General features: G+C 40.5%; 1 protein-coding gene across 1 annotated transcript; it reads left to right on the top strand.

Moving 5' to 3' along the window:
- Positions 1-9,633: 9,633 nt before the first annotated feature.
- igsf3 (immunoglobulin superfamily, member 3) lies at positions 9,634-108,541 on the top strand (the record flags this gene model as incomplete). Its single annotated transcript, XM_036139215.1, is given in 8 exon segments — positions 9,634-10,011; positions 52,784-53,203; positions 60,805-61,191; positions 67,459-67,866; positions 71,970-72,395; positions 93,064-93,474; positions 102,167-102,613; positions 104,300-108,541. Coding segments are annotated over 8 exon segments (3,128 nt in total), but the record flags the coding sequence as incomplete, so codon positions are not given.
- Between the last annotated feature and the right edge of the window lie 20,853 nt (positions 108,542-129,394).

Raw genomic sequence — 129,394 nt, 5'->3', positions numbered from 1 at the left:
TTTAAACAGTTTGTTTGAAGATTATGGCTCTGATTTTGGGTGATTATAAATTGGAAATACTTTTGTGTTTTGGGGTGTTTTTGGTGCAAGTGCAATGTAGTGTGTGCTTGAATGGAACCTCGTCAAAACAAAAATAACACACGCCAGAGCTTGCATATTAATATGACATATGATCAAATATTCATGAAAAAACAATTGTTAATCACTGGAAGGAAAAAAACAAATATTAGCATATTGCTACAAAACTACAGTAAGACAGCTAAAAAGTCTCATTCCATCAAACGTAATTACACTCATTATCGAGATAATTAGAGAAAAAGAGTGAGCGCTTGAAAAATTAACTGTTCACCCAATGTAACATGCCTTCATCAGACTTTAGCTACATTGGTTAATTTTCTTGGTACATGTTTGAGTGTGGTCTAAGGATATAATTGACATTTTTGAGTTTTCTCCGGATTGTTTTGATCAAAAAAAGCAGATTTGATTCAGGTTTGCTTTTATTTTGAACAGCTAGGCTTGAAGCTTAATGTAAATGGTGCTTATAGTATAATCAGTTTAACTCAGGAGATATAGCTGGGTTTTTGGTCAAAGGCAGTGGCATCCATATAGGTAATGAGCACAAACCAAACAGTTAATTAGATACACCTGATCAATTCCACAATACATAATACTGTGATTAGGCCACAACTTGGTGCATTTAGGGACCTACTGTTCATCCTGATGTTTAAAGTGAGCATCAGAATTGGGAAGAGAAGAAAATTAAGCGACTTTGAAGTGTCATTGCTGTTTGTGTCAAATGAGCTGGTCTTAGTCTTTTAGAAACCGATGATTTACTGCCATTTTCATTCATAAACATTTATTTTACAAAGAATGGCCCAAAAAAATCACAAGTGAGCAGACCTGATGGTGGAAGTCAGAGGAGAATAGGTAGACTCTTTTTAAATGATAGAAAGCTGTCAATATGAATCATAATCTCTTAGGAATACTTTATTGTGTTTATATAATGTTGGATTAAGGTTGGGAATAGGGAACATATCTTATTACCTGTCCCCATGAAAGAGCCAATCTGATTACTGGAATATGATTGTCTTCTTGACATTTTAGGATGTAACATTGGTGGCTTAGCTGTTAATCAAGGCCCAGCACTCCTAATTATATACAGCAGCATGGTAGCTCAGTAGAATAAGACACCCAGCGTTATGGTTGGATGATCTGAAAATCTTTATTTTGCAAATTCTGGCCAATCTGGGCTATGCTGAAACTTACTCTAAGGGTTTCTATTTAGTATGTTAACCCTTGAAAATTGTTACTGCAATAATATCTTTACAAATATGGAAGAAAACCTTATTTCAACAGCATTGACAGACTGATCTTCAGTCCCCAGAAAAGGTAATATACGATGCCGTCAATGCTGCAGTTTCTTGAAGTCTGAGTGAGAGTGGGAATTTATTGTATTTCTCATCCATCCATCCATCCATTTTCCAAACCGCTTTATCCCTCATGGGGTCGCGGGGGGTGCTGGTGCCTATCTCCAGCGTTCACTGGGCGAGAGGCGGGGTACACCCTGGACAGGTCGCCAGTCTGTCGCAGGGCATTGTATTGTATTTCTCATTACCTTTAAAATTGTCTTATCATGATAAGAATTGCCTCGGCAATAATAAAGCCCAAAAAATAATGTCCTGATGCAACTCAATAATCCAGGTGGAAAAATCACAAAATAGTTGAGTTGGTTCTCTGGATGGGTTCTTCTTTGTTTAGACTGAAGAAGTCACTTGGTAAGGTGATGACACATTTAAACAGTTATGGGTAAACTTAGCCTTATAAGCAGTACATTTGCAGAGTGGACTGACAAATTTGACGGTGACAAATTACAAAAACTGGTTGAAAATACAAAAGAGGACGATCATCTCAACAACCAGTCATTAGTGCTCTGATGGCCCCTTATTGTTCCCAGAGAGCTGAATCATACCTGCAATAACAGGATTGTAAGAGGGGGACAATTGGACACGGACATCACCACCCCTGTTTAATGACAGACAGGTTCTTTTCACTTTTTCTTTACTCCACTTTCAAACCCAACCTTCCTCTTTATTCAGGATGAGAACATCTTCATCCCTGAAAGAGTGACTGCTGGCCTGCAGATGAGCAAGAATTGTTGTGATAGATAGATAGATAGATAGATAGATAGATAGATAGATAGATAGTGTTAAAGAATGGGTACACCGGCCTGCTCCTACATGTCTATTGAAAACCCATCTTACCCGGTTCCAGATTTGACAATAAATGAGGAAAGGAAAGCATTGATCAGAGGTATAAAACATTGTAATATGCATATTTATTTATTATAAAAATGAAATATGGAGACAGAGTTTACAATACCAATCAAGATGATTTCACCGCACGATGGAGAAGTCTGTATAAAGTAAGTTTGGACAGACACTGTTTTTATCAACTTTAGAGCTCCCCTGCAAAGCTCAGGGGGAGGAGGAGACCCCCTTCTGCCTGACTAAGATATTTTCTTAACAATAGATAGATAGAAAGATAGACCGCAGAATCTTGGGCTGATGATGTTGCTCTTCTGTGCTGGATCATCCCTTTGGGCAGAGGCTGCTTTGTTTCCCCAGTGCATAACAGGTCACAGTCATATATCATTCTACACAGTTATACCAGTTTTGATTGCCACCGTTAAATGTGCTTATCCACTATACGTAAGTACTACTTATGAGGCTGAGTCTACCCGTAAAGCCTGGTTTAAGCTTGACTCATCAGAGAGGTCTGCGCAGCCATATTACGTCAGTTTGGCTACCACGGCCAAAAGTTTTCACTCTGCGCACCTTGTGTAGCACGCTTGGCGTAGGAGCACAACACTGCCCTCTAGAGTCTAGGGGAATAATGCTACTTTTCGAAAAAAAAAAAAAAGCAGCATGGAACATAAATGCTGCAAACGTTGTGTTTGTACGTCTAATTTCCGTGCAGAACTTAAGTGCGTCAAGCATAAAAGAGCCATAACTCCTCAGACTGAAGAAGTCTCTTGGAAAAAAGACAATGTTTCAACAAAAAAGATCCCGTCCTGAGGACCTACACAGTTTTTATTTTTTTGGATCCAATTAATAATGTTTGAAACCCCACACAAATGTCCAGTATAGTAGGGATTGTTATTTTCCTCTATTATATATCCACATTTGGTCTTGGAGAGCATAAAGAAATAGCAGTAACATTCAGAATATGATTAAATGCAGTTACTGTGTGCAGTTCAGATATATAAATCACATTTTCTTTATGTAATTGGGGTCCTGATGAAGCCTATTTTGAATATATATATATATATATATATATATATATATATATATATATATATATTATATATAGAATTATATATATATATATATATATATATCTATATATCTATATATCTATAATATTTTTTTTTATTATTTTTTTTTTTTTTTTGGAGTAGTATTTGTGTTTATGGGGCACTTATCGCTATGACATGCAGTCACAGCCACATAGGTAGAGAAAAAAAGTTGTAAGCAGCCTTTTATCAATCACTTCATCAAAAAAAATCAGTGATGGGACTCAAAAAGTGAACTCTTTCATTGAGGTCAGTGTTTGTTTTTATATTTTGGTTTTAGCTGTCATTTGGCAATTGTCACAGTTATCATGAAGGACTACAGAATGCATTAAGTTAATAGAAATTCCCACAAAGCTATTTGAAAAGCAGTTTTGTGTGTGTGTGTGTGTGTGTGTGTGTGTGTGTGTGTGTGTGTGTGTGTGTGTGTGTGAATGAGTGAGCTGAGTTGATGAATACTTTGAGTCTCCACATTAGCACATTTCTCTTCTGCTGTGAGTATCTTCTATGTTACTTGCATCCCTGCTGCGTTTTTATTACACACCTTTCCAGGTGTATAATTATCACGTGTCACAGCGCAGAGATGATGTCTGTAGAGCAGGCATGTTTCGCTGCTATTTCCACTGAGAATAAGACACTGGCCACAAATGATTGGATTAGTGTTTAACCCCCACTTCCACTTAGCTTAATCCGCTTTGCAGCTTTGTGAGTGTGTGTGTTTGTGTGTTTTGTGAGTTCGAAATCATTTGCTCCCATTTCTGTTTGTTCCATCTGATGAACACCAAGGACAGCTTGTTCGTGGTCAGCAACCATCATTTTCTTCTTTGGAATTACGCTTCCCGCATCCAGAGAAGGTGTGTGGGAAGCAACTGGCAGCTAATCGAGAGGGATGAGACATGGAAAGGGAAAAACTGGAGAAAGAATAGGACGTGGGGTGAAAAAGAGGTGTACGAACACAGAACATCCACTGTGTGCAGAAATGGAGATGAGCGTTAATAATAATAATAATAATAATAATAATAATAATAATAATAATAATAATAATAATAATAATAATAATAATTAAAAAAAAAAAGACTTAGGGCTTGTTGAGCAAATGCAGGCACCTGGAGATCAAGCCACCACAGCCAGAAGTGAGGAAGATTGGGGGGGGGGGGGGGGGGGGGGCTGCGAGCGCAGGATTATTGTGGCGGAATAGAGAGATCAGTTGAAGGTCTGCAGGGTTCGGTATGTCATTGTCATCCTTTCTAAACAGCCCGCAGAGCGATGGGCACTTTGAAGTTCCACAGAGCTGCTTAAATCCCGCCTGAAAAGATGCAGAGAACCGCGAGGCTGGGAAAAGAGACAGGAATATGCGGAGAAATAAACTGCAGGGGCAGAACAAGGGAAGGGATTGATGATGGGTGAAACACAGAGGAAGGGAAGTGAGAGTAATCAGAAGTGAGGAGGCTCATTTCAAGAGGGTTGACAGGAGACAGGCAAATGGAGGCAAAGCTCTTAATGCACCAACACTGGAGGAGATGAGTAATATTAGTTTTTTTTTTGGAGGTGTATGAGTAATATGCTTCCAGCAGGTCTTGAAGAGATACTGAAACATGAGAAGCAGTGATGTAGCAGTACAGTCATGAGCTGATCTGAGTTGGAAATTGGTAGAGGTGGCGCTGCCAGATCAGCAAAGTGCCAGTACAGCAAAGGGAAAGAGTCAACAGAAGTCAGGGTCCTTTTTAACTTCATCCCACAACATTTACAGCTAGGTTCCTTTAAGGCATTTTTCAGTACCAGTAAATACTGTCCAGGGTTTGCTCTTTCCGGGAGGATTTCTTTTAATTGTAACCGCATTTCTTACAGGTGAAATCTTTAGCAAATTATTACCTCTTTCAGAGCACAGGGTAAAAAAAATACATTCTGGACCCAGTTTAGGTAAAATGGCCTTTGAAATAAAGAATCTGTGTATCCATTTCATCAATTTTTGAAACATGGTTTATCCTAAGGAGGGAAGCCGGAAGTTCCGGAGAAAACTTGACGAGGGAAGATGTTAATGGCTGAGTCACTAGGCCTTGTTTCAGAGAACAAAGTTTAAAACTTGATAGAATAAACATTCAGTGTATATTTTTAACCACACAGTATGCCCAGTTTAATATAGTCAGAGGGCTCTACTGTTAATAGAGTTTAATGAGAAGGGCTGCACGATATTGGGAAAACATGCAGTAATATATTGGGCAGTCATGCAATAACAATGTGACTTGTGAAAAATAAACTAATAATTGAAATGGGTTCATATCTTCCTGCTTTTGGTTTATAGCAAACATGGACAGATAGCAATGAGCTTTAGCTTGTCTGTTTAGCCATCGACTGCAGGGTGGCTAACGGGGCAGCTAGCCTGACTAATTAACCTGCTAATATTAGCTTGTTGTATTCATAGTTTGACTCCATATTGACCAAAATAGCAAATATGAGTAAAACTATGGCTGCATTTGGCAAGTGTTTATTCCATATTTTTTATTTCTTGTCATACTATGATACCGTGAAACTGTGGTAGTTTTACGTATATTATCACATCAGAAATATACCATTTCATACTTGACTATGCCTACTTCAAATAGTTTTTACTTATTTTGTTTGTAACTTTTCCAAATCAAGTTTGTGTTTAGAAGACATATGCAAAACATATACAAATATTCTTTATGGCTTGAATTGCATGAGCCCCAGAAGCAAAGCAAGAAAATCCTAGACCAACATGTGCATTCTACCCATGCTTACACACTGCTTACTCAAAAATGTGTCTACATGCAGGACTACAAAGTAATTATGTATGTTCATCACCAATTCCTGGGTTTTGTTGACACTGTGAACACGACATGTGCATATTCGGTTTTAAAACAACAAAGCTGTATTTCTCAGTTCAAATGGAACCGCATTTGCATGATCTCGCATGGACACACATTACATGGCTGGAAATGGACTCAAGTTAAAAACAATGAATGAAACAAAGGAGGTTGAGGCGGAAGTGCGAGAGGGGAGAGGATGTTAACGTTAAAAAGCTGTTGTGGTGAATTATTAAAACTGAGCATTGTGCTCACAGTCTCAGACTGAAACAGACTTTCTTTCTCTAAAACACGCACACACACATCTGCACACACACAGTAAAACAGCTGCAATCCCCAGTTGCTTGTGCAGACATGAAACAGCGCACTTGTCCCTCTGTCTAGATTTGGGGGTATGTGTAAGTGCTCTGTTGTCTCCGGCCTCAGTGAGAGGGTTGTTTGTAGTTGTTCCCTGAATGGTGGATTATATGTGTGCATTTATGTGTGTGTGTGTGTGTGTGTGTGTGTGTGTGTGTTTGTAAGAGGTTGAGTCAGTATTCACACATGTCTTATGTCTAAATATAGGTTACAAAGAAGGGTAATAATCATTGTACAAAGGGGCTTTTACACTGCACTTTGTTTCTGTTCACAGGACATGCCTAGACTTTAATCCGTTTACTCTTTAAAGTGGGAAGACTGTATGAGCTGATGTTAACAGTGTTCCTAAATGTCATATTACTTCATTTTTTGACAAGTTGTGAAGTGTCATGAACTGATGCTTTGTATGCCAATTTGTCGAGTGAGGAGAAGAAGGGTGGAAACCCAACATACTGGTACCCTACCCAAAGATTTACAAGCAGCCCAGGCTGCCTCTAATTCACCTCAGTGACAAATTACTGATGCAACAAAACTCTTAATAAAAAATAAATAAATTCTGGAAGCTTTATAGATGTTCAGTTTTTTTGAAAATTGCTACTCTAAAATGCACAAGTGTGCCTCAGCACTTCTTTTTTGTAAAACATGTACCATTATTATTATAGTACAGCCACAGCAGTCTCTGCTGTGGCTGTACTGTTTTCACTTTTCCACAGATAATCAGCCGGTTTCTTCCTCGTCAGTGTTTAACTTGGGGTGACTGTGGTTGAATACGAAGAGTAGTCATTTCACAATTGAAAGTTTGTGGGTTTTATTCCAACTTTCTTTCAGTAGCTACGTTTACATTGGCAAAAGTAATCGGAATAAAGGGCTGATCAGAGTAAAATGCATCATGTAAATATGAGAATGGGGATATTGTGATCAGATTAAGCTTAGTATGAATGAAATTGTATTCCAAATGAGACGGGTGGTTTATCAGAATCAGAAATACTTTAATAATCCCAGAGGGAAATTGTTATACTGATTTGTTTGCTATTTTTTGTTGCTCAGCAAAGACAGAAGTACATCTTCTTTGTTTTTCAAGGGAAATTTGATAACTGCACATGTCAGAGTGGTTCTTTTTTAAATAAAGCCAGGTACGCATATACGCACATCATAATCGGATTAATTGATTGTGTGCCCATATAAACGATATAATCCAATTATTTTTTGTTTCGAATACATTTCAACCCGAATATGAAATTTTGTGCATGTAAACATAGCTGATGTACCCTTGAGCAAAGCACGTAACATCAAGTTTCGTACAGATCTGTGTATCTGTGTGTGAATCTGCATATTTGTGATTATGGCTAGGTGAAATCGGCTATTGTGTAAAAGTACTTTGACTGTGACTAGAAACATACTATAGGAGTTCAGTCCATTTACTGTTTAGCTACCTTAGAGTAATTTAACTGTCAACATTTTATTTCAAGATTTCTACACAATTCACTTAGTTTTCTCACACGTCATCTAACAGTAAAAGCCACTTCATGCTAATGCCAACTGTGTGGGTGGGAAGAAAAGTCCTAATAGTATAATTGCCCTCATTAATGCGGCTCAAGCATTAGAAAAAAAGTTTTTCTTTTCCAGCTGCAGCTAATTATCATGGGTGAACATACTGAAGGAGTGTTTAAAGACACCAGAAATGTATTTCTTTGATAATGAGATTTGTCCATGTCAGCAGATGTTTTGATAGCTGCTTGTCGAGCTTTCTGTAATTGTTAGGATCTTATGGGGGAAGTGAGAGGGCTCACTTCATCTTTTTTTCCTATGTTGTCAATAAGAGGCACCGAACATCAAATTTACAAATTCCTGTGAGAACGTTTTTTTGTCTTTACTGCCACAGACAATAAGGCTATGTGGTTCAAGACAGCATATTATCATCCACACAATGAACAGCGTCTCAGTTTTTAGAGGGGTGTGGCCTCAAAAGCAATTTTTATGTCAGAAAAGTGTTTTAAATGGAGTATATCATGCAAAATCAACTTTTTTGAGCTTTCAACTATGTTATGATGCTATTCTGTCATGAAAATCATGCCCAAAGTGATGTCTGCATAATCCCCTTGAATTCTGCTGTGTGAGCAGCAGCCCCTCCCTGTCCTGGAAAACTAGTGGCGAAAAGCGGTCTACCTAGAGGTGTCATTACCCGTCCCTTCCTGGAAGCACCTACTTTGACTATGCCACCCCTGCCCAGTAAACAACACGCCCAAAGAGCGGTGATGTGAAGCAGACCACGATCATTTCTGCTCAAAGTTGAGACAAAGTGTCTCTTTTAGCACCTATTCTGCACCGTCACAGCAACTGCTTGTTTGTGATACTATGGCTGCAGCAGCACATGTTTTCACAATGTGTGGAGAAAAAAAAAACTGCTGACTCATGGTTAAAATACATTTCAAAATGACAAAAAAAACCATGAACTCCATGAGGCAGTTTTGAGCGCTTGCAAGTTTATGTGACACATGTTGCCAGTGAACTAATAGCTGTTTATGTCAGCCTGGCTGATGTTTCAGTTCAACTCAAATCCACGGTTTGTGCTCATCTATGCTCAGGAACCATGGTACGACAAAAAGATTAGGGATACATCAGGGTAAACACTGTTTATTATCCACTTCAAAAGCACCTGTTCTCTGTGCAGCTTGACAGCCTTAATGCATCTCCCGGGCTTGTGTTTTTACCTGCTCGTGCTGAGCGCTCTCTTGTTACTCCCAGATGGCTTTCTCTAACCTCTGTGTAGTGCAGCCTCATTGCTGCATGTAAGGTGAAGAGCTAATGTGTGAGTGCGTGTAATAGCAGTGAGCGACAACAGTTACGGTGATCTTTTCGAGTGCTGTTTAAAAGCTGTGTTTGTCTGATTGTCTGCGGGCATTTCTACCTCGTTAAGAACAGCCCCCAGAAGGCTTAGCTGCATATGTTGGGTTTTTTTGGTGTATTGTGCTGGCAGACTTAGTGTCTAAACTGCCAGTGTTGAATATTTAAAATGCAGTTTTGTAACCCATGTTCTCTTTCTTTTCTGCCCACCTTCACTTCATCCTCTCTCTTTCTCTTTCCATCATTATCTTGCTGCAGGTGTTGCAGTCGCTCAGAGGGTTGTGACAGTCCAGAATGGACCCCTGGTTCGGACCGAAGGCTCCCACGTGACCATCTGGTGTAACGTGACGGGCTACAAAGATGGCTTGAAACAGGACTTTGACTGGTCCATGTACCTACCAACAGCTCCAGGACGGGAGATCCGGATCGTAAGCACAGCTCAATCAGACTATGCTTACGCTGTGTATGCCCAGAGAGTCAACAGCAAAGAGATCTTTGTGGAGAGACTGAGTGACGACTCGGCAGTGCTTCACATCACCAGGGTGCAGGCCAGGGACCAAGGTGTGTTTGAGTGTTACACCCCCAACACGGACGGGCAGTACCTGGGATTCTATAGCGCACGCACCAACCTCACTGGTGAGTCATTTTATTATCAAGTTGGCAAACATGAAACCTAAAATATATCCAACACTATAAGATTGTTTGGTTGGCAGCTTGTGGAGTTCTGAACTGCTAGTGGTGCCATACAACCATTTTGTGTAGCCAGGATCTTATTTTGAGCATGACACTGTTATAACACACACTAAAGCATATTTTAGGTCTTTAATGTTTTTCATTTCTATAGTGTTTCTGCTCTGGGTAGAATTTCTATAAGACAAACGGTAAGGATAGAAGACATGAATATGTCACCAACTGAAATTAATCATATTGATGTCAAAGGTAGATTTTGGCTCCCAGCACTGTCATAAAAATCCTGTGGCAATGTTTTTAAAGGGCCTATATCATGCAGAATCAACTTTTTTGAGTTTTTAACTATGTTATGATGCTATTCCTTTTATCAAAATCATGCCCAAAGTGATATTCATGCATGTCTGAGTAATCCTTGTAACCCTTGCCGCTCCTTGTCCTGGAAAACGAACGGCCATCACAGGTCTACATCACCAACAAGCGGTGATGTGATCTTTTCTGTTCAATGTTGAGGCAAAGTGACTCTTTTAACACCTAATCTGCACAACGACAGCAACTGCTCTTTTTTGACACAATGCTCCAGTGGCTCTCGGGCAACTTCACTTGGGAAGAGGCAGTGTCACAGTGTAAGCAAGCATGAGTATGAAAAATAGCACCAGAAAACAACAAATATTTCATAACACATGAATACTCTTTGTGCCAAAGGCAATATTTCATCATGTATATGCCTGTAGTTGACTTTGGAAGGCTTGATGTAGATGTAGATATAAAAATTCTTGTTTCTTCTTACTTAATTTGAGCTCAGTTCAAAATAGAATGAATAAATAAAACTTCATGAAATAATGATTTACTTGAATAAATATGATATGACTATTCAAAGTGACAATAAAATTGTGAAATAACTGAATACTTATACTCATTACGATGAAATATATTTCATTTTTCTTTAAAATGTGTATAATATAAAATCACATTAATATTTTTCACAATAATATAAAAGTATTGTTTAGTTTTTCTTTTTTTTATTCCATCAGTTTCTATTTGAGAATGCAATTTTTTTAAAAGTCCTCTTGTATTTCAGAATGGTGTTTTTGCGCAATGGCCTGTTTATTTCATAATGACACTTTTCAGCACAATCATTTTACCTGCCAATCAAGAGAAACAGGGCGGGGCGAGCAGTATGATTGGCTGCTTCTTTACCCAGACCAAACCAAAGGTCCTAATTCAGGGCTGCTTTGATGCACTCGGTCTTCGTGCAACCTATGTTCAGCTGCAATATATATATATCAACTTTAAATGGTAATTCTTCTTGACCAGCATGAACCAAGGAGTAAACATTACTCAACAACAACAACTAGCGCTAGCTTACAGGTCTGTTGTCCGGGCGTTTTAAAACTTCGCTGATGATGCACATGAGCTTTATGTTGCTCTCAAACATCCATGTCGTACTGTTAGCTTAGCACGTAGTACCATTACGCTCAAGGTCTAATTCAGGTGTTTGTTTCATGTTATGCAGCCGGTTGTGGATGCAGCTGTGTAATTTAATAAGTTGTCTTACTAGATTAAATGTCTGTTTTCAATCTTGGATTGTGTGAAATAAATTTGTAAATGCGACTTGTAGTCCGGTGCGACTTATATATGCAGCTGTCTGTGAGTCTGCGGAAACGGCAAGGGAATCACGGCTCCCTCAAGTAACTGCAGAACAAATCTTGCTTTCACTTGAAGTTGACAATAACACAGAAAAAAAAGAGAAGTTGCTTATTGAAAATGAATAAATCAGTGGAGTAGGGGTCTGAAAAGTCGCTGGAAACAGAGCTCAGAGTTCAGGTGCCAGTTTGGCTGCTGTGCCCCCTTTTTAAATGGTGAATTTGACTGAATTATGTCCGATCTTTGCTTATCTTGAAAGTTTAAACTTTCACTTTTTTTTTTTTTTATCAATCATAAAGAAAGTACTTTGAAAGCTTAGGAATCTCTAAGGTGGTATTTAGTATTTAAAAGCTTAAGAGCAAATATTTCTAATAAAGATCGAAAGGATGGGGGGTGTCGTCAAAAACTTTGTGTTTTTCCCTATAATTAAGAGTCAATGAGCTAACGGTAATATGACAAAGAAGAAAATCTGTTTGAAGTATCTGCAATTGCCACTGTCGTATCAGCCATTTTCCACCCCATCTGCCTTTGGAAAAAACTATCTCTTAATCTTACACACATCCATACACAAGCGAACATGGACTTTCTTCCCACCTATAAATTTCTTGCCTTGGGCTGTTTCTGTAACATACCTACTATGTTGGCAGCATCAGTGACTGTTTCAAACTCCCAGTGCAAGTTTTCCCCTTCAACTACTTCATTTTCAGATGCATACTTAGATCTAATCCTCCTCATAAAAAAAAGGCAGCTCTGAAGCCACAGCTGTCATCGTGGTGGATTGCATTCCCTTCGTGACTTCCTGCCTTTATCCTTCACGTGTTTGACCCTGCTCTTAAGGCCAAGGCCCAGACCGAAAGTCTGATGCAGAAAATGGGCATAAAAATATATATTTGGAGCAGTGTGAAACCTGAGTATTTACAGAGCTTTTCTTTTCAGGCAAGCGGCACGTTCTGCATCAGCTGTAGGCCTTGCTTTCTGAAAACGACTAAATGAAATGTCTTACAGGTCAATTGTGTACCGTTTTCCCCCCCCCCCCCCTTTTCTTTGAATGAGTGCTCCTGGACTTCAGCTGTTATAATTTTTGTTATGTTGAGTGTAATCTGAATGTAGGGCAGGGCTCAGTTGCAGGGCGCTGTGAAACAGTGCTGCTGATAACACACAGTATTTATAGATCTGTGTGTGTGTGTGAGAGGGCGAGCTAGAACGAGTGTGTGAACAGAGGTTTTGAGGGACCGTTACCCAAGCTTCTCTCCATGTCTCTAACCTCTTAACCCAGTTTTGAGGGTCAAGGGTCCACAGCAGTGTCTCTCTCATATTTCTCTTACAGCCATGACACAAGCCCCTTTGTGAATACCCAAATGTCTGCATGAATTCAAGGCTCCCGTTGTGAGCAAACAATAGCCTGTCCCCCCCCCCCCTTTGTCCCTGTTCCTCCATTTCCCACTTATCTTGTCTCTCATTCTGTCAAGTTTCTTTCTCTGTTCATCACCCTTAGCCCTTTTCACTTGGGTTACCTTTGAAAATGTGTACTTCAAGGGTAATGTCAGAGGAGTGCCATACAGGTGTTTCTTCAAAAACCTAGAATATAGTCAAAAAGTTCATTTATTTGAGTCATTCAAAACTTAAAACTCATTTCATCATCTATGCAGATTTTTATTTACTTTAATTTAAACAATTTTTGTTTACCAAAATACAAAATACAGTTTCTCAGAAATTCTGAATATTGCACAGGAGCAATAAAACCATGTTATCAATAGAGAAACACTGTTTCATGGCCACTTTGTGGCCTTCAAAGTCATTGGGGGAAAAGACGGCTTCTTTTGGCAGTTTTCCAGCAGATTGTCAATAACAGTCGTCACAATGAGGCTACACGACAAAATGCAAATGAGAGATTCAGCATATAACTTGAGTAAGTTGAGTGGCTTGGCAAAGTTTAAAACAGAATTATGCATCACATGAAAGTAAGGTTAAGGTAGAAAAGTGTGTGTAACACAACAGGTGTAACCACAGCCTTGACAGGATTGTGAGGTGAATCCTATTCAGAGGTTTGGGGAAGTTCACACAATGTGGCCCGGAGCTTGATTCAGAACTTCAAGAGCCTCAACAATGACACATTTAACACATGGATTACAACTGTTGCATGCCTTGTGTTAAGCTTCTCCCGATCCACACTCAAAAAAGTGAGTTGTCTACTTCCTGTTAACATTTAATTTCCAGCTGACACATAAAAAGGGTGTTTGTTGGGTTAAATTGATTTTTGTCTCAAGTAAACATTACATACCGGTCATTGTTTGTTTATGACCAACCCAAAACCTTTTTTATGTTTTGACTGGAAATTAAATGTCAACATGAAGTGGACAACTGCCCAGGCTCACATTTTTTGAGTGCTAACGGTATATTAGAAGTGTCTTACCTGGCCTAAAAAGGATCTGTGCTCCAAGGTCCTCTTCTGATTACATCTGAAGTGAGTTTCTCTTTTCCTGAGGCTTGTGTGTCGTTGAGGTGGTTGGGTCAGATCAGGTGTCTGTAGTGATGAGTCAGTCTTACTCACAGTGATGTATCTCATCACGTTTTGCCTTTCTTTGTGTTGAGTAATTATGCTTTTTTTGTTGTTGTGATTTATTACATGGGATCTGATACCTGATGCCTGAGGAGGAAAGCAGCTTCGGTAGCACACCTGGACACCATTCTGTCTCTCTGTCATGTGTTGTATCGTCAGTTTCAGGACGTTAGACACACATATGCTAGTGTGTCAATAGTTGACTGGAAAGCAGATGTTGATGATGTTTCCGAATCTTAGTGATACTTTTTAAAGAAACTCTATCAAAAATCACCTTATTTTTTACCCTATGAAGCCACAGAGATCAAACAAATGGAAAATATAGTTTGGTATTGCCTTTGGAAAATGCACAAATATTCCAAATATGTGAACATTTAACAGGCACTAATGGAACTGGTCCACTAAAACACGAATGAGTGTAAACATTTGTTTTTTTAATTTTCTGTTCTGCTGCGCTACTTTGATAAAAGACACCTAAACAATGTCTTCACCAATGCCTACTATTTGTGGACATTGAGGTGTCTGAGTCACCTATAATGATGACTGAGAAAGAGAGTTGGAACCAAAGCTTTACGTCAGCATTTTTAACAGCAATTTTTGAGTTGTTTAATGTCTGTGTAATAATCGTATTACTTGAGGAAATCCAACCAGGTCTCCAGTTCTATGCTAAAGACCACATTCAGGATTCTGGCATACCTGCCAACCTTTTTGTCCGTTAAGGAAACATTAGGAGGTTTAGCGGGGGGGCTGTAATGCCCTTCAGATACTTCAAAACAGGATTCTACATGCTAGCAGCTAAATTGAGCTCCCGCTGTATTATGGCCAGAGAATGGCTCGTTTATTTTAAGGAATATGGAGAGTTTTGCTGGGAAGTGGGATGTGGACCTGTCACTTCACCCCACCTTAGAAAGTGAATGCAGGGATGGATGGATGGATAAAAGATGGGAAACTTTAGAGTGATTTTTCTTTACCAACCAGAAGCAGACCAGTATTGACCACAGTCATCCTTATGGCGGATGCATGTCTCCAAGTGTCAGATGTCTCTTACCGCCAATTGCACTTTCCTTGCACTGTTTTTGTCCTGTGTAAGTGGTTAAGTCCAACACAAGGTCTGCATTTAACCTCGGAGTGGCTTAAGTAGCTGCACTGTCCATACATCAATTTTCTTTAGCTGGAAAAAAAACTAACCGAGCTCCCATCTGCTTGTGTGAGTGTATGTTTCGCTGTGTGAATTTTGTACATTTGTGTGCACGCATGTGTTTTTGACTTCCACCTACACATCAGATTGCAGAAAAAAGGACAACAGCATGACATGGCCATCATGGTTGTTCTTATCCTACGCACCAGCCTGTGTTCGAGCGTGTCCAACAGCCAGCAGAACAACAAGCCCCGGCCAAGAGACGTCATGCCTTCCAGTGAACCCCCACATCAGAAGAATGCACCATAGGAGTTATTCTAATGAGAGATAGACACTTTGTACCCTCCACGTTTAAGCTTGCCTGTGCCCTGCAAAACCCCGGAGAACTGACAACACTGGTAAAATTCCAGTGATGGCATTTTTGGTTCTTCTCCTTCACTGCTGATGGGTGAGAGAAACCCCATTTCCAGGTGTCAGACGTGAGGGGTGGGGGGAAACTGGTTTAAAGTGATGTAGAAGAAAGACAGTGAGATTGATGGTATTAGGAGGCATAGATGAGAAAGTTGGAAAGGAGAAAAATGGGGACAGAAGTGACAGCTTTGGAGATGAGCTGAACGAATGATGTGAAATGGGGTCTTTGACCAATAAAGCACTAGCTGGGGTCTCACACTTCACCATGGTTGGTTACACCTCCCACAGGTACAGTATATAGCTCACATAACAGCTAACGCCGTTGGTGTGCCTTTTAAAAAAGCTCTCCGCCTGGTGCGGCTCCAGGGGTTAATGTAGCTGCACGCTGCTGTGCATGTTCTAAAATGCAATTAGCCAGCAAAAACTGAGGGGATGGAGAAAATTAGAAAGAGGAAAAAAGGGTAGAGATGAGACCGTGGAATTTGAATTAAGTGACAAGTAAAACTGTTCCTTAAATGTTCATTCAGAAAAGCTGCAGGAAATTGCCACATCTCTCTCTTCACAGTTTTCCTTTTCCTTGTATTTAGTCTTCTTCTGTTATAAGAAGATAAATGGGGGTTTTCTTTATGGGTGGAATGAAATAAATAAAATAGATCAATATTCACAAGAAAAATTATTCTTTTTACGTTGTTTGTGTATTGTACTTCAAATGTCTTCATTGAGAGCACAGGGGAACTTAAGTCAAATTCCTTATTTTATGAAGCAGCTTGGCAATCGACACTGACTTATTCTGAAATGTCCTTTCTATGAACAAGTACCTTTACAGGAGTATCTCAATAGGTTCTATGAACAAAGAAATGTTTTATTTAAAACTCAGTTGGAAAGATCACATAAGACCAGTAAAAATAATTTCCAATACATAAATATTATCCTATTGAAAAGTATATTCATGTACCCTGCGGTATATGCACTTGGTTGGTTGGGGCTCCTTTTGCATAATTGAATGCGGTAATTTGAGAAGATATCAAGGTTAGCAGCTTCTGGTTATGCTGCAGTGTTTAGGAAGTGGCCTTTAATCTCCTGCCTTGTTGGGTCCGGTGTCTTATCTGCATCTTTACTAGACCTGTCATGATAATCAATAAATCAATTTATCACACCATAAATGTTAATCACATGGTTAATTAGAATAATCGTGATAATTTGCCTATCCATGCTTGCTTATTTTCCCGTGTGTTTCCGTCTCCTCTCTCTGAGCTGGGACAGCAAAAGGGTTTCAACACGACGCATCGGTGTCTGCTCACCCCTCCCTTCCGGTTTCCTCAGTGTAGGAGGGGTTAAATCTTGCTAGGGTTTCCCACAGAAAATGAGTTAATACTGGCGGTAGTTGTCTGGTGGGTTGTGGTGCCCGCGAAGCGGGAGCTGGAAGCGCAAGGAGCGTTGTGCGATGCAGCAGCTCGAAGGAGCGTTGTGCAGCCCTTAACCGGGTACCGTAGTGTGCATCAAGCTAGTAACAGCTAGCATGTTAGGTCAGTTTAGCGGGAGGTTTTCGTCCAGACGGGAACTTTACCGACCGTTTTGTTGCTCTCAAACATGGAGGCTTTTAAAATAAACCGACAATGTATAGTCTGGCAGGGGGCGAGTAAAGCCAGACTCATAAGGCACTGGGGGAGACTCAGCTTGTGTCAGGTAGACACATGCTCAAAGTTAACATGAGAGCCTCGTGAGCGAGAACCAGAGAAACACTAGTTTGAAAAGGAAATGGAATTGGTGTCAAAGCGAAACACGACTGCAGCAGTGTGGGAGGTTTTTTTTTTGGATTAAAACCAAATGCGGCCACTCGCTAAATTTGTATGAGCCAGTAGGTCCGGAGGATACATTTGCGTTATTATGCCGTTAGTTGAAAAAGGTCTCCAAATGACAATAATATGAATTATCGCAATGATTTTTAGAGAAATCTATCGTCCAGAAAAATTTGTTATCGTGACGGGCCTAGTCTTAACCTAAATTTTACAGGGAGAGTTTGATGGCTAATTAAACACAGTGATGCCATGTTTATTCAATCAGGTGTTGTTAATTTTGGCTGTGTGGGAAAGGGCCAAGTGCTGATGGGAAATGAAACTAACATTTCCATGAAGCTTGTCAGCATAGGGAAGCTTGAAGCGCTCTAAGATGTACGATAGACACCAAAAAAAACGTGTGACCATGACCAGGTTCCTCAAATCTCTGGCAGTGGAAACTTTACACTTTACCTCAAGTCACTTGGATTCTGTGTCTCTCCACTTTTCCACCAGACTCCCAGACCCTGATTACCAAGTAAAATGCAAAGCTTACGTTCATCTGACAAAAGTACTTTGGATTGTCGATTGGTACAGTCCTTTTTTTTCTTTAGCCCAGGTAAGCAGGTTTCCTTGATAAATAATGCTAGTGTCTGTCTGCTGGACGACCTTAAAGTTGGTTGTCCTCCCTGTGATTAAGGCCATGGCATAACATTTCTGTCTTATTAATCCTCTTATAATGTTCTTATGCGATATTCAAATTATCTGGGAAACGGAATTGTAGGTTTTCATTAGTAGTGAGCCATACACATCAAAATAAAATAAAAAATACTAAATACTTGACATACAACGTTCTGTATGCAAAAAGTTGTAACGTTTATTGAGATGGTACTGTGTGTTTTTGCACACAGGTTAACAAGACAATTAACGGGAGCGGTTGTTGTTGTTTTTTTTGTGTTTTTCTTTTGACTTGACATGGCTTTTCCCTGCACGACACACAGCAAGAAAGGCTGAAAAAAACCTGCTGAGCTCAGCATTGTGTGTATGTGTGTGTGTGTGTTCATGTCTGATTTGTGTGTCTCCCCTGCCTTTCTGCTTTTCTTCTCCCATGGGAGTTAAAGTTGCACTCCTCTACTCCTCTTAATGAGATGGGCCGAACGGGGGAGATGTCATCTTGCATTCTGTCTGTTACACCGGGTGACACATGGAGCCCACCTCCCGCTTTCCTCTTTTACAGCGCCGTCTCCCCCATCTGAATCCCACCGGCTTCGTGAGCCTACTGCTCTGGATTCGATTCCTCGGTCCTTACATCAGCTCCAAGCCGGCATTGCTCATGCTGGTTTATGGCTTTGTCAATGAAATGGAAAGGCATGAGTGTGATTGAACTGCATCCAGTGATTAAATAAGACAGAGAAATGGAGAAATCTTCAATGGTGTGTTGTGTTAGCAAAGAAAGATATACAGGATGTTGTTATTAGAGGAGAAGGTGCAGGAGAGAAAGTGGAAATCAAGAGACAAGACATTTTGTATCTCTTGTTATTGATCGGTAGCACAGGTCTGTGTGCGACTGAAGCATTTTTATCTTCCCCATCTCTCCATACAGTGACACTTACATTTTCCTGTCCCACCTTTTCACTCTGGACCTGCAATCGCCGCTCGGTTTCTTTTATAATTACATTCCCTTTTCTTCCGTTGGTGTGAGTGTGCGTGATTGTTCGAACTGGCTCTAAGCTGCGGACCAGGCAGCTCTCCAAATGGAAAGAGATTTTTATCGCCATGTCTAGCTTGCCGTTCCCTTGCCCATCTCATCCGTTTTAGCGGAAAAAGGTTTCCTGCCAATAACATTACAGCAGCTTTGACCTGCTGGACACATATATATATATATATATATATATATATATATATATATATATATATATATATATATATATATATATATATATATATATATATATATATATATATATATAGCAATACATAATAAAAAACACAACTATAGTCACACACAGAAGTGAGCTGTCAGTCAGGCACTATGTCACTCCAGTAATTGAGTCTAAGAGGGAGATGGTGCTCAAGTGTTCCCATTGGAGGTCGTGCTTTCAAGAGAACAGCACTGGAGAGAGGTTTAACAACCCGGGGATCACCGTTGTTGACAATATAACGCGGAGCAAAGTAGAGCGTGTAGCGCTGTGAAGAAAGGAGTGCTGAACAATGAAAACTAGACAACTTAATGTCTTCGCTGCTGCGGAACAAGCTGTCCTAAATGCTGCGTGCATGTGTAAGTTTCAACCTACACTGGTGGCCCAAATTCACAGGCAGGAAGTTTTAAAAATAATCCAAAAAGGTGGCAGAAGTTAAAAATACTCTGTAACTGATAGATTTTTTACCGGTTATGCGAAGGCAAAATTGTGACCGGCAGCTACATTTTAACTCTCAGAGGTGTGCATTTCCATGTCAGAGATTCAAAGTCTCCTGTGGCTCTCTCAGGCTAGCTTATCTTATTGATAACTTGAGGTGCCTGTAGGTCTCCCTTCATGTCATCCGCAGTGACCTGGAACTAATGTCCGACTCGCACACTCGTCCCTTTCACCTCCACACTGACAGAGCAATAAGCGGCAAGTTGATTTGAAAGAAACAAGGTAATCTTTTTGAAATGAAAGGGCGCTATTCACCAAGCAACGTTCATGACCATTAAAGGTAACCATCATTTTTGTTTTCCTGATTAGGCTATGGTGCATAGATTCTGTTGTGAATTGAGCAGTGTTGATCAGCATACGTTTAAATGGCTAGATAAATACTCCCCCATTTCTCACCTGTGATGTTGGATACTCCACCTGTGGTTAAGAACTGGGACTTCGGAAAAATAAACATCATTGGAAAATGCAGTTTATCCTCTGAAGAAATTATCTTCATATACCACAAAGGTCAGGGTGGACCAATGCAATAAGGCTTCATATCTTTAGACTGTTAGAATGTAATACATTATAAAATACTGACCCGCTGATAACCCCCAAATAACCTGACATCAATAAGTGCTTTTTGAACAAAGGGATCTTTAAAAACACTGCGATTAAAAACAGGCTTAGAGATAATTAAATCTAATCCATCATGCTAGGTTTTAAAGCAGACATTAATTCTGCCAAGCAGTAAAGACCAACTACAAGCAAAGGAATAGCCTTGATTAAGAAAAGTCTCTTCATGTGTCCGCTTTTCTTCATTCGCAGTTATCTCCAAACCAAAAATGTAGTCCTTTTCTTCTTATAGAAGGGTTCGGTTTACCCCAGACATGATTTGTTCCATTAGGGCTGAGATGAGGCCTTAATTATTTGGACCTCTGGTTATTCGTCTTTGTTTCTGTCTAAAGAACTGCTCCTAAGATGATCTGAGCAAATATACTTGAAATTGAGTCAAATTTTGCAGAAAAAACTATCCAAATTGACCTTATCAGTCATAATATGAAGTTAGGCTAAAACAAATTAAGTAATTCAAGTAGTGCATTTACTGTTCATCTTACCAATCTTATTAAGTTCCATATTAGATTCCTGATGCCCTTTGATCAGTTTGTTTCTATTTTGAATGATTATTGTTCAATATAGCCAAAGTAAGAGCTCATGATGTTTCTTATAAGCTATTACAAATTTGTCCAATACAGTTTTGTTTTGGAGACGTATTTCTGAAGCGAGAGGAAATCCTCGCCGGCTATATTAAATTAAACTCATTCTTTAATTAAACAGGAAATATTTCAGAAGAAAATTGAAGGAGTTTCTGAAGGAGGGCTATCTTTGTAGTCATGAATGATTGCCAGCTTTTTTCTTTTGGAATCAGTCGTGTTATATTGTTTTATTCAAACCTATTTTACAACTGTGTTTATGTTTATATAATTTTACGCTCAAGTAGGGACTAATTTGACTAAGTTTTACTATGCAGAAATGTGCTACATTAGGCAGAGTTTCTGATGACTTTAAACGGTAACAAAGACATGTTTTTGTGTTTTGCAAACAAAGAAAAGCAGAAGAGTATTGACTACAGTCATTATTATGAAGGATGACTGTCTCCAAGTACCAGACTTCCATTGCCTTAAATTGGATTGTCCATTTATTTTCTGTCCGGTGTAAGTGGTTGAGTCCTACACAAGGCCGACGTCTAACCTCGGAGTGATGAAGCTATTTAAGCTCAGCAACACCAAGTACAAAGGTCTATCATTTGGACCCTCCAGCCAAGGAACTGCCGTTAAGCTGATGGGCCAGTTATTAAATCAAATTATTATGTTGGCTTTAGGCTACAGAAAAATCTACTTTACTATGAAGTAAGGGTGTAGCAATAGAGTCAGGCCATGATATAAGATGATACACAATATGAAAGTCCACGACAACGACAGGACGGGTTTGCAGCAATATGTTTTGTTAGAAGTGAAAACTGCCTGGCTTGGAGGGGGTTGCTTTCCGAACCCAGCAGCCGTAAAAATGCTGTAATCATCACTGCTCACAAAAAGCTATTATTTGCACAATTTCCCCTTTTTTTTGGTAAATAGTCTTTTTTTGTGTTTGTATGCTGTTTTTTTTATAACTGTATAGCCTTATTTGTGTGTTGTACATTTTACTTTACTGGACAGTCTGTTATTTTCCTTTTTTTCTTGTTTTCTTCCCATTTATGTATCTGATTTATGTGTATCTGTGTGCATTTCCATTTGCCTATCACTTGTGCTGCTGATGCAACTGAATTTGCCCAGTGATGGACGTTAAACAACATTTCTCTTCTTTTCTATTCTGTCAAGGTTTTTTTGCTCGTCATATTCTCATGTGGTCCAACTTTAATACCTTTACTAACTGACTCTGTCTACACAACAGGACAACAAGTCAAGAACCGCTTCCCATTATAGTTACAAATACAGGGTGCCAAGCCGCTTGAAGCACCCACCTTCACATCCGGGGCTCCTAATTGCGGCTTAGACTCACCTCGCAAGACAAAGTCGCATAATCACATCAACTAGACTTTGATCAAACATATATTGTGGCGTTTCGATTTATGAGATTTCATGTCGCACACCCCTGATATTAAGTTAAACAGAGACGAAAGGATTTTCACTGTTAACAAATTTGCAAACAAGATACAGCATAGGTGTTTTGTTGTAGTGCTCGTGTAGCTGCACTGTTGCACTTCTTGTTAACTAGATTAGTTTAGCAAAGTGCTATCCCTTAGGGACCTCCTGCATCTTTTCTGTGGGATTAGCAGAGCACAGCCACAGTTTGGATACGCTCTCAACATGAATATGGATGTAAATGGCTGTACTAAAGAGTGTTCGTGTTCATGCTCAAGGTAAAGACTGGAAATCGCAGGATCATGGCCTCAAGTAGTCATATTGGTCATGAGTGAGCCGGGACCCTGAGGACCCTGCTGCATTGTTTGATGTCAGTGGTCGCTTTGAAGCTTCATTTTCGCAGAAGGGGCCAGGGATTTTATTTATCTCGTTTCAAGTTAGATCTTTCATAATCCTTTCTGACACAAAGGTATCATCTATTTGCTTGTATTTGTTTATAAAAGAACAAAACAGGCAGAGATACTGGCCCTCATACCCTCCCTAGATACTGGATAATGCACTTCCAGACGCATTAAAAAGAGGAGGAGATACAGTATTTTAGAGATGCCCCCAAGCCTTGGAGAGGCAGTGCTGGCTTTCTTCAAGAATCACTGCACCTACTTCAGAAGGTTTTCAGCTAAAACGCAGCTGAATATGTATAACTGTGATCTTTGGTACGGTCGGGGGCATTAAAGGAAACACTTTCTATTCCATGGAGGTCTGTAGTTAAGTGCAGCACCAGTTTTCTGTCTTCCACTGAAGGTGTGGAGATCCTCTTTCTTTGTGTTTTGCATTTTGTCTGCCAGTTTGCCGGAGTCAGCAAGTGTCTGCTTGACAGAAATGTCACCAGAGTGTTTCTGCAAAGCTCTGTGTGGACATCAACACACCAATCTCTTGCAAGTGTACTCTGTTGTTTCCATGATGCACATGTGCTGTCCTTATTGGCAGACCCATGGAAAAATAAAGGCATAAGTAGGAGAGAGTTTCACTGATGGAGCTTTAAAGATTAGAATCAAACATGGCACATTTGCATAGTAAACACAAGCAGCCTCGTTGTTTACCGAGATTACGTTAACATGTCTGATGTATGGGATTGAAGTGTGGGCTGTAAAGCTTAGCTGAAGGCTGTTTTTAAGGGGCCGTGCAGAAGGTAAATGAAAGTAATGCCTGGGAAGGTACATTATTCCGGTGAACCAAAACATCCCACGGACATATTTTCATCTAAAACCTGCAGCAGGAATTCTGTTGCTGCTGAAACATGCAAATAAAGAAGTAAAGCCAAAGTGAAAGTTAACTTCTTCTCCACTCACTAGACGTGTAACGTGACCTAAAAGATCGCTGAAGGCTTTGACATTCAATAATTCCAAGTTATTTTTCATATCGTACTTATAATCTACATTAAGGAGATGTAGTTGCATATAAACAATATCCACCAGTTGGAGGTTGCTCAGCATCATATGGTATGAGCACGGGCCCTAATTTCTCACTTAGTTTTAGATTTTAGCTGAGAATCACCATCTATGGAAGGGGATGTGATACGTTTGCAGAAAAAATACCATATACTGTATTTTTTGGACTATAATTTGCTTCGGAACATAAGTGACATATCAGTGAAAAAAATGCATCATAAAGAGGAAAAAACATATATAAGTCGCACCGGATTATAAGGTGCATTTAGAAATTTATTTCATAATGTCCAAGAATAAAAACTGACATGTAATCTGGTAAGGCAATTTATTACACAGACATTTTACAACAACAGGCTGAATAACATGTAACATACCTGGGAGATGGAATGCTGTAAATTATATTAACAAGCCAGAATCTCAAACCAGGCCATTGCGCTGAAAGTTGTCAAAGTTACGCTGAAATTAGACTGTAAGTGCAACAGCTAAGCTAACAGTATAACACAGACAATTGAGAGCTACATAAAGCTCATGTGCATCTGTTAAGTTGTAATCCGCCTGGACCTGTAAACTAGCGCTAGCTGTTATGAGCTGCACAGACAGCCCAATAACATGGTTCTGTTGCGGTCTGGCACCGTCCAATGCATCCTGAAACAACAAAAATGTGTTCAGTCTTTGTAGTTTACAAGTTAATGTTTCAATTATATTTTTAAGTGGATACTGGAGCAGCAAATAATTTCACAAGTCTAGAGCACCCTCTTGTTGCTATATACGGTAATGTTTACTACTTGGTTCATGCTGGTCAGTATAATTTACTATTTAAATTTGATATATAAGTTGCACCTCACTATAAGTCGCAGGATCATTTAAACTATGAAAAAAAGTTGGACTTATAGTCTGAAAAATACGGTAATCATAGTAAATTACATGTGCGCTTCAACAATGTTTATGGGCATTTCTCTACAGATTTCATAAAATACCTGACCACATAAAATAATAAATGAATCCACAGTAGTTTAAGTACATGGATACAAAATGGTTTTTATGGGAATTAAATGAGGAAAAGGGGACAAATTTACCCAGAGCCCACAGTTCTCATCATGAAATGTTATCCAGTAGCTATCAGCTTGCAACTTTACCATATGAAATAAGTCAAGGTTGTTATTTAGAGCCTCAAAGATGAAGGGGTACTTTTAAGGTTGACACCCTGTGTTTGTATATAGTTGATTAAAAAATGTTTTCCCTATTTTGTTGATAGAATCTGGAGCCGACTGGTCAACTTCACTTGTTTAGATTGCTATGGTAAAGTCGGAATAGTAGTCTTCTAGTTATCCAAAGATTGTGAATACCTTTTTCATCCTCCCCAACTACAACGTGCCCTTGGGCAAGGTATCTAAACTCGGAGGTGCCACTGATCTGCATAACAGTGTATGGACGTTTGAGCGCTTTGAGTGCCGGCTAGGATAATGTGGCTGCAGTGCAACAGTGGTCAGTATGATTAGAAAAGCACTTGTTTTATATACAACTTCAGTCTATTTACCGTTCATATATGGACTGAAAAAGCTCCTCACCCGTTTTAAATAGTTTGGCAGCATTTTAGATGCTTGGTAGGATAACAGAAATGGTGACAGACAAGAAATAAAATGCTCTCTGAATATGCAAGAACACTGTAGCTATGTCTCCGTTAGATACTAGCGATGCTAAAGTTAGAATCTGCTTTTTATTTTCCCACTGGTGCTAAACTTTAGGGCTACTTCCAAATTTTTAGACAAGCGTGGACTGTATCTGCTCATCTTTAGTTAAAAATCATAAATACTTCAGCTGATTGAACCTGAATTGGATGGTGCTGTTCTAAACACAGAATTTCAGAGAGATACATTTACAAAAGCAATATTCTTTTAGCGAAACCTTTCTTTTTTTTTTTGCCTCCATGACCTGGATGTATAGTTACATCACCAGCACTCGCACAAGCAGACAGATGCAGAACCAGTTCAACCCCCTAGCTGCTGACCGCAGGGCAGATGCCGGACATGTGCTGGCACCTGTGCCCCGGTGCCGCTGTGGGCTGACTGGGGGATTATGCTAGAGGTGTTTGCATGTGAGTGGGGTGGAGCCGGGGCGACATATGCCTAATTCTCCACAGTGCTGGCAGTTTAGAGACACAGTTGCTGTCTCATCTGCTGTACTGCTGGATGGATGCCTGGTGACAGAGCGCAGCCTCGCTCGCTTAGCCGTGGCCCCACGTTCTCCCTCAGTGACACCGTTTCTCACAATGATACAACACATGTGCCGCTGCTTAGCTTCCTCACCTCTGACCGGCGTCGCACTCGACCTCTGCTATGCACGAAATGATAGCCCAGATCCTCTGGCTTTGGGTTTGTAATCATTAAGCTAACTGCTCTGGTAGCTCAGCCGCTTTTCAGGGAGGCAGGTGTGTGGAACTTGCCTAAAACCAAGGGCTTTGTATTCTGATTAAAATGCAGTGATTTGCTGTAAAAGGTTTTACGTGCACACACACACACACACACACACACACACACACACACACTAGCAGATAAAAAAAATGGTCAGATGGCTGGGGCTATAACTGGTCCTGTCCTCAGGGAGGTCTTAATTGGACACAGTGCTTTACCATCTGGGGCCGGAGCGGCGACGGAGGAGAGATGAAGGTAACCGTTGAGAGCTCCTGGAAGGGATGTAGATGGGGGGGGAAAAAAATGAGAGGAGAGCCATTATTTGCAGCTTGGCTGTGATAACTTAAGAATTATTTGGACCATTGTACACCTGATAAAATCAGTTTATATAATACAAGTGGGAGGTTGCACGAACAGTTGTTGGGTTTGCGGGGTCCGTGCCTGTAGGTAGACTGAGCATTGCGTGGCCGCGTCTGTGAGAGAGCGAGAGAGTGAGTACACACGCTGTTACTGGCTGCCTGAGCAACACTCTTCACATGTGCCAACAACCTCCAGGACAGCCGCCATGGAGGAAACATGTTTGTTTACATTCTTCAGTAAATTAATGTTTTCTCAAGTTTGTCATAGACACGAGGAGATTGGAAATTTAGAGTTCCTACAAAGTCTGGAATTTTTTTTTTTTTGAGGACTCAACACTATGGCAGTAGAAAATAAAAGAATATTTCTATTTGCAAAACATATTCCGCTATTCCTTTTTCTAAAAGATCCATCGATCCAGTAGTTTTGGTATTAGTTAAAGCCTAACCATTATAGAAATGTTTTCCTTAAATCCACAAAGAACCTTTACACTCTTACTGTAAAAACGAGGTAAAGCAGCACTAAGAATGTTCACAAATTTAAGTCTGGTTATGGAAAATGTGGAGGCATTTTGGAAATGTTCAAAAACATGGAAAACTTTGTTGTGAAGCTGACAAAGAGAAAGGATGAAGAAAGACACTGAAGAGAGAAAGAGGAGGAGTGTAATTCTGAATTGAGGGGCAGGAAGGAATATTTCATGTGTTGAGGTATGATGAGTACATCTTTGATAGTCAAAAGGATTTCTGTCAACGATAGCTTGGCACACAGCACTCCTCAAACGCTCTTAGGAAGATTTGTCTTTCATACTCCCACCTCTCTTCAGACTACCCCTCCTCTCAGACTTTGCCTTTTTAATCTCTTGCATACTCTCCATCTCCTCACACTCAGTCTGCCTCCGTTTCCTGGCTGGGAAGAGGAGCCAATGAGAAGTAGTGTCATATTGTGGTTGTCTATATCTATCTATCTATATATCTCTCTCTCTCTCTCTCTCTCTCTCTCTCTCTCTCTCTCTCTCTCTCTCTCTCTCTTTCCCTATATATATACATACATATATATATATATATATATATATATATATATATATATATATATATATATATATATATATATATATATATATGCACATCTGAGCTCTTAAGTGTTTGTGTGTTACTTAAAGTGAAAATCCTCCTCTTCTGCCTTTGTGTAAACAGCGCCTCACATTAGAAAGCTTCTCCTCATCTGAGATTCCTCTCTTATCACAACATTCAGCCTTTAAACTGCACACTGCCATCCCCCAGTAACAAAGCTCAATCCTTCACTCTCTGCCTACCTTTCTTTTCTTTTGCTCTCCCACCTTTTTCCTTTTGTTGACTCCTTGAATTGTTTTCTACAGAGAAGAAATGGCACACGCAAAATAAAGCCCCCATCAAAAAAGCTCTGAAAACATACTAAAGGTTCTTCTTTTTTTTTCTATCTTTTTGCCTCATTAACCGTCAGTGAAATAGTCTAAACAATTAGTGATCAAAGATGGCAACGTTTCGCTTGATCAGGTCTGACTAGCAGTTGGGAGGTTCAATACTTAAGTCTAATTTTCTTGCTGTTCATTGATGGCGTTAAAACATGGTTTTCTGACCTGTAGACGCAACAAAAGACAGAATTTTCCTTGATCAATTACAAAAGCACATAATGGTTTAGTACAAACAGTATGCTTTGGTGCATAATCTTATATTTCATAGAGAACATGCAGCACGGCCTTTAGTTTTATCGGCTTTGTTTTTTAAATTTATCTGTTGAGTTCAAAGTTAACACAGAAATTAGTTTGTTCAGGTTACTCGCCCCTTAGAAAGAAAACAGGCATCAGAGAGCCAGATCTTATTGTGGATACAAGAAAACTGCCTTTTTTGTGTGCATTTTATTCCAAAGTATCTTAGCAGCAGAAAATTGTGATAGATAGATTCTGCTTTGTTTAAATGTTTCATCACCTCACCAAGTGACTTCTTCAGTCTAAACAGTTATGGGTAAACTTAGCCTTATAAGCAGTACATTTGCAGAGTGGACTGACAAATTTGACGGAGACAAATAAAAACTGGTTGAAAATACAAAAGAGGACGATCATCTTAACAACCAGTCATTAGTGCTTGGATGGCCCCTTATTGTTCCCAGAGAGCTGAATCATACCTGCAATAACAGGATTGTAAGAGGGGGACAATTGGACACGGACATCACCACCCCTGTTTAATGACAGGCGGGTTCTTTTCACTTTTTCTTTACTCCACTTTCAACCCAACGTTCCTCTTTATTCAGGATGAGAACATCTTCATCTCTGAAAGAGTGACTGCTGTCATGCAGATGAGCATGAATTGTAGTGATAGATAGATAGATAGATAGATAGATAGATAGATAGATAGATAGATAGATAGATAGATACCTCTGTTTGATTTTCATGCTGTGTAGTTGTAATATTTTGGGGGAAAAGCATGGCTAAATAAACAAGTTAGCTACAAGATTTGCTTTTCACCATTGAGCATCTACTGAATATCTTGCTGCATTAAGGCAGAGACACACCAAACTGTACGATCCATCCGACTCGATGGACAGAGCCATACAGATTTTTTCCCCCCTCACTTACTGGCTACTTAGAGGGGCCCTTTAAGGATCACCAGGCTCACGAGATTGAGTATTCACGCGAGAGTATGTAGTGCTAATTCCTGAGGTTACGTCAGCATAAACCAGCCGGCAAACGTAAAGCTGCAGTTGTTGCCCGAAAAAGCTAAAAGAAGATCACTGTTTCACTTTCATATCTGATTTCTGTACTTCTGAGCTCATACCTTGAGTCAGTACATTGTTTGTTGAAATGTTTTACTGATTATTTATATGTTTTCCAGGACAAACCTACATGGGGATGAACCTGGTCAGAAATTGCGTTCCGTTTACCTTGCGGTTTGAAGATTTTATTTTACATTTTTCCCAAAGCGGATGTGTCGTACTTGGCCAGCGTGTCGCTTTTCCTGACTGACTCACAACTTTCAAAATTGCTGCGTAGCTCTGACCAAGATAGACGTGGGCTCTCCTACACTAACACGGTTGCGTAGAACCGCAAGCAGTCTGCCCGGGCCCATTCACTTCAACCTGATCTAATTGTGACTTCGTACAGTGGCATTTTCCATTCGATCGGACAGATCAGGCGGTTTTGTGTGTTTTGGCCTTAAGTGAGAATAAGACGGAAACCCATTACAGCAGTTTACCAGATAAGCAGTAATTAAAAGAAAAAAATAATTTGGATTAATGCTTCTGCAGATAAATTGCTTCAAGTATCTTGTTTTTCAACATTATTTTAATGCTCTGTTAATTGCAACCTTTTTTTTTTTTGGACTATTGGAGGCTTTAGCATAAACTATTTGGCCGCAGCTCCAGAAAACAAGACAAAAAAAAAAAAAAACAGGGAATAGTTGTCATTCATGACTTACACAGGAAATGATTTGGCCTTCACCAGATCAAACCTTCAAGGCTACAGAACCACAACCCATTACTTATTAAGTAAATGCGAAGCCAAATGAAAGAATCATAGAGCAGTAAAAGATTTGTAACAAATTTGTAACGTTTTAAAATAATTTAAAAGGGATGCACTTGATTTTTGCTGCGAATCTCCATTGGCTATTTGTCAGAATAAACTAGAAAATGTTGGCAACATATCTTGTAGATTATACAGATGGAAATGTACGCTTTAACAATAGAAACAAATGTGGAGGATCATGCAACCTGAGCAGGATGACCGAATGTCTGTGTAGAACAGTTGGCAAAGGAAAAAGACATAATTGGTTACATGACTTTTGTCTTTATAAGATTGAGGAAGATTCTAGGTGCACAAAGAGAAAGTCAGTATTTGTAAATTACTAAATGTTTCTTATGAATAAGTAGAGTAAGTATCATAGTAAAATGTTATTCATATAGCACCTTTCAAGATCTACAATCACAAAGTGCTTAACAAGAGCAAATGATGCATAAAAAGAAAAACAAGAGAAATAATGAGTGGGTACAAAGATAACAGTTTAACATACCCAGGATATCCATTTAAATGACTATAATTAACTTGCCCTAACAGTTAAGTGTGCTAAACAATGTCTTTTCTTTGGCTATCAGTGTTCCAAATAGGGTTTTCCACTTTGAATTGCTTCCTGTTCATGTGAACAGCATTGTGTTTGTATCATAATTAATCTCAGTCTTATCGCTTAATAAACATTGCAGCCAGAATGTTGAGGCAAGAGTAAATGGGAAGATTTTTTTATGAGTAACTCGTATTTACTTTCATGTTTTAGGCTACTTCTGGAGGCATATAAGAAATATGTATTTCCTTTTTTTCATTGCTATGCTACACTGGCTCTTTAAATGCTGTTTGCACTCAGAGCAAAAAAACCCAAAAACGTTTAAAAGCATTGTGTTTATTGCAAATGTCTGTGTTTTTGTTATGCAATAAGCTATCTAAAGGCTAAATTAAAAATTATTTACTTTTCCAGCAATTTTAGTTTTAAAATTGTTTTCCAAGAAGGATGGGGATACTGAGAACAGTTGATGCAATTTGGGGAGTGTTATACACAGTGCACTCGCAGGCTCGTGTGCTGTGTGCGAAGAACGGCAATAAAATGTTATATTGTTCAGTGAAGCGCTTAATAAAGAGCAAGAATCAAGTTTACCATTAAATCCTTCATCAATGGAGCTTTATAGAAACAAGTACATGGGTTAGAGTGCTCAAGCGCCAGTGTAATGTCTTTGGGGAAGTAGCTTCTTTATGAAAGTCAATGGGAGCTGTTTATTTCTAAGGGAAGATGAGAACAGTTGCCAAGTATGTGAATAAAAGGCAAAGGATTGACAGAACGTGCGTTACGTCCTTTAGTCATCTCAAAGAACAAAGTTCTTACGTTACTGCTTTGGAGATGTAGGTGTATTAGCTGTTTGGACACTCACCTCTGAGTCATTGAGTTAACCTGTGTGCCACCAACTCACCTGTCGACAGGGCGAGTCATTTCATCGCTGAGTTGTTTACCGACCAACATGCGAGTTGTTTTTTGTCACATGTTTCAACAACTGAATAGCTGTGAAACTGCCTGGGGAGCAGAGTCAACTCTGTTGATGCCAGAGAGGTGAGACATAAGGTCAACTCTTCTTTTTGAGCTTGACTTTTCACCAACACGCAGAAGAGTTGGTCCCTGCAGCAACGAGGTCTTTATTGATTGTTTTGGAGGCTGATGTTTCCATATTTGGTACTATATCAAAATAAATAAAAAAATTCTCCAGAGAATTTACTTTTCTTATAATTCGTCCCGATTATTCAGTCTCCAACTTGATTGTGAATGCTAAATGGCCTGTAATAGCGCTTTATCAAGTCCTGAGGACCCCAAAGCTCTTTACACTACATTCAGTCATTCACGCATACATTCACACACTGACGGTGGTGAGCTACATTTGTAAGCCACTGCTGCCCTGGGGCAGACTGACAGAAATGGGACTGTCATACAATTGGCGCCACAGGCATGTCTGACCACCTCCAGCAGGCAAAGCAGGTGGAGTGTCTTGCTCAAGGACACAACGACTGAGACGGTCGAAGCTAGGTTACAGTTTACAGGACAAACTGCCTGGCGCCAGAGTTGATGGTTGAAAGCTGTGTGGATACAACTCAAAGGTCACACAGGATGTAGGGATTGTTATGTAGTAGTGTCAGATTTTTTTCCCCTTAGATCTACGCCATATGGGCGCTTGCCCAGGGCGGCAGTAGAAAGAGGGTTGCTCAAGCAACTAGAGAAAATATAACTCATAGGTCAGTTGCTCCTTTAAAGTGTATTGCTTTTGTGCGTGTCAATGGGAAGTTGGTGCCCCGTGCTTGCAGCCAAGAAATAAACTATTTTACACAATTTGTAGAGGACTCCATTGCTGTTTTTTTTTTTTTTTTTTTGTAGCCCCAGAATTTTTATGATATTTTGTATTGGTACAAGGGGCTTGTCGAGGATGCAATTCTTGCAATTTTATGAGATCAGGCAGAATACCATGAAAAAACTCTAGAATTTTCCTTTTTTGTTAGACCAGGTTAAACCATTAAACAAAATGGTTTATTTAACTCATACATAGATGTTAAATAGCAGTGGGTCTGTAGATAAAAAAATTAATCCTCAGCAGTATTGGGTAGCAACTAGGTTAAATGAGATCTTTATTTAGCTGATTTTTACTATTTAAAGCAAATCAAGCTGATAATTTTGTGTATGTAACAGAGGCAGTATTAACTGTTATTAATTAAATGTTATTAATAAATAAACCTAACTACAATTAGTTTATGCTGCTTTGTCAGCCAAGCATTGTCCGCGTTATTATGCAAAGTTAAACTGATTGAGGCTGTCGGCTGTATAGATCTGCCTGAGAAGTTCAACAAAAATGGAGTAAACTTTTGGATATTTGCAACAGGCTGTCTTTATTTATTTATTTTTGCTTTTTCAGGTCTGCTTGTTGTTGTTTTTTTTTTAATCTATCCAGCTGGGCTGACAACCTGCTGATCAGGCAGAACGATACAGCTAGCAGTTTCACAGATGTGCACATTTTCAGTTTGAGTTGTTTATAAGTTGTGAAAAAATAGCTTAAACTGAAAGATAATTTAACTTTTATCACTGTAGGGAGGTCTTCACTTTTCTACAAACTTTCTGTGATATAACCTCTTTCTACGGCAAGTAAGGGAGCAATTACTGCTAATGAATTTAAAGAAGCACACTTCAAAAATGCTGAACTAGCTCTGTTTCTCTTTAATATTCCTGGCAACTGTAAAGCTCTTATATAGCCATGTTTTTGGCTGTTTAATCATTCCACCTTATGCTCATGTTGTTTTTGTTTTGTTTATAGCGTTATGAAAGTATTTCAATCTTGCAAATTCTGAGGATGGATTTCAAAATCAGTTAAAAATCAACAGAAAAGTTCCTTCAAGCCAGTATTCCTATTTGGAGAGTCGGAGCCTTCTCCTAAATTCAACATGACGAAATAAAAGTGTATAAAATGTAGTGGAAGCAATGAGACTGATAGGTTTATGTGCATTTCTGGTGGTTTCTTACTCAAATCCCTAACAAAGAACGTACTGTATCCCATCATTTATTGTGAATTTTTTAAATTTTATTTTATTGCTTTAATGCATGACATCTGTAGGAATATGTAATTATATTACACATTACATTGCGTAGGCACATCCTACTATTAACCCAATTCGCAGCTGAAGCACTGTTGAGTTGGCTGCCATGGCTCTGATCTGAGTTCTGCTCTTTGTCCAGATTGGACATTTCCTTTTGCAGTTTTGTTTTTCTTTTATGATAAATACATTCAATCTGAACTTTATTCAGCCTGTGTGATTGTATGTTTAATCTCAAATCTCATCACATGACCTCACTTCTATTTTGACATCTATTTGCAGCATTGTGTTTGCAGCCGTTTTGTGATCTTAATCAGCATAAATCAACAACTACTTTCAACTCTGACCTTCCAACAAAATCTGTAAGCCATGGCTGGAGAGGAACTGGGAGCTCTGGAGATTTCCCACAGCATCCAAAGGATCATTTGACATTTGTGCAGGTCCAGCTTATTCTGGGACTTTACATGGTTTCACAATCAGATGGAGATCTGTGGAGTTTAAAGACCAGGTCAATACTTCAAGCTCTCCCCTGAGCCTCACAAGCTCTGAGTGTTTCTTTTCTGTTTTTTTTTGTTGTTGTTGTTTTTACCATGCAGTTACACGGCCTTCTGCTTTCAGATTCTGCACCATTGGAGCAGTTTTCATTAAACAGAGATGCTCATCCTCAGCTTCTACACCACCCCCTATAGATCTCCCTGGCATAGATGCAAATATGTTCTGAAAATAAAGGATTAGTAAGATGAAACACAAACATTTATGATGTTCTTAACTTATTGACTGGGTTTTATAATTCAAAACAAAGGCAGTAAAATCCTAACCACTTCTAGTCTGTTGCTCAAACAAGCAGCACATCCTTTGAGGTTGTGGGACCCAGTTTAGCTGACTCACTCCTCAGGACGAGGGTTTATTTGTGTGTGCAAAGAGGGAATACCTCTTTAAAGGCATACTATGCAACATTTTTCAGTTAATTAATGTGTTCCATACCATTTTGGATGATTAAATGAGTCATTTCAGGTCGAACAAAGGTTTTCTCGGCCGCCCTGGGGGTCTGTGGGGGAAATACCGCACTTGCAAGAGCAAGAGCTCATGGCCCGCACCCACAGAAGTCTTGCTTTACGGGGAGAACTCCATGTGTTTTTGCCCTGCCATTCACTATATGCACGCGCGAAAGCAACAACATAAACATGCAAGCATATCGAGTTTTATTTTTATTATTATTATTTTTTATTTTATTTTTTATTTATTTATTTTTTTTATGTTGGCGAGACGCTACCGCGGCAGCCGCGGCGAGGCGGCGGCGGCGGCCGCGGCTTGGCGAGGCGGTGGCGGTAGCGTCTCGCCAACAGAAAAAAAAAAAAATAAAAAATAATAATAATAATAATAAAACGGACGAGGCGGCTGCGGCAGGGGCCGCGGCTTGGCGAGGCGGCGGCGGCGGCGGCAGCGGCCGCCGCCTCGCCAAGATAGCGCTGCGGGAAGCTTGATGTTCATACCTTCACTGTGTTAGTCATTGTTTGTACTGCCGTTTTTTCCACTTTTCGTTGCGTTCGCCTGTCTGCTAAGCTCAAAACAACGCGCCTGGCTTGACGGAGAAACCAGAACAGCTGAGCATCTTTACGACAGTGCACTTTTACTTTCGCCCTCTGGGGGGAGCCTCGCTGGAAAATCAACCCCGGTTGCATAGTATACCTTTAAGACTCGTCTGAGAGGATGGAGAGCTGTCATTCATTCAAGCTTGACACCCGGCGTGTTTGGGTAGGTCATTGATAAAACTTTTCTTTGCCCACAAGCCAAGTATGGGGTCACACCAAAAATGAGCAAGTTGGTGCTCTGCTTAGATGGTAACAAAATAAAACCATTTGGCCTCCACGTAAAAGGTGGAAAACTAACACTGCATACACAGCGTCCTCACAGGGAAACATGGGAGCGGCAGCGTTATGCTGTGGAGATTCTTTCTCTCAGCATGGATAGGAACACCGGTCAGAGTCGATGAGCAAACCTTGAAAACAACCTTCAATGTCCAGCACACACGGAGCAATTCCAACAATCACACAGAACCTGGACGCTATACAATCCTAAAAGTTATTCCTGCTGCGCTGCACAGAGTTCAAGAAGCCAGACTGCACAATTCATTGCTCTCCTGAGAAGGGTCCAAAGGAGACATCAGTCCAATGATAAATGGACAGCCAAATTCAGGTGTTACTGCTCTTATTTTTAGAGTCACACTCTAAAAATGGGGAGAGGAGGATAGAGACAAGGAGACAGCTGCGAAATCCATGTTCACCCAAGCTCTCCATCCAATCTGATATCTGAGCTTAAGCTACTTTGCAAAGAACAAGAAAATATGTCAGTGTTGATGTGCAAAATTGGTAAAGACATACCCCGACAACTGTGTGGCTATATTTCCAGAATAAGGTGGTTTTATAAAGTACTGACTCGGGGGAACTGAATATATATACGTGCCACACTTCTCAGATTATCAGTTAAAATAATGTATGGAAAGAATTGCATCCCATTTTTCCATAAACAACACGGCGTGTTGGTGGAATGTTGGCTGCAAAGCCGTCGGGAAGAGGATGAGCCGGAGGAGAAAAGTGATGAAAAACAGAGGAAGTGATAATTAGGAGCTGACAATTCCCTCCACTTATGAGAAATGCACTCACCATATAGTGGCTGGTGAGTGGTGCTGCATTGATGGAAGGACGTCTCGAAGAGAGGAGAGATGTGGGACGGACATGAATGATGATGTAAGGAGAGGCTAAACAATGCTTGGAGCCCCCTTTATAAAATGTAGAGGTCCTTTGCTGGTAAAGCAAATGTGTTTGGCCCAACTACGGCAGCCAGAGCACGATTCTGCTTGTCACGGACCTGGACATGACAAGGGGAAAAAATAGTGCAGAGGTCTGTTTTCCTTTCAGCCGCTTTGACCTTTTGTGTTCGAGCGCAGGACACACATACTTCCACACTCGCTTGCCCCCTGAGAGTGATGTTTGGTTGGCAGAAGACTTCACAGCTCCGCACTAAAATCTCATAACGGCGTCTGTGAGACATCTTATATCCTCTCACTTCTTTCAGCTATAACTCTTTCTCTTTTCACATCTTGTTCACGGTTTTAGAAGATTTGATTGGGAGCCACGTGATTGTACAGCGTGAAAGTTCTGCTTGATCATTTGAATATTGTGTCAGACATTCAGTTTTACATTAGTTTTACATTTGAAACGGCAGTTGTTTACTAATGTGTTTTCGGTTGTTTCCACTAAATCTTTCTATTCGTCATGCAGTTGAAACCTATTTTTGATCTGTGAACCGTTTCTAACACAGTGGATTGAAAACTGGGGTTTATGGGGGCTGGATTTCTGCAATTTTGAGTTGACAAAAACAGTAATTTTGGATGTAATGGTATATATTCTCAGTCATGCAAGACATGACTATCCCAAGAAGGCTACTGGACCAGACTGATATTTCCTAAGTTCACTCCAGAAGCTGGCTTACCCCAGGGCTAAAACACCCAGTCAAAAGTTCAGCTGTGTGGTATTTGCAGTGTGGTGAGGAATGTTCAGTCTAGAGAAATAAAACAGCAGCTACACAAAAAAGATGACCAAGCAAAGAACTGCCAGTTTATCTGGTCACTACTCTGCTGGCCATTACTCTACATCGCTAGAAAACTGAATATTTTGTTTTACGGACTGCAAAAAGGCAGTTGGTTCATTGAAGATTTCAGGTTTGATCTTTCTGACACATAAAGTGCAGCCCTGACTTCCTGGCTACTTTTACAGCCATTCACTCCTTAAGACATTTGACCGAAACAACTTCACCGTCGGTGCCATTAGGGGACATGTCGGGATTGTCTAGTCACAAAGACCAACACATTGAACCGAATCACGGATAGGGCTGGTGACTCATGTGACCTTACCGGCCCCATTAGTGGCCACTTAAACCAAGGAGGTAGTGCTCGACTTTCTCTGGGTGTCACCCTTTTTTATTTGGAGCCCATAATCACAGATGGATCGGAGGTTGAGGTAGTTTTCGCTTATAAGTACCTAGGGCTGCAGCGGGGCAATAGGCAAGACAAGGCAAATTTATTTATATAGCACAATTCAGTACAGAGACAATGCAAAGTGCTTTACATGATTAAAATATAGGAAAATAAAACAGAATAAAACCAAGTTGGAATAAAATGTAGAAACAAAATAGAGAGGCTGAACTGGGCGGGAAATTCAGACAATATGTATAAGAAAGGCAAGAGCAGGATGTCGTTTCTAAGAAGGCTGGGCTCTTTCAGGTTTGCACATGTTTTATCAGGCCGTTGTGTCCAGTGTACTTTTTATGGTGTTGTGTGTTGGGAGGGGGCAGCGCTAAAAAAAAAAAAAAAAAAAAAAAACATTCTGAGGCTGAATCGGCTCATAAAGAAGGCACGCTCTGTGCTGAGGCTGTGTCTAGACTCTGCGGAGAAGGTGGTGGAACAGATGCTTTTCCAAGATCAGAGCCACCCCTTGAACTTCTTCTCCCACCAGAGACGTTCTGTGAGTTCCAGATTCCTCTCATGGGGTGCTCCACTGAGAGACTGGAGAACTCGCTTGTCCCCTGCACCTTTAGGCTGTATAATGCAGCCACTTCTGGAAGGAACAAGAGAAGTCGGCTGATAATGCTCCAAACATAGTCTCCTGTGCCTTAACAACCAGCTCTTTGATTTATTTATTTTTTTCTTTTAGTCAACTCTGCTAGTGTCATGTTACATCTTATTTATGTGCTTTTATCCTGTTGATTCTTCTGTGTTTGTATGAATGGGAACGACTAACCACAGCACACTTTAATTAGATAAAGTGTTATTGTCAATAATACAGGATTCCCATGCCTTGAAACATAACATTTCAAATAGAAAAAAATGCATATCCAGTCTTGCTGTTTCATTCATTCTTCAATCCAAACCCTTTGTCCGTCCGTCCGTCCATCAATCAGTCCAAGCTTTTAACTAGTTGCCCATCCATCAATGAAACTGTTTCCATCCATCAGTCAATCGGTTGAACAGCCTTCTGAGCGCTCATTGCCCCAGCTTGACAGGAGATACCCCTACTTGCATGTGACCCACAGTTCTACCTTCATATGACTATTTTACACAAAAAAAGCACAGGTCAAAAAGGATGTGAACCTTAACATGCAACACAAGAGACAATTAAAGCCTCAACTATCCATTCCAATCCTCTGCTCGGTTGATTTTATACGAGGACAGAATATATTAGAGAGGAAGACTGACATGTTTTGGAACTTTTCATTATTCAAAGAAGTTTTTTTGGATGCCAAATGGAATATATGCTAATGCGGGCCCTGGTGCTTTAATTACATGAGTAAATGTTGTGCCAATGAAAAATTTACTTTTAAAGCTCACATTTGGCAATGTGAAAATTATTCATGGCTCTGACTAACACTTTAGCTGCGTCAGTGTCAAACCTTACACTTGTGCTAAAAGGAGGAGAAGGTGGCAGTTGGTTACAATTGATTGTATGTTAAGGCAAACAAAACGTCGAATGAACGATTCCAGGATATAATTTGATTACTATTTTGGCTATGCTTTAAGGGCTAAATTCTATGCTCTAAATTGTATATTGTTACACTTTATATTATAGCAATCTATTTAACTTTCAGGCCTTGTTTTCTGAATAACTTTAAGCAGGCTATTTCTGAAATGAACATAATTATCACTTACTGGGAAAAAATACTGAGGGTGCCAAAGTGCTGATAAAAATACTGGATATTCTGTTGTCACATACATAAGTTAAGATTCAAACAGCGCAACTAAGGGTGGGTGGTCTCCGTGCTGTTTTTCCGAATAGACTCTGATTATGACCTTTGCTGCGTCTCAGTCAGACCTGATTACAAATAAAGCTCTGACAGTAATGATCAGAAATTTGTAAATGTTCTGAGTTTTGTGGAAAAAAAATCAACCAACCAACCTCTTTTAATCAAGAGAAACATTTAGAGGAATTATCCTTTGTCTATACATCCACAGCCGACTGACTGCACCCGTCACTGCGGGACATGACTCGCTGGAGGAGTCGAGTTGCCTTTTATCACAGAAGTGTCTTGCTGAGAGGCCAAGTGGGGTGTTCCACCGAAACACTTCCAGTGCTAAATTGGTTTTCCTGCTTGCTAAGTACATTTCTTTGTTTCCTCCAATCAAATACCATTTGTGGCACGGACAAACCTGGTGATATCTCAGCAACAACTCTTAACTGAGAGAAGCAGAAGTTGGAGGTGGCCTCATGGAAACCAGCAATCAATCATAATTTTATAAATGCTCTGATTGAAACTCCTAAGTTAGTTTTTACTGGGTGTGCCAAGTTTAAGACCTGTTAAAACATTGAATTCTGACATAAATGACAAGTCAGTTAATGAGTCAGGGAACCTCCATCACAGAGTTAGTTGATGCGCGGCATGTCAGACAGCTTTTTAGAAATCCTCCTTCGGCCAATGTTTGACAAGTACATTTTAATTGAGTAGGCTTAGAAAAGATGATGTTCCCTCCATCTAATCAGTTGCAACAGGCTGGCTCTTTAACTGCGACAAGGGCAGCTGGTTATGATAGAACATGTTCAGCTCCAGCACCAGTCCTGGTTAAGCACTGGAACCCACTTGAGTAGTAAAAAAACACTAGTGATAGTCCAAGAAACGCAAAACCGGACTGTCCCCATCGATTTTCTCAACACGTAGAGGATGTGATTTCCAAAACTGTCCGCATGCACATTTAGTGGAGGGCCAGAGTAGAAAAAAGAGAGCTATTGTTTTACACAACAATAAGTGTTCAGTGGTGTCTTTTTTTTTCTGGCTACATCTGCTTTAATAGAGCCTTGTTAGCTGCTGCTTGGCTGCAACTGATAAGGCCTGCCGACTTCACTTCTCATTTTAGCCGACAAGTTTGACAGCCGCCGTCTTACAACGAGAAAACATTTTTGGCTCTTCTTTCAGCTTAAGTGGTTTTTCCGGTCTCGCGTACATCAACCTTTATGCACATATTTTGCATAATTAGGCAAAAAACACATAAAACAGTATGAGCGACGCTCAAAAAAGAGCTGTTTTGTTTTTCAAATTCAATTAGAGAGAAGGCCTCATTTGATCATATGCATATGTTGTATTATGGATGTACCCCCTGCTGTGGACACAGATCCCAAGTGAAACCCTTCAACTCTTGTCCTTTCCTCCCCACGCATTGCTTTGTTCTTTATTACAGACTGCTACCACATGCCTCTTATTTGCAGCTAAGTCGTTATTCTGATATTGGCCCTTTTTTTCCCTTGTTTCGCTCCTTATCTTATCCTAGTTTTAAGCTCCTGGGAACATTGAGCGTACAGACCACAGTTTGAGAGACTTTGCTTTGGTTACTCTCAGATGTTTGAAATGGTTTTAGTTGTGTTTTGAGAAGACAGTCATTTACCAGACTTTGGGTTAGGGGTAGGTTTAGACATGAACCTGTCTAACCCATGTAAATATGAATTTAGGAAGCGGGATACAATGTAAGGTATATTGTCTATATGTAAGCTACAGACTTTGTGTAACTGATCTTTTTCCCTCCCATTACCGGGCCTGAGATCTGAGTTGTGTGTGTGCTGGATGCATCAGCTAAAAGAACATTTGCCTTTTTATTCATCTTAGTTATTTTCTTCCTCTTTGTCTCCCTCCTCTGTCTCTTTTTCTTCCTCCCACTTTCCTCTCTTCCAATATCTCAGTTGAACCACTCCAACCCTCACTCTGACTCATCAACAGCTCTCGCAGAAAATATCAAAGCCGCTGAGGATGTGAATGACCATGATACGGGATTGCAAAAGTCAGGTGTAGGCAGAGTTTTGCCGTACGCATTTCTCTTCGCTTTACCTTCTTCTGACCTAGTACATCTGGATGTGCTGCAGGCATTCTGGGTCACAGAGTGACGTCTGCCGTGCCGTGGGGCTGGACTCGTGTGAAGTAGAAGCTGAGGATCTCACCCACTCGCTCTGTTTTCCTCTCAGTAGTGCTCTTAGTTTCACAGAGTAATTAACGATAATTACCCTGCTGGCTCTGCCAAGTGGCCATTTGCGTTGCAGCAACGCGCATGCACACAAACAGACGCTCAAGACCATCACCCGGCGCGGCCGTGGCTGAAGATTTGGGGTACTCTTCAGTAAAATTGGTATAAAAGACGTGAATGTGTTACTTTGAAATGTGGCTATAAGGTTATTGTCAGACGTTTGGATACACTCACCTCGGGCAAATGTGAATGTCAAAATAATTAATGATTTGCTTCAACCACTGAAATGTTTCAGAGTGGTAGAATTATGGAACCAACAACTCAAATTTTTAAAATTGGGGACTGGGTGTGCACGTTTAAATTTATTGTGAATTTTCTCTTAGCTGCACGAGGCATGGGTCAGTTACCAGTATCAGGATACACGAGGTTTTAAAAGTTAAAGCTTCAAAATTTATTATATTTAATGACACTGTTCCTATGATTTAAAGTGCTTTTTATGAGACGCCACAGAACGTGCTTCAGTGCAGCCTAGAGTAACACAGTGCTGCTCCTTCCCTCCTGTTGCGGCTCACTGCTGGTCAGCTGGCTGAAAAAAAAAGGCTCCCACACTTTTCTCTTTCTTACAGGAAAGACAAATTCAGCTGTTTGGAAATAATCTTAGTGTATCGGGTATAATATTCCACTTAAAACCACTGCTAAATTCTGTAGATGTTTATCCTCTTTTTTGTTCTAAAGTCTTTGTATCAAATACACATAGATACAAATATTATGATCGCAATAACCAATATGTTTTAGGAAAACCTGGAATCAGTGGTGCAATTCTGTTTGAAATAAAGGTAATTAGATCATGCTTTGTGTTTATGTTGTACATATTTGCTTAAAGTGTAACTCACCTCAATGTGAAGGTTCAACTCCGCCCTCAAACACATTTTGAAAAATGCCACCAAGGTGGATGTTTCCAATAGACAATAAAATCAGTGCTTTAGAGTTCCAAGTGATCAAGTTTTGTAAATCTGTACACCATTATGCATTTTCATTTAGATTTTATTGCACACCCGTAAGGGCAATGGATGTAAACCTCTGACCAGAGTCTGAAAAAGCCCTTCATGCACTTATATATTTATAGATATTTTTTTGCAGTTATCTGTTCCCAAGTTTTTGGAAATTAATTTTATTATGACTAATTATGACAATACTCCTACTCATAATATCAAATTCAAAACTGTGAAAGGGTTGCACAAATTCATTACTGAATAAATACAAACAGGCGGGTTATATCAGCCAACAACCACTAATGCTGAACATTTGAAGCCGTGGCAGGAGGCGACATGAATCCCAGCAGTTCCTCCACTAATCACCCGCCCTTATGAAAAGACATCACAGATGAACCTGGACTCTCAGATGCTCAATCTTTAAAGATAAAACATTATTTCTACAAGCATTAAAAGTAAAAAAAACAAAAAAAAACACCATGTATTTGTGATTTTTTTTTTCTTCCCCCCATTGATTTAATTTTTTTCATTTTTCTGCTTTTGTAACTCCACAGTATGAGACGATGCCGAACACTGCAGGCATGCAGCGCGCACAGATGAGACTTCATAAATAATCATCTTTTACTTGTCATCTTTTGCGAAATCCACCCCTCTCGTCGTCTCGTCCTTTTGCCCCCTCACACTTCTCACCTCGCGTGTTTGGACTTAAAAGGCCAGCTGGAGGGTTGACGAGCGTCAGTCACTTCAGAAAGCTAAAAAAAAAAAAAAAAACTAAGGGTGGATCAGGAATATAGGGAGATGAAAGCTAAAGATGCAGATGAGGTAGAGCAGGAAGAGAGGTTAAAAGACTTATGGCGAACCGGCAGCGCCAGTGCCAATCAAGATGCCGTTCTTCACTGTGTGCACGAGTTTCTGATTTTACCTGATTTATTGGTGAACTAACAGTCAACATAGTTTTAAGCTTATATTTTGAGCTATGTAAGACAGGAAGTATATGCAAATTATTAGTGTCTAAAACATTTATATATTTTACTAAATAAAAGCATGTAGATCAAAGTTAAATTTCCGCATCAATAAACACCCGATTTTGTGTGCTTTCTTTTCTATTCAGTGAAATGTTTAAAAAATTACAATGAGGCTCTCCTATTAGCTTCAGCGCTGAACTTTGGTCAAGGATAGTAAGGAAAATTGAAAATATTGCTTTTCGTTTACAAAAATGCATTTTTTTTTAATTTTTTTTTTGTTATAGTGGCTGCATTTATTTTTTGAGAAAATAGCATCATACATTTTTTTTTTTTTGTTTTGGGTTTAAGTCCGATGTAAACAATGTTTGAAAGAAAATGCTGGAGACTTTTAGAAGGTTTGAGATTATTAGTAGATTACAAATAGTCAGGAAGGTGGACTCTAAAGTCAGATTTAGGATGAGAGGCAGAGGGATAGCTTTTGCTTACCATTCGGCATCTTTTACTTTAAGCAACTGATGATTTTTAGCTGTAACTGCTAATAAAGAAACATCTCAAGAGAATCTGGCACAGTTTACAATAGCAGCATTAGTTTTCTAAGAGCTGGAGAGAATTGTTTTTTATTTGTTTGTTTTTTTACCTTTCGGTTCAGGTCTGTTGACCTCTTCGGATGAAGCAAGCCTGTGCAGACGTCTCCATTTACTCACGTGTTCTTCTTCAAATTGTCTACATTTTCCTTTCTAACAATTTCTGTCAGTTTTCCATATGTCCTGTCGAACCAACAATCTGTCACGTCAGTTTAAGAAATCCCCCGACAGTTCGGTGTCAGTCTGTTCTTCACAACGCTGTGACTTTCTCTGGTTCTTATCACAGATGTAACTTCGTTGCTCCATTTATAGCACAGAAATATATCACCAGTTTTTCTTTTTTTCTTTTTTTCACAACCTCAACACTTTTGTGCAGCTTGCATTTAATGTTTAACAAAACGTTTGTTTGTTTTTTGCTTTTATTAATAAGGCTACAGCTCTTTGAGGCATGGGGTCTCCTTTTCAAGAGCAAGCAGATTTAAAATGGACATTAGAGCATTTGCTGTTATTGAAATGGTGTATATTTCTTAAAACGTCTAGCAAAGATGGGGACACTAGTTTGCCACATAGACTCGAGTCGCATTTAAATCACAGCAAAGATTCCAGACTTGATTGCATTATATTCATGCATGTGTGATTTCTTTAAAATTGCAAAATGTGCAAAGTATCTCCTTCATGTCTTTATTACCTCAAAGATAAACATTAAATGTGTCCAAAGGAAGCTTTGAAACCTGTCCGGATGGTTGCAGTTTCGCATCCGGCAGGTAGATTAAGGCAATACAATGTCCTCACAAGTGGGAAACAAGAGTGCTAGTGCCCAAGAATGTCAGCTCATGCTGTTCCTAATCCCTCACAGATTGAGGTCAGTAGGGATGTTGAAGGATCTTGGTTTGTTTACGATCTTAGCCTTAAAGAAAAAGGCTGAGACTGACTGACTGATTTAGTCGGATTCCAGCAGGGCTTCATCAGAAAGACCGACTCCACTGACTGGGGGGAGGTCAAAGTGTTAAATGTCGGTTGAAGAAGCGGGACTTGATGATGTTGCTCGTTGTTTCTCGCCTCTGTTTAAGGTGTATCTGTGGATGGGACATGACTCAGTTTAGGAACCTGGTTGGTGTTGGTGGGTACAGTTGTTATAGTAACTCTGGACTATTCTCAGCGGCCAGAAAGCATCATGTGGGAGGGTTGCTATGGCAAAGGCAGGTTGTAGCGTAGGTGCGTCGTTGTGGTAACTGTAGGTCTATTTGAGGCTGCCATTCACTCATTGTTGACTTGAAAGAGAGAGAGAGAGAGAGAAGTTAACAACCTCACCAAGATCACAAACTCGCCTTGACAGAGCTAAATCCAGACCATCTATAGAAGTGATTTCTGTATATGTTTGTTAACACCAGCCTAGCTGAAAGGACCACCCGCCGACCCGAAGAGCTGTCGACCAGCAGCGTTACTACCTGGATGTTTCTCAGCTAAAAAAATAATAAATTCAGTTGAGTGTTTTTAAGGTAGTCTCTGCTAAATAAAACGTTTACGTTAATTTGCTTCTGGAGCTGATTATAGGTTTGTCGGTGAGGTATCAATTGGAGAAACGACCCGTGAAAATCACACAACCAAAATGCAAACTCTGTAATGCTGTTTTGACTTCTGCTTTGAATTAACGCAGCGCTCTGTGGACGATAAAGCTGTGAAGAGCAGCGACATCTGTTGTTTAACCCTCGGGTGTTTGACTGCTCTTGTGTGTTTTAAAATTTGTAATGTCCGCGTGCTAATCCAGAGTTTTGTTTAGTCAGATCTCATCAAGTCTTGGCATCAAGGCTCGGAAGCCCAACCAATTTCATTAAAATGTGACTAAAGTGAGTTCTGGATGAAACGGAGAGGGCTGAAAACTTTTTAAAAGGACTTTCAATAGCAACAAACTAAGACTATTATGTGTGTTGGGTGTACTTCTGTGGGGAAATATGAGTAGGCAAAGTAGTCGGGATAAATATGCAGGGTGCATGCACAAAGACCGTATGTGATGGTTCTTTAGACAGTATATCCAGCACTGCATTCCTTTTTCACTTTGAAGTTGTACTTTTTGTGTTTACAGCCAGAGAAATCAATTGGAAAGCCCACTAAATCGGAGCTCTGATTTCGGAGGTTTCGCAAACAGTCCCAACCTTTAAATCCAGCATGGCTGTCTCGTGCATAAAATATGATTCAACAGCTGGTGATAGCATCAGTGATAAACCATTTATTTGCGCTTCTAATGGACATCACAGCAACTGAGAAATCACAGCTGATTTTTATTGTGCCTTGGTCAGGTTGGGTTCGGCTCTGGGAAGCTCAGTTTTATCAGGTTAAGGAGCACATGACGGTAGCGCTAAACCCCTCACCTCTGTCAAATCTTGCCCTTTCCCCTAGGACTGAGGAGAAACTTCAGCGCAGATGTCATTTTTTTTATCCATTGATGGAAATTACAGTTGACGGCATAATCAAGTCCTGAAAGAATCACCCCACAATACATTGAAACAGCTAGTCTGAAGCTAAATGTGGTGCCTTGTCGGGCTCCATCTAGCACAGCTTATTACCGGAGCTGACTAGGCCTTACCGCTCCGGAAAGGCCTTTAAAAGGCCTTCGAAAAGAAATGCTCCAAGTATAAAAGAGTCCTCACCCGGTGCAGGCAATGCGTTAACAGTGAAGATTGATTGCCACTGGAGGTAAGATGCAGAGGGCTTGAGGCCACATCATTCAGCAATTGCCTTCACCGTACTGGGCATTGAAGGATGAGCTATAAAAGAGCAAACCACCAGTGCAGCAGAGAACACCTTAAGTCTGCCGTGCTTCAGAAGAGCTGAACAATGGGCTGGGGAGTAGCTCAATTCCAGCTCTGATACCACCAAAGGCTCAATCAGGTTTTTTTTTTTCTTTTTAAATCATTCTGTAGGAGAAAACAAGTTTAAGAGACGATTGCATTGAGCAGTTACCACCCAGAAGTCACAGCCATTACAAACAAAAGCTCAGCACAAGATGGGTAGAAAATGTAAAGTTTTTTCACACAGCACAAACACATACTCTGTGTGATTCACATGTTAGTCATTTTTGTCTCACAGCCCACAGATAAATGCACCAACAGGACAGCTTTATGAGCCTTTTACTACTGCCTACGACTTTCATTTGTATCCCGAGCAGCTAGAAGGCTTTTGAAACACTCAATTCGAACAATTTGAAGGTCGCTTTCAGTCAGAGCCCATCTGCGTTTTCAAGAATGTCAGAAAGTGTTGCAGAAAACAGTTTAGTCTTGTCTTGACTTAGTTTATGCCCCTCCCGAGTGTAACACCTCATTAGAGTGCAGCTCAATCTGACCCACTTGGTTCTTTTTTTTTGCGCTCATTTCCTGTTACTTTTGCTTTATTGTTGTTTGTCTCAGAGTGCCTTGTTAAACTCAAGCAAACCAAATGTCAAGCCTCTTCACTCTGAAATCAGTAGGCTTTTCTTTCATCCTTTTGTCTTTGTTCCTCCGTTTGTTTAATTAGCAGTGACCGAACCCTGATCTTTCTGTCATTAAACCAGGCTTTGTTTTTAAGCACTCAAACACACTTAAGAAGATGCAGTTTTATTGTCTCCGTTAATGTCAAATGTGCATTCAGAACTCAGTATAGAGACATGTTTTTTCCTCTGATCTGTAATTAATGCTAATCTAGTAATTGTGGCATTTCCACAATCACCCTATTGCAACCATATTATTGCAAACTGAAGCTACTATGCAATCAAATGCTAATAATATTTCCACATTGTTAGCATATTATTACTGAACCATAACATGAATACACCGATACCCTCCTATACATAATCCACGCCTGAGCACTCTTACATTTTGCATTCTCCTCAACTTATTTCAAAAGTGAACTAATGAGCCAACCTTTCCAAAGTGGTTCCGTTTAACGATCATCAGCAGATAGTATCTTACCTAACTCGCAGTAGATGACTATTGTTTTTATATTGTATGAATAGCATACAATATAACGGTTTTAGCTAATCAGGGCAAAGAGCAAAGTGGACTTGGACCATCATAAAATAACTGGAAAAACTGGAAAATATCGTATCTAAACTGCAGATGCACCGATGAAAATTAAACCCTTTACTTATTAATGCAGGTTTCTCCTAAGAACAACGATATAAGGGCATCTGTTACAATCTTTTGATTGATTAACATTGTTAGCACAGCTGCCATTATAAAACCAGCAGTCCCTGTATATATCCCAGAGAACGTAAACCCTTTTTAAAAATTGGCCAAAAAGCTGCCAACATTTTTAAATCCAGTTTCTTTCATGGCGGCTACAAATTGAATGCTAAAAAGGGATAACAACATCCTCCTGATAAACCTTCTCATTTTCTGCTGCCAGCCTATCGCAGACTTTCTTGTGCATGCGGTGCATTCGCCGATCGGAAAAAGATCAGATCTTTCCCAGACTGCTCGGTTACTGATCAGGGCCCGATGAAGCATAAAAGCTGATAACAATCCAATTTCTGTGTGCATATTTACTATAAACCATTGTCCTATATGCTTTGTGTCTTTAAAAATCAGCACATTTTGTAAACTTTTATGCATTATTTCAAGACCTCCGGGGCCCCCAGGTCGACAGCGGGCACCAAGCAGCTGCTTATGTCTTCAACTGGCTCTGGTCAAAGCACTAGAAATGTAAAAAAAAGCTGTTTAAACATGCAGATTATTCACATTGACAGTGTGCCAGCAGCCATAGAGCTCTGTAACACTCAACTTGTTGATAAAACATGGTGTACTCTGGCGTTATAGCTCTAAAGATTCACTCATAATAATAACATGACTGTCGCATAAAATCACAGCTTATTTTCTAAATTTAATAAATGTCTTATTCTTGACCTTGATGTTAATTCATGGCCTTGTGCCCTGCTGACATTTTGACCTCTCTAGCATTTAGCTCTCAATAATGCATTAAGCTCTGGATTCTTCTATCCTGTCTGAAATCCTCCCTTTGTATTTTCCGCGCACACATAAGCGTGGCTCCCTGGTACAGGTCCAAAAATACTCTCTCAGCTAAACGCGTTTCTTTAAAAAGCTTTACATGTTTATTTCTGTCGTCCTGCTGAGCGTTTCCAGCCTTCTGAAATTCTCACATCTTGATGTCTCTCTTCCTTCCTTGCACCTGAGCGTCCCGCTCTCTCATCTCCTCTGTTCAAGCCATCTGGCTTGTTTTCTGCACTCTGTTTTCCCTCCCCTTGTACTGTAGATAGCACTGAGCTATTATAGATATTTTTTTGACTTGATGTTCGTATATTTAGTTCATGTGATTATTAATAAAAATGTTTGAGATGTTTCAAGATAGAATCTCGGCTTGTGTTCGGTTTAACCATCAATATGGGATATAATCAGACTTAAAGCAGTGCCAGGAGCACCCCTAGAGGTATCTGGCTGTGCGAGATAGAGGAAAAAGCCATCAACACACAGTGTCATGTGAAAGTCATATATGGATGAGGAGATGGAGGGCGGTCACATCTGAACAAAAGGTTGTTTGCATTAACGCCTTTTCTTTGCACCTTCCTCTCTGAGCGAATCCGATTATTTGGCACTTACAGCTGCACGGGTGTTTATTTTCACACCCCTGTAATGGTATGATAAACTAAAAATGGTATTTAAGCACTCAAGCATTTGAAAAACAACAAATTATATATATATATATATACAGGGCCTTGCAAAAATATTCATGTACCTAAAATATTTTTAAAATTAAAGATTTTCAAAGATTGGCTTTAGATCAGAATTTCGACCGAGCCAGTTATACTTTTGGGTGAACCATTTTATTGTAGCTCTGACTGTATGGGTAGGGTTGTTGTCCCACAGGAAGATACGCCTCCTCCGATCCTGAGTCGTTTTCTTCCTCTAACAGGTTTTCTACCAAGATTGCTCTGTGTTTAACCCCGTCCCTGTTTCCATTATCTCTGTCCAGCATCACCTTCCCTGATGAAGAAAAGCTTCCCCATAGCTTGATGCTGCCCCCATATTTCATAACAGTGGATGTATGTTCAGGAATAAGGAGCGGTGTTGGTTGAACTCCACACATAGCATTTTTCATGTAGCCCAAAACGTTAAAAGGCATACTATGCAACATTTTTCAGTTAATTAATGTGTTCCATACAGTTTTGGATGATTAAATGAGTCATTTCAGGTCGAACAAAGGTTTTCTCGGCCGCCCTGGTGGTCTGTGGGGGAAATACCATACTTGCAATTGCAAGAGCCCTCAGCCCGCACCCACAGGCTCAGAAGTCTCGTGCAATACCACGAGAGTCGGTCTTGCTTTACGGCGAGAACTCCATGTGTTTTTGCCCTGCCATTTACTATATGCACGCGCAAAAGCAACAAAGAACCGCGTGTTACCCTCAAATAAACATGCAAGCATATCCAGTTTTTTTTTTTATTATTATTATTATTTTTTATTTATTTATTTATTTTTTTTTAATGTTGGCGAGGCGGTACCGTGAGTTTGGCGATGCGGCCGCCTCGCCAAGATAGCGCTGCGGGAAACCCTGATGTTCATACTTTCACTGTGTTAGTCATTGTTTGTACTGCCGTTTTTTCCACTTTTCGTTGCGTTCGCCTGTCTGCTAAGCTCAAAACAACCGCGCCTGGCTTGACGGAGGAACCAGAACAGCTGAGCATCTTTATGACAGTGCACTTTTACTTTCGCCCTCTGGGGGAGCCTCGCTGGAAAATCAACCCCGGTTGCATAGTATACCTTTAAATTTTGGTTCTTTTGACCAAGGAATTTTCTCCATGTTTGCTGTGTCCATCACATTGCTCGTGGCAAACAAGAGATGTTTTCTTTAATCAGTTCTCCTCGTGGGATTCTTCTTTCCGCTCTTCTTTGAATGCCATATTTGTGAAGTTTATAAATACCGATTGCCACACCAATGGATCTCTACGTCCTCCAGACGAACCGCGGGCCTCTTGGCTGCTTCTCTGATCAGGCTCTCCTTGCCCAGCCTGTCGGTTCCGATGGACGGTCATGACTTTGTAGGTTTGTTGTTGTGCCATGCTTTACATTTTTGTGTGACACCTTAAACAGTGGGTGAGATACTCAGAGGCTGGCATGTTTTATTATAAGCCCACGTTTGTAAAATAAAATATTGGAAAAATACATACCATTTAATAGGGCTGGACGATATAGAATAAAAGCATGTCGATAAAATAGAAATCAAATTGATCGATATTGATAATTATCAAAACAATTCAAAATGTAAATTTTAAGTGCTAAATTTTAAGTGCAACACTGGCCATTTTATGCTGTTGCTTAATGACCTATTTTTAAATAGATGGATTCAAACACAACCCTTTATTCAACCAACTTTTTACAAAAACTAAGTGTTAAAAAAGAAAAAAACAGCACGTGCTCTCTGAGGACTGATGGCGCTTTCCTGGGTTTGATTGGTTGGGAGGATGTAATGACTGTAGTATTAACCTACATAAGCTAGAATGCGTGTTTATTGACCCCTGTTTTTCATATTGAACCATACAACTATCGATTGATATATATTGTTATTGAATTATTGTCCAGCCCCACCATTTAATTCGTTTTTACAAACAACCTAATGGTTGCTTTGGTTTTTAATTTAATCAAGAATCATTTACACTGTCTCTCAGACACCAGTGTGCATCTGCAGATGCTTTAGCTTCTCTGAAGTGTTTGCCTGTACAATCATAAATATTCCATAATGTTCTGTAAATTGGCTGCTGTGGTTTCTCTATTTAACTTGAATGTTTAAATTTTTAACATGTGTGCATTTTCACTTGAATATACCATATTATCTATTCATAATTGCACAATATTTTCCTTTATTGCCTTTCGGTTAAGTTCAATCCCTTCTGCTTTAGAATATAACTTTAAATCAGCTTGTTTACTCATATTACTTAATCTAGTGTGTGACTGGTGAATCCTGTCTACATGTTTTTCCCACTGTCATACCAAAATTTCCCCATTGTGGGACAAGAAAGGTATTTCAATCTTCGCTCACTTTACAGATATGCACTTCTTTGTGGTGTTCTCTCTCAGAAAACCCCAAATTAAACATAATGAGGTTTTGGGCTATAACTGAAAAGGCTATCTGAATACCTTTGCAAGTCACTACACGACAAGCTGATAAGCTAACACTTTAGCGAAACCCATGGGCAGGCATCCTCATCTTGTGCCATCTGAATATCTTGACGATGATCATAACTTTCTTTATTTTTGATTTCTTTATTTTTCAGTCATCCCTGACTCGTTGATGGTAACAGCTCCTCCCCAGACCCTGTCCAAAGTGGAGGGTGACACGTTACAGCTCAACTGCGAGGTGTCTCGAACCACGATGCAGCACACCCACCTGTCGGTGGGCTGGTACCTCAGGTCCCCTGAGGATGCAGCCGCCCCACCTCAGGAGCTGGTCACTCTGTCGAGGGACTTTGTCCTGCGCTCTGGAGGACCTTATCGGCAGAGGATGGCAGCGGGGGATCTCAGATTGGATAAAACCAGTGCGACGTCCTACAGGTTGACCATTCACAAGCTTCAGCCCGTAGACCAGGGACTGCTCTACTGTCAGGCAGTCGAGTGGATCCAGGATCCCGACGGAAGCTGGTTCGCCATGACCCGCAAGCAGAGTGAAAAAACACAACTTCGCATCCAGCCGACCGGTGAGTGAACCTTCAAACTTCACGGGTCACGGTCAGGTTCAAGACATGTGATCAGATCCATTGCAGCTTTTTTTTTTCAAATTCAAAAAGCAAAGGTTTAATGCATTTTAGAAAATTTTTTTCACTTCTTACAGTGTTCATGACTCGGGCTGCATGCACTGAGAGACAGCAATTTCTTGGACAAAACAATCAATACGTTGTTTTTCATGTCATTTTTTTTTTCTACATTTATAAAAAGTGGAGCTGAATCAAATGGCTAAAAAGCAGAAGAAAAATAATTTATGTATGAGGGAGTAGGTTTTTATTTTTGGGCCTTTTTCCTGAAAAGGAAAGCCTTGATTCTATATTAAGGAATAATGAAAATACCCTTTACGTTTTAACACAGGGCAGACACTTTACATATATTACTTAAAACGTGCACATAATAGAAAGATTTCAGGTCCCAATCTTCCTCACGCTGTTTCCTTTGCAAATAGCTTACTTCAAAATCAAAATTCATTTTTACTAAATAACAGTCTGTTAAGTTATAAGTTTGATGTTTGCAAACTTTGAATCTTTAGTAGAGAAGAATATAGGAATACATTTCAGCCAAGACTGTTTATACTTTTAGATTTAGGTTCTTAATGTTGTAAAATTGATAGTCTGAGAAGATAAAGCTTATAACTGTATTTTTTTTTTTTTTTTGTACAATCTTTAAACTTCAGTGATCAAACTGGCCACGAAGAGAGATTGCGTTGTTGTTTTCAGATTTCCCAGAAATAAAGTCTGGCCCACTTTCCCCTTATATTTTTACATGCACTTGAAGAGCATATTTAGAACAGAAATCCAACAGGACATTTTCTCTTTTTTAAAGTCGTGATTTAAACTTGAAGCCATAGTTTAAAATCACAAACATGCCACATTCAGGTGACTATTCCAAATAGTTTTGAAAGTACGGTTATAAATGATGGATGGGGATGAGTTTTAGTATAGCGCAGTTAGTTGCGTTGTCCATGGATGCACGTTGTAGGACTGGAAATGAAGCAGCCGAAGCCATGAGTATTTTGAAATGATTGCAATCATACCCCACACCCCCAAATTGTAAGTTTAAGACATGTTTAGACAAAATAAAGTTCTCAAAATATTATACTTTATGTTGTTGGTTTCTCAGGAGTAAAACCTAAATTATTTACAGTGAAAGCCCTGTTGACTAAATGGCCTGGGTCATGCTACTCTTTTGGAGAGGGCATCTCAAAAAGTCTGTGCAGTCTGCTGCAACTGGACATTTATACTGTTGAAATGAAATACTATCGGTTATGTGCCTGAACGTTTTGAGATTGACATTTGCTACAGACCTGCTACCTCAGAGGATCCATTCTGAAATATGTGCATTAATGTCAAGGCATGTGTAGCATTTACTTTTTAAACCACCATTAGAATTAACAAGGTCACACAGCTAAGACAGTTAGTGAGGGAGTTAAACCCATGTTAGAAACCTCGCTTTAATGGGGCTCTAAACACAACAAAACAATCTTTTTCCTGACTGGGCCAGTTTGATTGGGCACTATCCAAGCTGTTTTAGGGTTAGAAGTTGTGCTTGAGTTGGAACCATTTTACTCAAGAGGTATATGCATGAAATAGCTGTTTTACTGCTTTGTATATGTAATAAGATGCTCATAAACCGCACAATAACTGCAATATGATTGTAGCCTCAATGGGTTAACGGATGAGGCCTTTCATATTTCATTTGTTTCTTGGCCTTTTAATGTAAAAAAAATAAAAATAAAAAACGAATATTTGGTCTTTTACTTTGCATTATAAGAGAATGTGACCATGAATGGAAATGCCATGCAGCTGCTGTGTACGGAAACAACTTGTGGTTCAGTGTTTTGCCCAAAAAAAATCTGACAGACAGATATAAGGAGCTGGGCATTGAACCACCAACTCCAATCAGTAAACAGTTCTGCCCTCTCTGCTTTCTGATTCTCATTCACACTTTGAAAAGACGCATTTCTGTGGGAACCAAAGAGAAAAATGGCTAATCAGATCGGTCTAGATCCCCTCTGTCCTTTTGATAGACACAGACGCCTGCATGTGGGCCGGGTTCCTCTGATTGCTGATCAGTATCTCACGCTAAGCTCATTAGCTTACTAAAAAGGGCTTAACTGAACCTCCACAGACTCCCCACTTTTGTATTTGTGTCTGTTTGATGGGCAACATTACAACCAAATCCGAGAATAAATTTGAATGTCTCCAAACAGTGTGGGTGTTTGACACGGGAGACGTGTGTGTTATACATAAACAACGTCCCCAGGCAGCACATGGCCCAGGGTTCAGAACCCCAAATGATTCTTTGTTGTTTTTCTTGTGCTTTAAATCAGTTATACTGTATATTAATATTATAGTATGGTAGTATATTCATGTAAGATTTGATAAGATATCATACTCGTCACCAAATCTGTAGAAAGTTACTAAGTAATGAGAAGAAAAATGGGAATTAGAACGAGTTGGAAGGCTAATGGTGTTACTGGAATGGGAAAGGTTCCAGTTTTCTGAGCCTTTTTACAAGAACCGACCTGTTTTGATGTGGTTTATGTGAGGATTAAGGTTGCAGTGGTGGGGGTTAGTCTTGAGAAATTGTAATGGTGTATTGTCAGCTGCGTTACATAAGGTGCAGTCTGTCTAGCTCACATTTACTTATTTTAGTTAATCTTTACTGAAATCTTTACTTTCAGTTTTGTGCTTGTCCACAAGTTGGCGTTTTTGAACTTAGGACACCTGACAAGTGTTATGCACCAAAAACAACTGCTGTTGAACGTCTCAGGCTTCCTGCGCGCCTAGTGCAGGGGTCTTCAATTCTCCTCGAGTGCCGGTGTCCTGCAGCTTTTAGATGTGTCCCTGGTCCAACACACCTGACTCAAATGGCTGAAATAGCTCCTCAACATGTAGTCAAGGTCTCCAGAGTCCTGTTCATGACCTGATTGTTAGACTCAGGTGTGTTGGACCAAGGACACATATAAAAGTTGCAGGAAAACCAGACCTCGAGGACTGGAATCCCTCTCCTGGTGGGTTTTGGACTAAAATGTTATTTTGGTCCGCCAGGTTGGGTGTTGTCTGCGATTTAACATCCCAATCGTCACTCCATCCATTTTCTGTGCCTACTTAACGTCGCATGGGCCACGGTGCCGCTATTGAACTCCAGCGGACAGTGGGTGACAGGTGAAGTGCTCCTTGGATAACTTCCAAGGAGCACTTCCAATACAACAACCAAACATACCCAAGGAGAAATCCCATCTGCAGACCCCAAACAGAAAGGCCTGGGCCAGGATTTCAACGCAACAGCACTATCAACTGCTCCGCCATGCAGCACGTTGATATCTCAATTAAATAAATTGGTTTTAGTAATACGGAAACCCTTATAAGGGGAAGTAGGAGGTAAGTTAAAGGAGAGCAACATCATACCTTACTGTGACATAGAGCTCTGGCCATGATCCTATAAGGTTCTATGATTACAGCCCTATCAAAGAGACATACTGTACACTGTCACAGGATGTTGGCAGCTCAAGAGGCTGAGATGACTTAAACAGGTTTTTGTCTTTGGTGGAATTCTGAAAAACTGAAGAGGCCCAAAGAATGTGCTTGCGTGGTTGGCACTGGAGTTTGACTCATTAGATAATCATCTAATAAGGCCGTCAATATCTGCATACACCAGAAGGACATGTAACAAAGGCTGCTTTATAACTTTTCACACATGCATAGATGTAATCAGGCACTCCAAGCCCACTGTAATGTATTCCATGCACATGACGAGACTCTATGTGCTTCTGAGAAAAGGTCGGAGACTCGGATGATGAACTGCTTTGCCTTTTTGGTTTGGTGAGTGCCTCATGCCGGCAAATCCCTTCGAAGTGCAAATCGTTTTCGCCTATGTCCATTAAGCGCCGAGCCGCTGTGGCCCCGATGCAACTTGATGGTTGCCCCAGATAGGACAACATGTATGAGAGCGAGGGGTTGAACTGAGATGTTCCATAAAGCAAGTTTCAGATCAGCTCGTGCTTCTTCGGGGAGGAGACAAAAAGCAATGAAAAGCTCAACCCTCAACACTCCTTGTCACTCTGTCTTTCCTGTAATCTATAATTGATGCCGTTATTGTTGCTCGACAAAGAGAATAAGCAGCTGCTCGGTGGCATACAGCTTTGTATCTGAGTGCCTAAACTTCGGCATGTGTGTGTGTGTGTGTGTATTTCCTTTCCACTTGTTTTCCTGTGCCTATTGCAGTGTGAGGGTGCAGCTTGCATGCCTTTAGGCTAAAGTTGCCTGTTTTATGTTTCACCTGTTTTAAGGGGATATTTGACAGAGCGTGTGCGATAAGACATAGACTGGGGAGACAGCAGCTCCTCCATTAGGCTTCTATTATAAAAGATGGAGTGGATCTCAAGACAGCCTCATCACTAGCTAATCACCCACAGCCGCCATCAGGGAGAGAAGTAACAGACAGAATCCTAATGCATCTTTCACTTTATCTCTCCCCGACTCTCACCCTCCCTTCTTTACTGCTCTGAAACCATGTTAAATACAAGCTTTCCTCTTTTCTTTTTTTTTTTACTTTTCTACTTACCGTACTTCCTTTTTCTTTATCGTTTTCTAAACATCAACATCTCTGTGACGTGAAATACATCACCTGAACTGCTCCCTGTGCTGTCATATTGCTGTAACTTCATCCTACTGTTGGAGCACTTTGCATAGGGGTGAGCAGATTTGGGTCAATCGATGGCATGGATCCAAGTCAAATATCCCAGTAAAATATTTTGCTGACCTCATGGCACCACATTATCTGTTTTTGAAGCCATTGGCTTTTCTCCTCTTTGCTGTTGCATTATGTGTATGCATATTTGATGCTGCTGCTACCCGTTTCATCATGCAGAGAGTTCCAGGGTCAGCTCAAAGAGACAGCTAAGTATGCGCTCTAACACTGTCAGTTTAGCCCGTTTTTTTCCAAGACCTTAAATGGGGAGAAAACAATAGTGGGGAAAAAAGAAACAAATAGATCTGTTACAATAAATAATGTCTATGCTGGCATTAGTAGACCTGAATTTTATAAAAAGCTATAAATCAATGAGAGGAATGTTACATGTGTGTTATTGTCTAAACAAATTAGCATCTCGTGCCTATTACTATTTAGTAGCCTCTTCAATGTTTTGTCCAATTATTTTTTATATTCATTTTGCAACTTGAGTGAAAAGTTGAAAATTTTCTTTACTTTACTAAGTTAACTTTAAGTTGGCGGTTAGAGGCACTAACTTAGAGATTATATTGGGGACTTTTATCAGGTGTCCTCTTGATGATTACCTGCATTGGAGACGCTGGAGTCAGGGCAGATACATCCTATTGAATGCGTATTATCAAAGCACCACAATAGTGAAATTATAACAATAAAATGTAAAATAATAAAACACCAGCAGAATGCATGTTTCCATTATTCTGTCCTCTACCTTTATACCCGAGAACATAGTCACCTCCCAAACCCTTGGTTTTCCCCTTTTTTTGATTGTTTCACATAATTTACCTCAGTTGACGTTAACAACTCCTCTTGGGGGGGGTAAGGGTTGTGGTTGTTTACATCTTCTAAGGTGAAACAAAACACCTTAGGGCTTTTAACCATAAATAGGTAAAACCCTAAATTATTATTGTCCTTAAAGACAGCGAAAAGCAGAAGCCTGTTATCAATCATTGAAACAAAGCATGGAAGAGTTCAAAATGGGATGACTAAAACATACTGCAGAGAACATTCAGTCAAGCCTGAAAGTGCATAACACCAATCCTCCACAAATCTCCACCTCATAGATTCAGGGTAATGTAAAACCTTATACCAAGGCTGTTTTCTGGTCTAAATTTCTTCCCAGGTGATCTGTTTTTACCCTGGTAGATGCACTGGCCATGGAGAGTGGTAACTGTATGTGTTTTTTCCCCTCCAATGGACCTAAAAAATGGCTCAGAGCTTATCTACGTCACTAATAGCACTAGTACTGCTATTACGTTTCTACTTTTCTCTCAGATAAAAAGTGCTACTAGATCAGTGATCTTTCTTCTCAAACCCCTGCTCCGTTGTGACAAACGGCCCTTCACAGGGTTGGAGGGTTGTTTCGGTTAAAAGTGGAGTTTTCCTCTCCACTGTCGCTACATGCATGGTCAGTATGAGGAAAGTTAAGGACACAATGCAACCAGCTGTCCACTGTTGCCCATCAGTACATTTGCTGGGTTTCCTTAAATAGAAAACTTTTTAACCAATCACTCCAGATGATTTGATTCAATTGATTTTGTTAAGTGCCTTGAGATGTTGGAATAGCATGTGTTGTGAGTTAGCGCAATATAAATAAACTGAATTCAATTCAATAAAAAAAAAAAATAGCCCAGAAAAAAACTACACTGGTTCTTGGAAATGGCGCCGCATTTATAAAATATTCATAATACTGTTCACACTGCCAAGACAAAAGAATAGGTTCAAAACTTGACAATCACAACCACTTTTTATTCAGAAAACTAAGTGATAACAAAGATAAGTGGAAAAAAAAGTCCTGATTAGATATTCTGATATGGGCTCAAACTTTGTGCTTAGCACCCAGGAAGTTTTGTTGCTTAGTTAGACAAAAAAAAGTCTTTGGCTTTAAGCTTTAATGCATATAGGAATCCTGAACCAGCATTTGGAAAATGTAACGTACAGTAAGCAGGACTTTAGTTTAAAAAATGCTTGCGTACGCAAACATGATGGCATTAGCATGTTGCTATCAATAGGAAACATCAGCGTTACATATAAAATTAGGTGTTTATTTATGACTAATGCTCTGCACTCATAGTAGGCATCACTTACTATCGCTCAGTTGCCTGATGCCTTTTGTTCAGACACTGTCAATTTGGTCATTCATTAGATGGGCTCTAGCTGCCGCGTTCTTTTTACATGTAAGTGAACAAATGCCCTTCACTCCTATTATGTCTTTGAAACTGTCCACACGAATGTGTTTTTCTGTAACCTTGTTTATAACAAAAAAAAAAAATCCAGGGCTCCGATGTCAGCTGGATGCAAGCTGATCAGCTGGAAACCATCATAACAAATTAAACCGAGCAGACGGTCAGCGACACAGAAACAAAAACAAAACTACCAACAAGCCTAATTTAGCCGCGCCGAAGTTTTGGACATGTCAGTGTAAAGTGGGATTGTTCTCTTGGACTGCGTAGGAGGATGGAGCAAAACAGCAAGCTAACTAGACATGTTTATTTTTCAATTCTGGTTGTGAAGTATAGCAAATGGTTGTAAAGATGTGTTTGTTTTGTTCTTTTCAGAGCAGTGTGCTGAATGACCTCCACCTTCCTCAGTTTATTTTCTCTTCCACTCTAAATAACGCTGTTTGCACCACGCCCCCTCTTTTGTTCCTGCCCTTAGCTGTTCTGTTCAGCTACTGCCCATTATAAAATACGTATCCAGCTTTAGACATCAGAAACAAATTGTTTTGAATGTCAGCGAAAGGAGTTTCCCCACACCTACAATCGTTGCCGCTTTATTAGATTTAAGTGCATAATTGGCTTTTACTGACTGTCGCCTCTCACACTCCCTCTCTTCCGTTCAGATCGAGACTTCAGCATCCAGGTGAGCACGGAGCGGCGGTCCTTCATGGCCGGTGAGCCGCTGGAGCTTCGCTGCACCATAGAGGCGCAGAACGTCCCGGAGCGCTTCTTTTCGGTGTCGTGGGTCTTCAGCAGCTCATCCGTGGCCGTGGTGGGCCCCAGTGCCGTGCCTGTCCTGGGCTCTGAGTATGTGGCCCGCGAGGCAGCCGGACTCATGACCGTGCGCAAAGAGAGTCCCAACGTGTACCTGCTCAAGCTGCAGCGCTTGAGCCCCAAAGACACCGGGAAGTACATCTGTCGCGTTACGGAGAGGGAGAAGACGCCGACGGGGGACTTCATCGACCGCAGCAAGCGCTCGCGTAACGTCCAGATCACAGTTCAGCCACTCAGTAAGTCATGAATCCGCTACACGAGGCCCCTCTCTCCTCTCAAAATGGACGTACAGACGTTTTTTTTTTTTTTTTTCACATTCTCTCCCCTCAGCCTTGAGTGTGAGGATAATGCTGCTTTTATTTCTGATGTGTTTTCTTGAGTGGATTTTTAAGGCTCGGTAATGCAGCTCTGTGGTCCTTCCCCATTTGCTTTGCTTTGTGGGAGGGGAGTAACACTATAGGCGGATAATGGAGAGCAGTAGAGTCTGGAACAAAAAAAAAAGAGCTAACAGCCATGAAATGAAAGTATGGAAAAAGAAAAGAGGCAGGCAAAGGCATCGGCCTCTCGAGGGGCCATGTAAGTGGTTCCCCTGGCTAAATTAACGCGTTCTGCTGGAGCAGACCTCTTCAGCTGGCTCAAGCAGGGATGCCCAGTGGGGTTGTGTCAGGGTTGCAGCTGACTGATTTAAAGGTACAGTCAAACCTTTAAAACTTTGGTCACGATTCTGTTAGCTGCCCCTGAGACTTTTCCTTCTCTTAATCTTGCTGGGGGAATATGCTACCTTCTTCTTTTATTACTCTGCTTCCATCTCCCTGAGGACCGGGAAAAGGGAGTAAGGAGCCAGCTGCTATACAAGTATAATAAAGACTGAGCGGTATCTCCCACAAAACAGCCAGTGTTACCTTACTTTGGCTGCCGCACCGACTGGTAAATTAGTAAAAATAAACGAATTAAATAAAATAAAACAATGGTGTGGTTCCCAAGGGGATCTCTGAGCGAGAAAAGGTTAGCTTTTCACGCTAATGTCCTATAAAGGATGTTTTTCGTGCTTACCCAGGATAATAACCACGGCTTTTGGGGGAGCATCTTTCTTTTTCACAAAAAAAAAAAAAAAAAACCCCGTCTTCTTTAATAAATCGATTTATCTAACCCGTGCACAATTTGGCATCTGCCTCGTCCCTCTAATTGGTGTAATAGGTGTCAAACTAGTAATAGGCTGCGGCAGGGGTTACAACTGATGAGCGAGAGGGAGAGCGAGGTGACAGCACGGGAAAAAACAGCTGTAAACACCTCTGATAAATCAGAGCTGATGGATGAGTTTACATTTGCAAAGGGAAAGCAAGAGTGAGTTCACCCGCCAAAGTGAATGCGTTTCACACTGCTAGAACAGCGAGGTTTGAAATTGGTGGAAACGACGAGAAAACACGCCGTTGTGGCCAGCAGAGGTTACAGAGGCATCTCAAACGCAAACTTTAAAGAGGAATTCCAAAATGTAAAAGATGAGAAACAAGTGCAAGTACGGCTGGCTGCGCACAATAGTAAAGCAAGAGCAGCTGGTGGATGCTTATTTACATTTGAAGACGGAACATGGATCTGGCAGCAACATCGAACCTAATTTAACTACATTTAGTCACGGGTTCGGAAAACCAGCAGGTGATGCTACTCGCTGTTCTCAGTGATAAGCTATTAGCTTGTAATAAAAGGTTTGGGCACTATTAGTCTATCCGCTCAAACTGTGGCACAGAAGACGTTTTGGTATCAGGTATATATACAAGTTACATTTAAAGCTAATTAATATGACGCAGCGCTAATAACGCACATTGCTCAGGCGGAAAAAGGGGATCTGTTTTAAATATCAACTACTCAGAGAAAGAAGTGCAGTGAATAATATTTGGAAAAAACTCCCAAGTTTATACAGCAGCAGACAACCGTGAATGAAAAACAAATGCTGGTGGCTACATATTCGCTTCTCGAGGTAAATGAGGACCTGTGAAGTATGTGAATCTGGAACAGACTCCAAACCCAGTTTAACCACGTTCCAGTTGCGATTAGGAAAGCTCCAACGATACGCTCATTACTCATTACTTTGCTCAGCCGCACACTACCTATTAGCTGTACAAGCTTATAACAGAGATTACTTTCCATTTTGTGCATTCAAAGACTAAAGGAGTAGTGTCACTCTGAACGTAAATGTACCACAGTAGGCGTGTGTGAACGGGTTTTTTATGAAAAGCAATCTGGGAAAAGTGGGAATTAACAGTATATCGCTGCAACTTTCACTAAGTTTTAAATATAGGGCAGCAGGACTGGATTTTGAGGCGGATCCTGCTGAAAAATCTCCAGCTTTTCCGCTTGGAATTACGACTTGAGGGGACTTCCTTTCTTTATCCAACCTGGAAATGAAATGCACACAGTGCCAACGGATGGTTTAGCTGCTTGTTTTATCACAGTTTTGAAATGTGTCACTATAGTTGTACTCTGTTATTTACTGAAGTACTCGTAAAAAGTTAAAGGAACACAAGGGTGGACGCTTGATAATCGGATGCAAATGATGTCCACATTTCACATGCTACTTTATAAATCTGTGTGGAAAAGTAATACAGTAATGCAGCTGTGGAAAAAAAAAAACTGTTAAGCTGTTAAAATTAAAAGACGGAGGGAAAGGGAAAGATAAAAGGGTTTCCCTTTATCCATTAGAGTGCGATAGAAACAAGAAGCAATCTTATTCCATTTTCAGCAAGGGCTCATGCTTATTAGGAGGAACGGGGAGCGTAGAAGACGCACGAGGAAGAGCTTGGCCTAAGGGGAGGCAAAAAACTGAGAAACCCTGACGAGACTGAAGCAATTCCTCACAGGGGGATGAGATGTTACGCGTCAGCCAGAGGTACGTGATGTTTGATGGACAGAGAAGTGACGTGAGCGTCGGCAAAGCAGGAACAGAAAAAAGAAAAAGAAAACTAGAGCTGAAAAGAAGACTTTTATCCCTTCACTCTGAAGTGCCACTGAGCCCTGTGATCTGAGCCTTCTTTCCCGTGCGTATCTGGACTCGGTGTAGAAGCTTCACAGGATTCAGAAAGAGACTCAACCCTTACACACACACACACGCGCACACACACGTTCAAAGCCGTCCCTACGTGAAGCCCGCGGCCGGTTAGTACAACACGGCCGCCTCCGTGCGCACCGACGAGGATGCTAACGGACACGAGCCACGCGTTTCCGTGGTTCTGTTGCCCACCTAAGAAAACACGCAGCGCTTTTATCGGTTGTGGCCTCAGGCACTGTTATGTTTTTGTTTTGCTTTTGGTGACAGGCAAATATTATCGATGTTTTTAATGTCTTTTTGTGTTCACCGTGAACTTTTCAATTCGTGCCTGATTTGTCGTCTAGATTAGTTATTCCTTTCCATTGTGTAACAGGATAATAATGTAGCCATGCAGACCAATTTTCTAGCATCAACAAAACTCCATGTTAACAAAGGGAAATGTGGAGTGCAGCATGCCATATAAAATTTAAACCAAGAGAGCAAGACCTAGTTCTGAAAAAGCCCAGTTGGACTGCTCCACTGCAGTCCAGTAACATCTTTTCTATGAATAGGCTTGGAAAGCTCACAGTCTTTAAAGTGTAGTAAAATAAGGACCTTCTTTATTCAGTTCATCCGTATTGCGGCTTGGTCTTATTTAACTCGATCAGCAATACCATTCTAAATGTTGCTGTGTCTCGTTTTCTCGTTTTTCTTGACTGTGAAGTTGTTTTTTTACCAATAAAAGTGTTGCAGGCCATACTTTTGTTTCTAAACCAGCTGACAAGGTTTGCTGAACTGGTAGGCTTATGCTGGCATTTGTACTGACTGTTTTGATGTGAGTTGTTGATGATTTTCAGGTAGTAATGAAGTACAATCCAATGTGTTTTCTGTAATATTGTGAAGGCAACCTACACAAGAGTTGTTCTCTTGCATTATAACCTTAAAGCATAGCGTTATACATTATATTATTTATTATAGTGTTTTTATTATTAGTGTTTTAGCTGCATTTTGTGCAGCATTGTCTTACATGGACAGCTGTAAAAGCTCTCAGAAAAGTCTTTATGCCACGTAAAAACAGGAAGCTTACAGTTTTTTTTTATTCTACGAACATAATATATGTTCCAATATTTTTTAAGGTATTGCTCTTTTTTTGTCATGAAAGACATTTTCCAGTACCGTTTATAAAGGCTTTGGGGCCAGCAGAAACGTCATGAAGCTGCGGCATCGGGAACACTGGCTGTGCTTTCTGAAGTGTGACAAGTCAAAATGTATTCGGTGAAAAATGTGGATAACCACAGACCATTCGAAGAACCCATTCAGAAAACTCCTGAACACTTTAAAGGATTAAAGGCCCTCTTACGCCCATTGGTCAGCGAAGAAATTGAAGAAAATTAGAAAAAAAAAGATTGACATTCGTTCTCTGGCCTGAAACAGACAAAAGCTACTGTTCAGTAAAGGGCATCCACTTCTGTCAGCTTATCCTAAAGTTGTATCTCTTCCTACTTCCTCTACAGCGAGGCATGGCTGCAGCAGCCTCATGATGGGGATTGATAAGACTCTCAACATCTCATGGCTGTTTGTTTTCTATTACCATTACCTAAATCACTCATTTTACATGAATCTGTCTTAAATTCTGTTACATACAAGTCTGCCTAGATAAGAAAATAAAAGTTTCATAGAAGAGGGAGAAAAGGAGCTTTTAGGCCAACTTATTCCAGGCTTTGCAGCATTTGCCTGTGAATAATGCATTTTGAAAGTCGGATACTATAAAATGACCAGCAACAAAATGATTTTCTGCTTTTGGCGGTTTCCCCATCTTCCCCTCACACCTGTCTCTCTGCCACTTTGATACACTTCCAAGTAGACACAAACACAGGTTTGCCATCACTTGTTCCTCTGCCGCACACAAACCCTTTCTGCTAAGGTTTTATGCGCTCTGTTAACAAATCTACATTAAAGATTGTTGTTGCTGCTGTATTTGCGCTGCGAAGATTGAATGCAAGCTGTTGGTCCTCATTGTTTTCGAACAGCTCCGGCCTTGAGCTTAAACAGGGGTTTATTGTTTTTGGTGCCCCTGACGATGCATACATAAATGCCAGTCAGTGTTCAAAATGTCAAGTGTTGTATGTTTTTTTTTTTTTTTTTTTTTTTTTTATAATGGATTGTAGAGAGATGCAGCAGATTGACATAAACTGATTGAATAAAAGAGAAAAGTAAACTCACAAAGCCATGCAAGCCACCATAACATGTTCATAGTTTAATTCTCAAACTTCATGCAAAGGAAGATCTGCCCTGACATAGTTTCCCCACATTTAATTGAGGCGTTATTCATGCATTTAGGGTAATTCTACTTAGATTTATTTAGCTATTTGGAAATAACAGCCAGGGGGAAAAGCATTGCACTCGCAAAGACCAGAGCTGCTTGTGACACTCAGAATAAATGTGGTCTGCTGTGACCTGGTGATGATTTTGGCAAAAGGGAAGAACAAGAAGGTAAAAGCAATCTTCTCTTCTGCTGGTTTTACACAAAAACAAACAAAACTAAACAAAAAAAAGGGTATCACAGAATGCACAAGCAGTCATCCCTTCCAGCGAGGTGTGTCTTATGTTTTTGCAAATAATCCATTTAGTCTGCCTTTTTGTCTTCACTTGTTTAAGCTATTCCATCCTCTATCAGAGTCTTAGTTGAAAACATCTAATTCCTTATTTATTCTGAAACCAGCTCCTTCCTGATACAATTAGGGTTTGTCAAAGTTTTAAGGTTTGCCTTGATTTTTGTCAGGACCTGGAGCTTGCAGTGAGGAAATGTGTTTTTACCATCTCTGATCACTTCTGTTGTGTTTATAGTTAAGGAAAGGACAACTGCAACCAGACATAAAAATAGATGCCAATTATTCACATCTGCTGGATTTGATGGCTGCGTCTGTGTTGCGTTTAATGTGAAAATCACATTGCTTTGTAAACTCTACGCAGAGATTGGCCAGAACAGAGGGAAGTGATAATTCAATCAAATTTAAGAGATCCTTCTATAAAAACAGCCTATAGGATGCACACGATCTGGAACGGTATACCTTTCAGCACCTTAGTTTACCCCAAGGAATCTGCCAAGAGGGTGCAAAGTGATTTCAACATGAGTCTCTGCTAGTTGTTGGCTTGAGTTGACAAGCCAAGTCTGAAATGTAAACCCCAATGGAGCTTCTGGGAAGTGTTTTTTTTTTTTTTTTTTTTTTTTATAGAAAAAAGTTATTGTTTCACCTGCTAACAAGGAGGCTTCTAGGCAGCACTTGTGTGAGATAATTAGTTTTGTGTATTAGGAGTTTCAGTATCTTTTTTCCAAACATTGCTTTCCTGCCAAATGAACAAAACAGTAAATGTGCAACGTTTCAGTGAATGCATCTACAGATTACTTTGATTAATCTCATCTTTAACCTCTTGTCTCCGTGTGTTTTTTGTTTTCTTTTTTGTCTCCCTTCCCATTCAGAGAGCAACATCACAGTTTCGCTGTCCATCAACTCCTCTGAGGTCCTAGAGGGAGACCGGATCCAGCTAACCTGCTCGGTCCACTCCGCTACAAGCCCGCTGTCCGTCGTCTGGCAGTGGACAGACAAGCAGTCGGCTGGACCAATCCAGGAAATAGCCTCTGTGGATCGGGACGGGACTGTCGTCCATGGGGCCAACTACAGAGAGCGCTCCGGCTACGGGGAAATCCGCGTGGAGAGGGTGCGCGCCGACGTGTTCTCCCTGTCCCTCTACAACGCTTTACCTGAGGACGAGGGTCAGTACCGCTGCACAGCTACCCAGTGGGTCGAGAACATCACTGAAACGGAGCCAAACTGGCAGAAGATCGGAGAGCAATCAGCCAGCAAAGCGGTCACGGTCAAGACTGTCGGTGAGTCTAAGCTGTAATCCCAACATCTGCGTGATTCCCGCGACGTAAAACGGGGCAGGGGTTAAAGTCTCCCGCTGAGCTTTAAAAAGCTTACCTACCATTGCTTCTTACTGGCTCCTACTATGTAAACATGTGAGCTAGTATTTCCTTTACTTTTTTTTTTTTTTTTTTGCCTTTATTTGGCTTCTTAGCAACAACTGAGAATAAGGGCAAACTAGGCTACAGATTGTCTTTTGTGACGGTAAACTATTTTGAGTTGCCAAATGTCATCTTTTCTATTTCTTATGCTACAAGTTACATAAATGAACAATGAAAGTCTCTGATACATTACATGCACGTTCTGAATAAATCTGAATGTTATGGCAAAGATTTGTTATTCTTATCCAGTAAATTTAAAATTTTCCGAGAAACTAAATTTTGAACTTTGATCAGCTTTAAGCAATCAACATTAACAGAAATTAAAACATTAAATATGTCAATCTGTATCCTACTAATCTATATAATACACGAACTACACTTTTTAAACCAAAATCCTAGAAGAAAATAAACAATTTTGATGTTTTAATTTAGTGCAATGATCCTGTTTAACATGGGACACTTCAAACTAGATACTGCGCCATGAAATGTTCACCTGGGCAAATATTACACTTATGCATGTTTGCTTTCTTCCCCTCTGAGTGAGCGCAAGTGCAGCTCCAAGAATAGGGGTTAAGGAGTTAAATGGGATCCGTGCTTTATGTAACACCAACGTCGTCTGCATTTTAATGTCTTGAAGTCAATAAGGCGCGTAAACAGTCTGACTAGCACAACGATTGCTACCGCAACACCAAATCAAACACAGATATGTAGTTTGTGATTCGGGTGAACGGCTCAGAAAACACACATGCTGCCCTCAAGCTTCATTCCTGCGCCGTTTAGGGGAAATATCAAATATGAAAGACACACTAACACACCAACACTACCTGCCTCATGTCATGAGCTCTTCCCATGACGCCCAGGATAAAGCTATACACACTAGCGTACACCCGTATGGATTAGTCAGAATTATTAGAACGGGAATGCCGGAGCAATATGTTTCACAGTCTGCGACTCTCCTCTGTCGCCGCTTAGTTAGGCTTAACATCCGCGGTTCAGGCTGTCGGAGCCACTGGAGCGGAGCAGTTTGGAGCTGGCAGGCCACAGCGCCCGGCGCTCCCACACCCGCACGGTGGAGGGATTAGCTCCCCGCAGAAGCAGCACGCAGCACCACTGCGGAGAGTGGATGTCAGTTTTTAAGTGGCCATTTGTCAAGTTGGAGCAACAAGAACAACTTTAGTCTGAGGAACAAGAGACACATTATGCAAATGAGGGAGAAGTCCAAAGCTGCTCATCGTTCTTCGGTTTAGACCCCTCCACGTCTCCGCCGTCCTCTCCTTCCCCTCCGTGCTTTTTGATCAAAGGATCTTCTGCATGTGCGCCGTTGTGTGACGGTCAATGTGTTTTTTGCTTTGCCCCTCATTTTTCTCACTTTACCCCTCCAGCTGCAGCTTTATTGAACCTAATCCTCCAAAGCAAACAGAACTCAGATTTTTCTTCCAGTTTTCTGCACTTGTACAGACGTTCTTCTTTCAGGTCTTTTTATTTTATTTATTTTTATTTTTACTGAAAATAGGAAAATAAAAACTTTTGCTCAAAGTTTCCTGTCTCGGCACAGATTGGGTTATGCTAACCCTGTCCTCTAAGTGAACCAGTCACAGTGACTTCATAGCTTCATATTTTATATATGGCTGCTGTACCTTCATTAATGAACTCCATCTGATTGCTGGTGGGAATCGAGGTGTCCCCTCTGGAGGCTTTGCATAGATTTAGTCAGAGCAAAGATGAAGGTGCTGTGCATAGATTATTAGTATTTACCACAGCTGACTTGCTTAACAGTCCCTGAGGTAGTCTGGAGGTTACCTCTTTAACTTTCAATCTATTTTATTGGGATTTCATGCAAAAGACTAACACTCTGTATAGTTGGAAAGATTTTAGAAAAACATTTTTGTGAAAGAATTTATCCTTTTTACTTTTCCTTTGGTACCCCAAAATAAAATTGAAGAGGCTGAAGGTCGTCAGCCGTCACCAAATTAGTGAAATGTCTGTCATTTAATCTCTGTATAAACTCACCTGCTCTATTAAGGCTTCAGACGTTCCTCATCAGAACATTAGAGTGTGAGGCAAAGGCAAGACTATGAAGTCAAAGCTGACAGGCAGTAGAGGCACCTTAGAGAACAATGGTCCCCTTGGAGGAGCTGCAGAGGTTCCCAGCTCAGGTGGGAGAATTAGTCAACAAGGCAGCGGTGCTTTGTGGAAGCGTCCCCAGAAAAAAAGACATTATTAAAAGAAAGCCATGAAAAGCTGTCTGTAGTTTACCACAAGCCCTGAAGGGCACACAGCAAAGACGTGGAAGATGAGACCACGATGCTGCTGGGATCCTGAAACAAGTTGGCAGCAGCAACGTTGCACGGATTACTTATTTTTTTAACGAGGACAGGGATGCTGGTTAGAGTTGATGGAAGGATGGACTGAGCTACATACAGGGTAAACCTGGAGGAAAACCTTTTAGAGGCAGGCTGAGGATTTAAGACTGGGGAGGAGATACACCTTCCAGCAGGACAATATTCCTAAACATACAACCTTAACTACAACAGATAGATAAGCTGATGCGTCAGAGCGGGCCAGACCTACATCTGATGAAGAATTTATGTTTTGAGACACTTTCCAACCAATCTGACAGAGCATGAACTATTTGCAATGAAGACTGACAATTTCGGCCTCTAGACTAACAGACTAACAAAAGGTGGTTTTACAAGTTTTCGACCCAGTGGAGCTGAATACAATTTGTGCCACAGTCTTTAGATTTTTCTTGAATAAAACAAAAAGTAAAAAAAAAAAAATGAATACATTTCTTTCCTATTTACAGGTTTGCGCTGCTTTTTGTTGGTGTATCACATAAAATCCTATTTAAAAACATTGAATTTGTGGTTGTATTCTTACAAAATGTGGGGAAGTCTGCGAACACAAACAATAGGCAAAGCACTGCAGAAGCCTACATGCAACCTAGCAGTGCGCCCTGCGGTATTATATACAGCAGGCTCGCAGACACAGCGCTCCAAACAACAGGGATTCAGAGAAGGGGATGGATAGACAGATGGATGGGAGAAGTGTGTCACGAGATGAGAGATGGAGCGAGAGCAGAGACTTATTGTCTGTTAGGGAATTATAGCTTCAGGCGGTCGTCCCAGCAGCATCAGCCAAGTTTGGACAGGGAGCCATTGATTAGATGCCCTGAAGGGCACCGAGGAGGATGGCTGTCAGAGGACGAGACAGGATGAGGACACACTAAAGGCAACAACAGCGCTGTTGACAAGAACATAATGGAGGAATCTGCGACGTCTCAAAGAAGTACATTGACGGGACCAAAAAAAACGCCCCGCTCTTTTTCTCATCATATGTCTACTTTGTACTAATGAGGCACCGTCAACATCCTTAAACCTGGGAAGAGTAGAGAGGTGTTGTTATTATTATTATTAATGTGTCTATTTCTTTTCTTTCTCTCTCTACCTTGCTCCCAAACAAAGGCGTGTCTTTGACTTCATGGAGTCGGGCGAATGTTTTTGCTTAATGAGGATAGTTTAGAGTTGGCAGGGAGCTGCGTGTACATTGAGCATTGGCTCTAAGAGGAAATCTCTCCCTCGGGTTTCCATTGTTACATCACCATTTATTTTCAAGCACCCTCAGAGTTGAGTACAAAAGCTACTTATACACACACATGCATACAGTGCATGGGGCTTTGTATGCTATAACAATATAGAGAAATACTTGTGAAGATTTAAAGCTTCTTCAGCCATAGGTCAATGTGCTTTCAGTCAATACTGTCTGTGTCGCTTTGTTTCCTTTTAGCAGCCCTGCTTCCAGGAAGAAATTGTGCCCCCGTGCATCAGCAGAGAGCAGACTTAATTACATGCACAAGCCAGCGTTGCTCCATAAGAGGCACTCAGCAGCAACAATAAAACTAATAAAAAGGCCATCGGACTATGTATGATCCTAACCTCCCGTGCTCTTCCTCTCCCACCGCGCAGAGTCCTCCTTCATGGTGTCAGCCTCGTCACGCACGCCATCCGTCTCCTTCGGGGATTCCTTTGACCTCCTCTGTCTGGTCAAGCCTCGCCACAACCCCAGAGTCCCCACGTCGGTCACCTGGCGCTTCATGCCGGCCGGCGCGCGCGCCGACGACGAGGATCAGGGAGAGTTCAAGGACCTGGTGACGTTCACCCGCGAGGGCACCCTGCAGTGGGGCGAACAGCTGCTCGGGCTGGGCACCCGCACCACCGTGGACCGCTCGCACTCCAACACCAACTTCCGTCTGTCTGTGACCCGGGCGGGGCGACGCGAGGCCGGCAAGTACCAGTGCACCGCCATCCTGTGGAGGAGGAACTACGACAACAGCTGGAGCAGAGTAGCCAACCGCACCTCCAACCTGCTTGGCATCAGCGTCCTGCAGCCCGGTAAGGCTTTGTTGGCCCCTTGTCAAGCAGAATGAATGCAGCTAAAAAACAGCATTACGGGGCGAGGCGGGGTTTATCTGTGCCGCGCTGCGTGCTCACAAGGTGATTGCTTTACCGGAAAATGGAGGAGCAGGAGTGAAGCAAAAGATTAAAACAGGAAAGAAATCAAGCATCGTGTGGAATAAAAAAAAAAGGTGAAATGCAAATTTAATACAAATAGCTGAAACAGTTGCTTTAATTGAAAAGCTGCAGGTGAACAGTGATCGTTTCAGTCAGGATTTAAAGGAGTTAAAAGTTTCTGAACAACTCATGTTTTCAGGGAGTTGATTCCAGAGGAGCATAGAAACTAAATCAGGCCTAAGCAGATTTCTGATAACCCGAGAGGTCTAGATGGTTCATTCTTAACAAGCAACTCTTAAATGTCTTTTAATCCAAGACCCTTCAGTGCCCCATACAGGTGCATCTCGGTAAATTAGAATAATACTGAAAAGGGTAAGAAAACTAAAATAGATTATATAGATTCATTCCACAATGTGATGTTTTCAAGCCTTTATTTTTCTAATGACGACTTTTCCACTTACAGCTAATGAAATCACGACAATTATTTTCTGTGAGGATTAGAATATTACATCAGACCAATTAAAACAAAAAAAAACATTTTAATGAAGAGATGTGGACTTAATGACAAGTATGTTTAATACCTGCTTAAAGGTTATTTTCAAAAGGTTCATTTAATCAGACAAATTGAGCCTCACCGGGAACACATATTTAGCGTTACTGAGACGTATGTGTGGACCAGGATTTTAAATTTCATCCTTTTCTAACGGGGGAAGCAGTTTATTGATTTAAGGTCTGCTGTGATATGATTGATTTGCTGGGTGTTAGTTAGGACTCGGCAGCTGCTTTCTGGATGAACTGTGGCTGCTCCATGGTCTTTAACCTCATTGATTCTAGTTAAGAGCTGATCGCTGTGCTTTTTTTTTTTTTTCTTTTTACCAGTAAACAATTTCTTTAGACTTTTCTGCATCAGGTTGCAGGAAATTCTTGCCCATCCGCTCATAGATATTATGGACACACTGGTTCAGTGGCTGGCGATCGGAGAATGGAGCCATGTCATATTTGTTTGTTCAGCTCTAGAATTGCTGAAGGACACTAAATATTTTCAGTCTGCTGCATAAGATCTGAACTGATTTACCACAGGATCGATTTTGTTTTTGATAAACTGCTTTTTAAAAGATTTTTACCAACAAATGCTAGGTTAGGTTGTACAGGAAACACAGATTCATACTCACACACACTGTGAATCTACTAGAGCTCAGAGGATTTCCGCTGGCTCTAATTACGCTTAGTCTCTGGTTTAGCCACTAATTGTAGTGTCTCCGGGTGTGTGTCTGTGTGTATGGAGCAGGGTGGAGTCTGCTAATGGAGTGCAGCGAATAGATTGCTAAATATCCCACAGGAAGGGAAAACCGAGCGCAAGTAGTGGGCAAGACAGGCGAAAACGGCGGAGACAGAGAGAGTTAGGATGAGTGATGAAGAACGGGGGAGATCTGTCCTTGAACCTTTTTCCTCCATGGATACATTAAACCGTCTCCGCCACCCTCATTGGCCCTTTGTGCCTTCGCACACAAACACAAAGAAAAACCCATTCCGACAGAGCCTAATTAGAGGAAGAACACAACACAAAACCACTCTGCAGAACTCACACGTGCCCAATTTAGCAGAGCCTGTTGTGCTCCCGCAGTGTGATACGCCATTTATTCAGGTGAATGTGCCTCGGGCGAAAAAAGTCATTCTATAAATAAAAAATATATCCATAGTTTTGAAGCTTTCATTCCAGATCAGCAAAGGATAGTCTTCCGTGCCGTTTTAGGAGGGGTTAAACTTGTTTGGATTTAGTTGGAAGTATATCAGTAATCTATGTGGAAGGGATGAGATGTAGGTTTCCATCCCATAATCATGTAACAGCTTTTCCCAGCGTGTTCTATTTGTAGCCAAGAGCGAGGCACACAGGCAGGCATCCTCTATGTTTGGGTGATGACGCTTGAGATACTGCGCGGCGTTCAGAGTCAATGACCAGCTTCAGTTGCGAAGCGAGCCAAGGGTTCATGCATAAGAAGACTCGTCTGTGCTACTATTGATTCGGCTGTGTGCACGAACGCAAACAGATGTAAATAGACTGGAGGGCAGGGGCACAGCTACAGATACTGTGATGTACTTGTAACCCTAGCCGTACACCCGGAACAGACTACTTTACCGAGAGCTTTTCTGCATATGGACCAAGGAGGATTACAGGAAGTTTAGGTAATAGAACAATATGCCAAACTTTGAACACCTTCACAGAGCACTGTTGAATCCACCATCCTTGAAATGGAAGGATTATGGTAAAACTGCAAACCTATCAAGAAGTGGTTGTCAAGCTAAACTGACAGGAGGCCCAGGGTAACTGTGGAGGAACCGCGGATAAGCACAGCTCAGGTGGCAGACTCTTTCACCCCGACGACTATAGGCTTTATAAATCTGGCCTTTATGGAAGAGAGGCGAGCAGAAACTCATTGTTGGAAAAGAAAAAAGCATAAAAAGTCACGTGTGCGGTTTCCCGCAAGCGATGTAGGGCACACAACAAATATGAGGAAGAAGGGTTTTCTGGTCAGGTGAGACCAAAACGTAACTTTTTGGCCTACGTAGAAAATTCTATGGGACAAAACCAACAATGCACACCGCACCAAAAACTCCTCCCTTACAGTGAAACGTGGTGGTGATATCACAGTGTGGGGATTTGGCTGTTATTTAGGTGAATGTTTACAAGAATATGCACTGCATTCAGAGGCAGACCATAAAGAGCCGGGGTGGCCATGCAGTCCCGTGTGATGCAATATCCCTGATGGTTGTTTTTGTGTTTTTGCATTTTTCCCAGCAAACCAGACAAAAGGTTTGCTGTTATTTTTACAGGTTACTTTTCTATCACAACAAATGCCAGTTTAATCCTTGCAGACGCACTAAATAGCTGCCGCCTCTGTTGTTGAAAGTGAACTGTGGCCATCATAAAATCCCGCTGATAGGTGGTTTCACCCTTTTGCCATCCGTGTACGTTCTTATCCTTGCTGCGGTTGATTTGGCTGCACACACAATTGCAGATGTGAATGGTCTCCCGTACAGAGCCACAGCTACAGAGACAGTGCTCATAAACAGGCCTTGATGACGACCTTAGCCATTGACCCAGAACAGACCGCCTCCCCTGAGCTCTTCGGGAGCAAACATCCTTAATGCTCATTTACGCTGCTTAACCCGACGCGCGCGGCTTACTCTGTTTAATCTCTGGTAGAAAAATCTAAAGAAAACACACTTTGGGTCGCAGAGGCAGACTTTCGTCCTGCCTTTTCTCCGGCAGTCTGTCTCCTTGACAAAGTGATCTGTTACCTTGGTAATGCCATCAGTTTCTGTGGCGATGTGATCAGTTGCCAGGAGAAATCCAATCAGTGACCGTAACGGCGCCGTCATTCAGAGTGTGAGGCCACGTTCGCATTGAGCGAGTGAGTAATTCTTTTATCTAGCTGGTTAACAAGGCCATGTTCAGTCCTGGTCATGCCATGCTCTTGTGTTGTTCAGCCTTCCTTTATATCAGTCATTCATTTCTCAAAATTTAGGAAGTGTTTAGTGCTGGAACCAATTATGCATTACCACTGGTGAAGATGTTTAAGAAGCTTTAAAGCAAAGCCGTCTTTTATTACAGCAGCAAAATGTCATGCAGAAAACTTCAACCTTGATTTGTGTCTATTTATTCAGAGATGGGGAAAAGTCCACAAAAAAAAATGTTTATTTTTAACAAGCCTGCCAGTGGGATCCCTGTAAAATAACTGTATCCAAATCCTTTTTTAAGTTATTAACTTTTTGAAGTTTGTCCAATTATCTAGAAACTCTCATTTGTACATCCTGTTTGCCTGTGGTATAAACATGACATGACACATAGGCCCATTCCTTTAAGCAACAAGCCACTAGGTTGGATGAGAATCCATATTTATCTTGACACAACTTGCAGTGAGCTTGCTGAAGAAGCTTAGAGACTCACATTAAAGAATAGCTTCATGGGGTCAGCTAGCCTGGCCAGCCAGACTGACGTATGCCATCGGTCTGGAAAGTCACCGGTAGAGCCCGTTTTCAAAGGCTAGCCTAACAGGGTCACTGGAAAACAGGTTAGAGCCAATCAGATAACTACGGATGTGATGCAAATTCCAAGCAACACGTTCAATTTTAGCTCATAGAGCAGCTATGAAGACACATCCAGCTCATTCAGGAGATAATAAAGGGCATCATTAAAACATTGCTGTGTCGCGGCCGCCATCGTCACTGTTATGGTTACAGAAAAAGCGCTGCTGCATTATGGGTAAAGAGCGGCGTGTCATAAACTCCTGTCTCCCCTGCTGTGATTGGTCCGGTAAGTTTTAGACCGGCGAGTCTGAGGCCATCCAGACAGACAAGCTGTGTACTGAATGCAGTCAGTCTGGCTGGCCAGGGTAGGGGTCACAAAGTATTCAGGACAACCATTTGATGCCATTGACATACTCCCTAGTGAAGCTGCTACCCCCGCAACCCGACCCCGGATAAGCGGAAGACGATGGATGGATGGATGGATGGATGGATGGATGGATGGATGGATGGATGGATGGATGGACATAGCGAAAAGGGCGTTTGAGGCATGTCAGAAAAAAATACCTTTTCTGCCTTGCTATCACAAATGTAAACATTTAAAGTTTTCCAAACTTTGCTGGGTCTAACTGTAACCATGTGCTTTGATGATGGAAACTAAGGCTACCTTCACACTGCAGGATCTTGATGACCAATTTAGATTATTATTATTTTTATTTTATTTTTTTGCATGGTCGTTCTGACTAATTAAATACAACCGCCATCAGACTGTCTGAAGGGTTCAAGACCCCAAAAGCAACCTGCATGGGGAAATAATAAAAGAAGATGTCACACAGCAGCGCACTGTTTAATTAATGGCACTGTTTAATTAATGTTACTAGAAGCGTTCAATAAAGCTTTGTTAAAAAAAACAAAACAACGGAATAGCGGATACCAGCATCTCTGTGTTAGTATAAACCTGTTGAGAATTGGGAGCTGATATTAAGACCAGACTATAACAACAAAAAGAAAAGTAAGGAGAAAAAAGCAAAGCTATTAACCATGGTCTTTTGTGGAGCCGTGACTGCTACTGCTATAGAGAAGTGTGAGAGCCAGGACAGCGACGTGAGAGATGGATGAAATGCGTCATGACCGTTCAGACCGCGGATGTTCTGAAAAATATCCAATACATATTGATTTAGTACCACGTATAGACGCGGCACAGATCGGATTTTCTTTTGGTTGAAAAGATCAGAATTGGGCCGTTCACATACTGCTATGAAAAAGACTGTTATGTAACACCAAGGCCCCCTGGAAAAGTGGTGTGAGTGCCAGGTGTCATTATCTCCTTGAAAATACCAGGAGATTTTAGATGAATATCTGATAAAATTCACCAAAAAACAGAAAATATGGCTAAATCAGTTCAGAAATTATTTGCTGGGTTAAAAATTTGCATCCTTCCATTTCCCTCTCAACCCAGACCTAAATCCTGACAAAAACATGTGGCATGAACTGAAGTCATGAGTTGATTGAGAGGAACCAGGACTCAGAGAAACTGTTCATTGTGATTAAAGATTTCCTCTCACTGAATGCTCCAACCTATTGCATTGCAAGTGGATAAAAATAGTTACAAAAGTTGTTTCCTGGTGGCAAAAATGAGGCTGCACAAAGTCTTAAAAGCAGGGATGCCAATAATTGTGCCATTTGTGATAATGCAAAAACATGCTATTGTTCGTGTGGGAGGTATTCCCCACTGAAACTGTTTCTTAGGTAAAAGGATATATTTTTCTAAAATTTTTCAGCATCTAATCATGCTTCTATAATAAAAGATGCATTTAAACTAAGACATTTTAAATAGCTTTACCAGGGGTGCCAATTAATATGCCCTGCACCATATTGTAGCTCTCATTCTGCATCATTCCTCTCCTCTTTTATCTGCACTTTTTTTCCCTGAAGGTCAACTGCTCCTGGCTAAATGAGGCCACTAAAAATTTCAGTCTTGCTCTCAAAAAGGTGGAATAAAAGAGAGGGTAATGAGGTGTAAGCAACTACATACCTAACAGAGAGAGTTAAAAAGGTGTTAAGACAATATATGCACAAACATACCACTGAGTATGTTCAGCTAATTGCATGAATACCCCTGGCCCAGGGGATATGCCTCAGACAGTGCTTGCTGTGCATACATGCAGAGGGCTCGTCTCACCCCGACACCCAGAATCAAGCTTCTTATCTCAGCCTTTTGCTGGTCCCACACATGCTGTAGACCACCATCTAACATTCAAGAGAAAGTTGCATACACCTAATATACGGTTTCGAATCGCATAATGACCCTTCTCATTAAATTATTATGGGACTTCAAAAGCAAAGGGAGAAAACAAGCATTAAAAACTGAAAAGGCCGATCCAAAGAGCCACGCTTCTTATATTAGCGGGAGAGGAGCGCTGGACGTAGATAAAAGCCGGTCCAAACTCACACAGAAGAAGTCAGCTGGTCAGCGTAATATTTTCCTCAAACCGTGCCTCTCAGGGTTACCTCCTGTTCCTGATTGGATTAGCAACACCACCACCCCTGCAGCCAAGTCCCACAGGTCATAGAAGAGGAGTTAATCGCTGCGTCTGTGTTTGCAGTAACTTTCAAAATGAACTCCTTTGAACTTTTTCTCACAAAACAACCACAAACATCAACATACTTCATTGGGATATTTGTGATGGACCATCATCAAATCCTGCTTGTGGAAGAAAAATGGTGCAGCAGGTTTATATATTTATATGAAAAATGTCTTTACATTACTAACCCTGTTCCATTACAAGCCCCAGGATTTAAAGCCAGACTCAGTTTTGCTTTCGCTTTGTTAAACAGTAAACTGACTTAACTTCAACTGTATCGAAGAGAGGCGAAAGTTAGTCTGGCTGGCCAGGCTACTTTACGCCAGGAAACCAAAGCCTGGGGCTTTTAAGTTCATCGTGTTTCCATTTGCTAGGGGCCATTTATGTAAAACAACCCAATGACATTTGAGGAAGTTCTGAGGAAAACTGCAGGACCACTCGGGTCCAGCGGGCGGCGGCTTGAAGACTGCATAGGTCAAACAAACGAAGGCGGACAGAGAAGCTACATCCATATTCTGCCACTCATCCGGACTCCAGAGAAACAGGACGGAGAACTTTTGCTGATGGCCTAATGGAAAAGGGCCTATTAAGCTCATAGTGGAGCTGAAGTCAGATCCCTTGTTTGTGTGTACAAACCTGGCCTGTAAAGCTGATTGTCATTTTGGTCCCCGTCAACATTTCCGGTAGGCGGGCGATACAACAATATGACCTGTTGCACCAAAAGGACTCTAATCAGCACTCTTGATACCCCTAAATAAAATACAATGCAGTAAATCGCCTTCAGAAATCACCAGTCAGTAAGTCGAACCCACCTGTGGTTAAATCAATCTTGATGTAAATCCAGCTGTTCAGTGAACGCCTCACAGGTTTCTTAGAAACCAGTAGAGAAAGGAACTGCCTCATGACGATCAGGGAACACTGCACACACGTGAGTGATGGAGTGGTGGAGAAGATTAACGCAGGGTTTGGCTATAAAGCAATATCCCAATGACTGAACAGCTCAGAGTGCTGTTAAGTCTGTCATCTGAAAACGTGGGAAAGAGTGTCAGAAATGCAAAACTACAGAGACACCACCTGACACGAAGGGGATTCTTGAGGAGCAGCAAAGATCCACGGCTCAAGAGCATCTGTTGCCATGGCTGTTTGCTGAAACAATGTTTACCACAAGCCATGAATGGGTCACATCAGATATGTGGAAGATATTGATATATTGGGTCTACACGGAAAATGCTACGATTGAAAGAAAACAGGAACCCCCTACACATAATGGCAGCAGCATGCTGTAAAGATGCTTTTTTTTTTTTTTTTTTTTTGCAGGGACAGTGAAGCTGGTCAGAGTTTATGGGGAATTGATTAGCCTAAAACCGCAAAAATGGTTTTAACTCACCCTCCAACAGGAAGCGGACCCTAAACATTTGCCATATTAATTTACAGTCTAAATTTACAAAGAGCTTGTGCTGTTATTCAAAAATATTGGGGCAAAACATTATTTTTTTTCTAGATTTGCAAAGCTGGAGGAAAAAGACACCAAAGTGCTGGCTGCAGTAATCAAAGCAAAGGATGGTTTTACCGATTATTCACTGAGGGGAGCTGAATACAAATGCGAGCCAAACCCGAACCATGTATCGTTTTCCTCCCACCTCACAAATACACACCTCTTTGTGTTGGTCTGTCACACCAATTCCCGATGAGGTTTATGATTGTAACATAACAAAAAAAAATTTCATTGGGTATCATTACTTTTGCTATTCACGATAATGTCTTTTTACCGTAATTGTAAGGGTAACCCAGTACAGCAATTGCACGTCTGAATTATCCACCAAGGGCTAGCTGCAGAAAACTATTACACACCAGAGTACAAGCCTCATCTTCCGGCAAACACGTGTAAACACACTGTGGGGTTACCTCCCAAAGCAGAAGTAAAATTATCCTGCATGATAGAGGATGATTAGATATTAGCCCTCACTCCGAAAGGATGCCCAGAAATGCACAGAAACGCAATATACGGCCTCGCGTACAGCGCAGGAATTATTAGATTTGCGCTGATTGAGTTTTCTCTTTGTCTCTTTCTGAAATGCAATAATGGCAAACACATGTTCAGCATGGCAGATCACCAGGGAAGTCCCCGTCTCTGGTACACAATCTAATATCATCTACTCATAACCCCAAAATACACACACACACACAAACGCACACACACACAAGATGCACGCAAACATCTAGAGAGGAAAAAAAAAAAATGCCCAAAACTAATTATGCAGAATCTTGTCTAATAGCAGCACCGTTTGGATTAATGATGATTTGGGGAGATCAATGAGCTTTTTTTTTTTTTTTTTTTCCTTTCATCCTCATCTGTGTGTGTGAGTCTGACAAGGAGAGCGGGATATTAAGCCCGCCTGGTTATTGGCTGAGTTAGAAGGATGATGGTTATAACTGGGGGGGTGTCCCACTTTGATTTCTTTTTTTTTTTTTTTCATCATCTCCTCTCTCGCACCTACACTCTGCTGACTGCTTTCACTCACGCAGTCAAACATCACGATGCCTTCTTTTTACTTTTCCTCTGAGTGACTCCTGCGTTGAGTTAGTAATATAATCCTCCCACCATCTTCTCCCTGATTCTCATATGCGCTTTCTGTGTTAATAAAGTGCGTCTTCCTATTTAATACGGTCTGGGTGCGCTCTGCCTTCATGCCGCTGATGTAGGCTACCACTTAGCATTTATTGATGGTGTTTACATCAAAGCAATAATTGGAGATTCCCGCTCATCAGGGCATGAATCGGAGCTGTCGATCTTCATTAAGGACTCGTCTATTCCGTCTTCCCTCGCCACCACTCCTTGCTCTTTCCATATTTTGTCCTCGCTCCCTCTGTAAGCTCCCTAATGTCTTCCTTCCCCTTCACTCCCACTCAGCTGCATGTTCCCCTCCTCACGCCCCCAGCCTCTTTCTCACTCCTGTGATTTTTCAATATTTTATAATTCCCTGCTTTCCTCCACCTCCTCCCCTGCACCGTTCTCTCTATTATATTTACATTTTCCTCAAATAGCTTTCATTATTGCGTGAATAATAAGTGTATTGCAGTCGTACTGCTTTTTTTTTTATTTTCTTCTTCTTGTGTGTTATTGTCCGTGGCAGAATGGTGAATCTTTTCTCTTTTTGGTTGCAGAGGGATGTAGCAGCAACAACAACAACAGCAAAAAAAATTTCCTTCCTCTGAGTTCACCCGAGTGCACGCGCCACTTGACTGTTCCGTCTACTGTTTATACGTCATATATTCAAATAATCAGAGTGCACTCAGAGACCTGTCAGTCTTTCACGCACGCACAGGAGCACAGAAGGTCATGATGTGTGATAAATAGAGGCTTGGAGGAGGAGGAGGAGGAAGGGGGGTGCAATGAAACAGAAAATAATTTCTTAAAAGGCTTTTGATTAATCACATCTGTTTCAGGCATTCAAGGTCAGGTTTCTTCCCCCGTCTTGTCTTCCCAGTCGACACAAAAAAAAAAAAAAAGAAATAAAAAGAAAGAACCTCTCATTTCTCTGTTATGACCCTCACACAGGCACATTTTTCTGTCAAAGCTAATCCAATCTGGGCTTCATTTCCTTGTTCGGCCCAATCTGCCGACACAATGAGATTCCCTGTGTGCTGTGCCCCTCTGTCTCTCCTAAGCACCTAAGTGTGCGCGTGTGCACGCTTGCGGGTCCTGCTGCTGCTGTAATTGAAGTCGTAACTCAGAGCCAGATACAGTACAGTTGCTCCCCATGTAAATCAGTGGCTAATGGTTGGGGCAAGCAGAGCTGCTTCCTGAACAGACACACACACACACACACACACACACACACACACACACCGCTTGCGATTCTGTGGACTGCAATGACAGAAGGACCACTGTTCTGTGTGATTAATGAGCATTTTATGTTTAATGCTTATTGGCGGACCCAGTCCAAAACACACAAAGTCACGCAGACAAGTTCAGTCTAATATGTCTCTAATATGCTCTCCCCTTCACGCCAGCTTCCCTTGGGTCATGAATCTCCATAGTTCTCCTGCAAAAGGCCCCCTCAGCCACTCCTTTCACATCCGCTGTCCAACTTCATCCTGACGTTCAGGCAGGCCGACAAAAAGTGAAAGGGCATTTGTCCCATGGCTGTGGATGTGTACTCCAACCCTTTACACAATATTTTGTCAAATCACCTCGTTTAGGGTACAGTATGTCTCTACCAGCATCACACTTCTAGAGACCGAAATCTTTGATTGGAGGGGAAACATATGTGGACGTCAGTCTCTTTGATATTTAGCCACAGATTTTCCACTGGATTTAGGTTTGGATCGTTCTAACTCATGAATAATCTTTAATCCGAGCCATTTCGCTGTAGATCTGGCTGCAAGTTTAGGGTCATTATCATGTCGGAAGGTGAATTTCTGCCTCAGTCTCAGGTTTTGTTTTTTTTTGCACCCTGTAGCACAGGGGTGTCAAACATACGGCCCGCCGAACAATTTAGTCCGGCCCTGTTTTTTTTTTCTTTTTTTTTTTTTTTTTTCCAGTGTCCTGTCTGGCAATGTAGCAATAAGATGCCACAAAGAGCTCATCAGATTTGATTTTCACAAGTGGACAAGATAAAAGGAAGAGAATGATAAAACAATTATTGAAAAAAACATGTAATTCGTTTAATTGAAAATCTGCAGTTCCTATATTGTCCACGCGCTGTGTTTTAATTAGCAGATTAAGCTTCAGGTGTGGAAAAATTCAAATCACTTCTTAATTTTTATCTGTTTGATGTATTTTGTCATGCAGGACAGTGTTTTTAAGTTCCAAAAAATGTGAATAAATGTTTTTCAACATTGTATAATCACTGTGATCGGTTCTTATGCATAATGCACAAGTAAATGTTTAACTGAGTAAAAGTATTGTTGAAATTGCACATACTTTTCTTAAAAACGCTGAGGTTATTCATAATATATTGTGTAAAAGTGAAATTAACTTAATATAAGAATCAACAACAAGTCCACATTTATTAGTTCTATTTAATCTTGCAATGAGTTAACTCGTGTGGCCCTCTTGAGATCCGATTAAGCTGTATGCGGCCCCTAAACCAAAATGAGTTTGACACCCCTGCTCTAGCGGGTTTTCTGGACTGCCCTGCATTTAACTCCGCCCACTTCTGTCATCAACTCTGGCCAGCTTCGTTGACCTTGCTTAAGAAAAGCATCCTCACATCTGCTGCCAGTGTTTCACGGTTGGAATGGTGTGTTGAGGTTGATGTGCAGTGTTAGGTTTTTGCCATCAAAAGACTTTCGCAGTAAAGGGAAGAAAAGTCCTCTTATTTGCTCTTATCTGTCCTGAGCATCTCCATCTACGTGCTTCCTGTGTCCTTTACGCAGCTTGTGGCAGAATTGAGACAAGAGTTCTTATTGCTTTTTTAACAATGGCCTTGTTCTTGTCACTCATCCAGAAAGGTCAGATTTGAAGAGTGCATCATTAATACTTCGACAGATTCTCCCAGAGGATCAGACCGTCTCTGCAGCTCTTCCTGAGATACCATGGGTCTCTTGATCTGCATTTCTGTTAATGCTTTCTTTGCCTGGGCTGTCAGTTTAGGTAGATGGTCATGTCTTGGGACCTTTGAAGTCGTTTCATATTTTCCAGACAGTGGATTGAACTGTGCTCTGTGGTAGGTTCATAGTGATGGTGTTTTGAATTTAAAAAACAAGGTTTTAAACTTCTATCTCCAGAGCTTTCTTATATTTCCTGGTCTTCTTGATGTTGTTTGTTCCCTGATGTCCTCTAACAATCCTCAGAGGCCTTCACAGAACAGCTGGATTTATACTGAGATTAAATTACACACTAACTGGGGATTTCTGATGGCAGTCGTGGTTGCTCTGGATTTTCTTTTAGGGAGATCAGCTTGAAGGAGGATTAATACAAATGGGCACCACACTTTTTCCTGTTTTGATCTGGAAAAAGATTTTAAAGGTGTCCTTTTTACACCCACCACTTTGGTTTTGAAAAGTCTAAAGGAGCGATAAGCGAAGTTTCATTATTTTGGATGGATAGAACTAAATAATTGTTTGTGAACCTTTTGTGAAGAGCTAAAGGTATCTTTTTAAATGGATTATGATTAATTATTACACATCATCTCTCTGTGTTGTTCTCCAATCTCTTCTTTACATAGCCGTGAACAGCTGTCCCCCTCCCTGCCCATAAAATGCCACCGCCAGGTACAAAATGGCGGAGAGCATGCCCATCGGATCAAAACGTTCTCTTACTAATAGCATTAGAAAGTTATGACTTCACAAGACATGTTCCTCTGAAAGGCGATGCCGTTTTGCCGATGGGTGAGAAGACGAGATGGGTGCCGAGTGTTGGATTGGAGATGGAGAGAGGCGTGGCTTGATACACATCTGGTTTTGGTGTACAGACAGTGCTCAAGCTCCACGTAGTGGTGAAAAATCGCTTATTACTCCTTTAAAGAAAATGAAGACTTTCTGCAAAGCACTAGGTTTCAATTAGTTAAAAAAAAGCTTCTTTCAAAGAGTAGTCAAAAGCAAATGCTGACACCGATGCCTTCTTCTTTCCTCGGTGTGATTTGTGCTGTAGCTCTGGTTAGTATCAGGGTTGTAATCGACAGGTCGTTGTCACACCTTTGAGCCGCCACAGGAGGTTTTCACACAGTCAGGCAACGACGCCAAAAGTCATCTTTAAATAGTTATTTTAAATTAAACGAATCTATGTCACCATTAAGCCCAGAAAAATGTACAGACATTTTTTTCCCCCTTTGGGCCTGTGTGTGTTGTCTATATTTTAGGCTCAGCACCAGAAAATAAACATTTATTCTGACATCACTTGGTTTGTTCATGTAGATTTCTTCCTACGTTTACATTTTTTAACACATTTATACATTGTGAAGACGAAGGGCAGCTTTTTTTTTTTTTACATGCCTTTTCATGCAGACTTTGCACAGACGAGAGATCCAATTACATGCAACCCAATTCAATCAAAATATAGAACAATAGTGTCGAATTCAGCAGATCGTACAATGGCAATTAGTACACATGAATCTATATAAAGAAGCCCAGCCAATTACAAGTTCAGCAGTGGCTAAAGGCAGAGAAGATGAGCCACCTCACGTTAACAGGAAGAAACTCCAAGCACAAAATGAGCAACCACCAGTTATGATCAGGATGAAGATGACGTGAGTCGTTTTACGAAATGTAAAAAAAGAATGCACTTCCATTTGATTGGAAAACTGATTCCATCCAAAATTATCCTTTCTGAAAAGAAATAGAGCGAGGAAGATCTTTGAAACACATTTCCTGTGGTTCTTGATTACCTGATAAGTTTCTGGATGTGCCCAGATGTGCCTCAAAGAGAGGCTTGTTTCAGTGAAAAGGCCTCTAGATATTCATATTTAACTCAGCCAGAAATGAGCCCTGGTCATCTCCTTCTGACACAATGGGATCATAGATACATCACAGTCATTAGCATGGAAATTACACTTCAAACTCTGCACAGGAAGCCACTTTTCTATCAGAACCCCCCCCCCCTTCTCTCACAACTCGTGACGTTTGGCCTGCTGTGCCCTCTACTCCCCCCCCCCCCCCCCCCCCCCCCGTTACTGGAGTTCAGTAACATCATTGTGTGCATCATTCTTTGATTATGTGAAGCAGCAGCAGTCGGTGGGCAGCGCCCAGCCAAACGGAGCTGTCCCTGCAGGAGGATCAGGGTGTGACCCAAGCTTTCGGACTTGTAACGCTTCTTGTCCCGGGGACGGATAAGCCGGGCCCGTGCTAAATGCTGAAGGCGGAGCGGGCTGCCATTAAGAGTATAAGTCCTTCGGGATGCGGCTTGAGAGACGTCGCCTGCTGCTTTTCAAAATCCACCCCAGCAGCATGTTCCCATGTTTCTGTCTATTACATCTCACTCGTGTTTTTCAGACTCTGTTTTTAACCCCCTCTCTCTCTCTCTCTCTCTCTCTCTCTCTCCCCTCCTTCACACTCCTCACTCTGTCGATATCTGTTCTGGTTGATAATATTTCCTAACATCTCCCTCTCCGCTTTAAGTCGTCCCTTTCTTGTCTCTTACCAACACGTTCCCTCTTTTAAACTGGAAATATGAACGCAGATTTGTTGCCTGGGTCGGATGAATTATCAGCTGCCGTCGGAGAGCGCGTTTAGACATAAGCACTGAGCTGCATTTCTGACGTTCCCGCTTCATTTAGGCCTCGTTAACAGTCATGAAACCCCACAGGTTAGTCTGCTGAATATTTATGCGCGGCTGATTAGACAAGGGTGACGCGCTGCGACGACGGGCGAAAGCAGAGGGGCTTAAGGGAGACCCACCGCCTGTCCTGTTTTTTTTAAGGCTTCCCCGGGAGCAGCATCGTAGAGCAGAAATGTAAAATCAATCACTTTTTTTTTTCTTTCCTCCCCTGAAAAAACATTAGAAGGATAGCGCAGCCTTTGATTTACCATCTCGGGCCACATCCTCCTCTCAACACTCAGCCAGGAAGTTTTACAGCTCCTTTGAAGTCAACCTAAAATTTTGTTAGAAGTCTGCTGGAGAGAGTAAAAGCTTGCGACTGGTGTGCTCTGAAGCGCCACAATGGCACACCTCTCCATCCCCAGGACCCCGACTTGGTTTCATCAACCGGGCTTCATAAACAACAGGTTTGAGGCTACAGTCGGACTGGATTGTTATTTATAGGCTTAGCGGGACTCCTCTGATAAATAGGATGCTTTTTTTACGCAGGCAGTCGGGGGAACACACTGCTTCTCAGTTTCAAAGAAACAATCTGGATATGTCCTGCCCCCACGTTCCGAAAGCCGTTGCTTGAAATCTGACCAGCTACGGTTGGAGTAATCTTTCAGATAGACGGGCAAACGCAGATGATTGTCCGCGTCTTGCCTCGGCTCTTGCCTCTGTAGAGGAATAACGACGGCTCTGTTCTCAACCATGCTGTTTTCTGTGGCCATTACCCCAGACAAATTAGGCACACACAATAAAAACAGGGTGAGAATGGGCTTCGGTGAGCAATTAGAGGCTTCACCGAGCGGGTTTGGGAACTTTAAGGAACAAAAGCCCTGGAAGCAACTGAAACGTTGTCTTAAATAATTTTATAATCCGTTTAAATTATTTCATGCATTTTTCAAAAAAATAGAAAAAAGAGAGCATAAATTAGTCTAAAAAAAGAGGTGTAGTGACACATACAAGATCACTAGATGAGACGGCACACTACATTCCAAAGAACAAGAAAAATGAAAGTTTTTCAAAAAGCACACAGTGTTTTTTTTTTTAAAGATTCTCTATTCAGTGTTGGGTGATTCACTCCGAGTTTGACTAATCCATATATTGTCTTTTTCTTGTCTGTTGTGGAAAGACCACTCCAAAGGCTTTGAAAATATAGACCAATACTCACTATATGAACCAAAACTAAGAACTTCCATCATTTTCTGGTTTAGAAATGGAGATGCACTTAGATGCAGTAATGCTTAGCTTAATAAAAAAAAAGACACATATAGAGTACTAAGAAGCATAAACGGTGAGTCTCGTCGTTCCCTAAATTTCTGTTTCATTCAAAACTGCTTCCTCCATCGAAGAACCTGCTGCAGATTTTTTTTTTTTTTTCCCTTGCTTATGCGTTGCAGTCCTTAGTAAAAAAACAAACTGAGTTAGTCACAGTAGGAAAGGACAGGTAAGGCCATCAAACAATGTGCATCTGCCACAGAAAAAAAAAGCTCAATTAGTGTGTTTCTATTCACGGCTGCCTTCTTACATGTTGAACTAAACCTTCTCTCGTTTTAGTCATTAGAGGTTCGAGGCTGAAAAAACTTTTGAACAGCTTCAAGTAATCTAAAAAAAAATCTATTCGAAATAATTGTATTTTTTTTTATGAATCCTAACCTTGGATAATTGAGCCTTCCCTGTATTTTTGCTGGAGGAAGACATCTGCGACTTCCTCAAAAACTTACTCCACAACATCTAAGACTCACGGTTGCCCTGGAAACAGTAGGTGAACAGTATTGGAGGCTCCCCAACCATTATTTTCCAGGATGAAATTTAAAAAATAAAAATGACAAGTTTTCTCAAATGCGGGAGGCGAAACCCGTACGTTTAAAACAGCTTATGTTTCCAATCAACCCTGACTGACACATGGACTACTTCTGAGGTGTAAAAGCAAGCATCCCCAATAATGAATGCTACAGAAGCACTGTCATGAAAATCAGATACTGGAACCTGAAACGGGTATTGATTCCTGTGATGACCTTCAAAAACGCAGAGATGATTCTGGTCTTCAGTATCGAACGTACATGACGAGCACCTGCGTTATAAAGGGAGAACTTGAGTGAGTTTTTAGTCCCGTCTTGCTTCTGTCAGCAGTTGCATTATTGTAACGGGTTGACGGGGGGGGGAAAAAAAACTTAATTCTCTGTGGGAAAAGTGGAAAAGGACACATGTCACCGGATGTGACAGGCTGTTCTGTGAAGCTGCTTTCACAGCAATGGCGTTCAGCAGGGACCTGAGACTCTGAAGTCATCTTGGACCATAACACAGAAGGCGTTCCCTCTCCTTTTATTTCTCCTCTGCTTTATTGGCTTGTTGCTTCTCCATTCTGATTGTCCCTTCGGTCGGTGCCTGAGTGAGTCCTCGGTAATAATAACTTTTAATAACTCATGATGCCACCTAATAAGGCTTAAGTAATTTGCTTATTTTAGATTAGAAAAAAAAAAGCATTTCTGTAAAACGCACGGTGTGTGGCAAAAGGCTTTCAGCCCCCAGTTTTTTCTCCTGGCTGTGTATTCAAACTTCAAATGGGAACAGCTGAGCATTGCTTTGTCCCATGCCAATCCCATTCTGCATGGTTTCACTTCAGGAGGTTCAGAGGTAATTCTCCTGGAATAAGGAGGGGAGGGTTGCCAGGATTCCACTGGGTGCTCCGTTATTTTCCAAATGGAGATGTTTTCAGCTTCCTGAGTCTGGTGGGTAGAGAAGCAACGGTGATGATGAGTAATTTGGGATGCTAAGTTGAAATAGTGCTGCACAACAGGGTGGTCTGGCAATGCCTTGCAGCCATGTTCCCTTTGAATTTACCCAGAGGCATGCAGCCTGAATATGTATCACTATACATATATATGGAGCATCACAGACAGCAGTCAATTGTGCATGCTCATCAATCTGTGGATAAAGATGAGTTTTTTTTTTTTTTTTTTCATCAAATGGCTGTGACTGTAGGCTGTCGGTCTGTTATAGAGAAGCTATGCAGGGACTACAGCAGCGGGGGGTGGGGGGGCTGAGAGGGAGCAAACCAGCAATACATTTACAATTTCTTTCAAAAGTATTCATACCTCACATCTTGTAACTGGGATTTTATGTGACAGATCAACGCAAAGTAGGTGCATAATTGTGAAATGAAGGAAAGTAATACAGAGTTATACATTAAAAGCTGTAAAGTGTTGTATTCATGTGTACTCAGCTCCCTTAACCCTGATCCCCATAAATAAGTCATTGCAAATTACTGCTTCCACAATTCCCTAATTAATAATTAGAGGACACCAGCATCAAGTTAAGTCTTAGTGTGAATACAGTTGTTTTGTGGAGGCCTCATTTGTTTGTTGGATGATGGTATGATGCAGATCGAGGAACACAGCAGACAGGTGAAGGATATGGAAAAGTGTATAGAACAACTGCAAATATACCAAGCCGTGACACGTCTGTCTACCTAAGCTGACGCGCTCGTCGAGGAGAGCGTGACTGAGAGAAGCAGCCAAGAGGCCCCTAGTAACTCTGGAGGAGCTGCAGCAATTCATAGGTCAGGTGAGGGAATCTGTTGATGGTCGAAAACCTCACAAATCTGGCTTCTATAGAAGAGCAGCAAGATAAAAGCCACTGTTGAAAGAATGCCATATGATACTGTTCCTCCAGTTTCACAGAGTTTACGCCTTCAAAGAGGAATGAGCAGCATATTCAGTCTCTTCGATCAGAAAAGCTGGTGTAGACACACCCTAAAGGCCTTCCACCAAAAGGTGCTTCTACAAAATAATAACTTGGTTGGAATGAATGCAAATGCACATCACACTTCTCAGATTTTCATTTGTAAAAAAAAAAATAAAAATAAAATAATTAAAACCATTTAGCATTTTCCTTCCACTTCATAATTAATCAGTGCTTTGTATTGGCCTGTCAAATAAAACTGTAATATAAATACATCAATGGATTTACTTTATTTTTAAACCTCCAAAACTACTCATTACATTTGCAAAAATCACCGAGCACTCTCACATTCTCACAAATCACTTTTGATATTTACTCATTCCCACTCATATGAATATGCAAATAAGGTGCTCATCAGTAATTCTGGCAGAAATCAGGTTTTAGATCCAAAGGCAGGCGTTCTTTTCTCTGGCAGCAAGCAACTATTTCCCCCAGCTGTCTGTTTAGACAAAAGTCCTAAACTACAAATGTTTCTTATCAGCTGTCCTTCATCGGTTCCAGGAGGTCATCATATTTGCATTTTAATTCCTAATTACGGTATTTATTTGTTTTGTTTATTTGATTCCTTTGAGATAAAGATTAAAAACATGCCTAGCTGCAACCATCTAATTGAATTTTAGCTTATATTTTGCTTTTTGCAATTTTCGATTCACCAATACCACTTAAACGAAGCGTCCTATTTTATTTGTGGCTGATATTGCTGCGAGTTTCATTAACCTCCTCAGATTTGCAGATTTCAATGTAAATATCTTGGAATTATACTACTAAATTTCTGTAAAAAGTTTGTCTTACTCGACAGAATATCCTGGTACCTTTTAAAGGAAGTCTTGTTTAAATATCTGTACATATTCAAGCTCATGAAAATAGTCCAAGAATACAAAGAAATAGAGATTTCTTTAGTGGAACCTAATATATATATATATATATATAATACATTTTGCTAACGTAAATAAAGTGCTATTGTGATTCCTGCTTGCTTGGCTTAGTTTATTTGTTAAACATTAACACTTTAGAGAAGCCGACCCGTTAGACTTGATGCTGATTGAGTCCATGTGATGACTTAACCATGATCATCTAGACATATCTTCACTATGCATCTTTCTAAGAGGACCTTTTTTAAATTCATGTCAAAAATTCAAATATTAAGCACAACTGCTTAAAATAATTGAGGTTCCAGATTGTAATCTACAGGCATTGTTTCATATTTGTGAGTGTGTGTGTGTGTGTGTGTGTGTGTGTGTGTGTGTGTGTGTGTGTGTGTGTGTGTGTGTGGATGTGTTTGTGCTCAGCAAGCTTTCAGCAAATCCCCCACCCCCCCTTCCCCGGAGCATTTGACAGTGGGGCTCTTGTGGCGGTCACACCTGATGTACCTGCAGCTAATCCTATCCCGCAGCCGATGTCGGTGTAACCAATCCTGTCACAGCACTCAGGAAAAATACAGCTTCCTCCTGGCGTTTTGGTCACACCTCTCTGTCGTCTCTCTTCTCTCCTGTCTGCTCTCCCCCTTTTCCTGCTTGACTTTATAAATGCATTACTTCTTTGTTTTCTTTCTGGCAGACTGACAGGACCCCCTGCCCTGCTTTTGTCCTGTAGCCTACCTAATAATATCCTCCCTAATAATCTACCACCCTTGTTTCTTCCCCTGGTCGGCATCTTCAACAGAGTTCCCATCCCTCTGACATTGACTTGTTTGGCATTTTCCTCTCCTCTCTCTTCTTCCTGTCTTTCTTTCCCTTTGTCAACTTTTGAACTCACCCACGCGTCGCTAGTCATTTCCTACCCTCCTGTCACCAGAAATAATCCGAACCTTTAAGTCGTTTGTCAAAAACCAGAAATTTCAATATGTACCTGTCAGCAGTAATCACATTTCTTTCTATCCAGGAGGGGTGACTGTTTGCTTTTTTTTCTCACTCTCCCTTCGACTCTGCTCTTTCTGTTTCCTTCGCAGAGAGTAAGCTGAAGGTGCTAAAGAACAACCAGTCTCTTGCGTACCAGGAGGACAGCCGAGTCAGGATCAACTGCTCCATCGCCTCCCAGACCAGCCAGGACTCCCAACACGCCGTCCTGTGGTACATAAGACGGGCGTCGGGATCAGACACCGACGAGCTCCTGCTGAGAATCGAACGCACGGGAGCCTTTGAGTACGGCGCCTACGCAGACGAAGAAAGACTGAGGCGGCGGGTCCAAGCCGAGAGGCTCTCGCCTCGTCTCTATGCGCTGACGCTGAACAGGGCAGAGAGCAGCGATTCAGGGACGTATTACTGCCTGGTGGAGGAGTGGCTCAGCGACCCGGACGGCGCCTGGTACCGGCTCTCTCGAGACACCTCGGGGTACACCAAGGTTCTAGTCAAACAACCAGGTGAGGTTAAAAGTGCTCCTCTTATTCAAGGACATTTGAACTAATTCCCCTCTGAATAAAGGCATCAGCTGTCGCTTTAATCCACAGAACTGGGCCAGTGAGGCCATGCATAACATGTCTAAGTGGTCGGTAGACTCTGGGCCGCTGTCACGTTTGTTCCAAGCCAACACATGGGCAGAGAAAGGATGTTTAAAGACACAGGTTCCAAGAACAGCATGTGGAGATTTATTGAAAGAACTGCTAGTACAATAGTAGAGGTGTTCATCCTTATCATGAACTAGTTTAATTGCAGTTCACACCATTAAACCCAAAAAAATTAATGTTCACAGACCAACTAATTCACATTCTTTTATCAATTAATACTATATAGATCAGCAAAACATCCATAAATTAGAATATTTATTATGTCATCTCGTAGCGTCTGGCCCTTTGCATCTTATTTCTCTCCATTTCATCTGTTCCTCTTCTCTTTACTCGCATAAACTGTATTTAAATGTTGCCCAACTGTCGCAAGACCTGCTCTAGTTTACACATTTTCATGCATTAGCTGTGAGTAAGCACAGTGTGCAGTTTTAATGGAGACGATAACCATCAAGACTATTTTGTTTTTAATTGCAGCTCCGTTAAGAGTGTGGTTTTCCTCTTTCATAAAATCCTGGTTCTGTTTAAAGTCTCGCCTCATCTGATTTAAGGTCAAGTTGCGCTAGCCCGGCCAGTCAGATTGATAATGTGTGGCACTCTCCCTTCTGCACATAATTAATCTGGGACTGCTCCCATTGAATCCGTGTGGGGAAAGGAGGGACATTCAGCAGAATTCTCTTAAGCTGATTGGGCGAAATGACACCTTGTTCCCGCCTACCAAAGATTGGTTTTAGCCAATCACGGTCTCAAATTAAAACATAAGCAGCAGGCATTATGAGAAACCACAACAAGTTGTGCTGGTCAATGCACTTCTTGCTGTTCTTTCAAAGGTTAAAAATCGTGGATTCTGAAAAAAAAAAAAAAAAAACGTGACAACAGCAACTACGCGTGTGTCATCCTTTATTTTACCATTTGATCATGATAAAATAAAGTTATATACAACAAGCATCCATCCTGACAATGTTTTGATGGTACATTTGGTGGATAAAAATAGCCCCAGCACCGGGCGTGATGACCAGATATAAACAGATGTGGCACCAACTACCGGCAGTATCGCAGAACTATCATAATGCCAGTTTGCTTGATTAATAAATTAAATTGATTAAATACACCCATCTACAGCAACTTTAAGAGGCTCATATCAGAAAATGTACTCACGTCAATCAAGTCTGCGGTCACATCTTAGCAATTGCAGGCTTAGCGTCCGCTTCAGTGAACACCAACATTCATACTGTATTCCCAGCGACATTCCAGTCTTTTCCCTCTTGGAATCATATATTTTATGCATTTTGTTTTCACTGGATCTTGGACCACTCTGCATTGCTTTGCACATTGTTTTGCTAATAGCCGTTAGCCGCTTCCTTGTTTTATCCCCTGCTGCGCATGCGCAGTGTTGTACTTCCTCTTTTATTAAAAATAAACACAAAAGGCTTTATTTACTAACAAATTGAGCAAAACAAAGCATAAAACGGCAAAATAATAACTAATATGTCAGCAGGACGTGATAATCTTTCATAAAAACTTTGGATGCATCCAGAGTGAGCCACTGACGTATAAATTAAAAAAAGTCAAATAACATGGCTATGCACCTTTTATACCTCAATACTGCGAGGAGATTGGTCTGAACCATTTTTGGCTCGTTCAAACAGTTGTAGCTGGAGCGGGACAAGATGGATTCTCATGTGCTTGTGAACACACAAATGCCGCGAGAATTCATCTTGCAGGCAAGGTTAAACTTGTGTCGCTGTATTTCGTCTATATTGAATTTTCTGACTGGCAGAGAGCAAGTAATACATCGCATTCAGTTGTGACTTCAGTCCTCTGAATTAGTGTACTGTTCCTGTAGACTCCTGTAGTTTCCTGCCTGCAACAGGCCCATAGGTACCCGAATAAGAGCACGAGAGGAACAGCTGCTCTGCCATGTTTTGACCCAAAGAAGTCTGATCACTTATTCTTAAACTACCAACCAAAAAAATAAATAAAAAATAGAAATAATAGCTCAATTTTTGCCACACCCTCATCACCTCAGAGTCTGTTCGATAAAACTCACTGCACACAAGTTGCTTTGTCTCATGATCGCTTCTCTCTGACCGTTAACAGTGATGACAGGAAAGTTGAAATGAACTGTATCTCAAAGAGCTTTTTAAGTGTTATAAGTGTTAACTGCCACTCACCAGAAATCGGATAAAATACTGCAGAAAACCTTTCACAGCTTTGCAGGTGGAGGCTCTTTTCAGCAGCAACATGCCCCACATCCCAGGGACTGGATTCAAAGAAATTCTGACTATAAACCTTTCATAACTTCAAATAAATTCATTCATAATCAGCATGTAACCAATATACAGACACATACCCGCTCACATGCATAAAACACAGCAGTGACCAGTCTGTTACTTTTAGAAATGAATGTCACAACTGTTTTCTGTGTAAAGGTGCTAAAGTTCGACTTAAAAGCTTTTTCAGCTTACGTATTTTGTTTGCTCTCAGTGAGAGTGTTATTTAATGACAGGGAGTGTGATCCATTCAGTTCAAATACTTGTAGGTAAAAACCTCACCAAAAAAGTACTTCTACGAATGAATTCATGCACCACAATGGGAAATAAAACTGATCATGATGACACTGTTTCAGAAAATCCTACTGGTGCCATGTTTAGACTGCAGTTCATTCAAATCGTTCAAGCTGTTGAATGAATGCAGTGAAAAATGTCATACCCTTGTTCACATTGATAGATTCAAATCCTCTAAATCAAGGATTACCAAACTTTAGTGCCTACAACCCCCAAAAATATATGAGAATAAAGTAGTTATTTTATTTGAACTCTTATTAAAACAAAATACTATAGTCCCACTGTGTTAAAATGAGGAATGTTGAGCATCTTGCAAAGGGATACTTTGGTATAGGTTTCACGAATAAGGAAATACTAAATCTTTTTAACACATCCACATCAAATTCTTACTAGTATCAGGACTTTTAAACAATTGTGCAAACGACTGTGTGACTTTATTCCCATGATATATTTCGACTTAGTTCTGGTAAAATTATGACTTTTCTTGGAATGAAAAAAGCATCACATCAGAGCCTTTGTAGATTAAAGAGAATAAATTGTTGGCCACGGAGGAGTAAAGTTTCACAAAGGAACTCCACATTGTTTGGACCAATTTCACATATTTGTAAGAAATGACTTGCCTGCTCTCTGATGTTTAAAAGTCGTAAAGATGTGAGAAAAAAACCCATAGAATTTTCCATGATTAAAGACATAAATGTGTTATATTAAAACTAGGATTTTGCAAAGTCAGAAATCACAAATCTTCAAGAAAATAAGCTTGGAAATGTATTAACCATATTATTAAAATTTGATACATTACGCTTCCTGTAGCACAAAATGAAATATTGCAATGTAGGCAAGAAGGTATAGCTGTGTGCCCCGGAAATACCTGCTTAGTTTATCAAGACATTGCTTGGTTCCAAAAGTGCTGCACAATTTTTCAGAGATGTCATCTCGTGACTCCCACTTTGGGAACCCGTGCTCTAAATTAGCCTTTACTGAACTTCTGGGTCGAGAGAAAGAGAGAGAGAGAGAGAGAGAGGTGTTTTGTTCATGGACATTGGAGCATTACATCTTTAGTTCACGTCAGAGTGACTTCCTTTCTCATAAACTAAACATTTTTGGCACATTTAGTATATTTAATATGTTGCTATATTAGTGACCTATTTAATATTAGTTATTTCACTCACTGTATTGCCATGTGGGGTCACTGCAGCATGTTCTGCTCAGCACCTCAACGGGTTCTGGCTCTTGACCTTATACCTGCCCCAGTCAGAACTCAGGAGGATTAAAAGGCAGAAAAGTCACAGTCGCTGATGAAGAAGCTAATCCACTTGTTCAGTACTCGAAAACTGTGATTTAACGTGATGATGTATCTGATTCCTCCCACACCCTGACATCCCGCCTCATCGGTTATTTTGTTTAACACAGTTCAACTCAATCTCTCTGCCAGAGGTTCTGTCTCTCTTTGGCACAGTGTTCCTGTGTTTCAGATACAGTACCTGTCAGGATTGCAGGTACCTTTTACTGGTATGCAATGAATTTAAAAGGTCTTCAGAAATAAAAAGAGTGAATCAGCTTGGCATAGTCGAGAATTGTGAAATCAAAAAAGAAAAAAATCTGTAAAAAGATTTTTACATTAAGATTAGTTCCTCAAAAAAAGCAAATCATCACACCTTTATTTTAGTCTTCTGATTGTAAGAATTAACCAATACATGAGTAGAGATAGTAGAGAAGAAACATAATCCTTATATAATACATGTCCAAAGGGAATCCTCCTAGAGGTCTTAGAAATGTTATTTTCAGTAGTCTGTAACATAATCAAGAAGCTCTGTAGGAAAAGAAGGTTGTGAAGCTTTCATTTAATTTTATTTCATTTCATTATTTATAAATTTAGCGAACAATCTTTTTGCAGTTTAGAGTGGACTTTTGACCAAACATGTTAAAGAAAAAGGTTCAGATTTAGGTAAAAATCATCACACTGAATTATACAGCTTTTTTACAGCCGGTGTTTTGCAGACTCTGGAGGAAACAAGGGTGTCATCATAAAAAATCATGGTAAAAAAAATAATGGTTCTCAGAGTGCTCTAGACTCCAAAAATCAAATCAAATCAGGATACCAGAAGAGGAGAGCGAAATTTAAAAATAGGATGAATATGCAACAAAATAAACTCTCTTACCAATAGGTAAACACTGTAAAATCGAAATAATCTAGACTCAATAAACGCTGTTAAAACCCTTAAATCCAATGAGAGTGGCCGTATTATTTCAGCTTGTTCAGCTCAGTAACAGCAGTCGGAACAAAGCTGATATTTGCCCCAACCTTTTTCTGCCACGCGTCCTATTTGCAAGTCAAAATGAGAAATCACTGATGTGGCCCGGACGAAATGAGGGGATCAAAATGGCTATTCAGTAGCCCGCTCATTTGGTGAAATGTTTGGTAAGCAGACACTGGTCTCAGCGATGTGGCCGCCGCCGCACTCATACAAATGAAGAAATATAGAGGTGCGCTACACCTCTGTGAGCGACTCATTTATTCATGCTTTGCTCAAGCTGAGCATGTTATTTAGAGAAAGACATAAAGCAGGGTGGTAGCAACACAGTAACACAAAACGGTCTATTGCAGATTTTACGTTTTAAAGGCACAGATGGGTTTTAAAACATGGTTAAAGCATCCGTAGAGGATGCCGGAGTTAGCTGGTTCCCCACCCCTGCTGTCATCCCGCTTCTCATTTTCGGTTCTAACAAGAAGACAGTTCCTAACATTGTGTGAGAAAGAACCATTGGAAGCCAAGTTTTTATTGCCCTGTTTTTATTTATTTTTTATTTTTCCTAAATTGCTGGGGAAGTGGGTCATAGAACCACCCCTGAAGGGCTGTAGTATACCCATGCAGACAGACAAACTAGCCTTGAGGTTGCATCCAACCCTGCTGGGAAGCTGAAAGAATGGTGCTGGCTGCAAGCAGGATAGTAGGTCTGATTAAATTTCTTCTTTTGTTCCTCTATTTTTTATTTAACACATGCAGAAATTATTATTTTATGATGCTAAATCAGTTCTCTTTAAGATTGCAATTAATTAATCTAATTTGAGTAAGTCGGTTTAAAAGATGAAACCTGTATAATATATATTCAATAGACAGAATAATATATTTCAAGTGTTTGTTTCTGTTAATTTTTATGATTATGGCTCATAGCTATTAAAACCCCCATAAGTTTGCTTTTCAGCAAGTCAGAGCTTAGAAATAAAATTATCTTTCCTCTTTAACAGAAATGTTATGATGTCATCAAGGAGACTGCTGCCTGGTCAGTTTTTTAGCAGACGTAAACCACAAAAGGACATTGCTGAAGAAGCTGGCCGTTTACGGAGGGGTGTAACCAAGGAGAATAATTCAGTTCTGTGAAAAGAAAAAAAGTAGCTACGTTTACATGCACAAACTTTCGAATCAAAATGCACAATCGGATTAAAATGCACGTATTGAATCGTTTATATGGGCACAGAATCAAGCAATCCGATCCTAATGTGGGTTCATATGCACCTGGCTTTATTCAGAATATAACCACTCTGACATGCGCAGTTATCAAATTTCCCTAAAAAAAAAAACACAGAAGAAGTTCTTTCGTCTTTGCTAAACTCCAAAAAATAGTAAATAAACCAGTATTATACGAGTTTGTTTGTCTTCCAAGTGCCCAGGCTCGACTTGAATGATGTTCTAATAATGGTTAAAACGTCACTGAGTAAGCAATCATTTTGAGCTCTTTTATTTTTTTGAATAGAAAGGTTGTATCGGGAGCAAATACCGACGTATTTCCGCCACTCAACAACCCAGAAATATGTGTCGTTTACGTCAGAAGTATGTGCACACTTGTCTGACAAGCATTTTATAGACACGTTGATCGGATTATTAATCGGTATAAATCAGTGCTGGCAACCTGAGAGTTATGGTCGGGTTTTACATTCCTCCTGCATATATACAGGCCGATTCTGAGTGGCAGATCACTCATCAAGCCAGTCGAGCTGAAAATTTCCAGGCACTAAATGATTTGCACATGAAGGGAGGAGAAGTTTGAAATGGCTAATTTTCCAACCATCAATAGCAGCTACCTGTGTCGCAATCATATCAGTAGCTGGCATGCAAACATGTGCAAGAAGAAGAGATTCACTTTTATCTTTATGTTTTATTTCTAGGCTCTTTAGGCTTGACAGCTAGGACCAAATCTGTTAGCATTTACTCAAACAACAGAAAGGCAGATGCTGCTACTTGTTGTGTTAATTTTAATTATTCATTAGCAAGCACAATGGAGATGCACTATTTATGTATTTTTTCTAATTGATTGTTCCCGAAATAAACATTTGTTAAAACCGTACCAAAACATATATAACAGTATCATCTATTAATGCGGTGATGTAGAATTTTTCAGCCCCTGACCCTCTGAAAAGATGAAAGAGACTTGTGATCCTGACTATTTCATGAGTATACAATCATTACTTTTAAGTCAATCAAACGTGGGACGACAACATATTCAGCTTCAATGGTCAGTATACTGCTTTGATCAAGTTATAGCTACCGTTTTTCTCCTGTACCATTTACAACGTTATTATGCTATTCTTTTTTTTTTTTCTTTTTTTTTTTCAATTTCAACATCCAGGGATGCCAACATTGCCGTTTCACACATACCGTGTTTTGTTCCATAAAAGTCGTTTGTCTCTGTTGTACCTGAAATTAAGACAAATTAGAGGCATCTGCCACAGGAGATGTTGTTCCAGCTGTGATCTTTACTCACAGTTTCATGTATAGATATGTAGGTAATTCCAATGGTTAATGGGTACAAAATGGGACTAAGTACGAACAAAATGGCAACACGGGGGATGACACAGGGGTACGAGTTGATTAAAGGGCAAACTGACCCCTCTCATTCAGATTACAGTTTCATTCTGGCTGAGCTTAATCTGATCACAATACTCCGATTGGCTTGTTTACATGACACATTTTTATTCCGATTGGCCCTTCGTTCCAATTACTTTTGTCCATGTAAGCGTAGCTAGTAAGAAGGTGCACAAGCAAAATGGGGTATTTGTATCCTTGAGAGGACCGTGGAGCAAATCAAAGAGTCTGGAGGAGTTTCACAAGTTGTGGACTGCAGCTGTAGCCCTGTTGCTGTTGAATGTGTTGACCCTCACCTACCTGGGCTAAAGTGAAATGCGGCCATACTGTTAGCTCAACGTTTAGAATTCTCCTTTTCTGATGAAAGTACATTTTGTGATGTCATTTGAAACACAAGGTCCCAGATTCTGGAGGAAAAGTAGAAAGAAATAGAATCCAATGTCCTTGACTTCAATCGGGATGTTTCTAAAGTCAGTGATTTTTTTCGGGGTGTTATGTCATCTGCTAATTTGGGTCCGCTGTTTTTAATCAAGTCCTAAGTCGGCACAGCTGCCTACCTGGAATGTTTAGCGCTGATTTCATTTTCCAGCAAGACTTGGCACCTGCCTACCCTGCCAAAGGTACCAACACCAGCTTTTGTGACCATGCCATCACCTTGCTGGATTGGCCAGTAAACATGTTGGATATAAATCAAACCATGCCATGGTGCATTAATGGAGCAATTCATGCAAAATGATGCCATATACCCTACAGCGCATTAACATTTGTAAGAATATGATTGTGGGGATTCAATTAACTGAAAACCATGACCATCAGAGTCAATGAAAGTAAAGGATTAAAGTGAATTACTCTGTTTGTATAGAATATAATATAAAGTTTAACTTTTTTAACGTAATAATTGAAATAAAATAGATGTGGAAAAGAAAATAAGTTGCAATCCACCTTTATGCTTTTGCAAATGCCAAGTATTCCATGATTAGGGCAATTATTGTGAGTTAGTTACATTACTGGGCTAATCATAACATGTTTTTTGAAACACATTCTTTGTTTGAAAAATGTGTCCCATGTGATAACATCAAATGTGTTGCTTTCTTTTTTTTTTCTCTTGTGGAACTTCTGCAGAGCCTCAGCTACGCGTTGACGAGCTTGAGAATAACGTGACCGTGGAGGAGTCCAGTTCGATCAAACTGGGCTGCAACATTTTCAGCCAGTCCTCTCCCGACTCGCGCTTTTCTGTTTTCTGGTACGTGGAGCGCTCCGATGGCGAGGACGTCGAGGACCAGCCAGGCGAGGACGGCGATAAGCGGGACTGCGTGTTTTCCATCGGCCATGACGCCATCTTTGGAAATGGAAACTGCAGCCCCCCTGACGACACTGGGCCAAACTCCCGCTTTCAGTTTGAGAGGACTACCTCTGATCAGTACAGCCTGACCATCCACGGGGCCCGGCCCGCGGATGCTGGTCGTTACTATTGCCATGTGGAGGAGTGGCTCCTCAACCCTCGCAACGAATGGTATCGTCTGGCCACCAATGACTCCGGCGTCACCATCGTCAATGTACTGCAACAAGGTAAGCCCCAAGTAACAAAATCCTCAGAGCTTGTGTCTACATGGCACTGAATAAAGAAAAAAATGGTAGCTAAACAATTTAGGTAAAATATGAGGGTAAAAATTATAAACAAGTAGGTCAAATAATCCAGTTAATTGTGTTATTCCTCTGAGCAGCTAATCAAAATTCAAATTAACAGGAAGGAAGGACAAATCTACTAATTAAATCATAACTTGATTTGAAAACCATCTAGCCAACAAATCCCAGACCAGGTCTGAAAACCAAAAAACACTTTAATATTCATTTTTACAAACCATGTAAAACTCCTACTTTCATGGTTTGTAAATCACATTTCTCCCATTCGATCAACCGGAGCATGACTAGAAACTCAAAAGTCGGACGTTTTTACTGTCAGGGAACACACAGTTCCTAACAGGTCACAGTAACAACACTTGAGAGTCGAAGCTGATTCTGAGAGAAGACAACCCATTGTGGGTATAATCCATATAGGGAAGGTGTTTAAAAAAAAGATTCAAATTAAAACAAAGTCACAGGAAGTACAGAGATGTAAAAAGACATTCAAAAGGAAATTATAGGGACGTGTCGGCGGTTCATTAAGGCTATGAGAAAGCGAAACTTTCAGCTACGAATTTTTTACCCTTTTGAGTTTGAACCTCTGCCTGTCAGTGCTGGCAACCTAGTCGGGTTTTACATTCCTCCTGCATATATACAGGCCGATTCTGAGAGGCAGATCACTCGTCAAGCCAGTCGAGCTGAAAATTTCCAGGCACTAAATGATTTGCACAGGAAAGGAGGAGAAGTTTCAAACGGCTAATTTTCCAACCATCAATAGCAGCTACCTGTGTTGCAATCCTATCAGTAGCTGGCAGGCAAACATGTGCAAGAAGAAGAGATTCACTTCTATCTTTATGTTTTATTTCCAGGCTCTTCTGGCTTGACAGCTAGGACCAAATCTGTTAGCATTTACTCAAACAACAGAAAGGCAGATGCTGCCACTTGTGTTAATTTTAATTATTCATTAACAGGCGCAAAGGAGATGCACTATTTATTTAATTATTTTGTAATTGATTGTTCCCGTACCAAAACATATGTAACAGTATCATCTATTAATGCGGTGATGTAGAATTTTTCAGCTCCTGAAAAGATGAAAGAGACTTTGACCATGACTATTTTATTACATTTAAGTCAATCAAACATAGGATGACTAAAGCTTCAATGGTCAGTATACAGTTTTGATCAACTTATAGCTACTGTTTTTCTCTCCTGTACCATTTATAATGTTAATATGCTATTTATTTTTTTTTCAACATCCAGGGATGCCAACATTGGGAATCTGGATTTAGAGCGGGCACTTGCCGTTTCACACATACCGCTTTTCGTTCCATAAAAGTAGTTAGTCTCTGTTGTACCTGAAGTTAATACAAATTAGAGGCATCTGCCACAGGACATGTTGTTCCAGATGTGATTTTTACTTAGTTTCATGTATGGATATGTAGGTAATTCCAATTGTTCATGGGTACAAAATGGGACTATGTACAAACAAAATGGCAACACGGGGGATGACAAAAACAGAAATGACAATACATCAGCGAAGAGTGTTTGCATTTTTTTCTACAGGTTTAGAAAGCGCTAATGATTGCCAGTTTGCGTGTCAAACATTTTGAATTGTTCTTTCTGTGCCAACAGTGTCCACCATCCATTCAGTGGTGTGCTCCACCGAGTCCCTCTTCTATTTCATCTTCTTCTACCCTTTCCCAATCTTCGGCATCCTCCTCATCGCCTTGTTGGTCGTGCGTTACAAGGGTCGTAACAACAACAAGAGCCAGGAGGGCAAGAACGGCGCCCCCCTGCTGTGGATTAAGGAGCCTCACCTCAGTTACTCCCCCACCTGTCTGGACCCCCCAGCACTCAGCTTGCACCCCGGTTCAGTTGACTAAGCCAGGCAGGGTCCGACCCCCGCCCCTTTTCCTGCCTCACGCACATCGCGGACTCAGCCGACACAATGCCAGGGAGCCTTTGTGGACTCCACCTTCAGATCTTACTGTTGTTCAATGCCGTGTTGAATTAGTCAATGAGTTTCAAGATTTCTACCCTGGCGGCTGTTTGTTTTTATGTTGACGACTGTGTGTTTGCGTGCGTGTGGCCGTGCTGACGAGGATGGATGTACCATTTCAGCACAGTTAATTGTGCGAGGGCAAACTGAAGGGCGAGGGAATGCCGTGGACCTGTCCCATTTCTGCAAAGCCTAATCCCATAGTTGCGTTTTGATTTTTATTACAATATATATTTATCTATTTTTCAAAAGAGGTCGGGGACAAAAACTTTGCAGATAAAATTGCTGGCCAGTCTGGGAAGAGCATTTAAGAGAGTGAACTCTGCAGGCGACTTCAGCATTGAACGGGATGCCAAAAAAAGTCCTCAAACTGATCCAAGTGCAGCCACAGCCTAGCCTACTTTGCTGGTTCCCATAGCAATGCTCTGCACCCACTGACTTCGCAGCCGCCGGCTCCGTTGCCAGGCTGCATGGAGACAAAGGCTAGGACACACAAGTCTGTGTCCTGAGCGGGGATGTGTGTTGGCCCACCTGCCTTCACAATGAATTCGCCTTGGCAGACTGAAACAAGTCCTGGTGTACCACTTAAACACTGCCAGACACTCTGGCCCGAGTGAAAGACTGCCCCGCTCGTCTTCTCCACCCTTCTCTCCGAACGGAGACGGCGAGGGGAAGTAAAGGAGGCTGAAAATTATGGGGAATAAATGAAAAGGTCTCTTTTACTGCAGACATATGTACTTAAACATAAGTGATTTTCATTTTTTTTTTTTTTTATTTCAGTGCCAAGTGCTCCTCATTTCCATGCTGTCGTCTGCAGCTAATGTTTGAAGTTTTTAAAGACAGTGGGGAAGCTGATGGGTTCAGAGGCAGGCGATTAATATTACTGCATATGTCCCGCTGTGGATTTATGGGCCTTGTTGGCAGTTAAATCTTAAATAAGTTGAACTTTTTTTTTATTAAATTAAACGAGTTACTGAATGAAATTCGATTTTTGCACATTCTCTTTAGTTGCCCGGTATCACTACTCCTTTTTAACACAAAGGCCACAATGAAGATTAATAATGTGCAGAAGTGTAATAAAACACGCAAAATGTTACCTGCACATAATTTGACGAGGATAAATGAGGATTTATTTTAAGATATTTTCTATTTATTGTTTTATACTTTTTTGCATTGCTTTGTAAGATTTTCTCTTTTTTTGCCTCTTTTTTGTTTCTTTAAACTTTTGTGCATTGAGCACATTATATCAATAGCCTGTGTGTTGAAAATGTGGTAGAAGTAGAAATGCTAGATCCGTCCTGCGCATTGCAGTTTGTAGCATTTCATTACCAGGCTGTCGGGTTCGTTCAGTGTCCGAACACTGTATATCTATACATATAAGACTACGCTGTGGCTTTGAGTGTACAATAGTTGAACAGACAAGTCACACAAATAGATTGACTTATATGCTTTTTTTGGCTTGTTTATTTAGTGAAATGTGATGTAACACCTATGTAGGATGTTTCAACTGAAAATTGGGATGTTTAGTTTGTTTGTTTTTTCCAATCATGGAAGCTGGCTCCCCCAATAACCGTGACATCAGGCAGAAGGGCTGAAAAAGCTGCCCCACACCTTCTCAGCCCAGAGAGGCGAAACCCTCTGCTCAACCCATGCACTGCCAGACTGGACATGAGAACTCTTGAGAAAAAAAAACCTGTCTCAGTTGTGTCAACATGTATATTGCATGACAATATTACAGGAGGAATTTTGATGTTTTGTAAAGTTTTCAACATTTTGAACCCTGTGTTTTTGTGATGGAGCTGACAGCCTTCCCCTCTCTCTCCTTCCTCCCGAACTTCCTGAGCCAAGAGTCCACACCGTGTCCGGTCCCCCCTGGCCGTCTTGGATATTTGACTGCCGGTCCAAGACGCCCTTCGAACCCGTTTAAATAGCTGATTTTAAGAATGGGTGTTGTGGAGATTGTGTTTGATATTATTGCTCATAACTGTCTTTTTAATGCTTTGCTTTTATGCAGCACTTCATTAAACAGATTTATGTCAATAAAAGCCAAAAATGTGTTCCCAGCACTGACACAAGACACAGAGTTACAAGATTTCAGCTTTTTATTTAAAGTTGTAAAAGTTGTACGTTTGAGTAAAGCTTGTACTGTTTAGTGACAGAATGTGTGTGGTAAGGTAAGTAGACAAATGCGTCCCAAAGGTACCAGTGATGCATCGAAAGGATGTCACTGTACTATGGGGTAAGATAACTGTCAATATAAACATATGCATAGGTGTCTGAATTTGTAAATGTAAGTCAATAAGTGTGAATAAATTTAAGATTTGTATTTGTTCCTGGTTGTCAACTCATGCATATACATGTGGATCACAAGTTTCATCTGTGAGGATACAAGTTTAGAAGTTACATATAGAAGTTACGGAGGTACAACTTTGCAACAGTACAAGTACAAATCACAAATTTACGAGTAAAATAACAAATGTACGATTACAAATCAGATTTACAAGTACGAATCCCAAATTTTCGAGTACGAACCCCAAATTTATGAGTACGGATTACATTTGTACGAGTACGAATCTTCAACCCCTGATGAGGCCGTTCTACACTTCCTCACCAGTTGGTGGCGGTAATGCACTTTATTTAACCAATCGCCTTTAAACGAGAAGAAGAAGAGAAGAAGAAAACAGCAATTGCGTTCTCACATATGAAACATATGTGGTCACATGTCGTTACTGCCACCAACTGGTAGGGTGTGTAAAAGTTTCATCGGGGGTTGTAAATTCGTACTTGTAAATTTGTGATTTGTACTGGTATTTTTGCAACAGGAACAATCAGAAGGGTTCACATCACACCAGATTTATCCTCTTTAAATTGGCTACCTGTCAAATTTACATTGATTTAAAAATTTTAGTTTTGACTTTTAAAACTTTTATTGGACGGCGCCCCCAACACACCTCACACCTTTTAATCCCTCACTCTTCTGGCCGTACTCTCCAGTCCTCGATCTAAAAGCTTCTGAAGGTCCCCACGACCCAGTTTAAAACTTGAGTGGACCTGTCCTTCCAAGCTGTAGCCCCCAGACTGTGGAATGCTCTGCCCCTGTCTCTCAGTGTGGCCAACTTTGTTGAACCCTTTAAAAAGCAGCTGAAGACACTTTTATGCAGAGTTTACTTAAATGTATGTTTTTTTTTGTTATTGAGAGCTGTTTGGTGTTTATTACAATCAGTAAAGTACTTTGTGATATTTATCTGTGAAGGGTGCTATATAAATAAAGTTTACTCACTTTGTAACTTGTATTATCACAGATGAAAGATCTGATGTCACACGGATATGCACGAGTTGACAGCCAGGAACAAATGCAAATCTTTATTTACATATTTATTCACGTTTATTGCCTTACATTTACAAATTCAGACACTTATGCATGCCTTTATATTGAACTGTTATCTTACCCCATACTGTACAGCTCAACTTCCCATGTGTGGATGCCAGACAGGTGTCAGCTAAAATGAGTAAAAAGTAATATTGATAAGTAATAGGTTGTGTCACACTATGACCACAAAGTATTGATCTCATTTTGTTTGAATTTTATGATAGACCAACAAAAAGTAGTGCATAGTTTTAAAAATAGAGATAAACTTCATACATGTTTTTTTATAGTCAGCTATGTGTGACAAAATATCAGTATAAGTACAGCTGTACTGTGAAGGCCACTGAGGTTTATTTTGAGAATATCTGTGAACAAACCGTAATTAATACAGTTTTCAGTTCTCATATAAAGGGGCCTATCCACGTACTATGACTTTATGGATTTCTACGCCAATAACTCACTCTGGTTGCATATAAAGGTTTTTACAATAAAATTATAGTGCCCTGTTGGCTCATATTTTATTTCTGTTTCACAATTTGTTTTCTCTCTATTAGTAAATAAAGTGCTTATGTGTATATTTAATCACAACAAGATCACATGACCATACGTACAATATTGACATGCGTACAATGAGTAAACAAGGACAAGCAAGGAGAAATAATGGAGCCAAGCAAGTTAGTAACGCCTTGCGCAGGTGCAAAAAGAGAGGATAAGTAACCCTAACCCCCAGATTCCACATCCTCTACGCCTGCTCCGTTCACGTCCAACAGACAAAACAAGTACATAATGTTATGAGAACAGTTTCACATTCTCTGTGACTACTCCAAACGTCACAGTCAATGGACCCACTCTCTGTTTTTTACCCACACATTGCGAAAACAACTCAAGTTTTCTGTTCCATTCCGGTCCGTCAAGCTCCACAATTGCAATCGTAGCAAACAGGAAAAAGAACGTCGATAACCTCCAGGCTGTCAAAGTTTAAAAGTGTAAATAAAGATTGTTAAACACAAATATTTTTTTTAAATATATTCATTATAAAATTAATTGTTTTATTTAAATATCGGATCCAAACCACTCTTTTTGCACCAAATAAGGAAACAGATTTGTCATTTCAACATTTAATTTGAAGCATTACAATGATCACACATTGTTCTTTGCCCTAAACCATTGCCAGGATTTTTTAATCCATAATGAAACCCTGGTGTTTGTGAAAGTAGTGATCTGGTCAGATGAGGCTAAAATTTCACTTTTCCAGTTAAATGCAAAGTTGTGTGCGACAATAAACTAGCACTGTACATCATCCTGAAAACACCATCCCAGCTGTAAAAATGGTGTCAGTGGAATACTGTGAGAATATCTTTCTTCAGCAGGGGATAAGAAGCTGGCCAGAGTTGGTGGCAAGATGAATTGAGCTAAATTCAGGGCAATCCAGGAAGCAAACCTATTACAGGATTTAAAGTTAAGATTTAGGTGGAGGTTCATCTTCCAGCATGCACCCAGAGTTCAGATGAAAGTATATGCAGGATACCCTAGTTTCCAAAGGTAACTGAAATATCTTAAAAAAAAAAAAAAAAAAATGTTTTGCATATCATTTTGAAAACCGTGATTTATTTTCACTTCACAAATAGGATTGCTTTATGTCGGTCAGTTGCAGAAACTTACATTAAAAGGTGTTGTACCTTTTGGTTGCAATCTGACAAAATATAAAATGTTCAAGGGCTGTTAATACGTGGCAACGCACTGAACAGATGGACCTATTGGTGTAATAACACAAGCCTGCTGACTGGCTGCACAATATTAAGGTGTTCACGAGTGCCTAACAGAAGACATGCTGATGTTTGCAACAAAATTGTTGCCAATGTGGTTGATTTGCAGGATGCTCGATCTTATTAAGGCATAAGTAGCTCAAAAAGCTGCTTACAATGGGAATTGAAATTTGCTGCCAGAGATAAACACCTAAAAATTAAATGAGAGAACATTTTGATTATTAACTTTTTGTCCATCTGACAGTAATAAAACTGATGGAATTAATCAAACAACTACCAGGGAGAATTCAGGTCAGCTCATTGAATACATAAATAGAGAAAAACAAAGAGCTGGAGACTAAAAAGCTTCCTGGTCAGCAATGTCTTTCCACCACCATGCATTCAGTCTCCATAGCAACCAACAGTTGCATTAGCCAATGGATGGTGGCAGACTAAGTAATGGTCCCAGAAATCAAATAATGGTAAAAAAAAAATGTATGCTTGTTTTTCTTACTTTGTTTTGTTTTAGTTTATGTAATAGGTCTGTTGCTGAAGACCAGTATAAACTTGATATTTACTAAGTTACATAAAACCATTTCTTTTTTTTTTATTCCTGTTCTGACAACCCCCCCCCCCCCTCCCCCCACTCCAAAAACAATGTTTTTGCCACTAATACGTCAGATTTTTGGGTTTATCAGTCCGCATCAGTAGAGCATAACGCTAGTCTGTGTTCTACAGGCAGTCGCTGCATCACTTTTAACGAAAGAAGCCGAGCTGTGACTTTCACCTGAGGACCAAACAGTAGCAACGTCTCATTAAATACTAGGGAGGCAAAACCTCCCCTGTAAATTTTGTTAAGGTTAAGTTGTATGGGGAAGATCGGGCTTTAATATGCTATCTATGAAGATGCATGCATTCATGTAGCAAAACACAATGAAACTGCATAGGGCCTTCTTGAATCAACTTATTGGTGTTACTTCTTAACTTGGCCGCCAAGAGCTGGCATTCAGGGGGGCGTGATTAGGGCAGGGAATCAGCCAATAAAGGGAATTACAGATAACTTGCAGAAACATTTGCAAAATATGACTGTCATGTCTTGGCCTCACAATTCCACTCATCAGCTGTGTTTTCTGGTATGTCTCATTCCATCCAAAATGATCTGATTTCTGCTATTGCTGCCACTGTTTCTGATGAGATCAAAAGTGAAATTCAAAGTGCCCCAATTTTTAGGATGGCAGGTGGATGAAACTACAGATTTGTCATGCCATGCACAGATGTCTGTCATTGTTGGTTATGTGGATGGTGCAGGCAAAATACATGAATGTTTCATTGGATTTTTTGATATGTCAGAAGAACGAGATGCTCAGTCTGTTTGAAGTTTTAAGCCACAACATGCAGAGCTACAATTTCAGAGACAGACGAGTGGCCCAAACCTATGATGGGGCTGTGGTCATGGCTTCTTAACTCAATGACCAGCAGGCCAAGGTTAAAGAAATAGCCCCCAGTGCTACATTTGTGCATTATCATGCACAGGCTGAACCTAGTGTTGTCTCAGGGTGCTAAATGCTTGCCTCAGACAAGGGTATTTTTGCCACACTCATTGGGTTTGCCACTTATTTATTTCAAAGTTCAAAGCCTCTTTAGACCTTTTCTCCTTGACAAAGGCCAGGAGAGATTCAATTTTAGTTTTGCCAAAAAAACCTCATCCATAGCCGTATGCTGGACAATGTTAAAAACAACATCAGTTTCACTTAACATTTGGTTGTATGTGTACAAAAGCAAAACAAACTCAAAGTCCTCTGGAACTGGTCAATCCAGGGAAGTTTGATTAAATGAAACAACTGTTTCCAGAGCAGGCATTCCAAAGTGTCCTGAAAATATATGGTAATTTATTTTTTTGATTCAGGGAGACTAAAATCAGAACATCAAGTTCTACGTTCAAATTGTGACTTGCAAGGGAAGAGAGGAAAACTGTGTGACTTTTTGGTATTTTTTAAAGACATGGAATTAGATGGTGCAATGTCACAACAGGAGCTACATCAGCTGGTGTAGAACACAGCTTCTCCTGCTTAAAATGAGTCAAGTCATACACACGCAACACAATGGGCCAAGAGCGTTTATGCAAACTTGCTGTACTGGTCATTAAGATGAAACTGGTCAAATCAATGGAAAAGACAGTGGCAGCTGATATGACAATATTGCAATATGTTACATTAGTATTTAATTAACAACATTGAGCCTCCCCTGTTTCAGAGACCAGCAGCCGCCACTGGAACCAAACGCTCCTAGAACTGCAGGTACAGCCTAGCAGCTGGGCCTCTCTCATCTCCCCCTCTTCTGCTCGAATAGTGCTAACAAACTGATATGTTATGAAGTTAATTAGAAAAGGTCGGATAGGATAACATTTAGAGGCTGGTAAACATTAGTGACTGAGGTGTTAACTTGCTCTAGGTGGATGTTTCTACCAGGTCCTAACTGCTGCACACAGGAACTGGGCTGGAGGTGAGCGGCCATGAATGAAATGAACCCACTGCTGAAGAACCTTGACTGAAAAAATGGCATTAGGAGCTCAATGATAAAACGTGGATCGTGACCAATTTGGTATGGAGGTCATGTTATTGACTCTCATGGTAAATTTGGCAAAGGTTTTACGGCAGATCCCCTACCTGATGCAACCCTATGTGTCTATCTGGTATTGGGACCAGCCCAAAATGGGACACATAACACTGTAGCCCCTTTTTGAGGTTGCATTAAATGGAGACAGCTAACTTGCTGTGGCGACCCCTGAAAGTGAAACCCAAAAGAAGAAGAAAGACGATAGACGTTATCACGGCCATCTAATCTAATAAAGTGCTCACTTGTAATGTTTCTCAATGTAATTCAATTGGTAACAAGTAATGAAATTAAGTTGGTCCAACCTAATTTGGTTTATAAGTTGTCAAGTTAAACCATTGTAAATAAATTAAGTTACTTAAACTTAATTCAGTGACTTGTTACCAATTGAAGCAGTTAATTTAAGTTGGAGCTGGATTGCCCTTTTAGTGTTTTGGGTAAAAGCACACCAAATTTAAAGTCTCTACGGCCGCCATCTTTTGCCTTCGAGATTGATTTCAACATCTTTTACTTGTGTATAAAGCTAAAGGATCTTTATGCACCTTATTTAAAGGGAACGTTTGTATTTTAATATTCCTCCAGAAACCTGAGGTCTTCTGGACGCAGGTTATTAGCTATCCCTGCTGTGCAAACTCAAACATATGGTCAGCCTTTGATTTCTGACTATAAAGTGCTCAGCTTTGCAATGAACAACCTAACAAACCTGAGGATGGATGAGCGTGGAAAATAAGAAAATTAAACAAATCTTTAATTTAGCATTTATATGAGTATCAGTCAAATGATCTTCTCTCTCTCTATCAAAGTTTAAGTTTGGTTTGGATGTGAGTTCAAGAGTAAATTGTGGCCCTGTCCTTTTCATTATTTTAGTTAACACCTCATGCCTAATTTGTATTGCTTGAGTTGTTTTGATGTTGTTTTCAGTTGATAAATAAGAGTAAATTAATTAATGATTAATCCCACCAATGTTATCTATGCATTCACTCATTTATTTACTAACCAACATCTCTTTCTGATTTTATTCTTTACAAATGCTATTAAGACTTTTGTTCTGTGAAGTAATTTTATTGTTTTTTTTCACATAGCATGTTAAAAAAACAGAAATAAGTTTTATTCTCCTCATATGATAAAGTTTGTGTTTCCTCATCATCAGCTTTGCCCTGGGTATTCAGTCATTGTGTTTGTAATTGCATCTAAATGCATGAGTTGGATTGTGTGGGTGTGTTCATTTGTGATCATCGTGCATTAACATATATTTCCACTATTTTTTATCTTTTTTTTTTTGGAGCGGGGGGCATATTTGTTTCTTTTGATGTTTTATGTGTGTGTGTGTGTGTGTATGTGTGTTTTGTTTGCTTTTGCTTTGATATTTTTTGACAGTCTTTTGGGTGGGTGTGCTACTGTTGCAACAAAAATAAATTTTGAGTGGTAAATAGTATTTATTCCATATCTTGTTCACAAAATGTAGTTAAAATAATTCTGAAATTATTTCTCTTTTTTTGTATTTTTTGTATCATTATTTATATTTGACGCTTCGGGGTTCCTAGAATCCCTGCTATCATTGGGCGAGGGGTTGAACATAACCACCTTGGACAAGATTAAGAGGTTATAGAGAATGGATGGATGGATATTTTATGTGGCGTCCCATAGCATTTGGAAATAGGTCTGTGTAAGAGGAAAGAAAATCCCGCTGGGTGCCTGCAGCCCACACAGCTTTCCTGCTGGGCTCCTTATTATGAAAAGCCAATATGTTCATCCTCTGATATATGAGAGAGAATAATGGCTCTTTAGGGCAACACATTTTGAGTAATACACATTTTTGACAGAAATTGGTGACGTATATTCACATATCTGATTTTGGTGCCACGTTATCCTGTTTTCCCCTAAAATCTATTTATACTGTCTCTTCTGACTAACATATCTTTCTTTAACAGATGTGGCTCAAAACGTCACCTAAAAAGCAAACTGCAAAGCTGATTGTATTGTATTGCAAAATCCCTAAAACCAGCACTAAAAGTCTGTGCATTTTAAGGTCCCAGTAGCACCAGGAACATTTGCTCAGTCTGTTCCTGCAGTTGTTTGACAGGAGCCTTATTGACTTGCACTGGAGAGGAATGCTGACTAAAAGCTGATGTGAAAAATAATTACATAAAACGTATTTGTTGGTTGACTAGCCACCTTTCATGAATTTTAAACATTCCCAGAGATGCAGCTTGGTTAAACTCTGCCACCGTCGGAGCAGCTGCTTCAGCTACCGCATGAAAATCCCTCCAAGTTCATACAAAATTCATTTCATCTCCGCAGATTTGTGCCAGGAAGGAGAGAATGTGGCTGAGGTGTGATGTCACGATGCTACCGCTGTCACTGGATGATATGAATACCATGCACAGCTGCCTCCTGAGATCCCTCCAGGCTGTGTTGCAGACTTATTTTCATGGCTGAATAGCCTTCACATTTTAGTGTAAAATAACATCCCTTGATATGATCTGCTGGGTCTATTTGTATACATCTTTTGGTAAATATTCGAAAAAGGCACAATTAACTGAAACAAAACAAATTCAGGGTATCTTCACAGTTTATTTGGCTGCACTTTAAAAAAGATTATTAAAAGTTTGTGAATTAAAGTTTCTTACAAATACAATATATTAATCTGCAACTAGCATTACTGTATTTTTCATACTATAAATCTCACTTTTTTTCATAGTGTGGCCGGTCCTGCGAGTTAACAGGTGCGACTTATATAACAATTTTAAATGGTAAATCGTACTGACCAACCGGGAGGTTTACAACTTTGCTGATGCACGTGAGCTTTATGCTGCTCTGAAACATGTCACACTGTTAGCTTAGCACGTAGCACCGTTATGCTCACGGTCTAATTTCAGCGTAATTAGACCGAAATGATCTAACGAGAACTTTCCAGGTTGGAGTTGCTGGTTTGTTGTGCCAATTTACCCCATTCAACCTCCTATGTTCCATATTATTCAGCCAATTGTGGATGCAGCTGTCTAATTGAAGGTGGCTTAACCGATTAAATATCAGTTTTTAGTATTGGATTGTGTGAAATAAATTTCTAGATAAATGCAGCTGTGACCTATATATGTTTTTTTTTTCTTTTTTATGAAGAAAAAAACTGAAAACAATATTACAAAAAAAGAAATTTTTTTGACTGATGCGACTTATATTACGGAGCAACTCAGTGTCTGAAAAATATGTTACTTTTCAATCACCTAGCTCTGCTAATACCTTTAATTTAAGGTTAAATGTGTACAAACTGTGCTCTCTTGCTCATCCATGCCGAGTTCGGACTGAGCTTGGATCAGTTAACCCTGCAGAGCTTGGTTCTTACGAACATTTACACTTCACGCTAGCACAGTTGCTCGCCTCCTAGTGACGATCTGCGGTACTACTGCTCTGTGAGATTGAAGGAGGGAATCAAGCAAATAAAAATGGCGACGCCCATAACATTTAGGAAGTTATGTTTAGTTATAATTGTGATATTTCGTTGTTTGCGGAGAGTCAGACGAAGAAGGCAACCTTTGGTAAATTTACTTGACAGAGTCGGTTTTTGGGAAGTCAATAAGACTAACAATAGTCTAATCAAGGCTTATAGACGCAGGAAACAGCGACAGATGTTGAGGTTCATCACACTGCTTAGCACAATCATAACTGGAAACTGTGTGGCATGGTAGGGAAGCTAGAATTTTTATGAATGTCTGAAACCGCAAAATTAGTCTGACTGGGCTTGACGCGATCTGCTAATGCACTCACTGTTATCAGAGAACCAAGCCAGTGAAAAACCGGGCCCAGCCCACTCATCGAACAGCTCTAGATTTAGCGCGGTCCAGTTGTGTCTGGCACGGTTCAGTTCAGTTTGCGTTCCATTTACACTCCATAGTTATCTCAGTTACCGAGCTCGGACCGTTCTCGGCACGGTTAAAAAAGGGCAGCGTAAATGGGGCTATCATCACACATCCTCCACCATGCTTTAAAGTGGAGATAAGGTGCTTTTCTTTACTTTGTCTCATACCACACCCACCTGGAGTGCTTGTGGTGAAAAGCTCAGTCCGAAACACTCATTACACTGTGCCGTGTGTTTCAACTGAGTAGGACAATATGCACTTTGGCTATTAAGTCTGTTCCTGGAACTATCCATCCATCCATTCATCCATCCATCCATCCATTCATCTATCTATCCATCCATCTGTCCGTCCGTCCGTTTTCTTCCGCTTATCCGGGGTCGGGTCGCGGGGGTAGCAGCTTCAGTAGGGAGGCCCAGACGTCCCTCTCCCCGGCCACTTGGGCCAGCTCCTCCGGGGGAATCCCAAGGAGTTCCCAGGCCAACAGGGAGACATAGTCCCTCCAGCGTGTCCTGGGTCTTCCCCTGGGCCTCCTCCCGGTGGGACGTGCCTGGAATACCTCACCAGGGAGGCGTCCAGGAGGCATCCTGACCAGATGCCCGAGCCACCTCAACTGGCTCCTCTCGACGTGGAGGAGCAGCGGCTCTACTCTGAGTCCTCCCCGGATGACTGAGCTCCTCACCCTATCTCTAAGAGAGAGCCCAGACACACTACGGAGAAAACTCATTTTGGTCGCTTGTATCCGGGATCTCGTTCTTTCGATCACGACCCAAAGCTCGTGACCACAGATGAGGGTAGGAACGTAGATCGACCGGTAAATCGAGAGCTTCGCCTTTTGCCTCAGCTCTCTCTTCTCCACAACAGATACAGCGCCCGCTTCACAGCAGACTCTGCACCGATCTGTCTTTCGACCTCCCGCTCCATCTTCCCCTCATTCGGGAACAAGACCCCAAGATACTTGAACTCCTCCACTAGGGGCAGCACATCCTCCCCAACCTGGAGAAGGCACTCAACCTTTTTCCGGTTCAAGACTGGAACTAGTTCTGCCATTTTTTCTTTGCCTCAACTTCAAGTAATTAAGCTTTCAATACAGCACTCACTAAATGGCCAGCTTCTTTATACCCCCATCAGACTATTTTATGTGTGACTTACGATTCAGTTGTGATGAGAGATACGCCGCAATAAGCAAAATAAGCTTCAGTTCCATCTTCCTATACATTTGACACCACCTCATACAAAATTTAATCTCCAGTTTAGGCAGATAGTCAGTTATTTTCTAGACGTGTAAAAAAAAAAAAGAGAAATAAAAATCTGTGACATATACATGTTAACTCTGAGACGGCAGATACACCCAACCTATGCGCTACTGCTACAAAATCCATGTAAGTCTAATGTTGCAGCAATGACTTTATAATAGCATTACTTAATCTAATGCTCAGGCTGTGCAGACTCTTGGCATGCACTGATAAGAATCCACTCACCTCAATATGCTGAAATGTCAAACTGACCGCTCTGATTTTGTTATTGGCGGAAAAGAAAACAGCAGACGTGTTTTCCAAAGTTAGCAGACCCAATGCAGAATCTGTTTTTGGTTCACGTAGGACAAGAGTTCATGTGGAAGCAAAATGGTTTGTCAAAAATGTTCTCCTTATCTCAACTAATGTCTAGATGTGATTTGTTGGTACCAAGATGGTATACATGTATGTATCTCAATCAATTAAATGGATTTACTGTTTGACTCTAGCTGTTTTTTTTCTTCTTTTTATGTCAGAATAAAATTCCAGAAGGCCAAAAAGTTATAGGGCAGAATGGTCCCTGACTTTTTTTCTTAACAACAGTTATGTTGAATTCCAGTAATTTCTCATCAATGCTGCTAATAATTATTTGGAGCATAAAACATTAAGTCTATTCAAGTATCCTTAAATATTGAAAGAAAAAGGTGCAGATGGCGCAATACATATTATGTATATTCCTGTCCTGACACAATTTATGTTGAATTCATGACACTGAATTCATTAAAAGGGGCACAGATGTTATATTCAATACACCAACATACATTATAAGTTGGTCTCATCTGAGACCTGGTAAATACAGGTTGCCACTTTAAGCTGAACTTCACTGCACAAACACTTACAATAAAACACAAATTTACATGTAAAACACAATCTATCATAAGCAGTAATTTTAAAAAGCATTATGGTTTTGCACATTTAAAGAAGATAAACATAAATAAGTCTAAAAATGGACTAAAAGGTCAAATCTTTCACTGTAACATCTTTAAGACACTGGCGCTGTTTTGTGGATGCCTTTTGCGTAAAGGAGAGCATTCTAAGAAAACGGAGCAGAATAACTAAAGGTATGTTTTCCCAACTCTGTCAGGAAGGCGAGGAACTTGCAGGTGGAGAAAATCACTGGAGCATAGAATATAATGGCTGGTGCTCCTTTTGAGAAATACACAAAGAAAGGATGGAGTGATGCCAAGTAGTGTCTTATAGGCCAATGTCATCCAGTGAGTGTAGCTTTGCAGACCCAAGCTCCCTAGCAGGGCCTGGGGGGCTTAGGTCCTGGGGGGCATTTTGCTGGCTCTACCTGGGGGTCTCTGATGCATTGGTGGGCCTTGGGGCCTCTTAAGCTGGTGGGGAGTTTGGTTCTGAACATCTCATTACAGGTGCTCTCCCCTTCAGGGAGACAGGCCCATATTCAGCCATGAATGGACAGTGCAAAGCACGTTGCGGATGGCAATGTGTGTTTAAATTAAGCCAGCTAATCATTGCTTTTTCAAGGTTAACAATGGAAATCGTTGTAAAATCAGATGTAAAAACACATACAGTATGGTTGTAGGTTAAAACAACTTGTTAAAAACTGAATCTTATCATTGTCTTTGTGTTGAAATTTGTCTAAGAGGATTCTGTGTGTCAGAGTCGTCATTCTGAGTAGCGGGGAGGCAAGTGTGGATGAGCGTTCCCTCCTGATTCTCCTTTGCAAGGTCATTCAGCAATGTTGCATCCTCCGCTCGGCTTTACACGAGTGTCACCACGGTTTTTAAATGTTTACAGCAATCAGTGTGATTGCCCCACACCATGTCACAATTTGTCTGTTTATCTGCGGTGCACATCACCCTGGTGGAGGAGTGTGACGGTAGAAAACCCTGATGAAATGTTGAGCGGATTTTTTTATGTAATATGTCAGTTGACCTATAGGCCTTTTTTATTGATTTGAAAGGTCTTCATGTATAGTCATGGCTAACCATCATAAGCATGAATACCGCTGCGGTTTTGAATGCTCATGATAAAGATGATCTATGATTAAAGTCTGATATGGAGAGAAATTGAATGTCTGAGAGGAATCATGATGCAGCGCAGCAGCAGTTCATCACTTTACCATCTGTGTTGCCAATTTCCCCAGTCTCCAAAACGAGCGTACGCATGGGGGGGAGGGGGGAGGGGGGGGGGGGGTTCGTGAGGGTCCGCACATTCTAACGTCACCTTTTTTCTTTATAGATCACTGCCTTTGTCTGGAAGTGAAGTAGGCAAGAGTCAGTCCCCGTATTATGTGCGTGCAAGCTTTAGAGACGAGAACCCTGGTGTGAATAGAAAAACTCAAAAACTCAGATACGTGTTAAGAGCTTTAAAAGTACATAGTAAATGTTTAAAATCTATCCTTACACCAGCAGGAAGCCAATGTAGTGAAAATAAAAAAGCCCACTGCTGAATTTTTAAGTCTGGTCGGTCCTGTCCAAATTCTTTTGTCCACTTTTCTTTCTCCAGCAAAAGATCATAATTAAAAAATATAATTTTGTAAATATATGACCAAATTTTATTTTGCTGCCACCATTCTTCCCTGTCCTGACTTGTTGTTGGGTTCTGCACTTTCCGTCTGCATTCATATGCTTGAGTGGCAAATTTGCGCCCGTGCATCAAAGCTGCCAGGACTGTGACTTCGATTAAAGCGTATCTTAAAATAGTCTGATTATTGAAGAGCGACACAAAAAAGCCATGGGTGCAGAGAACTCTGCCCCAAGGAGAATCTTTAGAGACCAACATGAAGTCACATGGAAGCCAAAAGGTTACACAGATACTCATTTTTCCTGTGTCCCACATTGCAAGAAAATAAACCTGAATAAACTCAAAATTTAATTGGAATGGTTAAAATAGAAATGTCAGACACATTTTATGAGAAAACAGATGTGATACTTTTATTTTGTAATTTAAAACACTTTTTTCCAGCTGTTTTGAGGGGGCATGGCACTCCAGCCACACCCAAATTGACAAGCTGCCACTTAAATACAGTTTCCCTTACTGAATTCAGCTTAAATTCATGGTTAAATTCATGGTTGGATTTTTCTAAGTGTTTTAATGAGATTAGGCTATTGCAGCAAAATGCCTCTGATTTGAAGCATTTTCCAGGTCTTTACCCGGGGTGTCGCTGAGCATGGCCAGCATTGTAATATGTGTAGCCAAGACCATGAATCACAGTAGCATGACAGGAAACCTCATTAACCACAGCCAACGTTACACCTTATGGATCTGTCTCAGGTTCTGTGACCCATTTAGGTTGACTTATAGGTGCTTTTATTTGGACTCATCACGCTTTCTCATTTGAAAGATGCCCAAACTCAGAAATAGCCAGTCTGCCAACACGCTAAAGATGTTTTCACCACTAAGATGTCACATCTTCACAAAATCTTAGAATGTTCCCTCCTTCTCACTTTCTTGCTGAGCTTTTTTTTCTGTCTCTATTTTTTTTTTCATGCCTATCCCCTCTGAGGAAAGATGATTTGCATAAAAGTAAGCAATGCTCACTAACCCACAGCCCTCTTGCTGAGGACGCAGTAATCAGAGGGCACTCTTGCGCAGACAGCGCTTAGGACTCCAACATGGCAGTACAGCAGACTGGCAAATGGACCCTAATGTTTTTCCAAAGAGAGCGAACGCTGCGACGGCATTGCGACGGGCGACTCCTTCTGCGTGCTCCGTGGCGCGGACTGATATGATAAATGCATAGTAAATATCTTCTCGTGTACCAAAACATGTTGACCTCCTCACACTGCAAGTAAGAGGGACAGATGGGCTGCTTTGTTCTGAGAGATGCACGAGGCAGAGCTGCAAAATTATCAGCTAGCGAAAGTGTGACTGCTGGTAGAGGCCTGTGTGCACAGCTTGTTGCACTCCCCACAGTATGATACCACACCGGTCTGTGCGGGAGTGACTCACTGAGTGATGTAAGGCTGAGTCAGAACCCATAGACACACTACTAATAAATAAACCTTCATTTTCTTTTTTAATGGACAAAGGGTTCTCTTTTGATGATTAAAGAAGAAAAGGGAACAGATGCACAAACTGTTCTGCAAGAAATGTCCCTATAATTTGGCGATGACGTAACAGCAGCAGGCAGTAATCTCTTTTGCCACGTGATCTTTGCAGATTGTGTTGGGAAATACAATCAACACCGTAGGTGCAGTGGAGGGTCTGTTAGTTAAAGATACTGTCCAGTTGTATATTTTATTTACACTTATGAATAAAAAAAACAAGCTGGGCGAATGAATAAATAATCTTCACAGCATGACTGCACAAGATACAAAGTTTTTGAAAATCACACTGACAAAAAAGAAATGCTAATCTTTTTTGGTGTGGATTTTGGGTTGATGACATCACAAGAGGCACAGGAACTGAGCCAATCGGCATTAGCTAACAATGTGGCTGAACAATGACTTTTGACACTCTTCAGCATAAAAGCTACAGAATTTGCGTTGCAAGGGGTTAAACTTTACGTGTTTGACTTCAGTGACTCCCAATGGGAGCTGCCATGTTGGGCAAAGCTGAGGGATATAGTAACAAACAAATTATCCTCTTCAGAACTTTAACTGGAAAAAGTCAGTTAATATTGCTATTTACTTCCCCCCCCCCCCTACTCTGTCTGGTTTCTGTGCATATTTGTCAGACAAAAAATTAGTAAATGATGTTTTTGTTGCTTTTATTTCTCTAAAATATTCCAAGTGTATTCTTGTAAAAATATTTTAAATATCCATGCAGCGTTCTCTGGTGCAGCTCAAAAGATTTGCTAACGTTTTAAAGAATTTGAGTGAACCCAGTTCAGCTGCAGTAGGGAGTTCTGAGAAAACTGAGGACTTATGGTGCGTTCCTTTTGCTTTGGAGGTCGGACCTCACGAGTCATAGATTACGTCATCTTCGCCTTTTTGCGCCCCAGTTTCCCTCCGTCGGACAGTAGGTAAAAACATGGACGCTCATATTGTTGTTAAAACAATAACAATACAATAAAGCTGTTCTAGGTGGTATTTTGTGCAAAAAAACAGAGCTGAAACATCCCGTCTGATGAACCCTGAACGGTCGCACCTGTACGACTGACTAAATGTTACATGAATAATAGAGAGTTGCTACAAACAGTTAAAGTATGATGTTTTTCTCCATGTTGCTGCGAGTAGCAGCCTCATGAATGCAAATGTCGGGTACCATCCTGTTGCATCGACTTTCCGACTCGTAATACCGACTTTAGGGGCCGTTCCAGTTAGATTTTCCGACCCAGAGGTCGTGAATCCTGACTACGGAGGATAAAATGGGACGCACACCTCACAGTCCCTCCCCCCTTGCTCTCTGCTGCACTCCAGCCCTCCTTCCACAGCTCCTCCCCCATAGTGGAGCCTTCTGTGCTACTCTGATGTTTACCCTCAATTTATTTCAGGGTTGGTCTAATTCTTTCTTTTTAGCTTTCTTTTCGTCATCAATCTTCTTCTGTTTTCCATTTTTTTTTTGTTTTCTGAGCATGTGCTGCTTAAGAAATTGGCTGTTTTCCTGTAACCTTAGGTGGCTTCTCCACACAGATTGTCTACAACAACAGAACATAGTGACAGTTTTAACAACTATATAAAAAATATATTAATACAAAAGTTACTTACTTTTTAAGTAAAGTTTATTAAAAAATGGAAAGACAGACCAAGTATAGATGTACATATTCAACAGAACTGATCAGTGACATCATGCCTCTTGTGACGTCACTAGAATCAATTGGAAGAGGAAGCTTGTGTTTGGGAATATATCCGGATTAAACAACTGACAAAAAAGGTCGATAAAAAAGTAACAATTACAGGTTCTAAAAGTGACGAGCTATACATGAAGTGAGTTTTATTGGTTTTACAGAAAAGTCTGGGTAAGTTAATATAACATTTTTAGTTTGCGAATGACTTTCCATGGTACAAATAACAAGTCGCCGACAACAAAAACGCAGAGGGACATTTATTATGAATTAAAAACATGCTGAAATTTACAAACAGGCAGAGTGAAATACGCTCAAGACATCCATAATTGATCAAGATAAAATGTGTGTGTGTGCTTCCTCTGGCTCTGCCTATGGAGTAAACTGATGCAAAGGTTTCCGCATGTTTCCCCCCTGGGACACCAGCGTTTAGTCTCTCACTTCTCTGAGCCTGGAGATTCACGTTCACACAAGCTAATTGACCCTTTTGGGCATTTATTGTTTTATTTGCTTTATCATGCCTCCACACTGGCCAGAGAAAGGATGTTTCTTACGAGCCCGATAAAGTCACGTTGTCTCTCTTACCGCTGTGAGGGATTTGTTGGTTTAAATCTTTTCGCTTGCCATTTGTCACAATGATTCAGAAAACTGAAAGACATATTTAAAGTGTAATTTGATATGTTTTTGAACCGCAACACAATAACATGAGATTACAAGGAGGGAACTTCAGAACTCATCATTGATGTTTCGCTAGAACTTTATAGTTTTAATCTTAACTAAACTCTGATAAACCCTAAAACAAGCATCATGTCAACCAATGCATTTGCTCCTTTTTTCTTCCTTATTCCTTTATTTAGGTGGTGTTTAAGCCCTTGTTCCATTAACCTAGAAATCTAATGGTTTAGTTGGAAGAGTGACAAGGAGAAAGCCATTGCTGAAGGAAAGCCAGAAAACATCCCTATTAAACATGTGGCAGAAGGTGCTTTGACCAAATTACACTAAAATAGATTTATTTTTAGCCTGCATGTAAATCGCTGAGTATTGCAGAACATTTGGATGTGATTCTGAACACAGTATCATTAATGTTGAGGGGATGCACTTTTATCAGCAGGGACAATTAAGCTATCATCAGTAGAAAATAAACTTTTAACCTTTAGCTGCATGTTTATGGGTGACCTTGTGTTGGCTTATTACATACAAAACAGAGAAATGTTTGGTTATGATCTGACAGAATGTGAAAACAGTCTATTGACCGAACACTTTAGAAGCACCATTATGTTTTAGATAAGGTTAATGCTTTTCTTTAAAAAAAAAAGTATCTTATTTAAGATGTGCAGCTTTTCAAAATGGGTTCCACATTTACTTCCTAGCAGAGAGGAAATAATAACAATCTGTGCTCATGTTTTATTTATTTTTTTTCTATTTATTGAAATGTTTAATTCATTCTTCACAAAACGGAACACAATACAACTGAAAACATATGAACGAAAAAGGAGCAGAACGAAGAAAATGTTCACTTTAACCATGAAAAAGTACCACTTTGAGACTCAAAGCTAGTTTCCTAAAACGGTGGTATAATGGGGGGGTAAACAACAATGTGAGTCAGATGCAGAGAGTGACTCTTGAGTGTGTCATCTTCTCTCAGTTCAGAATAATGTCTGACTGCATTTCGTCTTCATCTCCTACACTCCGTTGGGCCGAAGAGATGACAAGTAATTCACTGTCCCATCTTGTTTAAAGTAACATCACTTCAGCATGTTGGTCAGAAGTTGCTTGACATTTTTACTCTTTTTGAACTTTTATAAATTTGAGAGAACTTTAAAACTGAGCATCATTACATTTAATATCAATCCCACATATCCAGCCGTGGTCTCTATTCAGGCCTATGTATATGTAGATATGCGCCCCGTAGCAAACTGTACAGCTGGGTTTTGTTTTTGACAGACAGCACCTGAAACAGGAATCAACACGTTTCATGGACATCAAACCAAAGCACAAAGTAAAATAACTTTTTTTCTGTAAGTTTTGTTTATACTAGTGTTGCGCCGATTTTCTTGGCCCCGATACCATTACCCGATACCTGACTGTGCAGTAATGGCCGATACCGATACCGATACCATACCGATACCATGTGTTTGAAATTGATGTGTGTGTGTGTGTGTGTGTGTGTGTATATGAAGAACTGCATACTACTTAGGGAAGTAAAACTTTTTATTGCATACCTGGAATGGGTGACAATAGTTGAATAAACTTTTGGCTCTCAAAGGTCAAAATAGTGCAACATTCGTTAAATTATGACATGTATAATAGTAGTGCAACGGTAAGACAGTAAAATTACATTAATAATTGAATAATCTCTTTTAAACCCTGAGTTTTGGTTCTCAAATGCCAAAATAGTGCAACTTTCATGAACTTATATAACATGTATAATACTAGTCAGGAGAGAGAAGGCTGCGTTCAAGTGACATACAAACATCAAAATGGTATCGCTGCCCTATTTGTTGGTACTCGCCGATACCGATACCACCATTTTAGTGCTGGATCGGGGCCCCGCCCGATAGGGGTATCTGTGCAACGCTAGTTTATACACAGTGAAGTGGAACTGCATTGAGATATGTTACGTTGCGTATTGGCAGTTTGTCAAACTGCTAATGTGGGAATCCCCCAGGAAAAGACTCAGTTGACACAGACGTTGTTGAACAAAGGAGCATCTCATTTCAGTTAGTTACAGATCTGTGTACTGCAGTGACCCAAGAGTTGAATGGGGAAAGACTCCCCAGTGATCTTTAAACAAGACCTAAAATGATAAACTCGATCTAAGTCCAGGCCAAATCAATAAATTCAGATGCCCAGTGACTAATTGTCAGAACGCTGTAGCTTTTTTTAACCCGGGTAACCTGTGTTGGAGCAACATGTCCTGTCGGTGCCATGACAACTACACAGTAAAGCATCAACGTCACTGGTGGTTGAGTTAAGCAACACCCAATTACAATACTAATGTAGATGACGTAATACTGATGAAATATAGTGTGTTTTTTTTAACTGTAAAAAAAAAAGCTACTGAAGCTACTGATTTCTCATGGATATACACGCCATTGATTTTATTAACTTTAGCAAAGTATCCGACTTGGACTTTAATGTTGGCAAACACCTTATCTTAAAAGACTTGGATTGGTGTCAGGGCGACAAAGAATCCTGATCAGGACTTCCTTACATCCGTTGCATGTAGAGTACTCACCTCTTCAAAACACATTTTCTTTGTTTACAAGCGCAGAAAGCCTGCAAGGCTCAATGTAGCCTTAAAGAGAAGCGGGTAGTGTTACTACGAGGCTGTAAGGGCAGTGGCTTTATTTTACTAATGCAGCTTCGAGCAGCAGAATAAATATTATTTGCAGCACACTTGACATTTAAAAAAATATTGGTAGCAATTTACAACAAGGATCCCATTGTAGACCGGTAAACCTTTATAACTCATTCATAAGTGTTTGTTGTGCATCAATTAAGGGCGAGAGACAAAACAGACTGGTTTGTGATTAGAAGGTAGTAATTTAGCCTGAAATGCTTAATATAAGCAACTCTAGATGAACTATATAATTGAACAGATTAGGCTCACTATTTGGCAAAAAATGTCAGTTTTGTCGCTTGCCTATAATGAATGCATAATAAACACTTATGAATGACTTATAAAGTGTTTACATATTAATTAATAACATAGCTATAAACTGTTAGCATCTATAAGGGGGACTTTATTGTAAAGTGGTAACAAAATTTTAAAGTTCCAAACAATCACGAAAAAAAAACAATCTTTAAAGCAGTATTAAAAGGAGAATAAAATCAGTTATGGTTGTAAAAAGTATGAAACAAATTGGTTTTAAGTTCTTTATATATTAACTAACTGCTAATGTGCAGCTTTACTGTATATTTACAAGAACTAAGTCCAAAGCAACCAGATATAAGTCAACCTCTGTTGAAATGAGTATGTTTTCAATCGGCGGTGCCCAAGTCCAATAGTCAAGTGCTGCTCCTGCATTTTCTAGGTGCATCCGTCCTCTAATACACCCGAATCAAATGTCTGACTCTTCTCATCAGCAGACATTCAGCTGTGCAGAGCTGAATGTCTGCTGATGATGTTAGAGTCTCTGTTGGAGAAAGGATGCATCTAAAAGTTGCTGGCTAGCAGATCTCAAGGACTGGACTTGGGTACCCCTGCTTTAAATGGAAAAACTCGCCCGGCACTTTAATAAGTGCTCCTCTTCAATTACTTATTAACGCAATTAGCAAATCAGCCAATCAAATGGCAGCAACTCAATGAAGCTAGGGCATCTAGGACTGGTAAAGATGACTTACTGGAGTTAAATTGAACATGGAAATTGGAAAAGCAGGTGTCTTAAAACCTGGCTTGCTTGTTAGTGGCAGACATACTGGTCTGGGTATATCAGAAAGGGATTTATACACTGAACCTCGTTTCTGGTTCAGAGAGGATGTGTCACCGACAAATGAGCCACCATCATGAAAATATCGATCAAAACCTTTCCGAGATGTATCTGTAACCCTGTTGAATATATACCATGAAGAATTAAGGGTATTCTGAATGTGAGAGAGGGTCCAAGGATCAAACGCATTTTCAAAGATCAAAAATAATATCACATTATTGCCATTGATCACTGTATATAAGGTTCTAACCAGCACTATATTTCTACATTCTTTTAGAAAATGTTAACTACGACCTAAATGATATTAACATTGTTCCATTTATGCCATAAAAAAATCCCCAGTTGTAAAGTTAACTACAGGTTGACAGGGCTATGCTTCACAAACTAAAGCAGGCGTCCCTCTGTTCATGTTGAAGCTGGAGCAAAATGCAGGGAATGTTTCACTTTTCTCCTTGGGTTCCTTCTCTGTGCTTTATAAAAAATGCAAGAACCTGTGTAGTTGTGGGTTTACTTAAAAATAATCCTAACCAGGCAGCTAATCTTGAGCCCAAAAAACGATGCCCCACTGGTCAACAACATTCAAGCTTGATTAAAAAAAAAAAAAAGCCAATTTTGATATACTGTATATCTAAAGAAACTGAGCTCTTTCTTTCCTTTGCTTTAATCCACCCCGGCCCAGACTGAGTTGCAGCTATAAGACTCTCAGTATAGGCAGGCCCTCAAGAAATGACACGGTAAGCTCATAAAATAAGCAGCTCAGTGTGCCTTTCAGCATTTCATATTTAAGTTTTATAAACGGAAACGGGAGGCATCTCGGCGGAGCAGGTTTCCTCTCACTTACCCCCACAATGTCTCAGCTACTGTTGCCAGTAACATACACACCCTGTACTTTGCTGCAGCCCATCTCACTTCAGGGCAAAGAGATTTTGCCTAATATTATCTTTGCAATTTATCTTTTACTTGTTAATAGCGCAATGAAAACTATCAGATGAAGCCTTTCTTCACAACAGCAGTGAGTCTATTGTTTTCCTAGGGGACCCCCTAGTAATTACCAATGAACAGGAACATGGAAAACAACTTCTCTTGTGTGCCTTTAGTGCTGAGAATGAGTACATAGGCGGAAAGATTTAATCCTGCCATATTACCATACCAGAAAGGAGGAACGGAAGCGTCACGGAGGCAAACAGAATGCAGCAGGGAATAAACCCGACACAATAAATGGCAGCAGAGCGTGTGGAAGAAGGGAAGAGAGAGAGACGAAACATAACAAAACACATTCCCCTGTGAGAGGCAGCTTCTTTAAACATCTTCGGATCTGACAGCCTGTAATATACAGCAAAAGTTTGGGCATCTCGGGTTACAATTTGAGTTTGGAGAGAATAGCAGACCAAATCAAAGATGGCCTCGTTTCCGAAAGGGATCAAGTGAAAGAGGGTGCATGTTTTGGCTTTAAAACATGGATGTGATTTCAGCTTTTGTAATGTATCAATACACACAGGAGTCCAGTGTATGTTTTCATTTGTTGGCTCTACGAGAAAACAAATAAAACATTAGTAACCCTCAGGCTTACTAATTCCCTCTTCCATTATGACTTTATTGCTGCTTATTAAATAAAATCAGCTTGTGTTTATTTACATCTTTCGCTCCTTTAAAGATCAAATTCGAAGATAAACAGCAAAACCGACAGATTCCAGTGACTGCGGTTGTTTGCTTATTGTCTGCACCA

The sequence above is a fragment of the Fundulus heteroclitus genome, chromosome 7, assembly GCF_011125445.2.
Source record: "Fundulus heteroclitus isolate FHET01 chromosome 7, MU-UCD_Fhet_4.1, whole genome shotgun sequence".
Classification (NCBI taxonomy): domain Eukaryota; kingdom Metazoa; phylum Chordata; class Actinopteri; order Cyprinodontiformes; family Fundulidae; genus Fundulus; species Fundulus heteroclitus.
This window is presented reverse-complemented; position numbering and strand designations above follow the sequence as displayed.